A 144,179-nucleotide genomic window follows, 5' to 3' on the forward strand; every position below is an offset into this window, starting at 1 on the left:
CTTCACCTAGCCTTAAAGAATAATTTTCACCCCTCAATTGCTCCAATTGGAAATTTTGTACTTCAATTTTATTGTACATTTCATCGTTCACATAGAGGAGCAGACCCCAGGTTTTGAAAATTATTTTGTCACGTTTTCTTGGTTTCTGAGGTCGGACAAATTTTAACAGCCCTTGTAATATTTCACTTTCACCACACGATATATTATTTGCAATATTTTTGGCCTTAGTCTTAAAGGGACAGTCTAGTCAAAATTAAACTTTCATGATTCAGATAGGGCATGCAATTTTAAACAACTTTCCAATTTGCTTCTATTATCTAATTTGCTCAATTCTTTAGATATCCTTTGTTGAAGAAATAGCAATGCACATGTATGAGCCAATCACACAAGGCCTCTAGGTGCAGCAACCAATCAGCAGCTACTGAGCATATCTAGATATGCCTTTCAGCAAGTGATATAAAGAGAATGAAGCAAATTAGATAATAGAAGTAAAATAGAAAGTTGTTTAAAATGACATGCTCTTTCTAAATCACGAAAGAAAAAAATTGGCTCTCATGTCCCTTTAAGCATCTTAATGTAAGCGCCTAATTCTCCCTTAATACTTAATCTATTTTTAAGGTGAGTAATGGCTTCTGTTTTAAGCATTTCTGCCTGACTAATAGGTGATTCTGGGGAATATATTTCAATACTATGTATAGATTCAATTGATTCACTTCTAGTAAGAGACATTATTATTTTGGCTTAGTATTTAGTTAAATTTAAAATGCTAATACACTTTTGACAAACAAGATAAAAAAAAATATTTTAAAATATTAATATTAATTTTAAAATAATAATATATAAAAGAAATAATAATTTTAAATTAATTTTTTTTTTTTTTTAATAATCTCTATTTACTATGTCAGTATATACCAGGGTTATAATACAATTTATTTATAATATTCTTTAAAATAAATAAATGTATATACAAAACAATTGAAATTAATATTTAAACCTAAATTCTTGAGATTAGTTAAATTTATAAACACACTTTAACATCCAATTGATATGCCAATTTATCTGAGCTGAAATAACCTCTTATTTAGCTACAATAAGGCAAATTCTAAAATATATATGCCTAGATTTAGAGTTCTGCGTTAGCCGTTAAAAGCAGCGTTAAGGGGTCCTAACGCTGCTTTTTACCGCCCGCTGATATTTAGAGTCAGTCAGGAAAGGGTCTAACGCTCACTTTCCAGCCGCGACTTTTCCATACCGCAGATCCCCTTACGCCAATTGTGTATCCTATCTTTTCAATGGGATCTTCCTAATGCCGGTATTTAGAGTCTTGGCTGAACTGAGCGGTACACCATCTACCGACAAGACTCCAGCCGCAGAAAAAAGTCAGGAGTTAAGAGCTTTCTGGGCTAACGCCGGTTCATAAAACTCTTAACTACTGTGCTCTAAAGTACACTAACACCCATAAACTACCTATGTACCCCTAAACCGAGGCCCCCCCACATCGCCGCCACTCTAATAATTTTTTTTAACCCCTAATCTGCCGACCGCACACCGCAGCCACCTACATTATCCCTATGTACCCCTAATCTGCTGCCCCTAACATCGCGACACCTACATAATAATTATTAACCTCTAATGTGCCCCCCCAATGTCGCCGCTACCTTAACTACACTTATTAACCCCTAATCTGCCGACCGGATCTTGCCGCCACTATAATAAATGTATTAACCCCTAAACCGCCGCACTCCCGCCTCGCAAACCCTATAATAAATTGTATTAACCCCTAATCTGCCCTCCCTAACATCGGCGACACCTAACTTCAAGTATTAACCCCTAATCTGCCGACCGGACCTCGCCGCTACTCTAATAAATGTATTAACCCCTAAAGCTAAGTCTAACCCTAACGAAATAAATTAAATCTTATTAACTAAAGTATTCCTATTTAAAACTAAATACTTACCGGTAAAATAAACCCTAATATAGCTACAATATAACGAATAATTATATTGTAGCTATTTTAGGATTTATATGTATTTTACAGGCAACTTTGTATTTATTTTAACTAGGTACAATAGCTATTAAATAGTTATTTTCTATTTAATAGCTACCTAGTTAAAATAATTACAAAATTACCTGTAAAATAAATCCTAACCTAAGTTACAATTAAACCTAACACTACACTATCAATAAATAAATTAAATCAATTAACTACAATTACCTACAATTAAATAAACTAAACTAAATTACAAAAAAAACCCCACTAAATTACAAAAAATAAAAAAGATTACAAGAATTTTAAGCTAATTACACCTACTCTAAGCCCCCTAATAAAATAACAAAGCCCCCCAAAATAAAAAAATTCCCTACCCTAATCTAAATTAAAATAGTTAACAGCTCTATTACCTTACCAGCCCTTAAAAGGGCTTTTTGCGGGGCATGCCCAAAAGAAATCAGCTCTTTTGCCTGTAGGAAAACACAATACCACCCCCCAACATTACAACCCACCACCCACATAGCCCTACTCTAACCCAAACCCCCCTTAAATAAACCTAACACTACCCCCCTGAAGATCTCCCTACCTTGAGTCGTCTTCACTCAGCCGAGCAGCGATGGACCAAAAGAAGACATCCGGAGCGGCAGAAGTCTTCATCCTATCCGGGCATAAGAGGACATCCGGACTGGCAAACATCTTCATCCAAGCGCGGAACATCCTCTTCTCCCATCGACTAGACGATGAATGAAGGTTCCTTTAAGTGACGTCATCCAAGATGGCGTACCTCGAATTCCGATTGGCTGATAGGATTCTATCAGCCAATCGGAATTAAGGTAGGAAAAATCTGATTGGCTGATTGAATCAGCCAATCAGATTCAAGTTCAATCGGATTGGCTGATCCAATCAGCCAATCAGATTGAGCTTGCATTCTATTGGCTGTTCCGATCATTCTATTGTGTTTTTTTTACAGGCAAAAGAGCTGATTTCTTTGGGGCATGCTCCGCAAAAAGTCCTTTTAAGGGCTGGTAAGGTAATAGAGCTGTAAACTATTTTAATTTAGATTAGGGTAGGGAATTTTTTTATTTTGGGGGGCTTTGTTATTTTATTAGGGGGCTTAGAGTAGGTGTAATTAGCTTAAAATTCTTGTAATATTTTTTTTATTTTTTGTAATTTAGTGTTTTTTTTGTAATTTAGTTTAGTTTATTTAATTGTAGGTAATTGTAGTTAATTGACTTAATTTATTTATTGATAGTGTAGTGTTAGGTTTAATTGTAACTTAGGTTAGGATTTATTTTACAGGTAATTTTGTAATTATTTTAACTAGGTAGCTATTAAATAGTTCTTAACTATTTAATAGCTATTGTACCTAGTTAAAATAAATACAAAGTTGCCTGTAAAATAAATATAAATACTAAAATAGCTACAATATAATTATTAGTTATATTGTAGCTATATTAGGGTTTATTTTACAAGTAAGTATTTAGTTTTAAATAGGAATACTTTAATTAATAAGATTTAATTTATTTTGTTAGATAAAAATTATATTTAACTTAGGGAGGGTGTTAGGGTTAGGGTTAGACTTAGCTTTAGGGGTTAATACATTTATTAGAGTAGCGGTGAGGTCCGGTCGGCAGATTAGGGGTTAATACTTGAAGTTAGGTGTCGCCGATGTTAGGGAGGGCAGATTAGGGGTTAATTCAATTTATTATAGGGTTTGCGAGGCGGGAGTGACGCGGTTTAGGGGTTAATACATTTATTATAGTGGCGGCGAGGTCCGGTCGGCAGATTAGGGGTTAATAAGTGTAGGTAAAGTAGCGGCGATGTTGGGGAGGGGCAGATTAGGGGTTAATAAATATAATATAGGGGTTGGCAATGTTAGGGGCAGCAGATTAGAGGTACATAGGTATAATGTAGGTTGCGGCGGTGTCCAGAGCGGCAGATTAGGGGTTAATAATAAAATGCAGGGGTCAGCGATAGCGGGGTCTGCAGATTAGGGGTTAATAAGTATAAGGTTAGGGGTGTTTAGACTCGGGGTTCATGTTAGGGTGTTAGGTGCAGACTTAGAAAGTGTTTCCCCATAGGAAACAATGGGGCTGCGTTGGGAGCTTAACGCTGCTTTTTTGCAGGTGTTAGGTTTTTTTCAGCCCAAACTTCCCCATTGTTTCCTATGGGGGAATCGTGCACGAGCACGTTTTTCCAGCTAGCCGCTACCGTAGGCAACACTGGTATTGAGAGTTGAAGTGGCGGTAAATATGCATGTACGCTCCCTTTTTGGAGCCTAACGCAGCCCTTCAGAGAACTCTAAATACCAGCATTATTTAAAAGGTGCGGGGGGGAAAAAATACGGGTAGCTAACGCACCCCTTTGGCAGCAAAACTCTAAATCAAGGCGATATATAGCAATAACTGTAATTAATTTATGATATTAAAATACAAAATTCTTTCTAAACATTAATATTTATTACCAGTATACTTACTACAATTTAACTAAAGCTTTAGAATATCTTTGATTTAAATATAAAAGTATGAAATAACCTTTTATATGTTACCGGATAAAATTGAAGTTCACCTCATAAATTAAGAGAGGTATTTTTGCAATATGGACGAAAAGTTTGCCCAATTCTGCTTATAGTGACTGTGTCCCAAAAAGGCAGCAAGGTTATCAGTCAAAATTTTAGCAAGCAAAAGACCCTTTTTTCTCCTATGCATGAGGTTATATCACGTGATACGCCACACCCCTTTTTATTCTAATCATCTGTGAACCTTTTTTGGATATGCTCCATGGTGCTGTCTTTTTGATGGGCCCTTAATGGAGCTTGTCACTTATTGGTTATTTGGGAGACACCTGCCTGATTGGCTTATTTGGAATTGCATATGTTCTAATAGTCAATTTGTTTGGCTGCCATACCATTTCTGAACTATTGGTGGCAGCAGATAACCAGAAATGCAGTCTCACCATGAATATTGTTAACAGTCTAACCTTTAAAATATTTATTAAATATACTTTAACTTCCAGTATTAACAAACCACATGTTCCATGTGTATTGGAGTATGTCCTACTATTTACATTGAGTATTTCAAGATTAAAAATGAATATACTCCACTTATAATATCTTAAAAATGTGTTTAAAAATCATATCTTCTATGAAAAGATTTAAAAGGACTAAAATACCTTCATCATGGACTCAATTACTTTCTCAGTTATCATCTTAAAGGGACACTGTACCCAAAAATTTTCTTTCGGGATTCAGATTGAGCATGAAATTTTAAGCAACTTTCTAATTTACTCCTATTATCAAATTTTCTTCTTTCTCTTGGTATCTTTATTTGAAATGCAAGAATGTAAGTTTAGATGCCGGCCCATTTTTGGTGAACAACCTGGGTTGTCCTTGCTGCTTGGTGGATAAATTAATCCACCAATAAAAAAGTGCTGTCCAGAGTACTGAAACCAAAAAAAAGCTTAGATGCCTTCTTTTTCAAATAATGATAGCAAGAGAACGAAGAAAAATAGATAATAGGAGTAAATTAGAAAGTTGCTTAAAATTGCATGCTCTTTCTGAATTACAAAAGAAAATTTTTGGTTACAGTGTCCCTTTAATATCACATACATACCTTGAGATCAGCAATCAGATGTAATTTCACATAATTATATCTATACTGGACTATTATCCCATATTAATATAAATATTGCATATCTGTACATCTCTTGCTGAGTGTATAAAAACATATGATATTATTTACAGCACCAATTACATATACACTTATTAGAAAAATATAAGAATATGCTATCCATTTTGAAACAAGTTGATTAAACACTTTATAATTACGTTATACGTTTATACAATTATCTTGGACAGTCTGAGGTATACATTAATTTATCTAAGAACTATGTAGATAATTTGTTATCAAAAGTACATAGGTTAAGATATTTTGAAATCTTGATTCTTAGGCCTTCAACTTCCCATATGTTAGCTGTAACATGAGCCCAGACGCCTATGTGTATCTGAGGTTCAGGGCCAATTAACACCTCAGTGTAAACGGTCATTTCCCTCTGTAAAAATAGGTTTTTCTCTGCATACACTTAAGCCTCAAAGGCCCATCTCAGACATTATGTCTATATATCTCCACATGAGGTCATTACCTGATAATTTTTATTACATAGAAGAGGGATCTTCTGTTAAAGTGACATCTTGAGTTTTACATTTGTCTATTTATTTTGTTCTACACATCTGTGTTTCAGAACAAGAGGGGGCGGCCTCACAACAGTTTCACAAATAAAATTAATTCTTGTTTTTATCATGTATAAATTATATATATATATATATATATATATATATATATATATATATATATATATATATAATTTAATAACACTCACAGATATCCTGACAGCTATAAACTCTAAGCTCTATGTTCAATAAGATATGCTATAAGAAGCAGCAGTATGTCTAGTGCTGTCTTGTGTAAAATTGAATATAAATTATTCCACAGGAGGAAGAATAAGCAGTCAAGTATGTTGTTTGTACATTATATGATAGGTTTGCAAGGTGCGTGTAAAATTATGAATTGCCACACCATTTTATAGACAAATACACCATTAGAAGTATTTTTATTTTAGCTTTTCTGTTTTTGGCACATAAACAAAAACAATAACAATACCTAAAATTCCCTGAACCAGGATGTCTAGTTTCCAGAACCAGAACATGTAGCAAATATGAACTGTTTAATGATACTGTCTCAGTAGCCAGGGCATTATCATTTCTCATATAAATATTAGATACTGAAAACGACAATATTCACATATAAATCTGTACATACTATACACTAACTGCTCTGCTTTACATGAGAGATGCACTCATACATCACACACTGGCAAAACTTCAGCTGTAATCTGGGCATGATGATTCTTCATGGTCAAGCTTAGTTTACAAATGGCTACACATTTTAATCTGGTCTTTAGAATACTTATAAAATACAAATTTTATACCTGAAATAAATTTGCATTTAAAATTCTAGATTCAAGGCATCAAAGGTCAGGTGGGTTTCCCCAAACTGGTGTAAGAGAATACTGTCAGTTTCCATCAGAAACACTGAAGTAAAAAAGTGCAATATGAAGACTGGGTACCAGATTATATGTTATACATAACTGATGTCCTACTTATTCTTTTATTCAGAACTGAAGTTATTCATAAGAGTTATTGGATTGTTGCACTGCACAATAAATACAACTTAGTAAAGAACAATCCAACATCTATGATTGGCTATTGCAACACTGCTCAAGATTTGTCAGCAATGCTGGCAACAGGGTAGGAAACAAAATGTACTTTTTATGTTCTGTCTTCAGAGCTAAAGGCTATGATCCCTTTCTGTGAGGTTTACTGTCCAGGGTGTAATTTCTGAGTTCTGCTCTCAAGGTCTCAATCCGCTTCTCGGCATCTTTAAGTTGGGTCTTCAGGATGGCATTTTCCTCTTTTAGAAGAGATTTTTCCTTTTAAAGAAACAAGACACAGGAAGCAAAGTTTAAAAGGTGTAACAGCCCTAGGTTATGGAAAAAAAATGCTACATTTTTTACCGCCTCGAATAAAGACTGGAAGGATAACACTTTTGAAAACAGCAGAGATAGTTAATAGTCTCATATAAGTAACAAGTGGAGCATTACAGAATAAGGACCAGTGTTTAAAGGGACATTATATATTGTAATACACATGTATCCTAGGCTCCTACCTGTCATGATTTCTTTTTATATTTAAAGGGATATGAAAATAGATCGTGCCATTTTAAGCAAATTTCTAATTTACTTCCATTATCAATTTTTCTTCGTTCTCTTGGTATATTTATTTGAAAAGCAGGAATGTAGTAAGCTTAAGAGCCGGCCCATTTTTGGTTCAGGGACTGGGTAGCGCATACTGATTGGAAAAATTAGAAAGTTGCTTAAAATTGCATGCTCTATCTGAACCATGAAAGAAAAAAATGGGTTTCATATTCCCTTAAGTTGATACTAATAAACACATGTATTTGCTAGAGTTGTAGCAAGGATCTACCTTAGGTTTGTGCGCTGTTGGTTATTGTATCAATACACCATCTCATATGTTTAGACAGAGATAATATCCTTTATATTAAAGGTCAAACTTGCAGTTTGCATGAGTCTATTCAGTTCTCATTAGGAACTTTATAGTTTTATTAGCAAAAATGACTAATAAAAACTATTACTATTTCATCTGTGCATATGCTGACTGGACCCACATTCAAATACTTGGCTTTCCCATAGAGTGGTGGTAGCTTGTATAGGGTCAGAGATAACTAAAGTTGCACAACACAAACCACCGCTGAGTCTCGGAGTTTGAATGTGGGTGCATTTTTGCTAATATGGTACTGTCCAAAACAAGCAAAAATGGGTAAAATTTGAAAAGCCCAGAAATATTTTGAAAAATTACCAAAAATGTATTTGGAAAACGTGTCTAGTAGTTCCCATGCAAGATATAGGGGGTGTTTTTGTGGCACTGATGCATTTGAAAAGCATTAGATAAAGTGTTATTGTGCAGTTTTGTAAGGTTTTAGAATAGATTTTAATTAGAAAATCCTTTGCAATGCAGTTTGCAAGGAACTTCTGATTGGATTGGCCCTCAGTATCAAGAACACCAAATCTTAATCCATCTTGCTAAGGCTTTCAACGTAACCCAGATTTATCAAAGTTTAGCAGAAATGTATAATTCAACTGTGAAATCTCAAGTCTGTGAAGGTCACTTACATATTACATTTCAGGAAATTTAGAGCCATAAATCTTTAATGATTAGATATAATACATTTCCAAATGAGAAGGCAAGTAAAGAAGTGCAGCATACTACTCAACGAAATACACATTTTATTCACTTGAAACTTTGTATTTAGTAAGCTTGGCATTTAAGTCATCTCAATTGACTTGTAAGTGTGTCTTGAAATATAAGACAAACTGATTAAACTACTAGAAAATATATATAGATGCAATTACAAGTTCTGTTCTACAATGACATCAATGTTTAATTCCCATAAAATGGAGTTAATTTATCTGCCATGTTAAACCTTGTAGCCTTATTACATTCTGCAGAAAGCAGCTTACAGGGAGTTGTCTTTTTTGCATTCTTGCAATAAATCAACATACTAGGTGAGTGTGAAAAAAATTGTATTCATTAACACCATGTTTGCTGTAACTATTTTTGAATAGCCTACATCCCACCTACAACTTAATTGGAGGAGCCATTTAGTACTTGTTAGTTGAGTAGCCACAGGTAGCTACTGTCATTTTGTTAGCAAAGGTTCAATTATTTTGCAGTTTGTTATCATTTAGCCCCTGAACATGTGAACCTTAAAAAGTGCACTTTCAATCCTCAGAAATGGAAAACTCTGAATTTTCAGAGTGAAATTTCAAGAAGGGGGGCAAAATAAATGAAGTGTAATGCAAAGTTGTTTTTTATGTATGATTAAACATTTTATACGACAATTTCAAAGTGTCTAATGCCCCTTTAATGAATTCTGTAAATGCTGCCTTAGCATGGTTTATGAACAACTAGTTTGCAGACCCAGAAAAGGATAATGAATTCAGACTGCTGTCATTATCAAGAGATGTAGAAGCTGTGCCAGAAGATGTATAAAAATATTACTATAAGAAATGCTGTTTGTCACTATAAGGAGACACATGTCACTAACAGACGATACAGAATCAGTATTGTCATTTACTCGGCTTGCTATATACCTGCTCCAGTTGCTGATTGATGGGTTTCATCCGCGCTTGTTCTCTGGCTTTGCGTACAGAGTCCTTGTTTTCCCACTTAACGTAAGCTCTCTTCCGGATTGGCACAGGGCTGGGGCAGGAGGATGGGTTAACTTTGACTGGGAGGAGGTAGGTGTGGTCTGGTGTTCGACTTGGCTGTGGGGGAGGGGGGACGTTTTGGCACACATTTAACAGATCACTATCAGTCTGTGTGGCTCTGTGTTTCAATGCTGGTTGAAGACGCACAGAAATCTTTTGTGAAGAGCTCCCCATCAGCATTATTGTCCTGTCCCTCTGGACCTCTGAATGATCACTACTGTCTATATTTGGGTAAGAAAATGCCTCCTCATCAGCTCCAGAGCAATCTAAGGAAAGATAACCGCATTCATACAACTACCAAGAACTGGATCATATCAAAATAGCTGTGCATGATACAGTGTTACATTAAAACTCTTCCGAAGACTTTAAACTTATTTTTATCTGTTATTGTAATGCAGGTAAGATAAAGTAAATGGACATCACTTACCATTTGTTAGTTCTTTGTTCCCTGATGGACTGACATCTGGATTTGCTGTTTCAGAGGATATACAGTTCTCTGCTGATGGGTATTTAATTCTCTTCTTACATTCAAACACCACCAGCTCTTTGCACTGTTTGTGGCAGTTCATCCCACAGTCTGAAATAGGATTCAAGATATGTCACAACCAAGACACACAGTTTTCACTAGAGCTCAGCACATTTACTGATTAAAAACATAATTTATGCTTACCTGATAAATTTATTTCTCTTGTAGTGTAGTCAGTCCACGGGTCATCCATTACTTATGGGATTATATCTCTTCCCCAACAGGAAGTTGCAAGAGGATCACCCAAGCAGATCTGCTATATAGCTCCTCCCCTCACATGTCATATCCAGTCATTCGACCGAAACAAGACGAGAAAGGAGAAACCATAGGGTGCAGTGGTGACTGGAGTTAAATTAAAAAATGTTGAACTGCCTTAAAAGACAGGGCGGGCCGTGGACTGACTACACTACAAGAGAAATAAATTTATCAGGTAAGCATAAATTATGTTTTCTCTTGTTAAGTGTAATCAGTCCACGGGTCATCCATTACTTATGGGATACTAATACCAAAGCTAAAGTACACGGATGAAGGGAGGGATAAGGCAGGAACTTTAAACGGAGGGAACCACTGCCTGAAGTACCTTTCTCCCAAAAATAGCCTCCGAAGAAGCAAAAGTGTCAAATTTGTAAAACTTTGAAAAAGTGTGAAGTGAAGACCAAGTCGCAGCCTTGCAAATCTGTTCAACAGAAGCCTCATTTTTAAAGGCCCAGGTGGAAGCCACAGCTCTAGTAGAATGAGCTGTAATTCTTTCAGGAGGCTGCTGTCCAGCAGTCTCATAGGCTAAACGTATTATGCTACGAAGCCAAAAAGAGAGAGAGGTGGCCGAAGCCTTTTGACCTCTCCTCTGTCCAGAGTAAATGACAAACAGGGAAGAAGTTTGACGAAAATCTTTAGTTGCCTGCAAATAGAACTTCAGGGCACGGACTACGTCCAGATTATGCAAAAGTCATTCCTTCTTTGAAGAAGGGTTAGGACACAATGATGGAACAACAATCTCTTGATTGATATTCCTGTTAGAAACTACCTTAGGTAAGAACCCAGGTTTAGTACGCAGAACTACCTTGTCTGAATGAAAAATCAGATAAGGAGAATCACAATGTAAGGCAGATAACTCAGAGACTCTTCGAGACGAGGAAATAGCCATCAAAAACAGAACTTTCCAAGATAACAGCTTAATATCAATGGAATGAAGGGGTTCAAATGGAACACCTTGCAGGACATTAAGAACTAAGTTTAAGCTCCACGGTGGAGCAACAGTCTTAAACACAGGCTTAATCCTAGCCAAAGCCTGACAAAAAGCCTGAACGTCTGGAATTTCTGCCAGACGCTTGTGTAGAAGAATAGACAGAGCAGAAATCTGTCCTTTTAACGAACTAGCGGATAAGCCCTTTTCTAAACCCTCTTGTAGAAAAGACAATATCCTAGGAATCCTAACCTTACTCCATGAGTAACTCTTGGATTCGCACCAATACAAATATTTACGCCATATCTTATGGTAAATTCTTCTGGTAACAGGTTTCCTAGCCTGTATTAGGGTATCAATAACCGACTCCGAGAAGCCACGCTTTGATAGAATCAAGCGTTCAATCTCCATGCAGTCAGCCTCAGAGAAAGTAGATTTGGATGGTTGAAAGGAAGCTCAATTAGAAGGTTCTGCCGCAGAGGCAGAGACCATGGTGGACAGGACGACATGTCCACTAGGTCTGCATACCAGGTCCTGCGTGGCCACGCAGGCGCTATCAGAATCACTGATGCTCTCTCCTGTTTGATCTTGGCAATCAGTCGAGGCAGCAGCGGAAATGGTGGAAATACATAAGCCATCTGAAAAACCCAAGGGGCTGCTAGAGCATCTATCAGCGCCGCTCCCGGGTCCCTGGACCTGGATCCGTAATGAGGAAGCTTGGCGTTCTGGCGAGACGCCATGAGATCCAGATCTGGTTTGCCCCAACGATGAATCAGTTGAGCGAAGACCTCCGGATGAAGTTCCCACTCCCCCGGATGAAAAGTCTGGCGACTTAGAAAATCCGCCTCCCAGTTCTCCACGCCTGGGATGTAGATTGCTGACAGGTGGCAAGAGTGAGACTCTGCCCAGCGAATTATCTTTGAGACTTCCAACATCGCTAGGGAACTCCTGGTTCCCCCTTGATGATTGATGTAAGCCACAGTCGTGATGTTGTCCGACTGAAATCTGATGAACCTCAGAGTTGCTAACTGAGGCCAAGCTAGAAGAGCATTGAATATCGCTCTTAACTCCAGAATATTTATTGGGAGCAGTTTCTCCTCCTGAGTCCATGATCCCTGAGCCTTCAGGGAATTCCAGACTGCGCCCCAACCTAGAAGGCTGGCGTCTGTTGTTACAATCGTCCAATCTGGCCTGCGAAAGGTCATCCCCTTGGACAGGTGGGGCCGAGAAAGCCACCATAGAAGAGAATCTCTAGTCTCTTGATCCAGATTTAGTAGAGGGGACAAATCTGAATAATCCCCATTCCACTGACTTAGCATGCACAATTGCAGCGGTCTGAGATGCAGTCGCGCAAATGGTACTATGTCCATTGCCGCTACCATTAAGCCGATTACTTCCATGCACTGAGCTACTGACGGGTGTGGAATGGAATGAAGGGCACGGCAAGCATTTAGAAGTTTTGATAACCTGGCCTCCGTCAGGTAAATTTTCATCTCTACAGAATCTATAAGAGTCCCTAGGAAGGGAACCCTTGTGAGTGGTAATAGAGAACTCTTTTCCACGTTCACCTTCCACCCATGCGATCTCAGAAATGCCAGAACTATCTCTGTATGAGACTTGGCAGTTTGAAAACTTGACGCTTGTATCAGGATGTCGTCTAGGTACGGAGCCACCGCTATGCCTCGCGGTCTTAGTACCGCCAGAAGTGAGCCCAGAACCTTTGTAAAGATTCTTGGAGCCGTAGCTAACCCAAAGGGAAGAGCTACAAACTGGTAATGCCTGTCTAGGAAGGCAAATCTTAGGTACCGATAATGATCCTTGTGAATCGGTATGTGAAGGTAGGCATCCTTTAAGTCCACAGTGGTCATGTACTGACCCTCTTGGATCATGGGTAGGATGGTTCGAATAGTTTCCATTTTGAATGATGGAACTCTTAGGAATTTGTTTAGGATCTTTAAGTCCAAAATTGGTCTGAAGGTTCCCTCTTTCTTGGGAACCACAAACAGATTTGAATAGAATCCCTGCCCGTGTTCCGTTCGCGGAACCGGGTGGATTACCCCCATTAGTAAGAGGTCTTGTACACAGCGTAGAAACGCCTCTTTCTTTATTTGGTTTGCTGATAACCTTGAAAGATGAAATCTCCCTTGTGGAGGAGAAGCTTTGAAGTCCAGAAGATATCCCTGAGATATGATCTCCAACGCCCAGGGATCCTGGACATCTCTTGCCCAAGCCTGGGCGAAGAGAGATAGTCTGCCCCCCACTAGATCCGTTTCCGGATAGGGGGCCCTCGCTTCATGCTGTCTTAGGGGCAGCAGCAGGTTTTCTGGCCTGCTTGCCCTTGTTCCAGGACTGGTTAGTTTTCCAGCCCTGTCTGTAACGAGCAACAGCTCCTTCCTGTTTTGGAGCGGAGGAAGTTGATGCTGCTCCTGCCTTGAGGTTAAGAAAGGCACGAAAATTAGACTGTTTGGCCTTTGATTTGGCCCTGTCCTGAGGTAGAGCATGGCCCTTACCTCCCGTAATGTCAGCGATAATTTCTTTCAAGCCGGGCCCGAATAAGGTCTGCCCTTTGAAAGGAATATTAAGCAATTTAGATTTAGAAGTCACGTCAGCTGACCAAGATTTAAGCCATAGCTCTCTGCGCGCTTGGATGGCAAATCTGGAGTTCTTAGCCCTAAGTTTGGTTAAATGTACGACGGCATCAGAAACAAATGCGTTAGCTAGCTTAAGTGCTTTAAGCTTGTTCATAATTTCATCCAATGGAGCTGTGCGAATGGCCTCTTCCAGAGACTCAAACCAGAATGCCGCCGCAGCAGTGACAGGCGTAATGCATGCAAGGGGCTGTAAGATAAAACCTTGTTGAACAAACATTTTCTTAAGGTAACTTTCTAATTTTTTATCCATTGGATCTGAAAAAGCACAACTATCCTCCACCGGGATAGTGGTACGCTTAGCTAAAGTAGAAACCGCTCCCTCCACCTTAGGGACCGTCTGCCATAAGTCTTGTGTGGTGGGGTCTATAGGAAACATTTTCCTAAATATGGGAGGAGGGGAAAAAGGCACACCGGGTCTATCCCACTCCTTGCTAATAATCTTTGTAAGCCTTTTAGGTATAGGAAACACGTCAGTACACACCGGTACCGCGTAGTATCTATCCAACCTACATCATTTTTCTGGAATTGCAACCGTGTTACAATCATTCAGAGCCGCTAATACCTCCCCTAGCAATATGCGGAGGTTCTCAAGTTTAAATTTAAAATTAGAAATCTCTGAATCCAGTCTCCCTGGATCAGATCCGTCACCCACAGAATGAAGCTCTCCGTCTTCATGTTCTGCAAATTGTGACGCAGTATCGGACATGGCTCTCACATCATCAGCGCGCTCTGTCCTTAACTCAGAGCTATCACGCTTGCCTCTTAATTCTGGCAATTTAGATAATACTTCTGTCATAACAGTAGCCATGTCTTGCAAAGTGATTTGTAAGGGCCTCCCTGATGTACTTGGCGCCTCAAAATCACGCACCTCCTGAGCGGGAGGCGAAGGTACTGACACATGAGGAGAGTTAGTCGGCATAACTTCCCCCTCGTTGTCTGGTGATAATTTCTTTGCATGTAAAGACTGACTTTTATTCAAAGTTACATCAATGCATTTAGTATACAATTTTCTATGGGGCTCCACATTGGCCTTCATACATAGTGAACAAACAGATTCATCTGTGTCAGACATGTTTAAACAGACTAGCAATGAGACTAGCAAGCTTGGAAAATACTTTTCAAATAAATTTACAAGCAATATAAAAAACGCTACTGTGCCTTTAAGAAGCACAAAAAGCTGTCACAGTTGAAATAACAATGAACCAAATTAGTTATAGCAACCAAATTTTCAAAGTAAATGTATTAAGTTAGCAAAGGATTGCACCCACCAGCAAATGGATGATTAACCCCATAATACCCAAAAACGGATAACAATTTAATAATTAACGTTTTTATCACAGTCAAACACACTGTCACAGGTCTGCTGTGACTGATTACCTCCCTCAAAATGAATTTTGAAGACCCCTGAGCTCTCTAGAGACGTACTGGATCATGGAGGATGAAGTAGGAAGATTGTGACTGAATTTTTACTGCTCAAAAAAGCGCTAAAATAGGCCCCTCCCACTCATATTACACAGTGGGGAAACTCAGTTAACTGTTTCTATGCAGAAACAAAAGTTAGCCATGTGGTAAAAATCATGCCCCAATAAGTTTTATCACCAAGTACCTCACAAAAAATGATTAACATGCCAGTAAACGTTTTGAACATACATTTTAAAAGTTATGAAGTGTTATTAATAAGCCTGCTACCAGTCGCTTTTACTGCAGTTAAGGCTCACACATTACTTCAGTATTAACAGTATTTTCTGAGTCAAATTCCATTCCCTAGAAAAATACTTCAGTGTACACACACTCCTCAGCCTAATACCAGTCGCTACCACTGCATTTAAGGCTGTACTTACATAACATTGGTATCAGCAGTAATTTCTCAGTCAATTCCATTGCTTAGAAAAATAATTTACTGCACATACCTCGTTTGCAGGGGGGCCCTGCATGCTATTCCCCTCTTCTGAAGTTACCTCACTCCTCAGAATGTGCGAGAACAGCCAGTGGATCTTAGTTACGTCTGCTAAGATCATAGAAAACGCAGGCAGATTCTTCTTCTAATGCTGCCTGAGAACAAACAGCACACTCCGGTGCCATTTAAAATAACAAACTTTTGATTGAAGAAATAAACTAAGTTTAAAAACACCACAGCCCTCTCACAACAACCTATCTTTAGCTAGCTTGCAAGAGAATGACTGGATATGACATGTGAGGGGAGGAGCTATATAGCAGATCTGCTTGGGTGATCCTCTTGCAACTTCCTGTTGGGGAAGAGATATAATCCCATAAGTAATGGATGACCCGTGGACTGACTACACTTAACAAGAGAAATACAAACTTCCTTCAATGCACAAAAAAGATAGCAGGTGGTTGTTGGTAGATTTAAAGGGACAGTCAACCATAGAATTGTTATTGTTTTAAAAGATAGATAATCCCTTTATTACTCATTCCCCAGTTTTGCATAACCAACACAGTTATATTAATGTACTTTTTACCTTTGTGATTACCTTGTATCTAGGAACCTTCTTCCAGCCCCCTGATCACATGACTGTGACTGTTTATTATCTATTGTCTTAAATTTAGCATTGTATTGTGCTAGATCTTAAATAACTTTCTGTGCCTGAACACAGTGTTATCTATATGGCCCATGTGTACTTTCTGTATCTTTGTGTTGAAAAGAGATTTACAAAGCATGTGATAAGAGGCAGCCCTGAAAGGCTTAGAAATTAGCATATGAGCCTACCTATGTTAAGTTTAAACTAAGAATACCAAGAGAAAAAAGCAAATTTGATGATAAAAGTAAATTGGAAAGTCGATTAAAATTAAAAGTCCTATCTGAATAATGAAAGTTTAATTTATACTTGACTGTCCCTTTAACTCCAGTGCTAACTGGTATCAGTTACCACTACAACCCTGTGGCGGTGCCCTAGTAAAACCATCTATGTTACAAAATAAACTATGGTCTTTTGCAAACAATTGGAAAATGTTATAAAGTAAAATTGGATAAATTAAAGGGACACTGAACCCAAATTTTTTCTTTCGTGATTCAGATAGAGCATGCAATTTTAAACAACTTTCTAATTTACTCCTATTATCAATTTTTCTTCGTTCTCTTTCTTTATTTGAAAAAGAAGGAATCTAAGCTATTTTTTGTTTAGAACCATGGAAAGCACTTGTTTATTGGTAGGTGAATTTAACCACCAATCAGCAAGAACAACACAGTGTGTTCACCAAAAATGGGCCGGCATCTAAACTTACATTCTTGCATTTCAAATAAAGATACCAAGAGAATGAAAAGAATTTGATAATAGGAGTAAATTAGAAAGTTGCTTAAAATTGCATGCTCTATCTGAATCATGATAGAAAAAAATTGGGTTCAGTGTCCCTTTAAATTACATTAAAGGACATTAGAAGTTAAAAAGACAGTCAAAGTTGTGCTGCTAAAACACATTTTGATAATGGTGTGGCATTTGATTGGAGCATACATACATATGACTGCTCCTGGTTCACTTACTGTCTGTATACTTATTTGTATTATTATATTATTATATTGGATCAACACTCTGGGTATGATACCTCCTGAATTCAAGGCCGTACAATTACTTAATTAAAAGGCCATTGCTGCTCAGCGACTGACAGAAAATAGGGCACATCACTGTGTGTAGTTAGCATAAATCCAGTGGCCTCTTAAAATTGCATATTCTATCTGAACCACAAAAGTTAAATTTTTTATGTCCCTTTAAAAAATGCAAATCATAAAGTAATTTTTATTTTTAAATAATTTTAAATATTTTTATAAATATTAACTGGTGTCATTGTTTTAGAAAGGCTTTTATCATACCATACACATATTTTCTGGTGTAATAGGATTTGAGTTCAAATCATAGAGATATCAGCTGCTCAAAGGTTGGTAACAATTTATAGGGGCATATGTATCAAGCTCCGAATGGAGCTTGATGCCCTGTGTTTCTAGCGAGCCTGCAGGCTCGCCAAATACAGCAGTTATGAAGACCGCTGCTCCATAACCTGTCCGAAATCAACCCGATCGAGTACGATCGGGTTGATTTACACCCCCCTGCTGGCGGCCTATTGGCCGCGAGTCTGCAGGGGGCGGCGTTGCACTAGCAGCTTTTGTGAGCTGCTGGTGCAATGCTGAATACGGCAAGCGTATTGCTCAGCGTATTCAGCGAGGTCTGTCGGACCTGATCCGCCTTGTCGGATCAGGTCCGACAGACCTTCATAACTAGAGGCCATAGTCTCTGGTTTGTAATACACCTGGTAAATGTCTTTTGCAACTTCCATTGAAAACATTGTCGGACTCATTTAATTGCATGCAGGCAGTAATGGGCTTTATTTATTTATTTATTTATTTTTGCAACAAGGTTTGATTACTTGTGAGCTGGTAATTTTACAAGCAGTGTAGTCAATAGCAACTGGCTCAGCAACTATTTTGATCATTCCCATCATCAGCATAGGCCAGGGGTTTTCAAACCTGTCTCAGGCCTCCCTAACAGACCATATTTTCAGGATCTGAACTGGAGCACAGGTGAAATAATCAGCTAATTAGTAAACAATGTTATTAACCTGTTCTCACCCAAGGTAATCCTGAAAATCTGGCATGTTAGGGAGGCCTGAGAACAGGTTTGAAAAGTGGTAGACAAACGATTTACCTTTGCAGCGGTATCCTTGCTTGATAACTCCCCATAGCTGAAAAACAGGTAAAAAAGATGCAGCATTAAACATTAATCATGATAAGAAAATACAAATACATATAATTACATTTCCACTTGTTTCATATATTAAACTTTGTTTTGATAGGAATCACAAAAAATATGTAAAACTACCTGACATAAAAGTTTAAACTTTATCACAAATATGAAATAGAATTGCTCAAGAAGTTATTATTGTGAAAAAAAGCAACTAAAAGTTCACAGAAAGATGCAGGTAGAGCAATTTCTATTTATTGTGAAAAACTAGTGCTTAGAAAAAGTACATTTAAAGGGACAGTCAACACCAGAATTTTTGTTGTTTTAAAAGATAGATAATCCCTTAATTACCAATTCCCCAGTTTTGCATAACCAACACAGTTATAATTATACACATTTTACCTCTGTAATTACCTTGTATCTAAGCCTCAGCAGACTGCCCCCTTATTTCCGTTCTTTTGACAGACTTGCAGTTTAGCCAATCAGAGCTGTCTCCATGGTAAATTCACGTGCATGAGCTCAATGTTATCTATATGAAACACATGAACTAATGCCCTCTAGTGGTGAAAAACTATCAAAATGCATTTAGATTAGAGACGGCCTTCAAGGTCTTAGAAATTAGCATATGAACCTCCTAGGTTTAGCTTTCAACTAAGAATACCAAGAGAACAAAGCAAAATTGGTGATAAAAGTAAATTGGAAAGTTGTTTAAAATTATATGCCCTATTTGAAACATGAAAGTTTTTTTTGGACTTGACTGTCCCTTTAAGGACCAGTGGGGGGTTACCCCTTCCTTGAGTCACTGACATTTCCCAGACTGTGAGAATCGGCACAACTGAGTGCAGCTGGCTTTGTGAGTACTTATGCTTATGCACTGAAATGGTTTGAAGCTGCATATTACAGTACTGCACTTCTGTTTGTTTCTGTCTTTCAGAGTTGAATTGAAATCTTTTAACCTAAAGAAGAGTGACCTTGGTGGAACATATGAAATGTTCATTAGAATTATTTGGACATTAGTTTCTAATTTGTGACTCTTTCCTTTGTGAACTAGAATATTGTTATAGATTGAATTGCTATTCAGTGCGCCCCCTAACAACTAGGGTGTTTTTTTCCTTGACAGCATAGCCAAGTAAGCTCAGAAGCGTGTCTCTTTATGTGTGTTATTTTACACTAAAAATGGAAATTCAGCATTAGGTTTTTGATGTTCAAAATAAAATAAAATCAGATTCAACTGCCAAACTCTGTTTTGTTGTAATTCCTTCTATACATTAGTCTTAGATGTTTAGATTCAATCATCTCATGACCCCACAGATACTCAGGGAAACAACAGCATACTCACAAATCCTGCACAGTTGTCACAAAAGGTGGGGCGCATATAGGTGGTCTCCTGGAAGCTATGAAGGAATCCCAGGCCCAGCTTGGAGCAGATGGAACTGGCTCGCATGAAGTACGCCGTTATCTCTTCTCTGCTGATCAGCCCCTCCCTACAGTAAATAAATGTCTTTACACAAACGATTGCCCACAGATATTTGTTTGTATACTTTGCTTGTTTCTAAAGTTATGTTTGGGACAATCCTTTTTCTCCAAATGTATCCTAGCTTAGCTATATGTTATATGATAGCTGATTCTAAAAGGTATTGTCGGAACATAGAGGAAAAGAGGAGATACTGGAAAAGGTCTGGGATGTGGCTACTAAATTTAAGTAGCATAAGGCTATATACTGATTAGTGCTAGATATATCACATAGAATATGAATAAACTGATACTGTATACATAATGTATATTACACCTAGTTATACATAAAACATGCACACACACATATATATATATATATATATATATATATATATATAATACAGTATTTAACCCCTTAACGACGCATGTCGTACAGGGTACGTCGCACACAACCTGGTCTTTAAAGACCAGCAACGTACCCTGTACGACATTAGGGTTTAAAGCGGCTGGAATCGATCTTGATCGCTTCCAGACGCTTTCCGGTTATTGCAGTGATGCCTCGACATCGAGGCATCCTGCAATAACTCTCCTTGGCCATCCGATGCAGAGAGAGCCACTCTGTGGCCTTCTCTGCACTGGACATCGATGGCCGGTATCGTTGGTGGGTGGAAGCCAGTCTGGGAGGTGGGTGGGCGGCCATCGATGGGCTGTGTGATGTGGAGGGGGGCGGGATCGTGGGCGGGATCGCGGGGGCGCGCGCATTCACGGAGCGCGCACACGGGAGCCGCGCACGTGTAGGGAGCGGGTGGGAACCGCTACACTGCAGAAAATATTTGAACACAAAGTGGGGAAAAAATACAAAAAATAAAAGTGATCTAAGGGATATCCGAGGGAGGGAGGTGGGAGGCAAGCTACACTACAGAAAAATTATAAAAAAAAACAATAAAAAATATATTTTATTGTAAACTGGGTACTGGCAGACAGCTGCCAGTACCCAAGATGGCTACTAATACGTTAGAGGGGGAGGGTTAGAGAGCTGTTTGAGAGGGGATCAGGGAGGTTGGGGGCTAAGGGGGGATCCTAAACATGTTTTTTTTTTTTTTTTTTTGGAAATACCTTTTATTTTAGTACTGGCAGACTTTCTGCCAGTACTTAAGATGGCGGGGACAATTGTGGGGTGGGGGAGGGAAGAGAGCTATTTGGGAGGGATCAGGGGGTGTGCTATGTCAGGTGGGAGGCTGATCTCTACATTAAAGCTAAAATTAACCCTGCAAGCTCCCTACAAGCACCCTAATTAACCCCTTCACTGCTGGGCATAATACACGTGTGGTGCGCAGCTGCATTTAGCGGCCTTCTAATTACCAAGAAGCAACACCAAAGCCATATATGTCTGCTATTTATGAACAAAGGGGATCACAGAGAAGCTTTTACAACCATTTGTGCCATAATTGCACAAACTGTTTGTAAATAATTTCAGTGAGAAACCTAAAATTGTGAAAAATGTAACGTTTTTTTTTCCATTTGATCGCATTTGGCGGTGAAATGGTGGCATGAAATATACCAAGATGGGCCTAGATCAATACTTGGGGTTGTCTACTACACTACACTAAAGCTAAAATTAACCCTAGAAGCTCCCTACATGCTCCCTAATTAACCCCATCACTGCTGGGCATAATACACGTGTGGTGCGCAGCGGTATTTAGCAGCCTTCTAATTGCAAAAAAAACAAAGAACATGTGAACATTGGGTATTTCTAAACTCAGGACAAAATTTAGAAACTATTTTGCATGGGTGTTTTTTGGTGGTTATAGATTTGTAACAGATTTTGGGGGGTCAAAGTTAGAAAAAGTGTGTTGTTTTCCATTTTTTCCTCATATTTTATAAAAATTTTTATAGTAAATTATAAGATATGATGAAAATAATGGTATCTCTAGAAAGTCAATTTAATGGCGAGAAAAACGGTATATAATATGTGTGGGTACAGTAAATGAGTAAGAGGAAAATTACAGCTAAACACAAACACCGTAGAAATGTAAAAATAGCCCTGGTCCTTAAGGGAAAGAAAATGAAAAATGGTCTTGTCCTTAAGGGTTTAAATAGTTTCACTGCCTATATAGTTGTGTTGTTTATCTATCAGAACATGTGCATGTAGTGTTCAATAAGGATATTGCTCACCGATCCTTGTCCATCACACAAAAAGAGAAGGGGAAGCTGGTGGCAATCTTTTCAAACTCTTCCTGGCATATGTACCCATCTTGGTCTAGGTCATAATTCTTAAAAACTGACTAGAAAGAAAAGACAAAAAATTTGAGCATGTTTGCTGCAAATGTACTTATGGTGGTGTGCTTGATATGTTCATGTGTGCCACATCTTATATACTGCAGAGTGTGTTTGTGATAAAGAGCTTGTGTAGATACCGTTTGGTATCTCTGTGTTTGGTCACTTACATCCACCATCCTCTGCACATGCTTGCTGATAGTTTTGGGGTCTGGTTTTGGAGAGACGCCTGATGCCCAGTCTGCTACTACAGGAGGCTTGCATGGTGTTAATGGCTGAATAGAGACAACATAGAATGGAGAGACTTATCACCTAGTCAGAGACACAGCAGATTTAGAGTATAATACAGTCAGCAGAAACTGCAGAAGTTTATACTCCAGCCACAAGATAACAGAGAATAAAGAGAGCAAATTGGCAGGGCCAGAATCCAATCATTAAACAACTCAGCACAGGGAGGCTCAGATGCCTGAAAACAGAAGAATATAGACACCACTATCTCCAGTCATAGATATTGTAGATAATGGAGAAACCAATAAGCCAGATAGAGATAGTAGTGAAATGAAAGTTTATGAGTGTTGATGAAGAATCTAAGACTCGTCTTGATATAGAGTGGAGAGCTTCCTAGTTCTACAAAATGGACAGACGTTGAGCACTGCCACAAAGTCTAAATACAAAGGCATCTACTTATCAAGCCGTCAACCACAAATACGCTGGAATTCCACAGCGTATTTGTGGCGAGCCTGATTCCCCTTAGTTATCAAACCCTATAGACCGGCAAAAGTAGAATTTTGTGATGTAACATACGATCCGCCGGACTCAGTCCGTCACAGATCGATGCTTACATCATTACAGATGTTCCGAATGCAAATTCGCCACAATCTGACTACTTTTGCTAGTTAACAAATTTCTACCAGGTATGCTTGCCACTATTCCGGCCCAGCGTACCTGGTTTTCAATCCGCTGCCCTGGAGACGGCGGATGCCATAGGAATCAATGAGAGTCTGAAAGCAGCGAAAGCTTATATTCGCTGCTGCCCGATATCCCATTGATTCCTATGGTAGCGTTTATACCTAACACTCAAACATGTACCCCGAGTCTAAACACCCCTAATCTGCCCCCCCTACACCGCCGCCACCTACATTATACTTAATAACCCCTAATCTGCCCCCCCTACACCACCGCCACCTACATTATACTTATTAACCCCTAATCTGCCCCCCCTACACCTCCGCCACCTACATTATACATATTAACCCCTAATCTGCCCCCCCTACACCGCCGCTACCTACATTATACTTAATAACCCCTAATCTGCCGCCCCCTACACCGCCACCACCTACATTATACTTATTAACCCCTAATCTGCCGCCCCTAAATCGCCGCCACCTACCTACATTTATTAACCCCTAATCTGCTGTCCCCAACGTCGCCGCCACTATATTAAATTTATTAACCCCAAACCTAAGTCTAACCCTAACCCTAACACCCCCTAACTTAAATATAATTTAAATAAATCTAAATAAATATTCCTATCATTAACTAAATTATTCCTATTTAAAACTAAATACTTACCTATAAAATAAACCCTAACCTAGCTACAATATAACTAATAGTTACATTGTAGCTAGCTTAGGTTTTATTTTTATTTCACAGGCAAGTTTGTATTTATTTTAACTAGGTAGAATAGTTACTAAATAGTTATTAACTATTTACTAACTACCTAAATACAAATTTACCTGTAAAATAAAACCTAACCTAAGTTACAATTACACCTAACACTACACTATAATTAAATTAATTCACTAAATTAAATACAATTAAATAAAATTAAATAAAATTATCTAAAGTACAAAAAACAACAACACTAAATTACAGAAAATAATAAACAAATTACAAGATATTTAAACTAATTACACCTAATCTAATCCCCCTAACAAAATAAAAAAGCCCCCCCAAAATAAAAAAAAGCCCTACCCTACACTAAATTACAAATAGCCCTTAAAAGGGTCTTTTGCGGGGCATTGCCCCAAAGTAATCAGCTCTTTTACCTGTAAAAAAAAGTACAAATCCCCCCCCAACATTAAAACCCACCACCCACACAACCAACCCTACTCTAAAACCGACCCAATACCCCCTTAAAAAAACGTAACCCTAACCCCTTGATGATCACCTTACCGGGAGAAGTCTTCACCCAACCGGGCCGAAGTCCTCAATGAAGCCGGCAAAAGTGGTCCTCCAGACAGGCAAAAGTCTTCATCCAGACGGCATCTTCTATCTTCATCCATCCGGCGCGGAGCGGCTCCATCTTCTAGACATCCGACGCGGAGCACCCTCTTCATCCGACGTCTTCTTGAACAATGACGGTTCCTTTAAGTGACGTCATCCAAGATGGCATCCCTTCAATTCCGATTGGTTGATAGAATTCTATCAGCCAATCGGAATTAAGGTAGGAAAAATCCTATTGGCTGATGCAATCAGCCAATAGGATTGAAGTTCAATCCTATTTGCTGATCCAATCAGCCAATAGGATTGAGCTTGCATTCTATTGGCTGACTGGAACAGCCAATAGAATGCAAGCTCAATCCTATTGGCTGATTGCATCAGCCAATAGGATTTTTCCCACCTTAATTCCGATTGGTTGATAGAATTCTATCAGCCAATCTGAATTGAAGGGACGCCATCTTGGATGACGTCACTTAAAGGAACCGTCATTGTTCAAGAAGACGTCGGATGAAGAGGATGCTCTGCATCGGATGTCTAGAAGATGGAGCCGCTCCGCGCAGGATGGATGAAGATAGAAGATGCCGTCTGGATGAAGACTTCTGCCCGTCTGGAGGACCACTTCTGCCTGTCTGGAGGACCACTTCTGCCGGCTTCGTTGAGGACTTAGGCCTGGTTGGGTGAAGACTTCTCCCGGTAAGGTGATCTTCAAGGGGTTAGTGTTAGGTTTTTTTAAGGGGGTATTGGGGGGGTTTAGAGTAGGGTTGGTTGTGAGGTTGGTGGGTTTTAATGTTGGGGGGGGATTTGTACTTTTTTTTACAGGTAAAAGAGCTGATTATTTTGGGGCAATGCCCCGCAAAAGGCCCTTTTAAGGGCTATTTGTAATTTAGTGTAGGGTAGGACTTTTTTATTTTGGGGGGGCTTTTTTATTTTGTTAAGGGGATTAGATTAGGTGTAATTAGTTTAAAAATCTTGTAATTTGTTTATTATTTTCTGTAATTTGGTGGGTTTTTTTTGTACTTTAGATAATTTTATTTAATTTTATTTAATTGTATTTAATTTACTGAATTAATTTAATTATAGTGTAGTGTTAGGTGTAATTGTAACTTAGGTTAGGTTTTATTTTACAGGTCAATTTGTCTTTATTTTAACTAGGTAGTTATTAAATAGTTAATAACTATTTAGTAACTATTCTACCTAGTTAAAATAAATACAAACTTGCCTGTAAAATAAAAATAAACCCTAAGCTAGCTACAATGTAAGTATTAGTTATATATTAGTTATATTGTAGCTAGTTTAGGGTTTATTTTATAGGTAAGTATTTAGTTTTAAATAGGAATAATTTAGTTAATGATAGTAATATTTATTTAGATTTATTTAAATTATATTTAAGTTGGGGGTGTTAGGATTAGGTTTAGACTTAGGTTTAGGGGTTAATAAATTTAATATAGTGGCAGCGACATTGGGGGCGGCAGATTAGGGGTTAATAAATGTAGGTAGGTGGCGGCGATGTGGGGGGGCAGATTAGGGGTTAATAAGTATAATGTAGGTGGCGGTGATGTAGGAGGGGCAGATTAGGGATTAATAAGTATAATGTAGGTGGCGGCGGTGTAGTGGGGGCAGATTAGCGGTTAATAATTGTAATGTAGGTGGCGGCGGTGTAGGGGGGGGCAGATTAGGGGTTAATAAGTATAATGTAGGTGGCGGTGGGCTCCGGGAGCGGCGGTTTAGGGGTTAAACACTTTATTTAGTTGCGGTGGGGTCCGTGAGCGGCAGTTTAGGGGTTAATACATTTATTATATTTGCGGTGGGCTCCAGGAGTGGCGGTATAGGGGTAAAACAGTATAGTATAGTGTATGTGCTTAGTGACAGGGTACCAATAAAGCTGGGAAAAAGCCGAAGAGCAGCGAGATCGATGACTGTTAGTTAACAACAGTCCGCTGCTCATCGGCCCGTACTTGGTTCGCGGATTTTTGACAGCTTTTTTGGTAACTTTGGAGAATGTATTCAGGTCCGCGGCAGCGATGTTAGGCGAGCGTATTGGTGCCGTCGAATGCAAGTAAGTTGACGGGTTGATAAGTGGATGCCAAAGAGTGGAATCAAAAGTTCAATCACAAACTGAAGAGATAGAATGTTTGAGGGTCCAGTCAGAAAGGCAGAAATAATGAAGAAGTTTAAATTTCAGTCAAGTGTCAGTAGTAAAAATACAAGGTGAAAGAATAGAGAAACGTTAGACATTATATAGACACAAAGAACGTAAAATCAAGTTCAAAATTCAATCACAGAGTACAGTTACAGATAGTTCAATATGATTATACACAAAGACAGCAGGGAATTAAAAGACTACACCTGAAGAAAAAAATAAGGTGTAATCACCACATAAACAATGGATTATAAGAAGCAGACAGGCCAAGATTCCATCACACTTCAGCTTCATTCAGTGTACACATAGATGTAAAAAACAATCTGTGACCCTCCCATAAGCAGAAAACTTAATTGCAGTGCAGATACACAAAACGAATCAACAGTTATTGCTAACTATGTACTGATTAATGCAATTTTTTTAGTTTTTATCACTGAAAATGATTTTATTTCAATATTCAGAAAACTAGATCTATTACTTTTTACTTTTGTGCACAGACATAGCTGTACATTTTTAACTATGTGCCACTGTTCAAACAGGAAATTCTGAACCACACCTAACAACAGGTAGGACTTTATAGTAGAGCAACAAAATGTTACTATAGTAACACATAAGTTTTCATACCGGTGCCCTGTGGTTCCGTGGTTCACGTGCATATGACAGCTCGTACATTTCATCCTCTGTGTAGTATAAGTCAAGAGAGAGCTGTAATATGAAGCAGAGTGAATACAATGAGGCACCTGTACTAGAAAATGTGCAAAGAACATACATCTTTAGCAAATATTCAGCTTGCAGTCTAGCACCGTGAGCCCATTTAGATGCCCTCTTCCTTTAGCTCTTGCCCTGCATGCTGTTATTCTGTCCTGTGCCACGATGCATGTAGTTTCTGTTACTAGTTTTACTATGTGGGTTAAATGTATTATTGTTTATTTAGCAGGTGTCCTTACAGTGTAGCTTGGATTAGTGCCCCCCTGCCATTCAACAGCAGTGCATTTGGAAATTCACAATATGCTTATATCTGCATAAATTCTTCTGTAAATAATTATTGCTGTTTTACTGATAATGTTCCTTATATATTCAAATAACTGACATTACAAATTTGACACTTGTGACTGCTGGTCCTAAGTGGAAAAGTTTGGTGGCCCAATAAGCAGTGGCTGTCACACGAGCCAGCTTTTTGACTTCCACTGCTGATTGGATCACTGTTTGGAACCGTTACATCTACTGAACAATACTTTAACTATGTGTTTAACCCATTTGCAGGAGGGCCAGATTACGAGTGGGGGTGCGAGCGATATCGCGGATGTTTGCACACGTCAGAAAGGAGCGTGAGTATTACAAGTTGATAGTATATGCAAACGCGTGAGCGCAATCACAATTTACGCTCATCAGGTTAGCGCGTCTACAAAGGTCTGGTTAACTGTTACGCAAGACAAAAAAGGTGGAAAAAAATACATTTAAAAGTACAGTTACAATCATAATAACGCTGTCTGATAAATATTATTAATAAAAAATATTGCACAAAAAAAAGTTATAAGGGCTCAAAGATATGAGGTTTCAGGTGTTAGGAAAAAAAGGACTGCAAATGTAGAGATAAATACATGTCTAAAGATGTATATGTATGTGTGTATATATATATATGTGTGTGTATTTATGTATTTACAGACATTTACACACATATAAACACATAAATACCTATGTACACATATATAGGCACATATACTGTACAAGTGCATTGGAGCCCTTTGCAGTCAAGTAGATGAAAACATGTAAAATCATATTTACGCAATATTATTTTTTTTAATAATGTGTTTAACTATGTATTCACTGTAAATATTTCACATTCCAATGTTCTTCACATATGGGAATATGTTTTAAGTATTTTTAAATAGATATTTCTATATATTATCTGTATATATCTAAGCTTTATATAATATACACATAGATATATATTTTACCAAAAAAAAGTCAGATAAATCTAGAAATATGTATTTATGAATAAATAGAACATATTCTGCTATGTGAAGAATATTGGAATGTGAAAGATTCATATTTTCATCTCGGGTTAGAGCACTTTACAGAGTACGATAGGGTTGTGTGCGAGAAGGGTGTTAGGTTTTTCCACTTTTCTTGCTCCATTGATTTCTATGGGGGAATACATCAGCGTGGTCACAATATTCTAACTTTGGCTTTTTGCTACCTGACGTGCTTAAAAAAGCTTACTTCTAGCACAGTTAACGCACGAGTGGGAGCACAAAATACCACTCCATTTGTAATCCAGCCCATAGAGTTCCAGGGTCACTAGTGATAAAACAACATGCTTTAAAAAAATGACAGCATATCAATTTTCTATTGTAATAGCCCTTTTAAATGGTAAACCAGCTTGCTGTACTATAAAAAACATGTCAGATGATTAGCAGGACTGGAATCTATTTGATAAAACAATTAGAATCTAAAGCACTGGTCCTTTTACATCCTAGGGCCAACAGAGCTTAGTGTGTTCTTTAACCAAAGTATTTACTTAAATCCAATTTATATATCCTAAGAATATTATTTTCAGGATTTAAGGGGACACTTCGGTAATACCCCTTTATATTCCTAATGACTTGATATGATATACCAGCTGCATAGTATAACATGTAATGGAAATTGTATCTTTAGGTTTAGTTTTGTGTTTGAAATAGCTGGTTTTGTTGTTTGTAACCAACTAGTGCTCTTAAGAGCACGCCCATTCCTATTTCTTTTTCTAGACACAAAGGACAGTACTTTCAAACTGAAATTTTCATCGTGCGTGGTGGTTTCAATGAGCAAAACCAGCTATATCAATAGCAAGAATAACCCTAAAGGGTTTCCTAACAGTATCCAATATATTTAAATGGATATCAAACAGTGCTCCTTTGGTAAAAGCAAATATGTTAAATCAAAGTAAAAAGAAAAAGATGGTGCAAAGCCAGCAAATAACTTACTTGTTTTCTTGCAAAATTAGAACTTACAAATTCTCAGTGTAGCCGCAACCCTCAGTGTTTTAAGAGCAGAGAATTTTCAAACCTAAATTTTTACTCTGTCAGTTCTGAGCATGAGTATATCTGACTCACTGTAATCTAGTCTATTCACTAGCCTAGAAGTTTTATGCCATCAGGCTAAGATAAAACGTCCTGCTAAGGCCTCTACCTCCTTGTAGGGCTGTGACAGGAAGCACAAATGTAGGGTAAAAATATAAATAAAAGGTAAAATCCATTTAAATAGATGAATAATACATATTGCAATGATTTCTATTAAATATAAGCAACTGCTTAGTGCCTTTTTATTAAATCAATTAAACAGACTGTTTAACATTCCTTTAAAGGGATATAAAGCACAAAAATGTTATTTTGTGATTCAGACAGAGCATACAATTTAAAAAAAAGTTTCCAATTTACTTCTATTATCAAATTTGCTCCGTTCCCATGGTGACCCGTGTCACTAACTGTCTTTCTCACATCTCTAACTGGATGTCTTCTCACTACCTCAAGCTAAATCTCTCCAAAACTGAGCTCCTTATTTTCCCCCCTTCCTCAAAACTCTCCACCCCCAATCTCTCTATAACTGTCGACAACTCCGTCATTACCCCTACCCCGCACTCCCGATGTCTCGGGGTCACATTTGACTCAGATCTTTCTTTCACTCCTCACATTCAGTCCTTGGCTAAAGCCTGCCGCTTCCACCTTAAAAACATCTCTAAAATTAGACATTTCCTTACACATGACACAACTAAGATTTTAATCCACTCTCTCATGCTTTCCCGCCTTGATTACTGCAACTCTGTCCTCTCTGGTCTCCCCACCTGCCGCCTAGCTCCTTTACAATCCATAATGAATGCCTCTGCCAGACTCATCTTCCTTACACGTCGCTCTTCATCTGCTGCACCTCTCTGCCAATCCCTTCACTGGCTTCCTCTTGCCTCTAGGATCAAACACAAAATTCTCACTCTGACATACAAAGCCCTCAACTGCACTGCTCCCCCCTACATCTCAGACCTTGTCTCCAGATACTCTCCCTCCCGTCCCCTTCGCTCTGCTCACAACCTCCTACTCTCCTCCTCTCTTGTCACCTCATCACACTCCCGTATACAGGACTTCTCCAGACTGGCTCCCATCTTGTGGAATTCTCTGCCTCGCTCCACAAGACTCTCTTCTAGTTTTAAAAGCTTCAAGTGCTCCCTAAAGACTCTACTGTTCAGGGATGCATACAACCTACGCTAACCTTTCTTTATACCAGTTCCTCTCCTCCACTGCAATCCCCTGAACCCTCTTAGCATGTAAGCTTAAGAGTCCAGCTGTTTGTAGATCACCTTATTAAGAGCTGACTACAACAGTGCAACTCTTGGCAGGGCCCTCTACCCATTTGATCCCTATAATTGTTTTGTTGTACTCCCCCTTTGTTTATAGCGCTGCGGAATCTGTTGGCGCTCTACAAATAACCGATAATAATAATAATAATAATAATTCTTTGTTGAAGAGATACCTAGGTTGATGACTAGAGCACTACATTTTCAGAAAATAATGCTCAAGATGCACACACACTCCTGAGCTTACGCCCCTGCTTTTCAACGAAAGATACCAAGAGAACAAAGCAAATTTTTGGGTTACATGTCCCGTTAAAGGTCCACTAAACACAGTAGAACTGCATAATCAATAAATGCATACTAAAAACACAAAAGCAATTGGCTTGAATCCCAAATGAGTAGTAGATTTTTTTCTGACAAATGTCAAAGTTAGTTAAATTTTCCTTCCTTATGTATCATATTACAGTACAATGTCCCTTTAATGTAGTGATATAGATAACAAAATATAGTATTAATAATAATAATGGGACCTATTAGTATCCAAAGTATTAACAATAATACAGCAATAAGTATACATACAAATTAAAAACTATAAATAGTACAATCTTGAGTTTATGATTTGTATATATATATATATATATATATATATATAGAAGACTTAGAAAACAATAAAAAGATTTATGTGAATTATTTTGGGTAGCAGAATAAGGGGCCGATAAATTATAGTGCGAACGGACATCGATAAATGCCGACAACATACACTGTCGGCATTTATCATTGCACAAGCATTTCTCGTGAAATGCTTGTGCAATGCCGCCCCCTGCACATTTGCGGCCAATCGGCTGCTAGCAGGGGGTGTCAATCAACCCGATCGCATGCGATCAATCGGATTGCTGTCCGCCAAAGTTAAGGAGCAGCGTTCTTAAGACCGCTACTTCTTAACTCCTGTTTCCAGTGAGCCTGAAGACTCGTGTGGAAACAGCTGCATACAGCTTCATACTGAGCTTGATGAATCGGCCCCTAAGTCCCTCCCTGATACTACTGCCCAACCTACAAACTCTGATGACCATTTTTTATTGTTGTGACTTCCTCATACTCACCGTAAGTAGATGTACAAGATCCATATTGGCATCCAGTGGAGGAGCAATGTTCTGCAGCTGTATGAGCTCATTGATGTGGTTATAGAGAGAGTGTAGCTTTGGCACATTAATCTTCTTTTCCTCTAGGAAGTCAGGCATGGCCTCATAGAGAGAGATGAGATCCTTCAAGTGCACTCCCAGTATGGGAATCTTGAAGTTGCTGCACTCATTGTACACACGTCTGTAATTATCATAGTTCCGGGACGAGGAGAGCAGTTCTGTCATTTCATTAAGGACCTGCAAGAACCGGAACTTGGTAAAAATGCTCAGTGTATATCATTTCCTGTTGCGCAATCCAAAATACCGCTGTAAAATTTAGTGCTTTTTAAGACCTGAAGTAAACTATTATTATTAATAGTATGACACAGAACTACATGACAAATTCTACAGCTTGTGCACCATCACTTAGTGCACCCTCAGCTTAGAGCTTGAGCAATATTTAACATGAATGTTAATGCCCAATATAAGTCTATTATGTAAGGTATTTAGCGCACCCACACTGTCTGACATGCAGATGTTAGTGTGCCCCAGACTATTGTACGATCGCTAAAAAAATTTTTTTTTATTTATTGCGCTTGAGCAATGTTAAAGCACAATAGAGTTAATATTTTTGTGCTCCACTCATAATCGAGGCAGTTTTTTCAAAAAGTTGTGTGCTAATGAACTTATGTTTTTCTTAATTATAGAGATTCACAGCTATGCAGCGAATCACAAAATTATATGAGGACTTGCTTCTATAACGGTAAGTCATTTTTTATGTATAGAGTTTTTTGGAACCCTTGTCTCACCTTGCTAACTTCATGTGACACATGAGAGCTGGTCTCCTTAAGCCTGGAGATAGAGCTGTGACACAAGCCGCCAATAATGGCCATTAGCGTGTTGAAATTCTGCAGCTGGTGAAGTTTCTGTGTAAGGAAGAGTAAAAAATAATAATAATGAGACACAATTCTCAGTTGGAGGCTTTTATAAAACATTATGTAACAGTACAGCAAACTGTTTAAGTACTGAACCCAAGAAATTTGGAGCTTCTCACTAAGTTCAAAATGGTCCTCTAGCTAAGTAACAATATTAAATTAGCTTGTTACTTGACTAGAGGACCATTTTGCACTTGGAGATTTTCTACCTGCCTTCCCTTGTTAGTAGGAGATCAATCTAAGGAACGTCTGGAGCCTGGCTTAAAGCGTTTCACTACTGAAGGAGGGCTGTGTTCCAGCACTGGAGGCTTGGATCTGGCTTGCTTGTTATGCACTCTAAAGTGCTTCCTCACATGTGAGTAGAACTACTACCTGCTCATTGCTTTTACATCTGGTGCAGTTTGTCTGCTCTCTTCTGTTTTTTATGTTCTAGAGTTCTCAAGTGTCTGGCCGGATATTAAAGAAGAGCTGCCTTTTGGGGACCCTTCATCCTTTGTTACAGAAGATACCTAACTCTTTGTCATTATAGGATTTGTGAGCATTTAAGAGACTATATTCTTTATCATGGACTTGCTAATCATTATCACATATTTGTACTGTTGATATCATCTTATCTGGTGCCTATATATATATATATATTTATATATATATATATATATATATATATATATATATATATATATATATATATATATAGTATATATACTTTGCTATTTTAAAGCTATACATATTATTAATATTTGAAGTTTGTTCTTATTCTAGAATTTTTTTGCACCATTCATCTTGCTTGCAATCCAGCGCCTACTGGTAAAAACCATCCTCATAGCACTGATACTACTACTGTTTATCTCAAGAGTAGAGTTCTAATGAGTACGAGCAGTGTTTGCACTTATTCCAAAACGTATTAGTCCTAATCAAACCAGAGCATTTTTGCCACACTTTAGTGACATTATCCGGACAAAAACTAACTCCATTCATACATTTTATGACTTTCTGAATTTAAGGAAATATCTATTAATTTGTAATAAAAACAATTAAAAAACAACAACTATTTTTTTGTGTTGTTAAGTATTGTATGCTGTACTGTACATTTTCCTCAGGTTTTGGAGGTGAGATAGTTTTACATGTAAGGCCATGAAAATGCCACTGACTACACAGAAATAAGCAGAAATAAAACAGGTTTTGCTCTCAAAAAAGCTTACCTGGGCAACGTGGATGAATTTAGTGAGAACTTCAGCTCTAAGCTGGGGAGTCGGTCGGCTCAAAACCATTAGTTGAACCCACTGAGAGACCCCATTACACAAAGCAATTGAACGCTCCATGGTAGGATTGTCCTTCACGCAGCCATTCACAATGTAGTTCTGATAATCAGAAAACTGAGGGAACAAAGCACAAATAAAAATAAAAATCAATGATTTGTTAAAAAAAAATCTAAAGGTTATTCATCCTGAAATATAGATCAGTTTCTAATTATATAGCAAGATGCTGTATATTAATGGCTGTAATCTTTATTTTTTTCTGGTAAATGAATTCCATTAATGTTTCACAATGTCATGCTCTCCCAAAGGTTTCTCACATGCTATTGGTTTTGTAGTTCTCAAAACTGTGAATTTGTGTCTGCAGAAATAACATGCCCCTTCTTCACAACAAAAATGTTATTGAATAAACATACAGAGTTGAGAATATGGGGCCTATCTATCAAGCTCCGGATAAAGCTTGAGGCCCCGTGTTTCTGGCGAGCCTGCAGGCTCACCAGAAACAGCAGTTATGAAGCAGCGATCACAAAGACCGCTGCTCCATAACCTGTCCACCTGCTCTGAGCAGGCGGACAGACATCGCCGCAATTCAACCCGATCAAGTACGATCGGGTTGATTGACACCCCCCTGCTGGCAGCCAATTTGCCGCGAGTCAGCAGGGGGCGGCATTGCACCAGCAGCTCTTGTGAGCTGCTGGTGCAATGCTGAATACGGAGAGCGTATTGCTCTCTGTATTCAGCGAGCTCTGGCGGAACTGATCCGCACTGTCGGATCAGGTCCGCCAGACTTTGTTAAATAGAGGCCATGGACCTTAATTCATGAAAATAACTTTTTGATTTCAGATAGAGCATACAATTTTCAGATTTACTTCTATCATAAAATGTATTTCATTCTCTTGTTATCCTTTGTTGAAGGAGAGCAATGCTCTACTGGGGCCTAGATAAACATATTAGGTGAGACAGTGATAAGTGGCTAGCTCACAACAGAATTGCTTCTGACTCTAGATATGTATGCTTTTCAACAATGTATACAAAGTGAACAAAGCAAATTAGATAAGATAATAACAATTGCATATTCTTTCTGAATCATGACATTTTAATTTTGACTTTATTGTCCCATTAAGTCCATTGCTCCCCTGCAAATCTATGTACACAGAATCAACCCATACTAATTTTCAAGAAGCTCTCGGAATAGAAGATTGTTTAGAGTGGAATATATCTGCGCAAGGACCTAAGTGTGAGGAGGGAGGGGCAACCATTAAAATTGTAATGTTATTGTTTTAGTTAAATAAAAATATTTAAATTAAAGTACAGCTGAAAAGTTGATCAAATATGAATGATTCATTTATTAAACTGGAGATAGTTGACCTCCCAATAATTTCATTCATTTCAATGATCTATCTATGCATTTCTATGCAAACCAAATTAGTAATGGTCTGATATAAACGGAAAAATAATTAGAAAATTATTCTAACAATGAAAAGCATGATTTAAATCGGTCTTATGGCTAGTGAATTAAATCAATTTGATTTAAATCAAATATACCCTGTCACAAAGCATATGTTAAAGGGAAAAGCTCTTTTTTTCTGTGCACTTAAGACATAGGGGCCAATTTATCAATGTCTGTCCGACATGATACGCTGCAGCGTATCATGTCCGATAAACATCGCTGAATGCCGACAGCATACGCTTTCGGCATTTATCATTGCACAAACAGTTCACCAGAACTGCTTGTGTAATGCCGCCCCTTGCAGATAAGGGGGTGTCAATCAGCCTGATCGTACAGGAGGTAGCGTATCACTTATGGAGCAGCGGTCAGTAGACCGCTGCTTCATAACTGCTGTTTCCGGCGAGTCTGAAGGCTCGCGGAAAAGAGAGATTTACCTAAGTTTTCAATCCATAATCTGTACCTATCAGGAAGATACAAGCTACTTGTATTTCCACCTCTCTTGTTCAGCACAATGGATAAGCATCACTATAGGATATTATTTGTCTAGGTCTGCAAAATGCAATTGCCCTGCCCCATATATAAATGGTATTAATTGCTATAGTGCAGCTTTCTAACACTGACAATAACAGTAACTCACAGAGATCCGACGGAAAGATTTAAATTCAAGGTAGGTCAGATGTTCAGCAAGCTCTTCTGGTTCCAAATGGTCAAACAGCAAAGATACTTTCCTCTTCTTGCTACAATTAGCTTTTACTCTCTGTGTCAATTTACGAGACCAGTCACGATTATTTCTAAAAGGGACATAAAACAGTAACATTCATTAGTCCCATTACAAGATTCCTTACCAGTTGTTTGCAAAAATAGGTTTAGATTGAAGTCACTCACATCTGAGTAGTATCCAGAAGACACCAGTGTGTCTCTTCCCCTTGTGCTCTCACCATATCCTGAAGCTCCTCCATGGATTTAGTGAGGTTGGAATCCATCTTAAACATGACCCAGAACTCAGTCATCCAGTATCTAGAGGATTACAACATTAATGCCTATAAAATTATAGTAAGGGTCCCAGTTCAGGCGTGAGAAATGTCAGAATATTACCTTACAAAGTAGCAAATCTTCTTGCAGAATTGTAGAGATCGCTTCTTAAGGGAATCCTCATATGTTCATACTTCTAGTTAAGGGAAATATAAGGTGACCACCACCGCCAGCAATACACCTACATTATGTGTACAAACTTATAGCTATAGTAAACCTGATTTCTGACTTGTAGAAACACACTATAGCAAATACAGACTTACAGGGTAAGGTTCACACTTCTTACCCCCTACAGCACAGGTTAAAGGGAAATTAAAAACAACATTGTCTATAGTGATTCAGACCGTGCAAACAATTTCAAAACATTTTCAATTCACTCCTTTTATTAAACTTACTTTGTTCACAGTGTAGGCATAGTTGAAAACATATCTAGATAGGTAGGTAGAGGGCACATTTCTAGAGTGGTACATGACAGGAAACACTGCTGCCACCTACTGTTCTTGCAAATCTTTAAAATAGTTCTAAAACTGCTGCCATATATTGCTCCTGTCACATGCACACTTCTGTACCTTCATGTCTGCTTTTTAACAAAGGATACCAAGATAACTATGTAAATTTTATAAAAGAAGCAAACTGGAAAATATTTTTATTTTTTTTCACAAACTTTAGGTTTCACACTGAAATGATTTACACACAACTACTGCAGTCATAAAACAAATGGTTGTAAAAGGTTATCTGGTGTCTTCTTTGTTCAGAAATAGCAGACATGCATGGCTTCGCAATTAGTTTTTAGAAACTAGAAGGCTGCTAATTGCAGCTGAGCACCACACTTCTGAAATTCCCAGGAAGGGTAATATTATTTTAATACAGGGATTAACCTCCCACCTGACACTTTCCACCTCCCTGATCCCTCCCAAACAGCTGTCTCATCTCCCACACCCACAGTCCTGACCAGCATCTTAAGTACTGGCAAACAGTCTGCCAGTATGAAGTTGCTGGGTTTGTTGTTATTTTTTTTTAAATAAAATAAATTTTATTTATATATTTATTTTTTTGCAAGTGTAGGATCCCCCCTTACCTTCCCACCTCCCTGATTGATCCCAAACAGCTCTCTAACGCTCCCCCTCCTAATGGTGTCCGCCATCTTAGATACTGCCAGCTGTCTGCCAAAAACCAGTTTATAGGTTTTCTTTGGTTATTTTATAATCTTTTTTATTATTTTTTTGTTTTTCCGTAGTGTAGGGGTCTCCCTCCTCCCCTCGATTATTATGTAGGGGCACTCTCCCCCGTACCCTGATTCAACATTTTGTTCTGTAGCGTAGGGTGCCGCCCCTCTCTCTCACTCCCCCGCTACCTCCATGCCGCCCACCAGCCTCCCTCCATCCTCCCACCAGCACAAAATAATGTTTGTTACAGACAGTGGCACAGACCATGTCACTGTCTGTAATAATCAGGCATCAGTCTCCATATGGATCCAGAGCACCAATCGTGCAGCTCAGGGACAGCAGCTCTGCAGTAACATCCTGAAGCTAGGAGATACATATACGTTATACAGTATGATGGGAAAGTATAGCATGATATATATATGCATCCTTTTAAGTCAAGGGATTAATGGGACACTAAAGTAAAAAACAATATTTCATGATTCAGATACAAGAGGTATTCCGTGTCCAAAGTGGATCAGAGATGTGGAGAAAAACCTGTAACAGGTTTTTCTCCACATGTCTTTTTTACAGGTTTTTCTTTTTTACCGGTTTTTCTCCACATCTCTGATCCACTCTGGATACGGAATACCTCGTTTTTGGATACCACACATCCTTGGGATTCTACATTAACATTAACTTTTGTCTTTTGGGACACTTAATCCTGAACTTTTTTTGGGTACACTCCATTACTAATCCCATTAATTTGGGCACTACTATTCATTTTTTGGCCACCTACCTATTTTATGGCTACTTACTCATTTTTGGACACTATTAGATATCTACTAATTTTTGGACACTTTTTTGGCCACTTACTTATTTTTGGACACTATCATATACTTTATTGTGTACATAGTCATCTTATATTCACAAGATTGGCCAATCTATCATACACTTGTCCCCCCAAATATCTATTTTGGGGGATATGTATATCTATCACAACCGTAACACTCATCATATGTGTCTATTGGACTGAGCTATTGCTATAACTGTTTTATTTATTGTGTGTATATGTTGTGACAGGTTTTAATTAAATGTGGCTTCTAATATAACTGTATTTGCATTAACACTATCTGCTATACATTACTCGTATTTTTATTTGTGCTACGGTCACATTGTAGCACATAGCCAGTATTAGTTCATTGTTTCAGTTTTTTTCCCTCAGCCAGCTTCTTTTAGCCCTCTTCGTTCTCTTTGTAAGAATTATGTAACATTGTTACTAATTTATTAACTATCATACACTAGTACTTTCCAAACGTACTTAAGCCTCCTCTGGGAGGTGCTCCTTCTCATACATATTGTTTTCTATATCTAGATTGATCTAGTAAGGTAATCGTTCTTTTCTGAAGTGAGTTTGTACATTTAACATTGGCACTGTCCTCTATATAGATTTTCTAGTTGTTATGAAAGTAACTGTACTTTTAAAAGTAGTTTTGATGTGTTTGTGCCACTTTTTAGTCAAGTATAACATTTAACCAGAGCTCTGAAGTTGCAATATCCCGACGCACATTAATTTAAATTGTGTTCAAGCAAACGTGATAAACACCTTATCACTCACAAGCAACAGTTAATGCGCTACTCGTAATCTCAATTGGGATTTGTGTGAGTCCTAGTTAAGCATTCATTAATTACAACACTGAAAACTATAAATGCAATTACTAGTTACTGTGATTTCTTCCTTGAAAATGTTAATAAAAAAATCATATAGTGTTCACAAGTTCAAGTCTCCTGGTGAGCCTGTAAGTGTGGGAACCCCTGGATCATAGGATTTGTTGTGCTCTGAACTAGAGGATATAACCATCAGCAGACAGTTTGGTTTATGGGTTAAATCCATTCATTGTCTATTGATTAGTGTGACTAATGTAAATAACAATTACATAGTATACCTGCTTGTCTCTATGCATTCCTAGTCTACATGAAATATGCTACATACCTGTAAGTCTAATAGAGGGAAGATATGTCCCCATTGCACTTAACCTTCACAAGATGACACATACAGTATTTGTATGACTTTGAACTAAATACTTGATATCCAAGCGCTCCATACCATCCATGAAGTAGTCCTCCTGGGCACAGAAAAGGATATAGTTTCTGGAGCTTGTTTAGCAGATCAGCAGAGGGGATCAGGAAGCCGTGCATGGTCAGTAAGATTTGCAGCAAATGGTTGCTTTCACACACATTTCCCTCAGAATCTAGGAACCAAAAGAAAACAGGTATGATAAGAATTGTGCCAATGGCATTGGATGTATCTGTGACATGCTGTATTTGTGAAACATAGAGGTGATAGGAACACATTACTTAAAGGGACACTGAACCCAATTTTTTTTCTTTCATGATTCAGATAGAGCATACAATTTTAAGCAACTTTCTAATTTACCTAATTTTTCTTCATTCTCTTGCTATCTTTATTTGAAAAAGAAGGCATCTAAGCTAAGGAGCCAGCAAATTTTTGGTTCAGGACCATGGACAGCACTTGTTTATTGGTGCTGTCCAATCAGCAAGGACAACCCAGGTTGTTCACCAAAAATGGGCCGGCATCTAAACTTACATTCTTGCTTTTCAAATAAACATACCAAGAGAATGAAGAAAATTTGAAAACAGGAGTAAATTAGAAAGTTTTTTAAAATTGCATGCTCTATCTGAATCACGAAAGAAAAAATTTGGGTTCAGTGTTCCTTTAATATAGAGATACTGGCTGTATAGAGGTATGTGTAATAAATAGGTAAAATAAGTTTATACTGAAATTCAAGTAATACAGAGGTCACATGAAATAAAGAGGCATGCACACTACAGCAATCTGTGCAACATACAAGGAAATACAGTGTAGTAACCTGCTTAATACATGTGTTTAATCATATGAGATTATTTAAGTCAATAATTGCTTGTTGTGCTATATCTCCCATAGTATCCTGAAGAAAAGACGCCTGATCCTACTAAACAAGGCGGAAGACACATAAGATGCATGGTAAGTCAGCTCAATGGTTAAATAGATACCTTTTTTCAACACTAGTAAAGGCATAAAGCAGGTGACCTCTAGGTTGATAGGCACTAGGTAGCCTATTTTTGTTCTAATCAAATTTCAAGATTTTAATTTGAATTATTAATTTAATTTTTCTTTTAAACTAATTCCCCATAAAATATTTACATAAAAAGATGTTGAAAGAAAACATGTTAAATAACAACAAAGGGTGTAGTTTGGGAGCGCTAAAAAAGCTATAAGGATGATATGGAGACTGATATTAAAAATATAAAATACAATTTATTAGCTTAAAACAGAAAGAGGGACGTCTCCCTATAATGATCAATTTAAAATAAATACATACATATACATAGAGAAATGCTCTGATCTAATTTTACCTTGAACATACAGCAGTTTGAAAGAAAAAATGCATTTCACAATACAAACACACAGTTAGAAATTTTTAGGTAAAAATTCCACCTTATTAAAAATTCCACCTTATTAAAATTCCACCTTGTTAAAAAACTTTCTGCAGATTAAAAGAAAGAGAAAAAATGCTTCACAATATTTCCACCTTAGTTATATCGTTAGAATGTTCCACTTTTGTATTTCAATAAAATGTTTCAGTTTGTGTCAGAACTTAAAGTGCATGATATTTGTGCAGTCCAATACAATATTATTAGTTAGTAACTTTGATCTATTGTTTTCAGATAAACAGTACATAGTCTTATTGCACTTTAGTGTTTTTGCAAGTTGTAATTTGCAGTGGTGATATAAATTGTGATTTTTTTCAATATGTATTCCAATTTAGAAGAGAGCTTACCGGATCTTCTGACACTTTCTGTGTCTAGCGGTGTTTCAATCTACCTTACTGGAAAGTTGCTGGGCCTCTTGTCAGCCTTCCAGACTTGTACGATACAAGATTCACCTGGAACTGGAATTCTAGAACCCGCTCCTTCGTGTATGCGATTCCGGCGTCAGATACTTCTGTTTGTCTTTGAATATCTTTGGCTGCTAATTCCAGCAGCAGGCTTCTGTCAGGTAGATAATTGCGATGCACGCCCCGGCGTGTTTATAGGAAATCCAGACTTCAGTATACAAATGGCTGTTTGTTCTTTCTTCCCCTGTACTCGTATTATTTTGAGATCTTGCAGGGGATGTTGGAGCTGTTGTGGATAACGTCTACGCGTTTCGCCAATAGGCTTTATCAAGACGGAAAACATGAAGAAAGAAAACATTTTGCAATGCACCTTCATATTTATTTTGCCTGATTTACGTATAATTAAAATCTGAAAGAGACACTGAAGTGCATGGAGTTTAGAACCCTAACTATCTTACATGATGCACATTGATTGGTTAATATATATACAGAAGCTCATTTTATCTGCCCCTAATTTGCCACAGCAAAGGTGATAAGGTACAACACTTAGGGCCAGATTATGAGTGGTTAACAGTTACGCGTGAGCAAAAAAGGGTTTATCGCGGGGGTTGCGTGCGTTGGGTTTAGAGCTCGTATTACATGTTGAAAGTAAACACGATCGATTACACTAGAATGATCACCACGTCCTCAGAGCTGTGGTTAACTGTTTCGCTAAACAAAAAAGTGTATAAAGGGGGACTTCCGGGCAGCAGCCATCTTGCTGGTCGCACTGAGCTTCAGGTTCTTAAGCTCTCTCCAAAACTAATCATTTCTGTGAAGCTGAACTGGATATATCCTATTCAAAATAGCGGAGAAGCTTGGCTGTTGGTGACCTGATCTGAGCTATAGGGTTTTGGATCAAGACGCGGCCTAATTGCCCTCAGTACTGGACTATTACATTTGAGGCCTTCCCCTATACCAGAAGCCTCAACACCGTCCCCACAACTAGCTGTGCCCTGAGTGCGCAGTTCTTTCTCCTATGCAGTGCATTGACACAGTGCAACACTCATTAAGCATCGATCCAGCATGGCAGTGATCTTACATAAGCTTGAAGAGGCTATATGTGAATTATTGGAAGACCATTTTTCAAAGCCACATTGGCTCGTTAAAAACTGCTTTCATGTCCATCCAGATTATGTATCAGGGGATGCCCACACTACTACTACTAGCCCGCAACGAGAGGACCTGGGGCTGCGATGATCATTCTTACCACTACTGAGCGGAGGGAACAGGCATACACCACATCACATGTCACCGCACTAGGTGACAGCAGCTTGCTTAATTTTTTTCCGTCATAAAACAATTGAGCAAACTGAAAGCTGTGTCCTTAAAGGGTTAAGGGTAGGGGCTGGAATGCGAGAATGGTAGACCTGGTTACCAAGAACGACATCACTAGTGACACAGCTACTCAAAATTGGAAACCTTACCTCAAGGCTAACTTGGGAGCTGAGAAAAATATAGAACCCAACAACTGTGATAACGGACATAAATCTACCCCATACTCAACTAAAATGATGGGACAGCATGGCATCCAGACCACAGCTGGTGGGCCTGCTTGGTGTGCGCACAGAGATGGGGCTTTGCTGCAAAGATCCTCACATGGGCTGGATTCAGACGCTGACGGACCTGCACAACAAGCTCCAAGCCACAAATCTTCTGCTGCTAGTGAGGAGACGGTAAGTGGAAAGGAACTGCTCATTATCACAAGTGGCTACGAGAAAGATGCCGCTTCCATACATCAACAAGTAAAGGATTGTTGGTCTGCCGACTCTCCCACCTACCAGTTAACCCTTTCCTCAGCCAAGCTATACTGGAACGGACTGCAGGTTGCATTGAGAGGTCGGTCTGGAGTGGGCTAAATATTTTATTTCTGTAAAGGTGGGGAATCAACATATAACCCTCAAAATGGACAGTCTGCTCATTAATCTAAAAAGTGCTCCCCAAAAGGACTCACACTTTGACTTTATCATTGTTCTTCTTTAGCGTGGTGATTTTTGTGTGTTGAGGGATGTTCACAAAGTTCACTTTACATTTAAGTGCTCTCATAGTGACTCTGTTTATGTATATTTTCATGCTCTTAGTAAGATCAATACCCTCCTGCACCTAAGTTCATACCCTTCTTAACTATCCCAGTTTTTATTTCAATTTTAAGGCATCTGGTAGCTAAGTGGCAGACCTCTTTATTTTTTAATTTTCTTAATTACAGATATGTATGCTTCCATGTCATGCTTACACTACTGACCACAAATGTTCTAAGTTTGTTACTATTATCATGCTGTTCATTATAGAGAACTTAATGCTATCTTATCAATGTATATAATCACATGTGGCCACGTTGCATGATCTCCACCAATGCTAGCCTGTTTAAATGTTATATAAACAACAAACATGTTTCCTTAATAGACTCTAAGTTAAGACACCTCATGCCATGGCTGCCTAATATATTAGCCACTTATACTTTCACTATGGTCCATTATCAGTTTTAGTTTAATTTTGAGACCTTTTTGTAGCTAAGGGGCCGACCTCTTCATTTGAATTTTTTCTGAACTATGGTTATTTAAGCTTCCTAACCAGCTACTGCATACAGCCTCCTGTGATCATATTACATGTTCTTTACCAAGGCCAGCCTGTCCAAAAATTATAAAATCTACAATGAAGCCCATTAACAGGTTCTAAGAATGGTCTCTTCATACCACATTTCGCTGTTGCCCGCAAATGTCTGGAGATCACTATTACTCTAATGCTGGTCATTATAGAGAACTTAACGCTACCCATTAGCGATCTTATTTCAATATCATATACAATCACTTGTGGTCATATTGCACAATATTTACCATTGCCAGACTGTTTAAATATTTTATGAACAACAAATATGTTCCCTTAATAGGCCTTAAGTTAGATGCCTCATACCAATATTCTCTAATTCATTAGCCACTTATTCCTCTACTATGTACCATTAATGTTTTGTATATACATATATTCATAGTCATTGTGTTTCAACTGTGTTTTGAAGGCCCAAATACTCCTATTTTTAATGTTACATGATATAACAAATGTCCAAAAGTGGCCTTATATACTTAAAGGAGGTAAAAAAAATAATTTTTTAGAGGTTTTAATTTTATGGGTCATTAATATTTATGTTACTTGGCTTTATGTGTTTCAGACATTGTTTTATTTTAAATTGATTTATCAGAGTACAAGGGATCTGCTCCATTTCTGTTTGTTCAATGAATCAAAAATTATTATATTTGAAATTGTCAGTATCCCTGTACAATTAATATGATGTGGTCATCTATGTGTCGTGAACTTACATATTATCTCAATGTAATGTTTCATAAAACTTCAATAAAAAAAAAATGTATATAAAAAAACACATAAAAATCAACTATAAAGTACAGTTACACTAATAATAACACCATCTAATAAAAACCATTAAAAAATATTGCACAAACACATAAATAAATATGTACACACATATAGACATATATAGAAGTGCATTGGAGCCCTTTGCAGTTAAAGGGAAGGTCAATTTAGAGGAATTAGTGCCCGGTTTTTTATAATCCTATTAAAAACAAGGGCACTTTAATTCATCAACATTGAAATTTCACTTGTTTTCCTAAAAAACGTACCTTTTAATCCTGACAGCCGCTGCCGCGCATCCTCCGCCCGACGCAAGACCTCTTCGCAAGTCCAAAATGAATCACGGTGTTGCCTCAGGCCATGATTCTCCTGGGGGCAATTGGAGGAAGCCGGATTCGTAATTTCTGACGTAAGAAGAGGCTTCCGACGGCCGGAGGAAAGCTGGAGCGGATGTCAGGATTAAAAGGTAAGTTTTAGAAGAAAAATTTTGATGAATTTAAGTGCCCTTGTTTTTAATAGAATTATTAAAAAACGGGCACTAATTCATCAAAATTTACCTTCACTTTAAGTAGAGGAAAACATGTAAAAACATATCTATGCAATATCCATATTTATTAAAGTGTTAGACTGTGTATTTACTGTAAATATTTCACATTCTAGTGTTCTGGACATAGGGGAATATTAAAATGTGCACATTCATTTTATATGCAGACTTTCTGAGGCTCCAGCTCCTGCTGAGCATGTGCAAAGTGCACAGTATATATATATATATATATATATATATATATATATATATATATATATATATATATATATATATGTTTGTGATTGGCTGATAGCTGTCACATGACAAAGGGGGATGGATGGACAATTGAATTTACTAAAATTATACATTTAAAACTCAAAGTAAGTGCCATTGTATTGTATTTTTACTTTATATACGTCAATTATTTAATTCTACTTTATTTACTGGTCCTTTAAGGATATAATAACCAAGGATAATAGTGCCATGCATTTCAGGCATCTATCATAATCCAAGAACAGCATGCAGAATAACATCTGCACATGAAAACCATTACTAGGACAAAGAAAGAACATGCAGTATAATAACTATTAAAACATTTAACTGGTTAAATATATCTGAATGAGATTTCTATTCCAGTATAATTATACTAACTAAAATAACTCGCATATAAAACAGGATTTATAGGACTTCGACAAATTATAGGGATGTTTGTAAAAGTTATTTATTATTGTTCAAACTATAATCTTTATTAAAAAACACATAATACCAGATTGTGCTTTATTCTGTGTGCAAGACCATGCACAATATATATACAGTATATAACACTGTGCACAATCCTTTGTGCTCCACTTGGAGTCTAGCCCATAATGTCCCCCTAATATTCGGCCGCAGAAGCCTAGAAACTGATGGCTCAGACCTCTTCTGAGGTTTACTAAAAACTGAAGCTAGAACCTGAAAGGTCTCAAAGTAGATCCACTCTCCCTCCAGGTGAGGGAATACTAACAAGGTCACCTTCTCCAAGTCTGTCTATAGATGAGCCAGGTGGGGAAGTGAACCTCCTAGAGCCGCAGACATAATGACAGGCTCTTAGTGAAAGAGCTCCTCACAACAGCCTATTTTATATTCCTCCCAATGCTGCAGGCTCTGGCCCCCAGGGTAACCCAGTGATTCTATGTCAACCTGAAGCCACTCACACAATAGCACTCTGTATCGTCTTTTTTAGGCAGAGCATTCTATATAAAAGTTGACTCTATTCTAGCATATGTTATTGTAATGGTGGGTAATTGATCTTATTCCACTCAATATTGTGTAATAGTGTATCACAATATGGCCTAAATTAAGTAGAGCCCAAAAATATTAGCAAGTTAAATCAATAGCACTCGTATTTTTTGCGCAAATATGAAAAGTTGAAAGTTAAATGGTAGCCCTATAGCAAAAGCAACAGACGTGCTAACATCTTGAGGTTGAATAGCACAGGCAAGCAGATCCTAGATTTCACTCAAGCGCTAACCCAAAGGTATGCTAAGCTGAAGGTATGCTAACCCAAAGGTATGCTAAAATGAAGGTATGCTAACCCAAAGGTATGCTAAGCTGAAGGTATGCTAACCCAAAGGTATGCTAAGCTGAAGGTACACTAACCCAAAGGTATGCTAAGCTGAATGTGCAATAACCCAAAGGTGTGCTAACCCAAAGGTGTGCTAAGCTGAATATGCTCTAACCCAAAGGTATGCTAAGCTGAAGGTGCGCTAACCCATAGGTACGCTAAGCTGAAGGTATGCTAACCCAAAGGTGTGCTAACCTGAAGATGCGCTAACCCAAAGGTGTGCTAAGCTGAAGGTGCGCTAACCCAAAGGTATGCTAAGCTGAAGGTGCACTAACCCACAGGTATGCTTAAGTGATGGTGCGCTAACCCAAAGGTAGGCTAAGCTGAAGGTATGCTAACCCAAAGGTGTGCTAAGCTGAAGGTGCGCTAACTCAAAGGTATGCTAAACTGAAGATGCGTTAAGATGCTTTTAATACCATTATTTCAGAATGCCTCTTGCCCAAACTAACTAAGCTCTCTGTTTATCGCTTCCACTTGCCAGTGGATATTCAATTTTCAAAAAAACAGTCAGCAATTAGTTAAGTTAGATAAATTCACATCAGTACTGGCACTGGTCAAGAATGTATGCTCTCCCCACTACTCTTCTCCCTTTCCTTTACACAAATGATTGCACCTCATCTGATCCCTCTATTAAGCTTCTGAAGTTTGCAGATGACACCACTGTCACTTGCCTCATTCAAAATAGAGATGAGTATGCTAACAGACATGAGGTTCATCACTTGGCTGTCTTGTGCAGTAATAACAACTTAGAGCTAAACACGCTTAAAAAGGAAGTTGATGATAGCAGACTTCAGGAGGAACACAGCAACACTTCCTCCCCTCACTTGGGCTGTACCATCTCACAAGACCTAAAGTGGAAGCCTCACATTGAATCTGTACTGAAAAAGTTCCAACTGAGGCTGTATTTCTTTCATGTAATTGGCAAGAGTCCATGAGCTAGTGACGTATGGGATATACAATCCTACCAGGAAGGGCAAAGTTTCCCAAACCTCAAAATGCCTATAAATACACCCCTCACCACACCCACAATTCAGTTTTACAAACTTTGCCTCCCTATGGAGGTGGTGAAGTAAGTTTGTGCTTGATTTTCTTCTGTGATATGCGCTTCTCAGCATTTTGAAGCCTGATTCCTCTCAGAGTACAGTGAATGTCAGAGGGATGTGACGGGAGTATCACCTATTGAATTCCATGGTTTTCCTTGCGGGAAATCTTTTAATAGGTTCTCTGTTATCGGTCGTAGAGATTCATCTCCTACCTCCCTTTTTAGATCGACGATATACTCTCATATTCCATTACCTCTACTGATAACTGTTTCAGTACTGGTTTGGCTATCTGCTATATGTGGATGGGTGTCTTTCGGTAAGTATGTTTTCATTACTTAAGACACTCTCAGCTATGGTTTGGCACTTTATGTATTAATGTAAAGTTCTAAATATATGTATTGTACTTATATTTGCCATGAGTCAGGTTTATGTATATTTCCTTTTGCAGACTTTCATTTCAAAATTGAGAAAACATATTTAGGAAATTATTTTTTCTTACCTGGGGTATAGACTTTTCTTCAAAATTGACTGTTTTTAATAAATTTTCGCAGGCAAAATTAAGCTTGCAAGGATGCAAAATGCTGACATTTATTGCATCATTCTTGGCGCGAGAATTTTTTTGGTGCTAAGGTATGTTTGGTGACGCAAATTTGTCATTTCTTAGTTGACGCCAGGCCTCCTTGCACAAGGTTGCATCTGCCATGACGCGAGTTGCATCATTTCCAGATGTTAGCGCCAAAAAAATTAATTTTGTGTTGCGCGTCATACTTGGCGCCAAATAATTTAATTATTTAAACCCCACTTCCGATATGCCACTTGCCTTTTTCTATGCTCAGAGGGCTATGCTGTTTGCATTTTTTCCCATTTCTGAAACTGCCATATAAGGAAATTGATAATTTTGCTTTATATGTTGTTTTTTTCTCTTACATTTGCAAGATGTCTCAATCTGATCCTGTCTCAGAAACCACTGTTGGATCCCTGCTGCATGATAACAGTTCTACCAAAGATAAGTGTATCTGTTGTAAGTTAGCTGAGATTATATCTCCAGCTGTAGTATATAACAGTTGTCATAATAAGCTTTTACATGCAGAGAATGTATCCATCAGTACTAGTACAATGCCGTTGTTCCTTCAACATCTAATGTACATGATATCCCTATGAATATAAAAGATTTTATTGCTGATGCGATTCAGAAGGCTTTGTCTGCTATTCCGCCTTCTAATAAACATAAAACGTCTTTTAAAACTTCTCATAAAGTTGATGAAATTTCAAATGACCGACAATATGCTGAATTATCCTCCTCTGAGGATGTATCTGTTTCAGAAGATCCTACCTCAGATATTTACACTGACAAATCTACTTATCTCTTTAAGATAGATTATATTTGTTCTTTGTAAAAAGAGGTGTTGATTACTTTTGATATTGAGGAAACTATTAATCTTGATACTAAAACTAGTAAACGTTTAAATTCTGATTATAAACCTCCTGTGGTTACTCCAGAGGTTTTTCCAGTTCCTGATGCTATTTCTGATATGATTTCAAAGGAATGGAATAGGCCTGGTACTTCTTTTATTCCTTCTTCTAGGTTTAAAAAGTTGTATCTTTTGCCAGCAGTTAGGTTGGAGTTTTGGGGAAAAATCCTCAAAGTTGATGGGGCTATTTCTACTCTTGCCAAACGTACTACTATCCCTATGGAAGATAGTACTTCCTTTAAGGATTCTTTAGATAGGAAACTTGAATCTTATCTAAGGAAAGCTTATTAATATTCTGGCTATCTTCTCAGGCCTGCCATTTCTATGGCTGATGTTGCAGCTGCATCAACTTTCTGGTTGAAAGGTTTAGCGCAACAGGAAACAGATCTTGATTTGTCTAGCATTGTTCGCTTGCTTCAACATGCTAATCATTTTATCTGTGATGCTATTTCTGATATCATCAAAATTGATTTTAAATCTATGTCTTTAGCTATTTTAGCTAGAAGTATTGGAATTCTGACATGGTATCTAAGTCTAGATTACCATCTATTTCTTTCCAAGGTAACAATTTATTTGGTTCTCAGTTGGATTCAATTATTTCAACTGTCACTGGTGGGATGGGAGTTTTTTTACTTCAGGATAAAAGATCTAAGGGTAAATCTAAAGCTTCTAATCGTTTTCGTTCTTTTCGACAGAATAAGGAACAGAAACTAAATCCTTCCCCCAAAGAATCTGGTTCCAATTGGAAAACTTCTTCAAGTTGGAATAAATCCAAGCCTTAAGAAACCAAAGCCAGCCCCCAAGTCTGCATGATGGTGCGGCCCTCGTTCCAGCTCAGCTGGTGGGCGGCAGATTACATTTTTTCCAAAACATTGGATTCAGATTATTGTCTCTCAATGGTATCGAATAGGAATTAGAGTAAGACCTCCTGTGAGAAGATTTTTTTTCTCTCACGCATTCCAGCAAATCCAGTGAAGGCTCAGGCTTTTCTGAAGTGTGTTTCAGATCTAGAGCTTTCAGGGATAATCATACCAGTTCCGTTTCAGGAAAAGGGTCTTGGGTTTTATTCAAATATGTTCATTGTCCCAAAGAAAGACAATTTATTCAGGCCAGTTTCTGGATCTGAAAATTTTGAATCATTTTGTATGAGTGCCAACTTTCAAAATGGTGACTATAAGGACTATTCTGCCTTTTGTTCAGCAAGGTCATTATATGTCCACGATAGACTTACAGGATGCATATATTCATATTCCGATTCATCCAGATCACTATCGGTTTCTAAGATTCTCTTTTCTAGACAAGCATTACCAATTTGTGGTTCTTTCATTTAGCCTAGCGACAGCTCCAAGAATTTTTTCAAAGGTTCTCGGTGCCCTACTCTCTGTAATCAGAGAACAGGGTATTGCGGGGTTTCCTTATTTGGACAATACCTTGGTACTAGCTCAGTCTTTACATTCTGCCGAATCTCACATGAATCAACTAGTGTTGTTTCTTCAAAGACATGGTTGGAGAATCAATTTACCAAAAAGGCCTTGATTCCTCAGACAAGGGTCACCTTTATAAGTTTCCAGATAGATTCAGTGTCCATGACTCTGTCTCCAATAGACATTAGATGAATAAAATTGGTTTCAGCTTGTCGGAACCTTCAGTCTCAATCATTCCCTTCAGTGGTTATGTGCATGGAAGTTTTAGGTCTCATGACTGTAGCATCGGAAGCGATCCCCTTTGTTGTTTTTATATGAGACCTCTCCAGCTTTGGATGCTGAAACAATGGTGCAGGGATTATAAAAAGATATCCCAGTTAATATCCTTAAATCCCAGTGTTCGACTCTCTCTGACTTGCTGGTTAGATCACCATCGTAAAGTTCAAGGGGCCTCTTTTGTTTGTCCAACCTCGACTGTAATCACAACAGATGCAAGTCTTTCAGGTTGGGGAGCTGTCTGGGGATCTCTGACAGCACAAGGGGTTTGGAAACCTCAAGAGGCGAGGATACCAATCAATATTTTAGAACTCCGTGCTATTTTCAAGGCTCTTCAGGTTTGGCCTCTGTTGAAGAGAGAACCATTCATTTGTTTTCAGACAGACAATATCACAACTGTGGCATATGTCAATCATCAGGGTGGGACTCACAGTCCCCTAGCTATGAAAGAAGTATCTTGGATACTTTCTTGGGCAGAATCCAGCTCTAATTTCTGCGGTACATATCCCAGGTGTAGACAATTGGGAAGCGGATTATCTCAGCCGTCAGACTTTACATCCGGGGGAGTGGTCTCTCCATTCAGTTGTGTTTTTTCAGATTGTTCAGATGTGGGGTCTTCCAGAAATTGATCTGATGGCTTCCCATCTAAACAAGAAACTTCCCAGGTATTGTCCAGGTCCAGGGATCCTCAGGCGGAGTCGGTGGATGCGTTATATCTTCCCATCTCTAGTTCTTCTTCCAAGAGTGATCTCCAAGATCATCATGGAACAATCGTTTGTGTTTCTGGTAGCACCAGAATGGCCTCACAGGTTCTGGTATGCGGATCTTGTCCGGATGTCCAGTTGCCAACCTTGGCCACTTCCTTTAAGACCAGACCTTCTGTCTCAAGGACCATTTTTCTATCAGGATCTCAAATCATTAAATTCGAAGGTATGAAAATTAAATGCTTAGTGCTTAGTCATAGAGGTTTCTCTGGCTCAGTGATTAATATTATGTTAGAGGCTCAAAAATCTGTTTCTAGAAAGATTTATTATCGAGTTTGGAATACTTATATTTCATGGTGTTCTTCTCATAAATTCTCCTGGCATTCTTTTAGAATTCCTAGAATTTTACAGTTCCTTCAGGATGGTTTGGATAAAGGTTTGTCTGCAAGTTCCTTGAAGGGACAAAGCTCTGCTCTTTCTGTTTTATTTCACAGAAAGATTGCTAAGCTTCCTGTTATTCACTGTTTTGTGCAGGCTTTGGTCCATATCAAGCCTGTCATTAAATCAATCTCTCCTCCTTGGAGTCTTAATTTGGTTTTGAAGGCTTTACAGGCTTCTCCTTTTGAGTCTATGCAGTCTTTGGATATTAAACTTCTTTCTTGGAAAGTGTTGTTCCTTTTGGCTATCTCTTCTGCTAGAAGAGTTTCCGAATTATCTGCTCTTTCTTGTGAGTCTCCTTTTCTAATTTTCCATCAGGATAAGACAGTTTTGCGGACATCATTTAAATTTTTACCTAAAGTTGTGAATTCTAACAACATTAATAGGGAAATTGTTGTTCCCTTTTTGTGTCCTAATCATAAGAATTCTTTGGAGAGATCCTTACATTCTCTGGATGTTCTAAGAGCTTTGAAATATTATGTTGAAGCTACTAAAGATTTCAGGAAGACTTCTAGTCTATTTGTTGTCTTTTCTGGTCCTAGGAAAGGTCAGAAAGCTTCTGCCATTTCCTTGGCATACTGGTTAAAGTTTTTGATTCATCAGGCTTATTTGGAGTCGGGTCAGGCCCGCCTCAGAGAACCACAGCTCATTCTACTAGATCAGTTTCCACTTTGTGGGTTTTTAAGAATGAAGCTTCATTTGATCAGATTTGCAAAGCACCAACTTGGTCTTCTTTGCATACATTTACTAAATTCTACCGTTTTTATGTATTTGGCTCTTCGGAAGCAGTTTTTGGTAGAAAGGTTCTTCAGGCAGCTGTTTCAGTTTGATTTCTCTGCTTATGTTTTAAGTTTTTTCTTTTCAGTTATGAGAAAAACTTATTTTTTAGGATGTCGATTTAATTTTTCAGCGGAAAATGGCTGTTTTTCATTTTATCCTTCCCTCTCTAGTGACTCTTCTGTGGAGTTCCACATCTTGGGTATTAATATCCCATACGTCACTAGCTCATGGACTCTTGCCAATTATATGAAAGAAAACATAATTTATGTAAGAACTTACCTGATAAATTCATTTTTTTCATATTGGCAAGAGCCCATGAGACCCACCCTTTTTATGGTGGTTATGTTTTTTTGTATAAAGCACAATTATATTTCCAGTTCCTTTTTTGATGCTTTTTACTCCTTTTTCTATCACCCCACTACTTGGCTATTCGTTAAACTGAATTGTGGGTGTGGTGAGGGGTGTATTTATATGCATTTTAAGGTTTAGGAAACTTTGCCCCTCCTGGTAGGATTGCATATCCCATACGTAACTAGCTCATGGACTCTTGCCAATATGAAAGAAATTAATTTATCAGGTACGTTCTTACATAAATTATGTTTTTCTTCACCAATTGAAGAAGTTCAGCCTGTCACAGGAGAAGCTGTAATACTGTGCACGTCACTAATCATCTAGTTAGGATTGGAAACCAAATCTATTATTAGATGATTACAATGAACAGACCAGGCTCTGAGAGGATTATTGGTGTTCCCGTGCCCTGCCTTCAGGATCAGTACTCTTACAGAATGAGAAAGTGGACTAGCAAAATCATAAGTGACTCCTCTCACCCTGGCTACAATATCTTTCAACTTTTGCCTTCTGGAAGGGGTCTGAAAGCACTGAGTACTAGAACATCTAGGAACATGAGCAGTTTTTTTTTCCCACAGGCCATTCACTTTATGAACAATTAGTCTACCTCTATGGTTCTTCTCAGTGGAGCACTCCTGTTGCTAGTGCAAGCCTTACTGTTAGTGCAATTCTCTATGGTAACACAGTCTCTTGTATAATTGCATTTTTGCATATAAGTTTACAAACTCCCCCAAAAACATTATTCTGACTTAGTAATTGTGTTTTATATTGTAAAAACAGGAACCGACCTGAGTACCTATTCACCTACATAAGAACTGTCTATAACAGGACTATTATAATTTTTCTTGGACAGTCTCTATAAATCAAGGAACAGCCAAATTATTTTGGCCATTTGAATTCTGTTTTAATTGATAGGGTATACTTTTTCTGTGTATAATTGTGTTACTAACTTTTGTTATATCTTGATTTTGTGTGATAAGTCAGGGGTATCATATAGCTCAAATACTAGTTGTTTCTATCTAAATACCATCAGTCTCTAGGGTTGTCACCATGCTCTCTATAACTGAAAGAGAACCACTGGTCCTCTATCTATTAAACAACTGTTCTCCCAATTGGAGGAATATATCAAAATTGAACATAGACACTAGTGGGACCTTGATTCTTTAAAGAGATATCATGACAAAAAGCAAATTCCGAGAGGTTTGAGAATCCCCAAGAATTGTTCATTCAAAGAGGATGAGGAACTACTGGCCAAGTGGTATGCAGCCCTTGATAAGTGTTCTTTTAATCTGATTGACATACTCATTTCACATAGGGAAAATTGGTGAATGATACTGGTCAAAAGATTGAGAATACACAAACATTTTTAGAAAACTTTAATGATCACTCTGAATATAATACACTTTGAGGATGAACTCATTTTAAAGAAAAAAAAAAAAAAGATAGAGATGAAGATGATTATGCTAGGGGAATAGTCTATTCTTTTAATAAAGTTGACAAGGTTGACAGCAATGAACAACCTTGGATACAGGTTCAATACAAAAATAGACATCATAAAAGTAATTATAATAAAAACAGAAATAGTAACAACTATAATTCACATAAAAGGAAGGACAAAATGGGAGTTCCACAGAAACCTTTGAATGCACCAAGCAGAACAGTACACCATGGGGTACAATTAGAAAATAGATTTACACTCCTCTCTGGACAAACTAATGACCTTTTCAAATAGATCTAATAACTACCAAAATAGATCACATTAATACCTCTTGTCAGTGCCTACAAAAGTGTGAGTACCCTTTGACACATTGGGGTATCCTTTGGGTTATCACTGTCTGATTGATCTGCACTAGGAGGCGCCCTTTTCATGTGCTGTTTTTTTAGATGTATATATTGTATCTCTTTTTTCTTATGTATCTGTTGTGATATTGTATGTATAACATAGCTCATTCACCAAGAAAAAATCATTATGTGCGCATGATTCTGATACTGAAATAGTAGAACTAGTAGAAATAGTTTTGTTGTTCACTCAGTATAAAATTATATTTTTATTTAAATATATGTATGAAAAGGTGTTGGATTAGAAAGGGCTCAAAGGTGTGTGTATATATATATATATCTGTATATATATATATATATATATATATATATATATACACACACACACGGAAACATTTCTGGTCTTTACATCTGTCAGACAGAACACCTCCTGCTAGATGAGCAAACCTTTCAACTTAGTGATATAAATACTCAAGCCAAGTAATGATTCTTGTTCCTTGCTTGAATGACAAGTTGTATTTAAGCTACTTCTGTGTCAGCTTTGAAACATCTTCTTTGTTTCAGAACAGATTACATCATATGTACTGAATCTGCCTTTTGTACTTGGAGATGATTCTTTATTATTGTGTTCTGCTTTTATACTCCAATAAAAAAAGAATAAATTAAAAATGTTGTGGTTAACATTACTTAGGGAAAATATATACCTCTGGGGTACTTGCTATTATAGGGTCAAAAGAATGTATTTCCCATGAACCAGTACTGCACAGACATGCACTTTCTGTTTCAGAATTATTATTTGTTTGATAGAAATGTTTAGTTTAATAACCTGTGATTTTTTAGTAATGCGAATACACAAAGATTATTGAAAGGATAGCTAATGCAATATATTAGCATCAAAATATTAAAAGGATATTATATTATACCCCCAATAGCATATTTGAATACTTCTTTGAACACTTCTTTAAATTCAAATGGACAGTAAAGAAACATTTACTTTTTTTTTACTTCAAATCCACAATATATAACAATGAAAAAATTAAATAATTTATTAAGCACAACAGTTACTGAAACCAACCAATATGATAGAATCCCCTGACCTTTTTTTCTGCAAATTCTTATTCTTCCCGGGGCAACATACCTGACTATGACCTGAAGATCTGCAAATAAGTTCTACATAAACATTTTAGAGGGACATAAAAGTGCCAAAATGAAAATACTCTAATATGTTACATTTATTTTTTTGTAAATTGCTTTAAACATTTTTCAATCAAACAGAACAAAAGAACATACTAACATGCAAATGAATGAAGCCATTAAAGTGATGGTAAATGAGAACTAATCTATATTATATGTATGCATTCACTTTGATTTTTATATGATAATCGCATCATTTTTTCTTGAAAAGAATCTTTGTTTTATTCAATATAATGTAATTTATTACCTGCCCGTCTCCAGCTTTTCCTCCGTCCACTTAGAATCTCCATTGTTCCATTATGTGACGTTCATGGTGGGTTGAACTATTTACACGTCACATATTTGGGCGGTGGTAAGCTGAGTAACTGACAGCACAGTTACAAACACCACTCGATGCGCGCTCCCAAGTGCTTACAAAGCGCATGCTCTAATGTTTTACTCACATAACAGAAGCTCTTGTTTGCCCCTATTGCAAGTAAACACTGAATTGTAACAGTATCTACAATTGAATGTTTACAATAGCATCACCAAGGTATTCCTCCCTGCTATTACTACGCATGTGCGGAAAAAATATGAACGAGCGCCGGTGATGTCAGGGGGTTACAGAACTAGAATTTCATTTTAAATATGCGTGTTTTAGGATGGCAGCTGACATCGCTTAGGATTGGTGGATCATGCAAAACAAAAAAAAGGACTACAGAGTGGGGCCGGTTTTGGAGCGCAGATGACAGATGAAAAACAAGTTAAAATATAAGTGTTAGGAGTGACTAATTGAAAAAAAAATGCTACTTTAACTTTATTTTAGATAATCTTTATGATGACACATATTTTAGATACAGGTCCTGTATGTGCAAGTACAATTTATCTATACAATTAAAATCATGGCAAATTCCCTTATAAATAGTTTTCATATTGATTATGTAACAGGCCAATAGGGTGCTATAATAGGTCTATGTAATAGTAATGTTATTAGGCATCTTGTCATGGTCTTACTGGAAACCAGAGACAAGCCTGTAGGTCTAGTTTGTGTTGATGTATTCCTCCCTTGAGAACATCATTGAGTAATAATCTTCAAGCTGCTTACACATGAGGTAATGGTATTGCTCAAGAGACAATGTATTGGCTATCTGCCCTTTCCATAATGTGGGTGTAGGTATACAGCATTATTCCAATTTCTAGGTATCAACTGCTTGGCACTACTTACAAATATTTGGTAACGTTGAGACTGTAATTGACATTTACTATTAGTCGGTTTATTAAAAAGAAAGACTAAAGGGTCTAATAACAAATTACAACTTCCCAGAAAGGCTTTAATTTAGGGCAAGACCACCATATATGTTCAAGGGTTCTTACTAGCCACAGTTCCTCCCACAGAGGTTACTAGACTGAGGATACACTTTAGATAAACTGTGAGGAGAATTTATTGTTGGTCTCCAAAATAATGATTGAAGAGGAGGACTTAGCTGTTCTTTTAAAGATTGTACCCCATTCTACCCTTCATATATTTATGCCCAGCTCTATTGCCCATTGAGTAGTGTAGGATGTTAATGTACCACATTGATGAATTGTTAGAAGTTTGTAAGCAGTTGAGAGTGTGCCTTTAATCTGTGTCATAGAATGGAATAAATATTTAAATTGGTATATAGGTCTGTGCCAGTGTGTGCATAGAAATGAGCTAATTGTTGATACCTAAACCACTGTTTGAAAAACCCATTTCCTAGCTCGTCTATTTCTGACTGCAATTTTAATTTATTCCCTGACTGAATAAAGGAGTATAAACTAATTGATGAAATGTGGCTTTGAGGAATGACCAGTTTAATCTGTAGACAAAACAGGGTAAAATGGCACCTGCTTTACAGTAATTCACAGTTTAATCTGTTACATGTCTTTTCTGCCACAACTGACGGATGGAATTTTGTGTCTTTTTGTATCATCTATCAAATTCAACACTGGATTCTCTGTGTGGCATGAAACCTGCTTGGCTGGTGTGGATTACATAGGGTAGAACAGAATTCAATTATATAGCAAGGATTTTGGCAAATATTTTTATTTCTAAATTGAGTAGTGAAATAGGTAGAAAATTAGCTGGAGTGTTTAGTTGTTTACCCAGCTTCAGAATTAATTGTCACGTGTGCTAACATGCTAGGTTGAAAAGGAGTATTAGATATTATTTATATGTATAAACAAACCTTGCAATTTGGGTGATAGGATGGGGCCTTTGCACGGGACTTGATAATTCATGGAGGTATGTTTAAAAGCTTTTTACATTTAATGCCCTTGCCAAAAGCTGTATTACCATTGTGAAAAACTTTTATTTTCACTTCAATGCTACATTTTGACTTATTTAAGTTGTATGCAGAACAGAGGAGAAATAAGCACAGTTATTAAACTTATTATCGTTAATTATTTTCAGAAATAAGCGTCATGTATTCACAATTATATTTGATGACAACTAAAAAAAAGCTATCAACTTAAATTGCTACATTAAATAGTACTGAAATCTCAAAATTTTTAATTTTTAAGTAAAATCAAGAAGCATATGGTTTCCTTCTACCCCAGGGAAAGGCCACTTTTGGACCTCATTATTGACACTTGAGAGAAGGAATTGCATAAAACCTTCTATTACCTATCTGGGGCCACTTGTTGACACCTTAACATGTAAAACAATTTAACTAGGGTTAGAGGGTAGGTTGATGAGAGACTACTTGTGAGCCTCTCAGAATAACACAAAATATAAAGACAATAGCAAATATACAAGTATAATATAAACTAGATGCACTTGTAACTCCATTCAACTGTAACGCTTCACATAGCATTATATTGAAATGAAAATTTGTGGTGTTAAATCCCGCAGATGATATCAGCCCTTAATCATATTCCGTATCTCTGTGGCAATTATTTTACAATACTAAATTGCAGGGCAGTAACCAGAAGAATACTTTGAACATTTGCATATTTGTGAATTTGTAACATTCTCAGTAGGCAACTTAGATATAAACTATTTTTGTAAAAATAATTTGTGGCTACTGATCGGCTGATACTGGATCAGATTGAGGTGGGCAGTAAAAATACTGAGGTCGGACAACAGCAGGCAGTGAGGGCGGACTCTGGCTGTTAAAGTACAGCAAACCAGGAAAACTGCCACAATCCACGGCTAAAAAATACACTTTATTAAAGCATATTAAAAATATCCGTGTGCATGAAAGTGCACTTTCATTAACATTGCGTTTTGCGCTTCTCATGGGCGTTAACTCATAGATATGAGTAAGCGCCTGTGAGAGGTGTGAAATGCGGGAGAGATGTTAATGGAAGTGTTCTTTCATGTGAATGGATATTTTTAATTTGCATTAAAAAAAAGTGTATTTTTAGCCTTGGATTGCAGCAGATTTCCTGGTTTTGCCATACACTATTTTTGGTATAAATTAACTTTCTTAGGTAAATAAGCAAAATAGGGAACCCCTTCCTAAAAATACTAAGGACATCTTAAACTGAAGCCCTGATAACAGGCACAGTAAATAGTCTTGGTAAACACTATTTAAACACAATACATAAGTTATAAGATAACTATGTGATATATTCGCACCAGCATATTTAGCATGTTCAAATTGTGATTTGCCATGGGGATAACAATTAAATCCCAGGCAATGAGATAACTCTATATAAACAGAAACAAATTTGAGTTTGAGAAACTCTTAAAAAAACAAGATTGTAAAGAATTCTACAACACACAAATACATTGAATAGAATAACCATATTAAATTCAAATATCAGAAAGTTCTCCAGCTTAGAGAGAAATTGCAGTTCAGAATTCACAAAGGCTGAATTCACTGAATATTCAAAAGAAAAAGGGTGGATCTCTCTCATTTCTATATATGAAGGAGAGACAAGTCCAGGGCAATACAGCACTGCGTGATATGACAGTTTTGTTACACTTGCACTTTGTACTTTGTATTTTATATGACTTTAGATTTGGTCCTTTCAGTATTAAAGCATGTATGCACATTCTCATTTACATTTTAAAATATTTAGTTTATGGTTTTTACATTTTACATTTTAAAACATTTTGGTTATGTTTTGAAAGTTTCAGTGTTACTTTAACAAATTAGGATCATACTTTGTATATTTTGTGTATTTCTGTACAAATTACATTGCATATTGAATTTGCTGCATTGCAAACTAAAACTGACAGCTTCAGAAAGTTGGAGGGACAGAGCAGTTACTTAGGCTAAACAGGGGAGTTCCCAGGGTATAGCTGACGCTCTCTCACAAGTCTTGTGAAATGTTATAAGCGTTTTAAACAAGCTGGGCTCAAATGGAAAACCATTGAACTGGTGAAAGACAAACATTACCCTCTTGACCACAAGATTAACAGATGGCAGAAACTTAAGAATTTCTGAGGGTATCCCAACTCCCCCTGGAAGATTTGCTGTAACATTTGTGCCCCAAAGGAACATCAGGGTGCAGGGTCTTGAGGTGAAAAACCCTTTCAGATTCAACTTCTCTAGAACCATCAGGGAACTCAAGAAGCCCAATTGCAAGCCCTGGTTGTCTGTCATTGTGACAAAAGGAAGATCCATAGATTGATGTCAAACAGCTACTTAGTATATATTGAGTAATGGTGCTTCCTAGAATAGGCAGTATTACTCACTGCTTCCATTAGTACTGATGGAGTTGGAGACCATTACAAGTAGAAATAAACACCTCCGTCTACTCAGCAAGGTGTATGACAGTAACAGTTTCAGAGATGGATATCTCAGAAATCCAAAAATGTCTAGCCAGATAGGTTTAATATTTGCAGAGCTGTCAATATCAAAAAGCCTATCATGGCTGTCACTTGGAAGTTCTTCCATTAAATTTCACTTTTGAACTGAAGCATTTTTGCAGTACAGAATATTAGCTAAAATGCTTATAGTAAAATCTGTCATTGTTTCAGGTATTATTATGCATGGGGAACATGGAGTGTAGATGCTCTGTATGTTCAGAAAGCATGTGATAGCTTGTGTGGTTTTAGTGATGACTCAGTTTACTACAATATTTTAGTCTGCGTATTCTTGATAGCTCTATGTTTACCACATAATCGTGTTCACACAGCATTAGCTCTGCCTTGGATAAAAAAAATTCTAAGTTACAGTGACCATATTTTTTTTAACTGAAAAGCATTTACAGCTCACTGACAACACACAGAACACACAAACCAAGGAATGAATAATTAGACAAGGTTTTAGTTGTACCATTTCAAACCATTTATTCTAAATTACATAATGCCAATAACAGCTGTAACTATTATCAGTGTTCTTAAAAATGAACTTCTGAAATACTTAAAAACATATTCACAACATTATATACCAAAGTGATAATCATATATAATTCCTACCATTTACAGCTGGTGATGAAGGTTAATAAGTGACGTATAAAAAATAGTTATTAAATGCTGTCAACTTTTATTAAAGGGATACTAAACCCTATTTTTTTCTCATGATTCAGAAAGAGCATGCCATTTTAAGCAACTTTCTAATTTACTCCTATTATAAATTGTCTCCTTTCTCTTGCTATCTTTAAGCTAGATAGATTACGAGTTTTGCGTTATGAGTGAAAAAGCATTGTTATGCTTCATAACTCTGCTTTTTCGCTAACGCCGCTATTATGAGTCTTGTAGGTATAGGTGTACCGCACACCTTTTTGGCCGTCCCGCAACATCAGTACCGCACTTTTAAAAAAAGTAATTTTTAATGGGACTCTCATAGCGCTGGTATTACGAGTTTGCCTGGGAGGCTAAAAAGTGAGCGGTACACCCTATACTGACAAGATCCGTACCACCATCTAAAGTCAGTAGTTATGAGATTTACGTTACAAAGCTGTAGCATAAAACTCATAACTAAAGTGTTAAAAAGTACACTAACACCCATAAACTACCTATTAACCCCTAAACCAAGGCCCTCCCGCATCGCAAACACTATAATAAATTTATTAACGCCTAATCTGCTGCTCCGGACATCACCGCCACTATTAAAATGTATTAACCCCTATTCCGTCGCTCCCTGACATCGTCGCCACTATAATAAACCTATTAACCCCTAAACCGCCACCCTCCCGCATCGCAAACAATATTTAAATATTATTAACCCCTAATCTGCCGTCCGCCCACACCGCCGCTATAATAAACCTATTAACCACTAAACCACAAGCCCCCCACATCGAAATATACTGAAAAAAAATTATTAACCCCTAAACCTCTGACCTCCCACATCACTAACTTTACATAAATATATAAACTCCTAACCCTAACGTAACCCTAAGTCTAACCCTAACGTAACCCTAAGCCTAACACCCCTAACTTAAATATAATTAAAATAAATCTAAATAAACTTTACAATTATTAACTAAATAATTCCTATTTAAAACTAAATACAAACTTACCTGTAAAAAAAAAAACCTAAGCTATCTACAAAATAACTAATAGTTATATTGTAGCTAGCTTAGGCTTTATTTTTATTTCACAGGTAAGTTTGTATTTATTTTAACTAGGTAGACTAGTTAGTAAATAGTTATTAACTATTTACTAGCTACCTAGTTAAAATAAATAAAAAGTTACCTGTAAAATAAAACCTAACCTGCTTTACACTAAAAACTAACATTACAATAAAATTAAATAAATTAAATTAATAAAATACAATTTACTAAATTACAAATAAAATAAACACTTAATTACAAAAAATAAAAAACTAAATTATCAAAAATAAAAACGAGTTACTTCTAATCTAATAGACCTATCAAAATAAAAAGGCCCCCCAAAATAAAAAAAGCCTAGCCTACACTATACTGCCAATTACCCTTAAAAGGGCCTTTTGTGGGGCATTGCCCCAAAGAAATCAGCTCTTTTACCTGTAAAAAAAATACAAACACCCCCCAACAGTAAAACCCACCGCCCAACCACCCCCCCACCCGAAATAAACCTAAGCTAAACATTGCCCTGGGCAATTTAGCTATTGCCCAGGGCATTTAGCTATTTTACATTGTCCAAAACCCTAACCTAAAAAAAACACCCAAAAAAAACCCTTCAAACTTAGTTATTGAAGTCCGGACATCCATCCTCATCCAGCCGGCAAAGTCATCATCCAATCAGAAAGAAGTCTTCATCCAGGAGGTCTCTTCGATCTTCTTGCTTGGATGAGGACTTCGCTGGATCAATGAAGAAGTCTTCATCCAGATGGCATCTTCTATCTTCCTCCATCCGGCGCGGAGCGGGTCCATCTTCAAGACATCCAGAGCGGAGCATCCTCTTCTTACGGTCATCGCTGGAAAATGAAGGTTCCATTTAAGTGACGTCATCTAAGATGGCGTCCCGTACCTCTGGATGAAGATCGAAGAGGTCTCCTGGATGAAGACTTCTTTCTACTTGGATGAGGACTTCGCCAGCTGGATGAGGATGGATGTCTGGACTTTGATAAGTGTAAGTGGATCGTCGGGGGTTAGTGTTAGGTTTTTTTAAGGGTTTTTGGGGTGTTTTTTTTTTTAGCTTAGGGTTTGGGCAATGCCCATCCAAATGCCCTTTTCAGGGCAATGGTTAGCTTAGGTTTATTAAGATAGGTTTTTATTTGGGGGGGGGGTTGGTTGGTTGGGTGGTGGGTTTTACTTTTGGGGGATGTTTGTATTTTTATTTACAGGTAAAAGAGCTGTCTTCTTTGGGGCAATGCCCCACAAAAGGCCCTTTTAAGATCCATTGGCAGTTAAGTGTAGGCTAGGGTTTTTTTTTTATTTTGGGGGGCTTTTTATTTTGATAGGGCTATTAGATTAGGAGTAATTCCTTTTTTTTATAAAAAAATTTTTGTAAGTTAGAAAATTGTATTTTAATAATTTAATTTATTTTATTGTAATGTTAGTTTTTAGTGTAAGGCAGGTTAGGATTTATTTTACAGTTAACTTTGTATTTATTTTAACTAGGTAGTTATTAAATAGTAGTCTACCTAGTTAAAATAAATACAAACTTAGCTGTGAAATAAAAATAAAACCTAAGATAGCTACAATATAACTATAAGTAAGGTAAGTTTGTATTTAGTTTTAGGGGGTTTTAGGGTAAGGGTTAGACTTAGGGGCATATCTTTCAAGCTCCATACGGAGCTTGAAGCCCCGTGTTTCGGCTCGCCAGAAACACCAGTTATGAAGCAGCGGTCTAAAGACCGCTGCTCCATAACCTGTCTGCCTGCTCTGAGCAGGTGGACAGACATTGCTGCAATTCAACCCGATCGAATGCAATCGGGTTGATTGTCACCCCCCTGCTGGTGGCAGATTGGCTGCGAATCTGCAGGGGGCGGCGTTGCACCAGCAGCTCACAAGAGCTGCTGGTGCAACGCTGAATACGGAGAGCGTATTGCTCTCCACATTCAGCGAGGTCTGTTGGACCTGATCCGCACTGTCGGATCAGGTCCGACAGACCTTTGTTAAATAGGCCCCTTAGGCTTAGGGTTACATTAGGGTTATGCTTAGGGTTAGGTTTAGGGGTTGATATATTTATTTAGTGTTAGTGATGTTGGAGGCCAGAGGTTTAGGGGTTAATAACTTTAGTATAGTGGCTGCGACATTGGGGGATGGCAGATTAGGGGTTAATAACTGTAATGTAGGTGGCGGCGATGTTAAGGGCGGCAGATTAGGGGTTAATAAGTGTACAGGTAGCCCTCAGTTTAGGTTCCAGAAGGAATGGTTGTAAATCGAAACCGTCATAAATTGAATCCCAGTTTATAATGTAAGTCAATGGGAAGTGATGGAGTTAGGTTCCAGGCCCCTCTCAAAATTGTCATAAGTAACACCTAATACATTATTTTTAAAGCTTTGAAATGAAGACTTTAAATGCTAAACAGCATTATAAACCTAATAAAATAATCACACAACACAGAATATATAATTAAACTAAATTAAATGAACAAAAACATTTGCTAAACAGCATTATAAACCTAATAAAATAATCACACAACACAGACTTCACTTGCATTTTTCTGCAAACAGTTCTTTCTATGCATTCCAATCTGGACTGATTTATAGACAGGAAGATCTTGTTCCTTTGAAGTCTGCTCGATAGCTCAGGTCTGGTTAAACTGATTAATTTCAGCTTGATTGGCTTTGCTGCAACACAAGCGGACAGCTCCACCTACTGGCTATTTTAATAAATGCACTGCTTCTCAATGCTTTTCAATAGCAGTCACATGACTGGAAAAAAAAAGGTTGTTATTCTGAAACGGTGTAAATTGAACCATTGTAAAACGAGGGCCACCTGTATTTAGGTGGCGGCGATGTTAGGGGCAGCAGATTAGGGGTTAATAACTGTATGTAGGTGGGGGCGATATCGGGAGCGGCAGATTAGGGGTTAATAGTTTTATTTAGGTGGCGGCGATGTTAAGGGTGGCAGATTAGGGGTTAATAACATTATGTAGGTGACAGCGATGTCGGGGGCGGCAGGGGTGTTAGGGGTGTTTAGATGTGGTTTTTATGTTAGGGTGTTAGGTTTAAACATAACTTTTTCTTTCCCCATAGACATCAATGGGGCTGCTACTCCTATTATCAAATTTTCTTCATTCTCTTGATATCTTTATTTGAAAAGCAAGAATGTAAGTTTAGATGCCGGCCAATTTTTGATGAACAACCTGGGTTGTTCTTGCTGATTGGTGGATAAATTCACCCACCAATAAACAAGTGCTGTCCAGGGTCCTAAAAGAAAAAATTGCTTAGATGCCTTATTTTTCAATTAAAGATAGCAAGAGAACGAAGAAAAAATGATAATAGGAGTAAATTAGAAAGTTGCTTAAAATTGCATGCTCTATCTGAATCACTAAAGTAAAAAAAAATTGGGTTCAGTGTCACTTTAAAGGGACATGAAACACAATTTTTTTCTTCCATGATTCAGACAGACAATAGAATTTTAAATTGTCTTTCCTATTGCAGGGTCAAAATTAAACATTCATTATTCAGAAAGAGCATACAATTTTGAAGAGACTTTTCAATGAACTTATGTTACCATATTTGCTTGATTCTCTTGATATCCTTTGTTTAAAAGCATACCTAGGAAGGCTCAGGAGCAGCACTGCCCTTCTGGAAACTAGCTGCTGATTGCTGGCTTTGTACTTATGCCTTTTGTCATTGGCTGACCCAATGTTTTCATCTAGATCCCCCTAGTGCATTGCTGCTCTTAGTTTCAATTTAAATAACTATTATTCAAGTATAAGAATATTTTAACATGTTCAGCTGCTGCTATTTCCTATATATCATGTTTAGCCCTTTTAAGTCACATTTCATAATGGAATTATAATAATACACTGTAGATTTGAATACAAAATTCAAACAATTATCCAGTGGGGAAAAGAAAAGAACTAATTATTTTAGCCTATGGGACTAGTTCACTAAGCTTTGCAGAGCTTCCTAACTCTAAGGAATCAAAATCTGTAGCATGATAGATCAAGAGAGTTTTTCTATAGGAAAGTTTTTAAATCCTTAGTGAATCCTGGTCACTATTAAAACACTATTTCTAGACCAGGGTTAACACAGGATCCCAATTTAGCACACAATCTGCAATTTACTTGCATGATCACGTCATGGAAAATAAAACTACATAAAGATCTGTTTCTCTTTTTCACTTCTTGTATTCACACAGGTGACAGTCACTCTCTCCTGCAGTGTTTTTATGCAAGAAAAGTCGTTGTTTTAATGCAAATGCGACTGCAATTTCTTCCATATTACTCCAGAGTGACAGACAATGGAGAGTCCTCCCACGTATGCTGGCAGATTTGGTCTCCGGGGGCTTTCCACCCCTCTAACAGCTTCTTGGGAGCAGATCCAGTGCTCAGACTGGCAGTTCTAAGGCAGAACTCCAAAACAGAACCTTCTATATGTGCACAGTAATCCCTTAAGTAAGAAGCTGAGCTGTATAGTATGTGACAGGGACTTAGGCGATGTTATTTCACATTTTAATAACATAAAATAAACGGTAAACTAGGCTGAAATGGACACAATCAAATTATTAATAGAGTAAATGGATAAACAAGGGACATATTTACACCACTCCCGCTGGAACTCTATGGGCAAGTGGAGCGCAAGCAATAGCGCAGAGTGTGTTACCATTTGTGCAACCTCGTGCAAAGAATAAAGAACAATCTGGTTTCAGCGGAAGGTTAAATATTTAAACCAAAGCATCTTAGCACGTATGAAACCTTTTAAGTGCGCCCAATCATTTTTAGTGGATAGAAAAGAGAGAGTAATTAGCTCACTGTATTACAAGTGGTGAGTTAAAGGGACAGTCTACTCCAAAATTGTTATTCTCCAGCTTTGCATAACCAATATTGTTATATTAATATACTTTATAACATCTAAATCTCTAATTCCTGCCTGTTTTAAGCCCTGCCAGATGCCTTTATCTCACTCCATTTTATAAGCTTTTCACAGCAAGACAGAGTACCATATAGATAACACTGTGCTCATTCCTAAAAAGTATGCTATATAACAGTGCTGTTTATACAAAACTGGAGAATGGGTAATAAAGATTATTATCTGTCTTTTTAAACAATCACAGTTTTGGAGTAAACTGTCCCTTCAAAAAATGTCTCCCCTTAAATTTGTTCCCAATAATCCACTTTACATGCTGGATAGTATTACATTGTTTATAAGTATTTACTTTACCATTATATTGGCATTTGAAATAGGTGAATTAGCTTGTGGTATCCCCACCTATTCTGAAAGTTTTTGGTCTTAGATCCAAGCTATATATAAGCTGTGTTAATACAGCCAGTAGAAGAAATTACTCACCCAGTGGGTTATAGAAGATATAAGGTAATAAAATGTTAATTTTCCATTTTTCTCTCCAAGTATTGGTGATTGGTTTATGGACAGACATAAGATAAAGAAACAGGTATATGTACACAATGTGATAAAGTAATGAGATCTGATTATACCTACAAGCTCAACCCATTTTATTAGGTTGTGGCTTCAAAACACAAAAGCAGCTAATTCATATACAAAAATAAACCTTAAAAAACCAAATCTCATACATTTTATACCCTGCAGCTGGTAAAAAAAGTAATTGGCAACACATTAAGGGAAAAACAATTTTACAGTATACTGTCCCTTTAAGCGTTGTACTCAAGCACAATCCAAAATACTGCAGTAAAATGTAGTGATTTTAAAGATCTAGTAAACTATTATTATTATTAATAGTATAGTACAGAACTCCACTCCTTGTGCACCATCAGCTTATCACATTCAGCTTGACACTACATAAGTTTAGCACTCGAGCAATATCCAACATGACTTTGACTGCAAACCCCCATAGAAGTCTGGAGAGATTTAGCACTCCTGCACAATGCAACATACAGATCTTAGCGCATCCTAGGCTATTACTTGAGAGTAGACATGTGCGTTTCGATTTGTTCCAAATCGAAATTCGGCCAAATTTGTTAAATTCGGAGATTCGGATCGATTTGAATTTCCGAATTACGGTAGTACCGAATCTACCAAACAAATCCGAATTAGTTCGGATTTATTCGTTACATTCGGATGGCCATGGATTACACTAGTATTGTACAGTATATTAGGTTATATCACTCTGCTATGGGTTACACCTAATATACAGTACATAATACTAGACTAATACACAGCACATCCCACCAAACACATACCGAAATTCCGAATTTCTGAATCGAACCAAACCGAATCCAGCCGAATTTATACGAATCTGAATGAATCCGAAATGAATTCATTTGAATTTTTCCGAAATCGATCCGAACCGAAATTCGAAAACATCCGAATCGATCCGAACCGATCCAAATTTTTCAGCCATGCACAAGTCTACTTGAGAGATAAAGAATAACTGTGTAATATGCAAGCAAAAATAGGCATACTATTAATTGCACTCAAGCGATGCTCATATTCTTGTACTACACTTGTAATCTAGGCATATGTGTTTAACCTTCCAAAAAACATCTCCATAAAATTTTTTCTAAAACCATTATCTTATCTCCTTTGCTGTGACAAGGTAAAAACAGTTATACAGCTCAATAAATAATTGTGCAGAATATTTTATTCTTCAAACAGAACATGCACAAAGAGTTCTCATTCCAATCTAGTGACACTCTATTTTCTACAAAAGGAAGAAAATTTTGTGTTTAAAAAATATATATTTTTCAGTGTGTGTTATTATTGCTTTTGTGCTCATGATAAAGTAAACCAGGTATTTGTATTATCCCCACTTGTGGTGCTCAAACAAGACATATCCTTGGTGGAACACCTTGCCCTGCATGTTTTATTGAGATAGAAATTGTAGGTTTCTGAAATTTTGATCTATTAATAATTAGTGTGTTTGGTGAGCTCTCACTCAGCCAGGCTTTGTATATAGGGCTCCCTGAGCTGATGATTCGTGCCAATATCTAAACACAGAACATCTGTTTATCTCAGCTGAACTGTAATGTCAGGACACGGCACAAGATGTGACAAGAACCTAAATGACAGGGGTTTTTTTTTCATTGGTCTATTTCTATAGCTAGGCATCCTGGACCTTTATTTGTTTGAGCCCTTAGTGGCTGCCACATTCAGGTTCATCAGGTTTGTTTTTTCCACATGCTCTAAGATGAGCACAGCCTCTACAGTAACCCACTTGCCATTTCACTTGAAATCCTAATAAAAAAAATGCATTTCTTACCCTACAAATCTATGGCCTATGTTACAAACGAAGCACAAAAATATTAGCGCTATTGAGTGCTAACACCGCTCAAGTTAAATCTATATCACACCTGTTCTTGCACTCAGATTACAAGTTGAAAGTAAACAATGTTCACTCGTGCAAAAGCTTTAGACGCGCTAACTTCTGCTAAATCCCTCTCCTCATAGACTTCTACACTACAAAACAATGTTGTGGCTTTAGCTTGAGTACTAGTCTGAAGGTGCTAGACCAAGTGTTCTGAAGCCGAGGTGCATTAAAAAAGACTCAAAATAGAGTTGTTCTTCACTCATTGTTATTTTTAATGTTAAATAAATATATCTTTTTTTATGATGAGGGGGTGATAAGGAGCTCTCTAGAGTCATCAGACCCTCCCAAAATAGGTAAATAAGGGGGGTCACATTCCTCTATTTATTATTGGAAAAGAGAGAGGGGCTACACCCCCACAGCTTTGTTTAATAGCTTATGGAATTATCAGGTAACAGTACCATGGTGATCCCCTGATAGCTACCTGGACAAGTGACCCTTCATCGCTCTTTTTTTATTGCCCCACTTTCATTGCTTAGATGTGGTGGCAATTCAGAAAACCACAAAATATCCCAGTAGATAGGAAATTACAATATCTGCTGCAATCGTCTGCTACCTATACAGCCAGGCATATGACAGAAGATAACCTTTTATTTTACATGTTTTATATAATATGGGGAAAGTAAAAATTTAACTTGCATGATTCAGATAGTGGCCCCTATTTATCAAAGGTCTTGCGGACCTGATCCGACAGTGCGGATCAGGTCAGCAAGACCTCGCTAAATGCGGAGAGCAATACGCTCTCTGCATTTAACATTGCACCAGCAGCTCACAAGAGCTGCTGGTGCAACGCCGCCCCCTGCAGACTCGCGGCCAATGGGCCGCCAGCAGGGGGTGTCAATCAACCCGATCGCACTCGTTCGGGTTGATTTCCGGCGATGTCCGGCGGACAGGTTATGGAGCAGCGGTCTTTGTGAAGCGGCCTTTGTCTGAAGACTCGCCAGAAACACCATAGACTGCAGTTTTAAGACACTTTTATACTCACAGAATTTGGACATGTCATACACTACTAGGAGCTAGCTGGCAATTGGTAGCTACACATTTTTGTCTCTTGTCATGGCTTGTATTGCTACTCAGCAGCTGATTTTAACTATGGGCCAGATTACGAGTGAAACACGAAATAACGATTGCGCTCGAGCATTAATTGCGCTAGAAGTAAGCTTTTTGCACTTGTCTGGTTGCACTCATATTACAAGTTGAACTGTTTTCGCTCTCTCGTGCTAACCCGATAAGTCAGAATATCGCGTGTGTTAACGTGTTCCCCCATAGAAGAAAAAAAAGGGAAAAAAAGGGAAATAAACCCACTCTCGCACAAACACAATTACATATTCTCATTTGTGCTAACTTGACATGAAAATATGAATATTTCACATTCCAATGTTCTTCAATTAACAGAATATGTCTGCATTTACCTGATGTTTTTTGGTACAATATATATCTATACCTATATATATATATATATATATATATATATATATATATATATATATATATATATATATATATATATAATACATAGCCGGTAGCCCAGCACTCCTTCCATACTTGTGTAATCACTGCCTGGTTGCAGTCCTCATATAAATATGTAGAAATATCTTGGTGTAGGAGGGCACTCACAGGACTTGTATTGAAGTAAAGAACAGTGCAATTTTATTTCCAATTTTGTTTCACATTAATTATAAATGTCGACCCATTTATAGGCCTTCTTCAAGACAATTATGATTCGCAGTGGCGTACAAGCCGGACTCCCAACTAAACAGCGGGATCGGAGATGATGGGTCAAAACATTGACATTTATAATTAATGTGAAACAAAATTGCACTGTTCTTTACTTCAATACAAGTCATGTGAGTGCCCTCCTACACCAAGACATTTCTATATATATATATATATATATATATATATATATATATATATATATATATATATACATACAGTTGTGTATAAAAGCTTAATGAGTTTCTGGACTCCTGACAGATCCTTGCATCTTTCATCCAGTGCTGCACTGACGTTTCTGAATTCTGAGTCATGGGGAAAGAAAAAGTATTGTCAAAGGATCTGTGGGAAAACGGTAGTTGAACTGTATAAAACAGGAAAGGGATATAAAAACATATCCAAGGAATTGAGAATGCAAATAAGCAGTGTTTAAACTCTAATCAAGGAAAATGAGGCATTCTGTTTGATAACATACTGCATTCATCTTCCCATCAATTCTGACCAAATTTCCTGTGCCTTTGTAGCTCACACATCCCCAAAACATCAGCGATCCACCTCCGTGTTTCACAGTAGGAATGGTGTACCTTTCATCATAGGCCTTGTTGACTCCTCTCCAAATGTAGCGTTCATGGTTGTGGCCCAAAAGCTCAATTTTGGTCTCATCACTCCAAATGACTTTGTGCCAGAAGGTTTGAGGCTTGTCTCTGTGCTGTTTGGCAAATTGTAAGCGGGACACTTTGTGGCATTTGTGTAGTAATGGCTTTCTTCTGGTGACTCGACCATGCAGCCCACCTTTCTTCAAGTGCCTCCTTATTGGGCATCTTGAAACAGCCACACCACATGTCCTGTATTTCACCTGAAGTTATTTGTGGGCAGGGATAGGCAAGGTGTCCGTACACGAACACTGGTGTCTGTGACTGGCCCTTGAAGTGTCCGCCACCTGTTTTGCGGAGGGGAAGGAGGAGTAGGACAGATCAATGCTGGTCCTCACTCCTCCTTGACCAAAGCAGTGCCATGCTTAGTAGCGGGAAAGTGAGGGAAGAAGCAAGCTGCCTGCAGTCAACTAACCGTGAGTCTTGACCCGTCCCAATTCCTTGATCTGTGCGGCAGCGTGGTGCTGGTGTCTGTGTGTAGAAGACCGCTGCCTACTCTGACAAACCTTACGTAACCGAGTAAGTAACCAACCATGATGATCATGCAATTAACATCAAGGTGGGTGGGTTTGGTCAGGAGTTGCAGACTCTCAATATAACAAAAAAAAAGGTAATACCACAAGCAGTCTTTATATAAATGTTATTTTAAACTTGTTTGATTAGATGACTAATTTGTACTTGTGGAACTAGACCAGGGGGGTCCAACATGCAGCCCATTTGACAGCAAAGTGTGGCTCTCCGGACTTATAGAAACATAGAATATGTCGGCAGATAGGAACCATTTGGCCTGTCTAGTCTGCCCAATTTTCTGAATACTTTCATTAGTTCCTGGACTTATCTTATATCTAGCCTAACCTTATGCCTATCCCATGCATGTTTAAACTACTTCACTGTCTCTACTACTTCTGCTGGATGGCTATTCCACCATGTAAAGAGAGTGTTTTTTGATGTTTTTAATTTGAAATTTACCTTAGTGTCCTTCACTAATGTCTATACTTTAAAGAATGTCTGCCACAGCCTTGGTCCGTGCCTATCCCTGTTTGTGGGTTTGTTTTTGCATCCCGAACAATTTTCCTGGCAGTTGTGGCTGAAATTTTCATTGGTCTACCTGACCGTGGTTTGGTTTCAACAGAACCCCTCATTTTCCACTTCTTTATTAGAGTTTGAACACTGCTGATTTGCATTCTCGATTCCTTGGATATCTTTTTATATCCCTTTCCCATTTTATACAGTTGAACTACCTTTTCCCACATATCCTTTGACAAGTCTTTTGCTTTCCCCATGACTCAGAATCCAGAATCATCAGTGCAGCACTGGATGAAAGATGCAAGGGTCTGTCAGGAGTCCAGAAACTCATTGACCTTTTATACACACACACTAATTACAAGAAAATAGATCACAGGTGAGGATGGTTACCTTTAATAGCCATTCAAACCCCTTTGTGTCAACTTGTGTGCATGTTATCAGGCCAAAATCACCAGGGTATGTAAACTTTTGATCAGGGTCATTTGGGTGGTTTCTGTTGTCATTATGATTTAAAAAGAGTAAACACAGTTGATTGTTAATAAATGGCTTCAGCCAAACACTAACCATGAGTGAAAGAAAAGTTTTTGTGTTATCATTCATATTCTCTGGAAAATGGCCAATATATATATATAAATATATAAATAGAAATATATATATATATACTATATATACATATACATATTTAGAGATGTATATTTGTGAATCTCAATTTTAAAGCCCTTTGCCTGCCTTTTTTTCTAACACCTGGGATCTCATATCTTTGAGCCCTTATGACGTTTGTGTGCATTATTTTTTTAAATAATTTTTATTAGATGGTGTTATTAATTATGAGTGTAACTGTACTTTGTACATTATTTTTGATGTCTTTTTGTGCAACGTTTTAGTTTTGTGAAACAGTTAACTAGATATCTGAAGTCGTGGTCATTCAATCATTCTAATGTAAATCAGGATTCTGCACAAGCGATCGCGTTGACTTTCAACTCTTAATACTAGCGGTAAGCCCGACATGCGCAAACCCCGGCGACAAACCCTTTATAGCTCACTCGCAAATGTTTGCACTCCACCCGTAATCTGGCCCTATGTGTTTAATCCCTTTGCATATTCGAGCATTTTCTTTTTGCAATTTTATATCCCTGTATTTATAGGGTCATGAGACACAGCATTGGAAATTCACCAACTGAAGAACCTTAACTCTCTGTAAGTAAAAGCAAAGTAAAAGAAAATGTTCAGTAATAGCCTATCCCCTCCATAGAAAATGTTCTTGTAATCCAGTGGGGGAAGTGATTAATGTTTCACTGAACACCCACATCCTCGGTGTCCCTTCATGTGCATGTGACTTCCATTTGGAAAGGCGACACTCATCTTTCAAATGAGTAAAATCATATGTCCCTCTGTGTGGTGCAGAGTTAAAGTTAAGTTCCTTACACCATACTCAAGCGCCTCTGCCTCTGGACACTTCGTCATTGCGTCATTGTGACATCATCACACATTACGTGATTACATTAGAACCCACGTGCCACCACAAGGATATTATGGATTAGTATTCATTTACAAATATACACGGCTAGTAGAAGATACAGTGGAATTCTCTGCACACAGGTGGTAGAGTACAGCAATGTATTGCTCTACACACATAAGTAGCCTCCAAATCTCGCCAGCAGCTATGATACTTTTATTTATTATGCATCATAACTCATTTGAAGATTCTTCTTATATTATCCATTGCCATCTTAATTCTGTATTCCAAGTAGGCTTGCCAGCTGTGCTCCATAAAAATACCAGATGTCCTATTGGTGAATGGGCATGTGGGGTAGGTGGGGGTCACAGAATGTCCCCCTAAAAGCTCAACCTTAGGCCCCATACTTGATTCCACCATTTATATTTTCCCAACTGAGCGGTCATTTTATCCCCTTGGTTGCCAGTAAAACACATATACATATAGATGCATAGGAGGTCCTTTACAGTTAACTGACATTTAGGGGACTTTAAAAATACTGGATATTTAAGTGTCCAGTATTTTGGTATAGATTTTACTGGACATCCTGCTAAAATACTGAACTGTCTTGTTGAATACTGGGCACCTGGCAACCCTAATTGCAAACTATACTTATTAAGGTCATTTTAAGTTTTACTTACATTTCGCTGTCAAAATGTCTTTTTTAAAACCCCCTTCTTTTCCAATCATTTGAAATGTAATGATATTCTTCTGAAGAAATAAATGTATTGATTGTAATAACTGTTGTGTTTGACCATTCTTTTAGAGGTTCCTAACAAGCGCAATGCATGACACGTGCAACTTATCTTTTTGTATTATTTGCGTACATTTATAATGTATAGACACTTAAAATTACAAGCCGAGAAGCACTTTGCAATAAGTAAAGCATATTTGTTTAACCCTTTGGATGCTAAGCCATTTCCCACCTGGGTGCTAATATTTTCTTTTAATTTTTTTTTATTTTTTTTTTAACTTTTTTTTTTTTTTTACAGACCCCCAATACTTACACTGTTGGAAAGGTCAGGCTTCTAAGCAGCATGCCCCCTCCTCCTATACTTAACATTGTTAAGTATAAATAAAGTTGCGCGGTGACGTTATCACATAATTGCGCGTGATGTCACCGCGCATCACGTGAAGCCCCGGCGATGCCTGTCACTCTACGGGCACGATCGCCGGGGTAGGAGTAGTAAGGAGCCCCAAGATCTCCCTCAAGGTTGGAGAGTGCTCATGACGGCTCTGAGCCGTCATTAGCACCAGAGTGAGAAACTCTGTGACGGCTCAGAGCCGTCAGCACTCAAAGGGTTCATCAGAAGAGTATATTTTGTATACTTTTTTTAAATTTCTAATCTTGACTCTCTAACTACAGAATATATTTATACATACACAATCATATGCTTATGTTTATATTACACATTCATTCAAGATCACAGTATATAAGTGGTGAAAAGCAGCCTACTTACTACCTGTGGGTTATTGTGCAAACACATGTTGCTTATTTTGTCCCGCAATAACACCCACACCTTACCCACCTATTATACAAACGTCTATAGCAAACAATCATTTTGCCCTTCATCAACCTTAAGAGAATAGAAATCTGGGGCAGACCTTCCCTTTGGATAAGGCGAGAGGGGCACTCACCCTGGACCCAGGTCTTTAGGGAGCCCTGCTCTATCATCAGGGGTGGGGGTATCAGAAGGTGTTATGTACATCTTGTATTTAGTTTATGAAGAAGCGTTTACGGTACCAGGAAGTTAATACACAGAGCTATTATTAATATAGGACACACTGAGGGCTAGATTACCAGTGGAGCACAAATGTTTGCACCCAAGCGATAAGGTGTATATCGTGAGGGTTTGCACTCATCAGGCTTACCACTCGTATTAAGAGTTGAAAGTAAATGTTATTGCGTGAATGCAATTGTGATTTACGATAGAATGATAACCTTGACTTCAGAGCTCTGGTTAACTGTTTCCCGAAACATAAAAGTTGCACAAAACACAAAAATACATTACAAAGTATAGTTACACTCATAAAAACACCATCTAATAAAAATTATTCACAAAAGTTATAAGGGCTCAAAGATATGAGATCTCAGGTGTTAGGAAAAAAAAGGCAAAGGGCTTTCACATTGAGATACATACATATAAATGTCTAAAGATGTATATGTGTATATATATATATATATATATATATATATAAATCCAATAGTACCAGCACTCGCTATTAAATTGCAGCGTCGGGGTGCTCCCAAGTTTTAAGTATGCATAAGAGGTTCCAGTGAACAGAGGCACTCGCCGTTATGGTGAACAAAAGTGTTTTTATTCTATCACATCAGAATGTGATAGAATAAAAACACTTTTGTTCACCATAACGGCGAGTGCCTCTGTTCACTGGAACCTCTTATGCATATATATATATATATATATATATATATATATATGTGTGTGTTTGTGTCTATATATGTGTAGATATCTGTATTTATATGTGTACATATGTATTTACAGACATATACACATAAATACATTTCTACACATATATAAACATATATATATATATATATATATATAAGTGCATTGGAGCCCTCATGTTGAATTAGCGCAAATGAGAATATGCTGTTGTGTTTGCGTGAGAGTGTTTTTATTTCCCACTTTCTTTTCTCCATTGACTTCTATAGGGGAATATGTGAATAAACACGATATTCTAGCTTCGTATTTTTGTGCTCTTCGGGTTACCATGCGAGAGAAAACAGTTTACTTTCAACTCATAGTACGACTACAACCCAACAAAAATCTTACTTCTAGCGCAACTGACGCTCAAGCGTGAGCATTAATTTGCGCTCCATTTGTAATCTGGACCTACATGTGGGGACAGGGGTTAGCGCCCCCACATATGGCTCTCATCTGGGGAGACTGTGTGTGGGGAGGATTAAATGATAGTGCATAAGGGCATGTCCAGGGTATGGTCAAGTATGGGCGCTAAACTGGGAGCTCTGAAAGAGTTATTACATTCCGTTATGTAACTTAGCACTTATTAGCTATCCAACTCTGATTCCTGCTTATGATAATAGATACCAAGCTGACTTTGAACATAATTTTGCGGCCATGAACAGGAGCACCCCCCCCCCCCCAGGAAACTGGGTAATGAGTGAGCTTCACTACTACTTCATCAACTCTCATATAGTCATGAAGGACCTAAATCAGAATATCAAAGCTATGTTGGAGGACTTTGAGGAACAGTTTACTATGAGAATTGATAATCTCATTCTGCTATGTTCGCAAAACCCGAAAGAGTATGATGACTTGCTACTGACTGACAACCTACAGCCTAAATCTGATTGTAGAAATTGGTAGCTCAGAAAGTCTGCTTGCTGTGCCCCTACAGATACCGGTTGTAATTTTGAAGATGAGGGAGTGCTAGGTGGAAAGAGACACCTCCTCGCAAGTTAAAACTTGGCCTCTCATAAGGGTTCTTCCAGAATCGGCTCATAGTGTGACGGTACATAGTATATGTTATCCTTGGAGCGTCTGCTGCATGGAGTGTAGGGGATAGGATGCAGTGCACAGAATTTTTTTGCCCACAAGACAGGTATCTTACCATGAGACATAGATATGATTAACCCCTTCTATAGCTCTTCTATACTTGGGTGAACTGAAAACATTCAGGTAGCCTCCATCTTGCCACTGTAAGATTGAACTTGAATGACGATGCAATTAAATATGGTGTCCTAACAGTCCCTAAGATACCTAAGATAGGAGTGGGGTAAAGCTGAAGCCGGTGTTCAGACCCAGCCAGAAGACATAAGTGAGGTCTGCTGCACAATATATTATACATTTAATAACTTGCATGCCGTATTGATGGTTCATAGAGAATTATTGTTGTTTAATGCTCTCTAGAGGGAATGTCTCTATTATTATGCATGTAGGTACATAGCTCTGTTAGTATACATATCTATTTCATTTCTTGCAAATTGACAATATATTGCATATTAGATAATGTATGCTGGGAGGCAGAGTATATATAGCAGACCATACCAAATGTATTTCATTTAGGGTACATATCCAGCAGTTTAACCATAATTGACACAGTGCTTGTCTGATATTTGTTCCCTCATATCATTATAGACTAGTGTAATGACCCAGCTGATTAGACTATGGCGTCTGCGGCCAGTAAAATCATGGCTAGATTTTAATCCTCTTCGTTTACATTTATTTTCTTGCTGAGATGGTATGGGATCTTACCAGGTTCAGAGACACTGAAATCTTTTTTTTTTTTTCTTTTTTCATATACTATGAGTGAGATTTAGAGAAGCAAGCTTTCACTTTTCTTATTTTACCTTTTAAGGAAAAGTCTCTGTTCATTTTCATAGGACTTCCTATAAGAAATGTACACTATGTGCCATCATTACAGTTTCATATGCTTGTAAGTACCTACAGTATATTAAGCACAGTTTTCTTTGCTCCCTGAGATGTTAACGGTTGCTAATGATAATTAATTCTCTAAACTTTGAGGGTCCAAAAGTGACCCTATCATTTGAGATATCCTCTTGACACTGTGAAATGCTCTAAGAGATAAAATTCCAAAAGTGGCTTTAATTTATCAAAGGAGGTATATATGTGTAGTTTTTTGTTCATTCATTTCTTACATTGTCATTTTCCTCAGGCCTGTCTGTAGTTTTGCTAACTTTACACCATCATACATTTTGTTTCTATGAAGGTCAAAGAGTGGCTGTTCACTTTATGGGATAAATATTTCTGAAAAGGAGGTCTCAGTTATGATTTTAACTTTTTCAATTGTCTTACTGAAACTTTTATATTTGCTTTGCTTTTCTGTATCGAAAATGTAACAATATGTTTTGTTATTGTGACATGACTGGTTCTTTGTAATTTTCTGCTAAAACCTCAAAATAATAATAATAGTGCATTACCTAGCCAGCTACAAAAAGAAAAATATTTATTTGCAGCAAACATATTTTTTAAGGGATAAGAATACTTTGCATATTTATTCATATTTATTATGTTAAAGCACTATGGCCTAGATTACGAGTTTTGCATTAGAGGCTGTGCGGTGCTAACGAGCAGTTTTCTCTCACCGCTCACTTACATGCAGCGCTGGTATTAAGATTTTTCAGAAACCCGGCGTAAAAAGGCAAGAAGTGAGCGTTGAGCAAAATTTTGCTCATTACCGCACTCCAATACCAGCGCTGCTTAAAGTGAAAGTTAATTTACACAAATGAAAACATAGCATCGCATAATACACATGTATATTAACATAATCGCCAAGTTTTTTTTGCTAAAAATATCTTATTTTGTATTTTTATTCACTAACGTTTTATGCATCCGTTTGATTTTCGACTCCTCCCATCTTCTCCTTCCTGGATTTTCCCTCTCTACGTATAGAGCGTTCCCACCCGCTCTATACGTCACTTCTCTTGCGCGTTCACAATGATCCAGTCCATTTGCGCATGCGCGATATCCGCATGTTACCCGCAATGCGCATGCGATTGACCGGACTACTGGGCTACAATGCGCATTAAGTACTGAAGAAAGTGCGCATGCGCAAATCAGCCACGAGCATCAAGCTGTCGGGGATGCCGAAAACAAGTCACGCATGTGCAAATCGAATGTTAAGTAAATGACGTAGTGTCACGGCCGCCTATCAGCCAGAATCTCAATTGGAGGGTATTGCCACGTGATGAGGATGTAAAATAGGAGACGAAAAACGGGTTGATTTTGCCACAAGCAATAAGCGGATAAAAATATAGAAATACTTCAATTTGAAAAAAAAGTTAGCGAATTCATGAATGAACCTCACACTCAATTTAAATAATACATTGAATACAATTGAGCAAGTCTTGAAAGTTAACCTTCACTTTAAGTCAGGGATAAGCCGGTCGTACGTGCTCGTGCACGATTTTCCCATAGGAATCAACGGGGAGAGCCGGCTGAGAAAACGTCTAACACCTGCAAAAAAGCAGCGTAAAACTCAGTAACGCAGCCCCATTGATTCCCATGGGGAAATAAAAGTTATGTCTGCACCTAACATCCTAACATGAACCCAGAGTCTAAAAACCCCTAATCTTACACTTATTAACCCCTAATCTGCTGCCCTCGACATCGCTGACACCTACATTATGCTTATTAACCCCTAATCTGCCACTCCGGACACCGTCGCCACCTACATTATACTTATGAACCCCTAATCTGCTGCCCCCAACATTGCCGACACCTACATTATATTTATTAACCCCTAATCTGCCGCCCCCAATGTCGCTGCAACCTAACTACACTTATTAACCCCTAATCTGCCGCCACCAACGTCGCCGCCACTATAATAAACACATTAACCCCTAAACCGCCACATTCCCACCTCACAAACATTTGTTAAATATTATTAACCCCTAATTTGCCGTCCCTAACATCGCTGCCACCTACCAACATTTATTAACCCCTAATCTGCCTCCCCCAACGTCGCCGCCACTATATTAAAGTTATTAACCCCTAAATCTAAGTCTAACCCTAACACCCCCTAACTTAAATATAATTTAAATAAATCTAAATAAAATTACTATCATTAACTACATTATTCCTATTTAAAACAAAATACTTACCTATAAAATAAACCCTAAGCTAGCTACAATATAACTAATAGTTACATTGTAGCTATCTTAGGGTTTATTTTTAATTTACAGGCAAGTTTGTATTTATTTTAACCAGGTAGAATAGTTAGTAAATAGTTATTAACTATTTAATAACTACCTAGCTAAAATAAATACAAAAGTACCTGTAAAATAAAACCTAACCTAAGTTACACTAACACATAACACTACACTATAATTAAATAAATTAACTAAATTAAATACAATTACCTAAATTAAATTAAAGTACAAAAAAACCCCACTAAATTACAGAAAATAATAAACAAATTACAGATATTTAAACTAATTACACCTAATCTAATAGCCCTATCAAAATAAAAAAGCCCCCCCAAAATAAAAAAAAATCCCTAGCCTAAACTAAACTACCAATAGCCCTTAAAAGGGCCTTTTGCGGGGCATTGCCCCAAAGTAATCAGCTCTTTTACCTGTAAAAAAAATACAAACAACCCCCCCAACAGTAAACGAGTTACTTTATGGACCACAAAAGATATGTGGGCATATGAAATTGCTATAATAAATAATCTTATATCTAGCTGTTTCATTTAGAAGTCGCTTTTCTATATCAAACACAAACTACTTCTCACTAAAATATGGGTAATAAGAGTTCGTGATACCGTTATTATAACAATCACTTGTTAATAATTGGGTATAAACACATGGGGTATAAAAAGTGTCTTGTCAAAGCCCAGTCTCCCAAAATATGTATATATATTTATGAAATTTCTTCACGAATACTATCTGTAGAAATTAGCTATGATCGATATTCCTCTACTCTCTTGAATGGAATGTGATAAAACTCACTCATACTACTATGAAGTTATAGCGATATCGTACACCCCTAACATATGGGCTCAATAACACCTTCTCCCTTGCAGAACAAATGTGTTTACAACAATTAACATGTAAGATCAGGATAACTCTGTTATCACAGTATTAACCACCTTGGCCAATTGTATTTATTATACACAACATGTATATACACGTAGAAAGAACAGTTTGCCTATACATTTGGTAACATAATTATGTTTCAACTAATTTGCTTCCTAATAGTAGCGATATACGCTATATATGGATGATAGTCTGTCCAACTTATTGCAACGGATCGTAACACAATCTACTCAGGGTATAAAAACTTTTTATGGTGTCCCTTGTCATATACAAGTGATTTATGTAGATGACAATTTCGGCTAAATAGATCAGTTTACTGTAGCGTGAAGAATCACGCCTCCTTAAAAGACGTCATCACCGTCCTTAACAATAGCAATATCGTGCACCATTCTATAGATAAGATAAAATGTAGGAGGCTGATGCGAATGACTTTCCTCCATTTTCATAACAAATGTTTTGCGGGGATAGTTAAGAACATGGATGAACAGGATAATATTGATAATATGATGGCTTAACCACCTTTGGCCAATTTATGTTCGTAGCGCATAACATCATCATACATATAAACAGTACTAGCCTGCCGATACACCCGGCAATAAACTTATGATTCTAATCATTTGGATCTTAATATCTTTGACATACGCTATATACGCATACAATACTGTCATATTTATTTTAATGTACCGTAACACAACCTATACAGACTACAATAAACTCTCATAGTGTCCCTTGTCATATATGAGTGATTGATCTATATGACAGCCTTGACTAAAAATATGTATTTACAGCAGCGTGAAAGATCACGCCTCTCTTTAGACGTCACCACCTTTCCAAGTCATGTGACGGACTACTACCCAATCGGGTAGGTCATTAGCGATTGGCTACCATCATGGGGATGTGTATAGATGCTCACCCCGGATTGGCTCAAATAAGTACTTAAACACTAAGGACGGCGCGAGTCGGGTTAGCCTTTGAGAAAGCCACTGACATGGCGTAATGCGCATCAGGCGCTCTCTGTGAATGCCGGATACTTTGCCTTGTGTGTGCTAAACTTATATATGGAACCAAATACGTAATTGTGTAATACAGTACTCTACTGTTTATACTAGTTGTCTTTCACTGTGTGGGCTCACACTATATACTAGTATTTCAATACTTATGGGAACTTATTGAAAGATACACTTAGATAAATAGACTCATTGTTTGGGACTCTGACAGATGCAAGCACCGCTCCAGTATTGCACTAGTTAGAGATAATTTTGTGCGAGGTCAATCCTCTTTTTAGATTAGCCAATTGTGCAATCCGTGAGCATTTTATGGTGCTTTCCTGCCAGACTTACCCATTTAACTCACACTATACGGTCTATACCTAGGCATTGCAGCATTCACCACCTATTATTTTTAACTGATTTTAATATGTACTGTGAATGTGTGAATGTTTTTCACCAATTTTTATTTTAATTCTTAATATTAAAAGTTATGTTTTATTATTAATTCGGCCCGAACTTAGCCAGTTCACTGACACATTGAATTATCCTAATTCAGTAGTTTCTGTGTGCTCTGATTATATCCACTCTCTCTACATATATTTACTTATGTTTATTTAAGGATATTGAGCACCCCCCGGTTTACTATTAGCTAAGGGATTGATTCCCTCTACACAGGTCCAATATATATATTTTTTTCCTGTGTTGATATATATTATAATTCAGTTGGGGACTTAATGTGAATTACCGGGAGAAGTCTTCATCCAAGCCAGGCCGAAGTCCTCAACGAAGCCGGGAGAAGTCTTCATCCAAGCCGGGCGAAGTGGTCCTCCAGACGGGCAGAAGTCTTCATCCAGACGGCATCTTCTATCTTCATCCATCCGGCGCGGAGTGGGTCCATCTTCAAGACATCCGACACGGAGCATCCTCTTCATCCGACGACTAAAGACAAATGAAGGTATCTTTAAGTGATGTCATCCAAGATGGCGTCCCTTAGATTCCGATTGTCTGATAGAATTCTATCAACCAATCTGAATTAAGGTAGAAAAAATCCTATGGGCTAATGCAATCAGCCAATAGGATTGAAGTTCAATCCTATTGGCTGATCCAATCAGCCAATAGGATTGAGCTCACATTCTATTGGCTGATTAGTTATAGGAAGAAACTTTGCAGAGTTTCACACCCTAATACAGTCTTAAGTTACTGTTAAACAGGGAGTGTCAAAGGTTGAAGCAGGGGATAGGAGTCTACATGAAGTTTTCCCTTTCATTCACCCTGATTTGTATGCATCCAATCCCAAAACAAGTAAAGCTAGAAGAGAGCGCAGGAAGAGTAAATACAGATTTAATAAATCCCTTAATAAAGTTTTGTTAAATGAGCAGGGAAAACGTAGTAAGAAATGTGTGGCCACTCAGTGCACAGAATCTGAAGTAGATCAGGGAAGTGAAATTGCTGAAAATGTTCCTTGATTAGACATTATTAGCAGTAGCTTTGGGAGCGAACAAGCTAATGATCACTTGCTACACCATGCAAGGAGCAGGGTAGTAGAGGTTAATGGAGCACCTGTAGAAGGTCAAACAAAGTATATACCCCTATTTTATGGTTAAAAATTACCTTCTGTGGCGAGTAATATCAGAGGAAGGTCAAGAGATAGAACAGCTAGTTTTGCCTTCCTCTCATACTAGGAAGGTGTTAGATTTTGCCCATTCACACCTTTTGGGTGGACATCTGGGGGTAGAGAAAATACAGGTAAGGGTCCTGAGGAGGTTCTTTTGGCCATGGGTTTACAAAGAAATAAGGATAGTGCCAACTGTCATCCTCAAAACCCAAGTTAAGGGCTTCCCGTATACCCCTCCCAATTATTGATGTACCATTTGATAGGATTGGGATGGACTTGGTAGGCCAATTTAGAGAAATCAGCTTGTGGTCACCAATACATTCTTGTTGTTGTCGATAATGCAACTCGATACCCTGAGGCTATTCAGCTACGTAAGGCTAATGCTAAAAATATAGCAAAGAATTGGTACAAGTATTTTTCACGGGTTGGGATCCCAAAGGAAATTTTAACTGACCAAGGTTCTCCTTTTTGTTTCCCGTCTTATGAAAGAGTTATGCCAATTATTCAAAATAAAGGCTTTGAAATCCTCTGTATATCACCCACAGACAGATGGGCTAGTAGAGAGGTTTAACCGCACACTTAAGGGGATGTTAAGGAAAGTTGTTAGTAGAGATGGGAAGGATTGGGATCAACTGCTTCCTTACTTGTTTGCAGTCCGTGAAATTCCCCAGAGCTCAACTGGTTTTTCTCCTTTTTAACTTTTGTATGGTCGACATTCGAGAGGTATGTTGGACATACTAAAGGAAACTTGGAAGGAACAGGGAGTACCTGGTACTAATGTGGTGCAGCATATAGAGAAAATGCAGGATCAAATGGCTCATTTTTTTCCCCCTGGTTCGCCAATATATGGGAAAAGCTCAGGATGCTTAAAGGGACAGTCAACACCAGAATTTTTGTTGTTTAAAAAGATGTATAATCCCTTTATTACCCATTCCACAGTTTTGCATAACCAACACAGTTATATTAATACACTTTTTACTGCTGTGACTATCTTGTATCTAAGCATCTCCTGACCGCCCCTAATCACATGACTTTTAGCTATTATCTATTGACTTGCATTTTAGCCAATTAGTGCAGTGTCTGCCACAACCCACGGGCGTGATCACAATGCTATCTATATGGTTTACCTGAACTACTCTCCCCTGTTGTGAAAAGCAAATACAAAAGCATGTGATTAGAGGCGGCCTTCAAGGGCTTAGAAATTATCATATGTGCCTCCTTAGGTTTGCTTTCAACTAAGAATACCAAGAGAACAAAGCAAAATTGTTGATAAAAGTAAATTGGAAAGTTGTTTAAAATTACATGCCCTATTTGAAAAATAAAAGTTTTTTTTGGCCTTGACTGTCCCTTTAAACAATAAGAGTGCTACTGTAGGGCAATTTAAAAAGGGTGGCAGGGTAATGGTTTTTGTTCCTACAGCTGAAAGTAAGCTTTTGGCTCCTTGGCAGAGACCTTATGAAATTATAGAAAAGGTAAGCCCTGTGAATTATAAAGTTAGTCAGCCTGACCATCGTAGGAAAGAGCAAATATTCCACATAAATCTTCTTAAGCCATGAAGTGATAGAGAAGCATTACTGGCCCAGTTAGATAATACAGAGGCTGAGTCTCAAGTCTCAGAACAAGTAGTAACTATTTCCCCAGAGTTAACACCTGAACAAGTAAATGAAGTTAAGGAAATGGTGGAGAGGAATAAGGATGTTTTCTTGCCTATGACAGGTAGAACACAAGAAATTACCCATTATATTATTACTGAGCCTGGAGTAACCCTTAAATTAAAACCATACAGGATTCCTGAGGCAAAAAGGCAGGCTATATGAGCAGAGGTTAGGAAAATGCTTGAATTAGATGTGAAAGAAGAATCACATAGTAATTGGTCTAGCCCAATTTGTTTTGGTACCTAAACTGGATGATTCTATCCGATTTTGTAATGATTTTAGGAAATTAAATGAAGTGTCAAAGTTTGATGCCTACCCGTTGATGAACTGGTAGAGAGGCTAGCTAAGGCTAGATTTCTTTCCACATTGGATTTAACAAAAGGGTATTGGTAGATACCCCTCACTAAGAATGCCCGAGAGAAAACTGCCTTTGTAACCCCAGATGGTTTATTTCAATATAAGGTAATGCCCTTTGGTCTCCATGAAGCTCCAGCCACTTTTCAGAGGCTCATGGATAAATTATTAAGCCCACATGTGCACTATGCTGCTGCGTACTTGGATGATGTCATAATCCATAGCACAGACTGGGACTCTCATTTGCAGAGAGTAGAGGCAGTGGTAGACACCCTTAGGAAAGCTGGGTTGACTTCCAACCCCTCCAAATGTTTTATTGGATTGGCAGAGGCTAAGTATTTAGGTTACATAGTGGGAAGTGGGTTAGTGAAACCTCAATTGAACAAGGTAGGAGCTATACAGAATTGGCCCAGGCCTCTTAGGAAAAAGCAGGTTAGAGCCTTCCTGGGAATTGTTGGCTACTACCACAGGTTCATACCCCATTTTGAGACCAGAGATGCTCCTCTCACAGACCTTATTAAAGCCAGTAGGTCAAGACACAGTAAGGTGGGACAGAAAGGCAAGAGGAGGCCTTTATAGACCTTCGCTCAACATTGTGTGAGCAACCCATCCTCATGGAACCTGACTTTGATAAAGAGTTTTTCTTACAGACAGATGCATCTGAGGTCGGTTTGGGTGCTGTACTGTCACAGTACATAGGCAAGGAAGAACATCTATTGCTATATATAAGCAGGAAATTGTTGCCTTGAGAACAGCGCTATGCTGTTATAGAAAAAGAGTGCTTAGCAATTAAGTGGGCTATGGAGACTCGAAAGTATTATTTACTGGGAAGGCGCTTCGCCCTTTTCATTGACCATGCTTTGTTAAAATGGATGCACACCAACAAAGATAGAAACTCACAAGTCACTAGATGGTTTTTGCCCTTGCAACCATTTTACTTTTGTAGTGAAGCACCGAGCTGGTTTGCTCCATGGTAATGCTGATGCACTGTCTCATGTGCATGGCCTCCTTGCAGCAGTCGCTTCACACACTGGTGTTGCGTTGGGGAGGGGGATGTGTGACAGGGCGAGAGAAGGAGATTGGAAAGGTCACTCTTTCCCTTTTAACAAAGTGGTAATTTGTTAGTAGCTCACCACAGCTGATTCTGGTTAAATCATTTGGATCCTTTATAAGCAGTTCTGTAGAGGAAATCAGTGTCTCATTGTGCAGGCTACTCCAGAGAGGGAGGAACCAGTGGCGTCACTAGGGGGTGCGAGGGGTGCGGCCCGCACCCGGGTGACACCACTCTAGGGGGTGACACCACACACCAAGTTGTATTTTACTATATAGTAATATTATATACTTTTATATACTTTTAATTGTAATCGTCCCGGTAAACTATCTATACCCAGCCATTCTAATCTAACTATTATTAAAATATTTAATATTGTTCACTCTAGTCTGTGTGCTGTGCAGCGCAACACCGCCCCCCACTCACACATGGCAGAGAGATGATTGGCAGCTACTGGCTGTGGCTGGCTCACACATGGTCTCTCTCAGACATGGCTCCCACGCCCACCACTAGTCTGGCACCACCCACCATCAGAGTGAGATCTGATCTCAGCCATCGCATGACATGAGAGCCATCGATCTACCAGTGTACGCTGGCCTCCGCCTCCCAGACCAGTCTGTCCCTCCCCTCTAGTAGACCGGTCACGTTTCTCACAGTCTCTATTGTAGCCTGAGACTGCTGGCGCAGCACACCGCCCCCATGTGAGGAACTTGACCGAAGATGATCGAACAGGCTAAGGGAGAGGAGCAGGAACACTGCGGCTGTGCAACTTATCTAAGGGAAGAGAGCAGGACGACAGGTGGCTGGTAGTAGTGACTGTGGTCGAGTCGTGTGGATGATCCAGAGTGTGACTTTGATCGTCGACGTGGGGACCGGAATCCGGATCTACAACAGTAAGAACCAACTAATTACAGTTAAAAAAAAACTACTGTCTGTCTCACTGACTGTCACAGTCTCTGTGCACTCACCCACAGACACAGTCACAATTTACAATAGTTGTTTGAAATTGACGTGGCGAGGAAATTAGGAAAAGTGTGTTTTTGAATGGCAGGCATATTTTTCAAGGTAGGAGTCAGGACTGTAGGAAACTGAATTTATTTGATTGTTTTTAAATAGCTAGGCTTAATGCTTTCAATTCAAAATTACTTTTTTGAGGACAGTCAGAAACACATCTCATCTACACATAAAGCATCTGGTACAAGAGCCTATGTTCACCTATACAAGTCCCCTAATATAATGAGCCTCTTCTAATTTATATTTGCTCTCCTTATGTACACAACCTTGATAATGTATTACTGCCTCACTTACAAATGGCATCCTTCCTATGGAAATACTGGTGATATAAGCTACCTATTCTCATTTCTCACCTATGTAAACCTGTATTACACCTATAGAACAAAAGAATGAACACACACCTGCATACCCTACAGGGTACATACAGCCCCTACACCACACACACACTAATACATACAGCCCTGTGCATCTATATACCCCAGAGGGCACATGCAGCCACTGCACCCTATACACACTAATACATACACTCCTGTATATCTATATACACTGTAAGCTACATACAGCCTCTGTACAGTATACACACTAATATACACCCCTGCACATGTATTCCCCAGAGGGTACATGCAGCCCCTGCACCCTATACACACTAATACATACACTCCTGTATATCTATATACACTGTAAGCTACATTCAGCCTCTGCACAGTATACACACTAATATACACCCCTGCACATGTATTCCCCAGAGGGTACATGCAGCCCCTGCACCCTATACACACCAATACATACACTCCTGTATATCTATATACACTGTAAGCTACATTCAGCCTCTGCACAGTATACACACTAATATACACCCCTGCACATGTATTCCCCAGAGGGTACATGCAGCCCCTGCACCCTATCCACACTAATACATACACTCCTGTACATCTATATACCCCAAAATGTACATTCAGCCCCTGCACCTTATACACACACTAATACATAAAGCCCCTGCACATTCATATAACCCGTAAGTTACATACACCCCCATGCATCCTGTACACACTAAAACATACCCCCTGTGCACACACACACACACACATACACACACCCCAGAGGATACATACAGCACTGCACCATATACAGATAATTTGTACATGCTTCCCATGATTTCCTATGTAGAACTAGCCGAGCCAAGTGGAGAAAGGGAGACATTATGGGGGGGGTGACACCATGGGTTACAGCACCGGGTGACACAAAACCTAGTGATGCCACTGGGTGGAACTGAGACCTTGCTGTATGTCTGAATGTATAGCTGGCAGAAACAAGAGACTGGTGAGCAAACATTGTTCTATTCTGCTTATTTTGATTTGTTTTATTAACTAAGACCAGCTTAGCTGCCCAGTACTGGTTAGTAAGGTAATATTGCAGGTATAGTTAGTCTCCTAAAAAGGAGTAGGATTTTGTTTGTTTTATGTTTGATTTAAAGGGGAAGTGTACCACATGTTTAAAACTGCTGATAAAAATAAAACAGCCTAAAAAATTATTTCGTGCTGAAGTGACTATTCGTGGAAGGGCTTTGTTACAGTGTGTGTCTGTGTGTGTGTGTGTGTGTGTATGTGTGTCTGTGATGTGTAGATGCAAGGTTAACACAGTACATTGTCATTTGAAAACCATTATCATTATAAAGTGCTTTACTCTTAGAGCTGGGTCACAGCTCATGCATGTGTGGTTATTATACCCTGCAAGATGTAGTTGGATATTTATAGATATATTTTATCATTCTATACACTTTTTATTTTTGAGGTAACATTCCTGAAGCATGAAAAGAAGAGGGCTGGAAGATTTGTATGAATTAGGAAAAGAATATGTTTGTTTTGGTAGAAAACATGATCTGTTAACCAAGACATATCATTGTGTAGTCTTACATCTTAAAGGGACATAAAAATGTCTTTCATAATTCAGATAGAGCATACACTTTTAAACAACTTTCTAATTTACTTCTAATGATCAAATTTGCTTTGTACACTTGCTATCCTTCATTGAAAAGCATACTTAGGAAGGCTCAGGAGCAGCAATGCACTACTGGGAGCTAGCATCTGATTAGTAGCTGCACTTATATGCCTGTTGTCATTTACTCACCTGATGTGCTCAGCTAGCTCCCAGTAGTGCATTGCTGCCCCTTCAACACAAGATACCAAGAGAATTAATCAACTTTAACAATATAAGTAAATTGGAAAGTTGTTTAAAATTAAATTACAATTAAATTAGAAATCTGAATCATGAAAGAAAACAATTGTGGTTTCATGTCCCTCTAAATTAGGAAAATCTCTTCTGTATTCTACCAATTTTATAAACATAATTGACATCATACAATTTAAGTTAAAATAATAATTATTATTATTTTGTTCCATGTGATACAGTGTATGATATTCATGAATAGTTTAACATAATGAATGCATTACTATTGCTTAAAGGCCAATGCACTTCCAAATGAAGTCATTTTTATTCAGGACTCAACCCTCATATCATCTCGCTCCAAAAATAGATCTGGATTATGCATAAACCTATTCCCAAAGTTTCTCGATGAGAAGGGAGGATCCACGTCACGTATTTATGCTTTGTCAACAAAAATAATAGTATTAAGTACAGATATATAAGTAACTAGATTTTCAGAAATAAACTCTTTAGTTAAAAAAAAAAGTCTGAAACTCTTCTAGGCAATAGGTGAAGAATCACAGTGACAAATATAAAACCATTGCCATCATTTTGTAAAATACATAGTTATATTGATAACACTCCATGTTAGAGATAGAAATTACACTCACCAAAAGACTGAATGCACATCTCTATAAGGTCCTCCAAGCTGGCTCCTTTGGTGAGCTGTGCCAGAGGCATTATCACCCGTAATGGGGTGGCTGGGGGCAGTTTGGTGAGGGCGGTGCAATGAATGATCTGCTTCAACTCCAAGGCAAGTTTGGGGATAGTGGTACATCCATGAGTGGGTCTCCTGTGAAAGAGGGATGTTGGTTGAGTATGCAGAAAAAGTGGCAGCATTGGGTAAGTCTACATATACAAAAAGGAAGAGACACAGACGTTTCCCTTCCCCATCCAGATTTACATCCTCTTACTTTTTAAATAAGCTAAACAGGTCAGTATTTACTAATGTTGTGTGAAATGTTAGAATTATAGCAAAGATACAAATAACAACCATGCAAAGGCTCAATTTACTTATAGGTCAATAAAGTGAAACAAAATGACATGTTTTTGTTGAGTGGAATATGTTAAAATATATATATATTTATTATCTGTTAAGAGAATATTATTCCGTGACACTAACTACTATTATTGTAGCATTTGAAAATATGCAGTGTAAATACAGATACATAGCACAGGGACAGGTCTTGTGAGCGCACACAGAACGTAGCGCTAGATTAATCAGTTTGCAGACACACATGGTTTACATGTTTTGAACCTGTCCTGACTTCTACCTGTTGTCTGATATAGGTTGGATACAAATCAATGATTTAAATCAAATATTAAAAAAAAAAAAAAATAATTTTAAATAAGATTTTTTTTTTATTTTTTTTTATTTAAAAGGGACAGTAAAGGAATACTTAGGCATTCATGATTTAGACAGAGCATACCATTTTAAACAACTGTCCATTTTACTTCTATTATATAATTTGCTTCCTTCTCTTGTTATTCTTTGCAGAAAGGTTTTATCTAGGAAGGCTCAGGAGCAGCAAAGAACCTAGGTTTTAGCTGCCGATTGGTGGCTGCATATACAGTTTATACCAATTGCCATTGGCTCACCTATGTGTTCAGTTAGAAACCAGTAGTGCATTGCTGCTCCTTCGACAAATGATACCAGGAGAATAAAGCACATTTTATAATAGACAAAAACTGAAAAGGTGTTTAAAATTGTATGCTCTGCCTAAATCATGAAGAAAAAAAAATTAGGTTTCATGTCCCTTTAAATCAGATTTTTTTTATTATTTTTAATAAAAAATGCTTTTTTTTAGGAAAAAAAACTATGTAAAGATAGCTTTCTATTTAAGATACATGAAGGAGCAGAAATGCAATACTGGGAGCTAGCTGAACATATTGGGTAAGCCAGTGAGGAGGCATATAAATGCAGCCTTCAATCAGCAGCTAGCAGGTATGCTCTTCATTAAAAAATAAAAAAATTAAGCAAATGAGAAAATAGAAGTGCATTGGAAAGTTGTTTTAAACCTGAGTGTTTTATCTGAATCACGAAAGTTTAATTTTGATTTTACTGTCCAGTTAATCCCATTGTTCCCCTAAAATTCTATGTACACAGAATCAAACCCTTACTAAGTTTCAGAAGTTTAATGAATGGATTGTTTAGAGTGGAATAGATCTGCACAAGTATATAAGTGTGAGGAGGGAGGGGCAAGCAGTAAAAGTGAACCCTATAATGATTTAGTTTAAATAAGCAATGCAATTGTTTTCATTAAGGTAACATTTTCATTAGTTAAATTAAAACTATTTAAACTGGTATCATTACGGTAATGATTATTTGTCTCCTTCCAATAAAGTACAGCTGAAAAGTTGATCAAATATGAATGATTAACCTATTACAAGTTCACCAACCAATAATTTTATAATTATCTATGTATTTCTAATGGTATATGACTAAATCAGTCAGTTTCTGATATAACTGGAAATGTTATTCTAAAAATTAAACCTTTTTTTGGAGAAAACCATGATTTAAATCAAGGCTTACTAACTAGTGATTTAAATTGCTATTAAAATCAAATCAAATCCACCCTGATCTGACTTACTAACATCCCACCTGGACGATCCAGCAGCCCCCTAGCCCTGCCCAGATGCCCTGCCCCTGAACAGTGGACCCTTTATCACTGAGTCTGTGTTATAGGCAGGCAAGTAGGTGCCGCATGTTTTGATTGCAGTCTGATCAATCTGGCGCCAGTCAAGCCCTGCCCTACTGTGACCCTGCTGCACCTGGGTGCGATTTGCAAGTGGGTATGATACAAACCAGTCAAGCCCTGCCCTACTGTGACCCTGCTGCACCTGGGTGCGATTTGCAAGTGGGTATGATACAATCAGGGACTCATTTACTGAACTGTCACCCCCTGTCAAGAGCCACCTGGTCCCATCATTATGTCAGCACTGTGAGCAATGGGGTGCAAGAGGAGGTCTCACACTAACACTGAGATACATTTGATGGCTATTTTCTCTGTGACCAGATGTCTATCTCTCTGTCATCATTCTGGATGGTGACTTTGGGTTCCCCTTTTTTGTGTATGCCAACCAAAACTAAACAGGAGGTGGCGCAAAATGAATTGCTGATTCCCAAAGATATGCTAATAAAAACTTATACACAGAATATGTATTCCTGATATGTTATTTTTACTCATAAACATTCCAAAACATTTCAGTTAGTATGGATAATAATAAAATACACCAAACAGATACATCTCTTAAAATAAATGTTTATTCATACAAGGAATGGGTAACTACCCGTAAAAATAGTTATGGACACCGGTTTCAAATTCTAACTTATGTATATAGACTATGCAGCTGCTAAAATCGTAGATAATAAAATCTTAAATAGTAAAATTTGTGATGGTACACTAAAAATAGTGATATTTAAAACAAATATACATAATTTACGCAATTAAGACCCTCAAACAGGTCTATGTGAACACAGATAAGCTCTTATGGATGTTCAGTCTCTATAAGGATATGCTATATGCTGGTACTATTAACTTCACAAGTCTCAAGATAAGTTTAAGTACCGCTGTTTTTAAGGGACAGTCAACACCAGAATTTTTGTTGTTTTAAAAGATGGATAATCCCTTTATTACCAATTCTCCAGTTTTGCATAACCAACACAGTTATAATTATACACGTTTTACCTCTGTAATTACCTTGTATCTAAGCCTCGGCAGACTGCCCCCTTATTTCAGTTCTTTTGACAGACTTGCATTTTAGCCAATCAGAGCTGTCTCCATGGTAAATTCACATGCATGAGCTCAATGTTATCTATATGAAACATGTGAACTAATGCCCTCTAGTGGTGAAAAACTATCAAAATGCATTTAGATTAGAGGCGGCCTTCAAAGTCTAAAAAATTAGCATATGAACCTCCTAGGTTTAGCTTTCAACTAAGAATACCAAGAGAACAAAGCAAAATTGGTTATAAAAGTAATTTGGAAAGTTGTTTAAAATGACATGTCCTATTTGAAACATGAAAGTTTTTTTGGACTTGACTGTCCCTTGAAAACGGTCTAAAATGCCTTTGATATTTGCTGATGGCATCAAATATGAAGATGATGTAAATTACTGTTAGTAGCGCTTAATGTTAGTTGTGGAATTCCTTGTTGAAACAGATGAAAACACTTTAACTTACGTGAATATGTGGATCTTCAGCCTTCCGGCCCAAAGTTACCTTAGTTGTTGTTGCGGCAAGTTCAAATTCGTAGTTTAACTGTTGCCGGCTTTTCTTTCCGATATTCACAGTGCACTGTGGTTCCAACGGCTAGTAGCTTGATGATGTGCCGGAAGTGTCTCCGGTTTCTTTGCTGTCCTGGTGAAGTGTCCCTTTACGGCCTCTGTTTACCAGAAAATTTGGTCCTTAAAGAACTTTTTGTCTCTGTTTTAGAGACAAAAAAAACAACCTGCGCTACTAACAGTAATTTACATCATCTTCATATTTGATGTCATCACAAATATCAAAGGCATTTAAGACCGTATTCAGTATTCAAACCAGCAGTACTTAAACTTATCTTGAGACTTGTGAAGTTAATAGTACCAGCATATAGCATATCCTTACAGAGACTGAACATCCATAAGAACCTATCTGTGTTCGCATAGACCCGTTTGAGGGTCTAATTTGCGTAAATTACGAATATTGGTTTTAAATATCCCTATTTTTAGTGTACATCACACATTTTACTATTTAAGATTTTATTATCTATGATTTTAGCAGCTGCATAGTCTATATACATAAGTTAGAATTTGACACCGGTGTCCATAACTATTTTTACGGGTAGTTACCCATTCCTTATATGAATAAACATTTATTTTAAGAGATTTATCTGTTTAGTGTATTTTATTATTATCCATACTAACTGAAATTTTTTGGAATGTTTTAAAGGTGTGCCATATTCCCACTCTGGCCAGGACAGATATACACATTTTCTATAAAACTAAACAGGATTTTTTTTTTTTCAGTAAGATATTTCTCCACAAGCAATTTTGTAAACTGCTGCAGATAATAATTTGTGACCTCAGGCAAAACCATGCATAAGAAAATCTTACAATTATTCCCATGTTAGTAGAGAAGCAAATAAAACATATCTAGGCATGCAGGTTCCGAGAACTGAAAAATAATCACTTCCTTATAGGCTGAAAGGAAACAAAGGTCATACGATACAACACAGGAATTGTAAAACACTGCTTCCCTAAACTAAAGCCTGGCACATCTCAAAAAAATGTCACAAAAATCCCTTGGTACAGGAAGTGACCTTTTAGGTTGCTTATCCCTGAGAGGACGTTATAAGTACAGTATTCCAGACAAGCACATACTTTTTTTTTTTAAATATTTTATTGAATAATAGTACACGTACAGATAATAAACACTTCCAATACATATCCAGGCATCTAAATAAATTAGACCATTAATAAGACACATAATAGCATTGAGATCTAGGGAGAAAATCAATACTGTGAACTGAAGGGACAGCCTACACCTTAGTTATCTTAAAGTTTTACTTTAGATTAAGCTGCAAATATCCTGCATCCTTTCTATATCATGCAGCAGGAACAGTAAACAAAGTTATTTTAAAATGACTATTGTTTCTGGTCACTTTGAAATGAATGCCAAGCTCTGCCCACTGATGACATCACGATCTGGGCTGCATCTATGCACTCTACTGAATAGCATTGACAGTGTGTGGAATCCAATTAGTGAGTCCTTTGTAACTAGTGAAGCCTTTAATGCAGCCCAGATCGTGATGTCATCAGTGGGCAGAGCTTGGCAGCCACTTCAAAGTGACCAGAAACAATATTCATTTTAAAATAACTTTTTTACTGTTACTGCTGCGTGATATAGAAAGGGGCACAGGAGGCTATTTGCAGCTTAATCCAAGATAAGACTTTAAGATGACAAAGGTGTAGACTGTACCTTTAAGTAAGGGAAAATGTTTCTACACAAAAGGATTAATCCACCTTAGACTTCACACTTCTATGCACTTTAAAGGGACATTATACACTAGAATTTTCTTTGCATACATGTTTTGTAGATTATCCATTTATATAGCCTATACAGTTTTTTTTTTGTTTTTTTTTTAATGAGTCTTTTCATATGCATAGGAAGGGGGAGGGGAGTGTCTGTGTTTGATTTTGCTATAGAACCACTTAAAAGTTAGAACCACTTGCAGTGGGTGTTCCAGCTAACCTATTCAACAGTGCTAAACTGGGAGCTTCTAAGTAAGTTTTTAAATGGTTTTATGTTGGATTTTTAAATCCGTACCTGTGCATAGCATTCATTACAGTAGTGTCTATTACATGCAGTTATTATTATTATTATACTTTATTTATTAAGAGCCAACATATTCTGCAGTGCTGTCCATGGATACAATTCATTTAAATAAAACAATACAAGACTTGTAAGATACAGGACAAAATTTACAAACACATACAGGAGGGATTGAGGGCCCTATTCCCGTGTGAATTTACAATCTAGAAGGGTAGGAGGTTAAGAAACAGGAGGTGAGGACTGCAAGATTGAGAAAGATGTTAATACAGAGTTAGATGAGGAAAATGTTAGGTAAGTGAAATTAATTTATTATTGAGTTGGGTGGTAGGCTTCCCTGAACAGAAAAGTCTTCAGGGAGCATTTAAAGGAAGAAAGCCTGACAGCACGAGGGAGAGTGTTCCAGAGGGTAGGTGCTGCACGGCAGAAGTCCTGCAGTCTAGCATGAGAGGAGGTGGTAGTTGCGGATGCAAGGAGCAGGTCATTGTTGGATCTTAGTGGACGGGCTGGAGTATACTTGTGTATTAGAGAGGATAGGTAGAGGGGAGCGGCGTTGGTGAGAGTTTTGTATGTAAGGGTGAGAATTTTGAATTTGATTTTGCTGTGAATGGGGAGCCAATGAAAGGACTCACAGAGAGGTGCAGCAGATACAGATCGACGGGAAAGGTGGATCAGCCTGGTAGAGGCATTTAGGATGGATTGAAGGGGGGAGAGGCGGGAAAGAGGAAGGTCAGCGAGTAGGTTATTGCAGTAGTCAAGTCGGGAGATAACAAGAGAGTGGATTATTTGCTTTGTGGTGTCAGCGCTCAGAAAAGGGCGAATTTTGGAAATATTGCGTAGATGATTGCGATTGGATATGGGGGACGAAGGATAGGTTTGAGTCAAGTGTGACTCCGAGGCAGCAGACTTGGGGAAATGGTGATACCGTCAACAGGGATAGAGAAGTCAGAAGTCGGCGTAGAGCTTGAGGGGGGATAAGAAGGAGCTCAGTCTTGGACATGTTAATCTTTAGATGGTGAGAGGCCATCCAGGAAGAAATACCAGATAAGCAGTTGCTGACATGAGAGAGGACAGAGGGAGAGAGAGCAGGGGTGGAGAGGTAGATCTGGGTGTCGTCAGCAAAGAGGTGATATTTGAAGCCATAACTGTTGATAAGTTTACCCAGCGAAGAAGTATAGATGGAGAAGAGTAGAGGACCCAGAACAGATCCTTGAGGTACTCCAACAGACAGAGGCATAGGAGAGGAAGAGTCGCTGGCAAATGACACAGAAAAAGACCTGTGAGAAAGATAGGAGTGAATCCAGGAAAGAGCAGTGTCACAGAGGCCAAAAGAGCTAAGGGTCTGTAGGAGGAGGGGGTAGTCAACTGTGTCGAAGGCAGCTGAGAGGTCAAGTAAGATGAGTGTAGAGTAGTGGCCAATATTTTTAGCAGAGAGAAGATAGTTTGTTACCTTGGTAAGGGCAGTCTCAGTTGAGTGTTTTGGGCGGAATCCGGATTGCAATGGGTCAAGCAAGGAGTTGGCGGACAGGAAGTGGGTTAGGCGATTGTAAACTAGTTTTTCAAGGAATTTTGATGTTAGTGGAAGCAGTGATATGGGGCGGTAGCTTTCGGGAGAATTAGGGTCGAGGGAGGGTTTTTTGAGTATGGGAGTGACTTTTGCGTGTTTGAAAGAAGATGGGAATGAGCCGGTAGAGAGAGATAGGTTGAAGATGTGGGTAAGAGCAGGAGTGAGGGTGGAAGATAGGGAGGGTATTAGATGGGAAGGGATAGGGTCGAGTGGGCAGGTAGTGAGGCGTGAGGAAGATAGTAAGGAAGAAACTTCATTCTCAGTGGCTGGATGGAAGATACAGAGGGTGGCAGAGGGAGTAATTGGGCCTGTTGTTAGAATATTGCAGGTTGGTGTTGGGATGTTGCTTCGGATAGTACGTGTTTTGTTTAAAAAGTAGTCTGCCAGGTCTTGAGAACTAAAGACAGGTGGGGGTGGTGGAGCAGGTGGGTAGAGGAGAGAGTTAAAGGTGGAGAAGAGTCGTTTAGGGTTTGAGGAAAGAGTAGATATGAGAGAAGAGAAGTAAGTTTGCTTGGCTAAGTGAAGGGCGGAAGTGTATGAACGAAGAATAAACTTATAGTGTATGAAATCGGGTTCAGAGTGAGTTTTCCTCCAGACACGCTTCAGCAGTACGGGAGCATTTTTGCAAATAGCGTGTTTGCTGAGCATGCCAGGGCTGTAACTGACGGCGTGGTGTTTTGCGCAGCTGGGGAGGGGCAAGTGTGTCTAATGCAGAGGAGAGAGTTTTGTTATAGTGGGCTGTAGCAAGATCAGGGCAGGTTATAGTGGAGGTGTGAGGGAGGAGATTTTGAACGATTTTTGAAAATTGGAGCGGATCAACAGCATGTGTATTTCTACAGGTGCGGGTGCAGTTACATAAAAACTAGTGTATACTGTCCCTTTAAGATAACTGACCTTCAAGACATCTCTATAAAGTATCTGGGATAGAGATAGTTTCATGTTTAAATATTGAGCTACAGTGAGGACAAATATATTTCCCATAGGAGGAATAGTCTTCAAGTCAGTGGAGGAGCCTGTATGAGTAACATTTTAAGTTTAAGGGTCTTAGTCACATACTGTCCCCCCACACCTACATATTTATAAACACACCAGGTATACTCATAATAAGACTCTCTTTCCAAAAAACAGTGGTTGAAGCCTTTGTATCTTTGGGCCAGTAAAATCCATGTTATGGTTATTTCATTTAACCACACAAAGGAGTGTCCAAGGTGCCACACAAAGTATTTTTGCAGGCACTCCACATTTATGCTACATCTAGGAAACTACAACACTCAGCATGATTCAGCTTAATGGGACGTGTACTGTGCTTTTGCCCCTTTAATGTGTTCCCAGTGACCCATTTTACATGCAGAAGTGCATTAAATATTTTACAAATAACGGTTTACCTTTATTTTGCCTGTTGTATCTCTATCTATACTAAAAATTCCATACATAAAGTACTGTTTATAGAAAATCTATGCAAACAAGAATTTTTAGAAGAAGCCACGCTCACAGTGGATGGTATGACAGAGAGGTACTGAAATAGTCATTTTCCACTGTTCAATTGTAGTGCAGACTTCACAGTGGCTGAATTCACTGAATGCTAAAAGAAAAAGGGTAGAACCTTGAAGAACCATATAAATGAGAGATGCCTCCCTTAAAGCTATGGGCTTAAATGAGATGATCTAAAATGCTCGTCCGACACTGTGAGAACTCTCTCAATATTCTAGCCAGGCAATTTTTGCTATACTTCTCTAAGGGGTGTTCTCTGTATTTCTGTATGTGAAGGAGATACAAGCCCAGTGTAATGTAGTACAGCAGAACATGAGAGTTTTGTTACACTTACACTTTATGCTTTGTATTTTATATTACTTTATGCTTCCAATTGGGTCCATCCAGTATTTGTACATTTAATCTTTGCACATTCTCATTTGTATTTTAATGCATTTAGATACAGAAGTGATTTTAAAAAGTTTGATTATGTTTTGAACGTTTCTGTGTTACTTTCACAAATTAGGATCATACTTTGTATATTTCTTTGTATCTTTTACAAATTACATGGCACTTTGTATTTGCTCTATTGTAAAATAAAACACAGCTTCAGAAAGTGGGAGGATCAGGGGAGTTCTCTGGGCTGAACAGGGGAGTTCCCAGGTTATGTCTGAAGTTCTTTCCTTATTTTCATGAAATGCTGTAAGCATTTTACACAAGCTTGTCTCACTGAATTATCTCACAAGCTTTATAGAACTGAAGTTTGCTCAAAATTCACAATACACCTATATTGACATAAAATATATATATATATATATATATATATATATATATATATATATATATATATATATATATATATATATACATACACACACTAAACTAGTGGCAAAAACAAGTCAAACTGAAGTGAAAACATTTCAGTTTAATTAGTATTTGCTGCAAAGTGCGATTTTTATGAGTCCCAGGTGTTTTGCTGTTAACTTCTCTCTCCCTGTGAAATTCTGTATCCCAAAGAGCATCATTACTTTCTATGGAAGGCATCTCTCTGTTGCCCCGATGATCGTAAGTTGCACAAGACAACGAGATATTCAAAAGTGACTTGTCGCCATGTCAAGAAAGCTAAATATTAAAAAAGTGCTGACATTACTGTTTAAAGGCAGCATCACAGAGAGGCATTTTACTATACATCACAATGGGTGGCAATGCTGGTGAAATATTCCAAGCAGCATCGCCACCTACATTGGCAATATAAAGTAAAGGAACCCTTTTAAAAATATTGCACAAGAAAATAAATGCACCACAGCCTACACTATTAACTCCAAAACCACCATACGCCACACCACAATAACCCCTACACTACTTAACCCCCTATACCGCCACAACCCCCCATGGCAATAACCTCTACATTACTTAATCCCTAGACCGCCACAACCCCCATCGCAATAAGCCCTACACTACTTAAACCCTAGACCGCCACAACCCTCCACCACAAACTACTCCTAACCTATTAACCCCCTAAACTACCCCTAACCTTTTAGCCCCCTACACTACTTTACTCATTAAAAGCTTTACCCCCCAAGACCCCTAACCTAACAACCTTGATTTTTAAATTCTTAGTCCAATCAGCCAATAGAAAAAGCGTTAATTTTATTGGCTGATTGGACTAAGAATAAAAAACTCAGTCAATAGGAATGCAAGGGCACCCCTATATAAGGTAGAACCTCGCATTTTAAGCTTCAGTGTGCAACGGTGACGCATGAAGAGGACATTGGATGGAAGATTAGGAAAAGAAGACAATTGCTATAAGTTTAGGGGTTAATAGTTTAGTTCGGTGATTAGGTTAATAAGTTATGGCAGATTAAGGGTTAAAGGGACACTGAACCCAATTTTTTTTCTATCGTGATTCAGATAGAGCATGCAATTTTAAGCAACTTTCTAATTTACTCCTATTATCAAATTCTTTTCATTCTCTTTGTATCTTTATTTGAAATGCAAGAATGTAAGTTTAGATGTCGGCCCATTTTTGGTGAACACACTGTGTTGTTCTTGCTGATTGGTGGGTGAATTCACCCACCAATAAACAAGTGCTTTCCATGGTTCTGAACCCAAAAAATAGCTTAAATGCCTTCTTTTTTCAAATAAAGAAAGCAAGAGAACGAAGAAAAATTGATAATAGGAGTAAATTATAAAGTTGTTTAAAATGGCATGCTCTATCTGAATCACGAAAGAAAAAATTTGGGTTCAGTGTCCCTTTAACCCCTTAATGACCACAGCACTTTTCCATTTTTTGTCCGTTTGGGACCAAGGCTATTTTTACATTTTTGCGGTATTTGAGTTTAGCTGTAATTTTCCTCTTACTTATTTACTGTACCCACACATATTATATATCGTTTTTCTCGCCATTAAATGGACTTTCTAAAGATACCATTATTTTCATCATATCTTATAATTTACTATAAATTGTTTTATAAAATATGAGGAAAAAAATGGTAAAAACACACTTTTTCTAACATTGGTCCCCAAAATCTGTTACACATCTACAACCACCAAAAAACTCCCATGCTAAATAGTTTCTAAATTTTGTCCTGAGTTTAGAAATACCCAATTTTTACATGTTCTTTGCTTTTTTTGCAAGTTATAGGGCCATAAATACAAGTAGCACTTTGCTATTTCCAAACCACTTTTTTTCAAAATTAGCGCTAGTTACATTGGGACACTGATATCTTTCAGGAATCCCTGAATATCCCTTGACATGTATATATTTTTTTTTAGAAGACATCCCAAAGTATTGATCTAGGCCCATTTTGGTATATTTCATGCCACCATTTCACCGCCAAATGCCATCAAATAAAAAAAATCCTTCACTTTTTCACAAATTTTTTCACAAACTTTAGGTTTCTCACTGAAATTATTTACAAACAATTTGTGCAATTATGGCATAAATGGTTGCAAAATGCGATCAAATTGAAAAAAACGCTAAATTTTTCACAATTTTATGTTTCTCACTGAAATTATTTACAAACAGCTTGTGCAATTATGGCACACATGGTTGTAAATGCTTCTCTAGGATCCCCTTTGTTCAGAAATAGCAGACATATATGACTTTGGCGTTGCTTTTTGGTAATTAGAAGGCCGCTAAATGCTGCTGCGCATCACACGTGTATTATGGCTAGCAGTGAAGGGGTTAATTAGGTAGCTTATAGGGAGCTTGCAGGGTTAATTTTAGCTTTAGTGTAGAGATCAGCCTCCCACCTGAAACATCACCCCCCCTGATCCCTCCCAAACAGCTCTCTTCCCTCCCCCACCCCACAATTGTCCCCGCCATCTTAAGTACTGGCAGAAAGTCTGCCAGTACTAAAATAAAAGTTTTGTTTTGTTTAAAAAAAAAAAAAAAATCTGTGTAGGACCCCCCCCCCCTTAGCCCCAACCTCCCTGATCCCCCCCCAAACAGCTCTCTACCCCCCTCCTCTGCCTTATTGTGCACCATATTGGGTACTGGCAGCTGTCTGCCAGTACCCAGTTTGAAATCAAATGTTTATTTTATGTTTTTCTGTAGTGTAGCTTACCCCCCTTAACACCCAACCCCCCACCCTCTCCCAGATCATTAATATTTTTTATTCCCACCCTCTCTCCCACTGAGTCCCACCTTGTGCCTCTTCCACTTTAACTTTTGGCCAGGCAGTTTCACACGTGCACGCGCGCGCACGCTCCCGTGCACGTGCACGCGCACCCACACGCGATCCCGCACCCCTCCTCTACTGATGGCTGCCTTCACACCTCCCTGGATACGCTCCCACCCACCAACGATCATAGCCAGCAATAGCCGATGCAGAGAGGGCCACAGAGTGGCTCTCTCTGCATCGGACTGCTTAAAAAAGTTATTGCAGGATGCCTCTATATCGAGGCATCACTGCAATAACATGAAAGCAGCTGGAAGCGATCAGGATCGCTTCCACTGCTTTCAAAGACCAACGACGTACAGGGTACGTCCTTGGTCGTTAAGGACATTTTTTTGGAGGACGTACCCTGCACGTCGTTGGTCATTAAGGGGTTAATAGTGTACCGGTGTAAGGATGTGCTAGGGGTTAGGGCATGTAAGGGGTTAATAGTATTTAGTAACATTATATGTATATACAATGTTTAAAGGACCACTCAATGCAATAGAATTGCATAATTAACAAGTGGATAATAAATTACAAAGATTACCTACTCTGAATTTCAAATAAGCAGAAGATTTTTTTTCCGACACATTTGATTTTTTTTCTCCCATTTTCCGGCCCCTTGTATCATGTGACAGACATCAGCCAATCACAGGCTAGTATACATATACCCTGTTAGCTTGTGCACATGCTCAGTAGGATCTTGTTCCCCAGAAAGTGTGAATATAAAAAAACGGTGCAAAATGCGATAATGTAAGTAAATTGTTAAGTGTCTTAAAATGGCATGATCAATCTGAATCATAAATGTTTATTTTGACTTGAGTGCCCCTTTAAATTATATGCATTTTCTGGTATAATGCGTATTATATAGTTTTAAAAAGCTTTTTTTTCTGTGTTTTTTTATTTTAAACATTATTATTTATATTCTACATATAATTTATGTTTTCAAAGTCAGTAGCCCCAACTTTAAAAAAATTTCATAACAGCATTTGTTTAAAGGGATAGGATAGTCAAAATTAAACTTGCATTACTCTGATAGAGCATGTAATTTTAAGACATTTTTAAATTAATTTTTATTTTTAAATGTGCTTTGTTCTCTTGGTATCCCTTGTTGAAAAAGAATATGCACATATCCTACACTAGTGGGAGCTAGCTGCTGATTGGTGCCGCCTGCCCACATTTGTCACTTGTGATTGGCTGACTTGATATGTTCAGCAAGCTGCCAATGTTCCTTCAGCAAAGGATAACAAGAGAATGAAGCAAATTTGATAATAGATGTAAATTGGAAAGTTGAACATTTTGAGGTTTCCTGTGCCTTTAAAGGGACACTGAACCCAAATATTTTCTTTCGTGATTCAGATAGAGCATGCAATTTTAAACAACTTTTTAATTTACTCCTATTATCATTTTTTTTCTTCGTTCTCTTGCTTTCTTTATTTGAAAAAGAAGGCATCTAAGCTATTTTTTGGTTCAGACCATGGAAAGCACTTGTTTATTGGTAGGTAAATTTACCCACCAATCAGCAAGAACAACACAGTGTGTTTACCAAAAATGGGCCGGCATGTAAACTTACATTCTTGCATTTCAAATAAAGATACCAAGAGAATGAAAAGAATTTGATAAAAAAAAATTGGGTTCAATGTCCCTTTAACTTTGCAAATTTAAAAATGATGCAGTTAAAGGGACAGTCAAGTCCAAAAAAACTTTCATGATTTAAATAGGGCATGCAATTTTCCAATTTACTTTTATCACCAATTTTGCTTTGTTCTCTTGGTATTCTTAGTTGAATGCTAAACCTAGGAGGTTCATATGCTCATTTCTTAGACCTTGAAGACTGCCTCTAATCTGAATACATTTTGACTGTTTTTCACCACTAGAGGGTGTTAGTTCATGTGTTTCATATAGATAACATTGAGCTCATGCACGTAAAGTGACCTAGGAGTGACCACTGATTGGCTAAACTGCATGTCTGTCAAAAGAACTGAAATAAGGGGGCAGTCAGCAGAGGCTTAGATACAAGATAATTACAGAGGTAAAAAGTGTATTATTATAACTGTGTTGGATATGCAAAACTGGGGAATGGGTAATAAAGGGATTATCTTTCTTTTTAAACAACAAAAATACTGGTGTTGACTGTTCCTTTAAGTAATGTAATAATGGCATATACTGTAAGAACATGATTCACATAGAGAATACAACTTTCTAATTTACTTCTATTATCTAATCTGTTTCATTCTCTTGGTATCCTTTGTTGAAGGAGCAGCATCGCACTAATGGTTTCTAACTGAACACATTGCTGTTCATTGGCACTTCACGGATCAGCCCCAATTTTTTTAATATATCAATAGACCAACGGAGTGCGAGCCTCGCGAACCCAAGCAGGCAGTTTCTAATCAGGCTGCCTATGTTTTGAATATCAGGGCCAAGGACTTCCAGGTTCTTCCCTTTTTCTTATACAATCCAGTGAATTCAGCCCTGTGAAGTCTGCACTATAATTTCTCTCTAAACTAGAGAATCTTTCATTATTAGACCAATAAAAAATAATGAAGCTCTCTGGGAAACTGAAGCTGTCAGTTTTTCAGTTTTATTTCAAATAGAACAAGTACAAAGTGCAATGTAATTTGTAAGATATGCATATTCAAAGTATGAGCTTAATTTGTTTAAGTTACACAGAAACTTTCAGAGCATAATCGGAATTTGTAAAATCACTAAAATCCTAAATACACTGTTCTATATGCATTAAAATAGAAAAATGAAAGTGCAAAGTTTAAATGCAGCAGAACTGTCATGTCATGCAGTGCTATATTGCACAGGGCTAGCTTGTCACTAACATACAGAAATGCAGGGAACCCCCCCCCCCTTGCAGAAGTAAATCAAAATCTGCCTTATTTGAATCTCACTAGAGATTTTGCAGTGCTGGAGGGTCATTTTATATTATCTTGTCTGAATGAAAAGGTTTATATCATCAGATCCTAAGTATTTGTCTTATTGTGTATACAGTAAGAGATTAAATGAGGATTTTTTGCAAATATAGAGAGATAAGCTAATGAGTTCAGTCCATTTGATTGGATTGTGGTTTCAATTAGCAGGGACAGCTATTTCACATACAAAAACAAACCCAAATGCGAACAATTGAATGCACTCCAGCAGGTAAAATAGCTCTTTTGATGTCATTTGAACTAGCTGCTATTGACTGTTCTATCTGTTTTGATTGTTCTGAAAATTTCAATACTAAGTTGTTTAAAAAAAAAAAAAAGCAGGACCAGACAGAAGGGATATAAACAGTAAACCTGAGTACTTTTACTGTTTACTGTCCCTTTAAGAGAAATAATTTGATGATAAAGTCAATCAATTAAAAATTATGAGTAAAAAAGATACAAACAAAGGGAAACAGACAGATAGTGGAAAAGAGGGAAACTGTTACAAAAAATAAACAAAGATTTGGCAAATTCAGGAAACTTTTCAACCCCGTCTGAGCAATAGAATATATATTGCATAATGTGTTACAGCCCTGTCTGCCAGACAACTTACAGTACTGTCCCTAAAAATAAGGAACATGTGGTCAACTTAATTTACGTCAGTGGTTATCAAACTTTTGCAGCCTGTGGCCTGGCACACCTGTGTTCTTAATGCTGAACTCTTGTGTCATAAACACACGCACTCACACATATATTATTATGCATTCTCTTGTTGTAGATTATATACCATTCCTTTGAGTAGCAGGGGCACGAACCCTCTGTCAGTGACATAGTATTCCCCAGGTGCACAAGCTACTTAATTTTCAGCAATCGTTTTATATGTGGTTATGGTTGCGAGGAGTCCAGTATTAAACTGGACAGTCCAGTATTTTAACAGGCTGTCCAGTAAAATCTTCACAAAAATACTGGACACTTGAATCTCCATTTTTTATTTTTTTTTAGTCAGTGAGTGTTAGCTAAATGTAAAAGGTCTCCTATGCCTGAATGCATTAAAAATATTGAGCAGAAAGAAGCGTGGAGCAGTCACAAGTGTCAAATCGTTTCTGTCTATGTATGTTACTGACAGTTAAAGAGGGAAAATAATTGATTGTATGTTTCTGGCAGCCGAGGGGTAAAATTACTGCTTAGTTGTGAAAAATATACACTATGGGTTGATGTAGAGCTTTAGTGGGGTCAAATTATTACATATTATGAGCTTAATTACAAGTGGAGCTAACTGTCCTCAAGGCAAAACATTAGTTCTCCCAGATTAGCACGAGTATTACAAGTAAAAAGTTAGCGCGTGAGCAAAAGACTTCAGAACTTTGGATATTGTGACTGCGATAACTCCCATTCCCCATAGGCTTCTATGGGGTGTACAAAAGAAACCTTTCCATTTTATTGCTCGTGCGCTATCCAGAAGCTGCACTAGACCACTAAAGCTGAAGGTGTGTTAGGAATACTTCTCATTCCTATGTTTTACTGGAAAGAGGTGTGCTAATTTTAAGCACAATTGAATGATTTTGCTATTGTCGCCCGCACAAGCATTAGCACGACAAATTTTTAAAGATGGTTTATTTGTAAAATAATTACCGATTAGTTATGGCAAACATCTTGCCATTCCTCTGCCTGCATCTCATACTGTATTTAGTTGATTGATGATGAATCCTGCTTAATCCGATTGTTGCGTGCCCCCTTTGGCGTCCAGCTCGTGGCACACGCAACAATTGGATAAAACCGGATTAGTCATCGATCAACTAAAGACAGTATGAGATGCAGGCAGATGAAAGGCAAGATGTTTGCCATAACTAATCGGTAATTATTTTACAAATAAACCGTCTTTAAAAAATGTAATGAATGAAAGTGCCCGTTTTTAAGACTGTGTATTAAAGTGCTTAAGTTTACAATCACTTTAACATTTAAATAGATTAAACAGTCATAATATATATTAATTATAAAGTGAGCTACACAGATGGTGTAGTCACATCCATTACAAACAATAATTTTTTAATTAGTTCACTCATTCATCTACAGATCATCAACGCCATCTTTTATTTCATGCCGAACATGTAAGATTTAATCTATTGGTTTATGTGGACCTTGATGGAATTGAAGGCAGAGGTAGAGTTTGTATGAACAGACTGAAAAAGAAGCAGATTAGATAGGACAGAAAATCTAGTCTAGGACAGGCTGGGTTTAAATTGATTTTTTTAATTCTTTAGTGTGGAACAAGTAAGGTCAGCAACATATGATATCTGATATCAGGACTGGTCTTTGCAACATCACAGTCTGCAACAGGCCAGGTCAGCAACAAAAACAAACAACAGTTTCATATTGTAGGACAGCCAGGACCGGCAACATAACAGAAAAACTGGATTTTACCATTTCATATTCTGGAACAAGCCAGGTCAGCAATCTAAAAGCAGGAGTGGTCATTGCAATACTGTAGTTAGTGAAACAGGGTCACTACTTTGAAGACAGAATCAGGCAGGCTTATATAGTCTGATGGCCTGGGTCAGCAACTTGTAGACAGAGAAAGACAGACTCATGAACAAAGACAGATTGGCAACATGTAGACAGAACAGGACAGGCTCATGGACAAAGCCAGATCAGCAACATGTAGACAGAACAGGACAGGCTTTGTAGTCAGAAGGACTAGAACTGTACAGCAACTTGCAGACAGCAAAGGGCATACTCATAGCAACTGATTGGGTCAACAACTAGTAGACAGAAAAGGGGATACTCATAGCAACCAATTGGGTCAACAACTTGCAGACAGAAAAGGGCATACTCATAGCAACTGATTGGGTCAACAACTAGTAGACAGAAAAGGGCATACTCATAGCAACTGATTGGGTCAACAACTAGTAGACAGAAAAAGGCATACTCATAGCAACTGATTGGGTCAACAACTAGTAGACAGAAAAGGGCATACTCATAGCAACCGATTGGGTCAACAACTAGTAGACAGAAAAAGACATTCTGTAACACACTGCCAGGTGCAGGAGCCAGGCCAAACGCAACTTCACAAAGAAAGAACCTTGCATGACCTAGCATATGTCTGCATGGCTGTGCAGATAGAGAGCAGCATGGGACAAACAGCACAGCTGACAGTCCTCCAGGGAAACAGCGCACCATCTGTACATAGCAGGTAAGTACCTTCTTGTAACGCTGCTGTTCTAGGCAAGTAGCTTTACAAGACTCCATTATATATAAACTATTTGACCTCGCAACAAGCTATACAGTGACTGCTGAAATCAGTGCTGAAGCTCATTTTTAGAAAACCCTAAATTACTATAAGCTCATTGTTATCAAGTCCTAATGGACATCAAAGGAGATAAGATAAGCATTCTCATAAGGCTTTTTATAGCATTCATTACTGCTAGCAAAACAAATGCTTATAAACATATTTTTTATTATGATCTAATTGCATATAAAAACATTTTTTCTTATAAGTTACTACTTTTCTAAAACTGGGAAGTAAATAAAATTGGGTATTAATAAGTAATTATGCCATAACTATGTGCTTTTCCTTGACAACAATGCATTCCTAACAAGATAATACTCAGCCTCACCCATAAGACACTATTTAAAACCCGCACACTCATCTTATAGATACAAATTCCATGTGCAGATTCACGGTGGGAGATCCACAAACAAATGGTTATCTCTAGATAAATGCTGACTTGTGAGATCTGTGAGATCTGTCAGGATGTAGGGTCTCAATAAATAAACTGAATGAAAGTAGTAACAAATGTTATTTTTACATAATTATTACAAGTTATTACATATAGTAAATCTGTGACTGGTGCTTGCGTATAGTTTAAACTGTTAAAGGGAAACTAAACACTAAATACATCCCTCTAATCATGGTGCTGCCATTATGGAACTTAGGTTACACTGCAGGTATCTGAAGGAGAGTTGTTGCACATGCGCAAGCAGGTCAGTACTGGAATGTAGTGAGAACTAGATCCCTTTAAAGGACCAGTAAACACAGTAGATTTGCATAATCAACAAATGCAAGATAACAAGACAGTACAATAGCATTTACTCTGAATTTAAAATGAGTAGTAGATTTTTTTCTAACAAATTTCAAAGTTATGTATATTTCCACTCCCCCTGTACCATGTGATAGCAATCAGCCAATCACAAATGCATATACGTATAGTCTGTGAATTCTTGCACATGCTCAGTAGGATCTGGTGACTCAAAAAGTGTAAATATAAAAGACTGTGCACATTTTTTTTTAATGCACGTAAATTGGAAAGTTGTTTAAAATTACATGCTGTATCTGAATTATGAAAATTTAATTTGACCTGAGTGTCCCTTTAATGTAGACAAGGCAACATTTTTTTTATATCATTACAACTGACAAAAGCTTGAGACTGTGACTTGTTTTAAACCAGTTTCTAATCTAAAACAGGGTATTTATTTTTAATTAAAGTTCTGGTCTTGAGCAAAACCATGTTTTGCTTTTATGCTGGTGCAACCATCCCCCTTATCCACCAATTGCTGTGTGGGGGTTGTTCTTACCAGCCAGTGAGGAACAAGTAAGCCCCAATAAGGTATTTTTTATATCATCCATTTCAAGGGCTTTAGGGACATGGTATGGAAAAATGTTCTTTCACGATTCAGTTAAATCATGCAATTTTTAACAACTTTCTAATTTACTTCTATTATCACATTTGCTTAATTTTGTTTGTTAAAGGAACAGCAATGCGCTACTGGGAGCTAGCTGAACACATCTGATGAGCCAACGACAAGAGTCATACATGTGCAGCCACCAATCCGTAGCTAGCATGTGCTGCTCCTGAGCCTACCTAGGTATCCTTTTCAACAATGGATACCAAGAGAAAGAAGCAAAATAGCTCATTGTCTATCTGGATCATGATAATATAATTTAAATTTTACTGTTGTGCAAAATATATTAGTACATTTTCTTTCATATTTTGCATTACTGTTTTTTTTTTTTTTTAAGATGATAATGGATACAATTGTATTCAAATAACATTGCACATGGTAAGTTTTAGCTTTCATTTATGCATCTCCTGCATACTGTATGTATCCAACTTTATTGGCCCTAACTAACAATCTGTTATCTCACACAATCTACTAAAATGTTTCCAAAATACAAGCAACATGTGTCTGTTGTGTAATCTGGTGCAGTTCTTTTTCACAATACATTCAACCAATTTTAATATATTTTAGCAAAAAGCACAAGCTAATGTAATATGCAACATCTTGGGTAGAATAAACCCCATGTTCTCCTGACATGAAGCACATGACCCCAAAGATGCATAAGTTTGTTTAATAAATTGACTTTTATTAGATATGTTCTCCCCTAGTACTAGTACCTAGTCTACACAGTGCAGGACCCCCCTCCCCAGCCTACATAGTGCAGGACCCCCCCCCCCCATAGCCTACACAGTGTAGGACCCCCCTAGCCTACACAGTGCAGGCCCCCCCAGTCTACACAGTGCAGGACCACCCCATAGCCTACACAGTGCAGGACCCCCCCAGTCTACACAGTGCAGGACCCCCCCAGTCTACACAGTGCAGGACCCCCCCAGTCTACACAGTGCAGGACCCCCCCCCCCCAGTCTACACAGTGCAGGACCCCCGTCTAAACAGTGCAGGACCCCCCCCAGTCTACACAGTGCAGGACCCCCCCCAGTCTACACAGTGCAGAACCCCCCCCTTGCCTACACAGTGCAGCCCCCCCAGCCTACACAGTGCAAGACCCCACACACACACCAAGGGACATTTTTATATACATTAATTTTCATTTTTTTTTATAAGGATCTCATATTTACTGAGCACACACAAAGCAAAAGATGAGACACCTTATGACCGCACACAGTCGGTACAGTGAGATCAACATCCTTTTAGCTCACACACACCCACACCACGGGAAAACCCTGCTGGCTTTACATTTACAGGACATCGCCACCCTGGGTTTCGTCTCTGTCTCTCTTGCGGTCACAGAAGGACCCTTCCATACTCTTTACACACAACAAATCAAGGTCATCTCTCATCAGTAACTTCACACTTCAGACCAGGAGGCAACTCTTTTTACATAACACACACAGACCAGGGGACAAAATGTTTTACTGATCTCAGATCCTACATGTAAAGGCAAGTGGGCACCCCTCTTTACTGACATAGATATTACACATACAGATCAGGAACAGCACTGCATATTCAGACATTTATTAACACACATCCAAGACAAATATATACAGCTTTAATGACTACACAAACTCAGACAGTGACACACATTCATATGCTATGGTACACTTCATGCCATACAAAATCACACTGTATTTGTGGCACTAAGCACAAATTCACACACTTTGCCCAAGCATACATTTTACATGGTGTCTGCTGTTGTCACTTACTGAGCGTCTTTTTTCTTCCCAGTAGACCCCATTATCATGATGTAGATGTAGCTGAGGTCATGGAGATGAGCAGAGCCAGATCTGTATCCCATTCTGGGATTGAGGAGTTGCCAGGGGCTGTCACTCGTCCCCACCCATCCTCCTTCTGATTCCTGCCCTACACGTGCCTCTAACACTATTGTAACTTTGGTCTAGTACAAAATAACCTGCTTAGAGAAATAGTCCTGGCTACGCTTGTCACATATTAGCATCAGAACTCCCTCCCCTTCTGTGGCACACACACTCCTCCCACTCACACTTATACAATGTAGCTATATTAACCCTCAGGTTTCAGTCAACCTGCTTGTTAGTTAGTGCTCTAGACACATCCTGTCTGAGTTCTAATCTCACACACTGTGTAATGCACAACGTTACAGAAAATCAACTAGCCTGTGTCATGTAAATATTCAGTCTCAGAACTCTCACAGTCCTATCAATATAAGCAGACATACTTACACCTAAACCCAGTCTCACAAATACACAAACAGGTTACACCTACACACATAGTATACTCATTTACATACCCTGTGTTTTGTCTGGAATTAAAGTGAAATACATTTGATAAGAAGGAAGAATTACACTGCTCAAAAAAATAAAGGGAACACTAAAATAACACATCCTAGATCTTAATGAATAAAATATTCTAATTAAATACTTTGTTCTTTACATAGTTGAATGTGCTGACAACAAAATCACACAAAAATAAAAAAATGGAAATCAAAATTTTCAACCCATGGAGGTCTGGATTTGGAGTCACACTCAAAATTAAAGTGGAAAAACACACTACAGGCAGATCCAACTTTGATGTAATGTCCTTAAAACAAGTCAAAATGAGTCTCAGTAGTGTGTGTGGCCTCCACGTGCCTGTATGACCTCCCTACAACGCCTGTGCATGCTCCTGATGAGGTGGCGGATGGTCTCCTGAGGGATCTCCTCCCAGACCTGGACTAAAGCATCCACCAACTCCTGGACAGTCTGTGGTGCAAAGTGAAGTTGGTGGATGGAGCGAGACATGATGTCCCAGATGTGCTCAATTGGATTCAGGTCTGGGGAACGGGAGGGCCAGTCCATAGCATCAATGCCTTCATCTTGCAGGAACTGCTGACACACTCCAGCCACATGAGGTCTAGCATTGTCTTGTATTAGGAGGAACCCAGGGCCAACCGCACCAGCATATGGTCTCACAAGGGGTCTGAGGATCTCATCTTGATACCTAATGGCAGTCAGGCTACCTCTGGCGAGCACATGGAGGGCTGTTCGGCCCCTCAAAGAAATGCCACCCCACACCATTACTGACCCACTGCCAAACTGGCCATGCTGGAGGATGTTGCAGGCAGCAGAACGTTCTCCACGGCGTCTCCAGACTGTCACGTCTGTCAAATGTGCTCAGCGTGCCCCTGCTTTCATCTGTGAAGAGCACAGGGCGCCAGTGGCGAATTTGCCAATCTTGGTGTTCTCTGGCAAATGTCAAACGTCCTGCACGGTGTTGGACTGTAAGCACAACCCCTACCTGTTGACGTTGGGTCCTCATACCACCCTCATGGAGTCTGTTTCTGACCGTTTGAGCAGACACATGCACATTTGTGGCCTGCTGGAGGTCATTTTGCAGGGCTCTGGCAGTGCTCCTCCTGTTCCTCCTTGCACAAAGGCGGAGGTAGCGATCCTGCTGCTGGGTTGTTGCCCTCCTACGGCCTCCTCCACGTCTCCTGATGTACTGGCCTGTCTCCTGGTAGCGCATCCATGCTCTGGACACTACGCTGACAGACACAGCAATCCTTCTTGCCACAGCTCGCACTGATGTGCCATCCTGGATGAGCTGCACTACCTGAGCCACTTGTGTGGGTTGTAGACTCCGTCTCATGCTACCACTAGAGTGCAAGCACCACCAGCATTCAAAAGTGACCATAACATCAGCCAGAAAGCATAGGAACTGAGAAGTGGTCTGTGGTCACCACCTGCAGAACCACTCCTTTATTGGGGGTGTCTTGCTAATTGCCTATAATTTCCACCTGTTGTCTATCCCATTTGCACAACAGCATGTGAAATTGATTGTCACTCAGTGTTGCTTCCTAAGTGGACAGTTTGATTTCACAGAAGTGTGATTGACTTGGAGATACATTGTGTTGTTTAAGTGTTCCCTTTATTTTTTTGAGCAGTGTATTTTGTTGCCTATAATATTTTGCTAGGGAACTTCAAATATTGCAAATCAGTTCCACAAAATAGCCTAATTGTTGGAGAAAGGTTAAAAAAGAGAATACAGAGAATAAAGATGGCTGGCCGACCAGGGCTAAATTTGCTATTAAACACAGTAGGCAACTGCCTACTTTGTAATGCACTGTAATATAACTTTGCAATGCACTGTGAAATTATGGCTTTCGTTTGAATTATGGGAAAGGTATTCTGAGTCTGCTAATATTTCTAAAAATGTATTCCCCATAAGATATTTAATAATTTATTATGATTACTTTTGTAGTAACATTTGTGAATATTATGCTATTTTTAGAGAGACTGAGGCTAGTTTTGTTTACAAATGTTGCAATTTGCCTCACCTGGTAACATTATACACAGTGATTGCATAGAGCACTGCACACAGTTGTTTAAACCTAGCCCTATTTGGCTGCATTCAAATGTGATACGATAACAACACTCAGCAGGGTTTTCAAGTGGTTTATTCTGGACAGCTCTTGATTTGCAAAACTACATATTATAGACAAGTGTCAGTTTTATTCTTATAAAACATTTATTTTGTATGTAGATCTTTTGAAATACATACTTAAAGAGATATGAAACCCAAATGTTTTATTTTATTATTCAGAAAGAGAGTGCAATTGTTAACAACTTTCTAATGTATTTATATTATCATTTTTTGTTTGTATTCTTGGTATATTTTGTTGAAAAGTATGCTTCTTAGCCGGCCCATTTATATGGCAGCAGTTTTGCAAGAATTATATATATTTGCAAGAGCACTAGATGGCAGCACTATTCCCTGTCATGTGGTGCTCCAGATGACTACCTAGGTATCTCTTCAACACAGAATATCATGGGAACAAAGTAAATTTGAGAATAGTAGTAAATTGGAAACTTTTTAAAAATGGTCTGCTCTGTCTGAATCACAAAATAAATGTTTGGGTTTCATTTCCCTTTTATTTCTAACAGGGGCCCCAGGGCAAAGGTTGGGGTATGGCCCCCCAATTCAACAGTACATTTTCTGGCTGTTTGATACCAGCAGAAGCTAAAAAAAACAGCAGACTTATAGGGCTCTCCTCTGCCGGGCAGCAATCGGCTGCCCGTATTTAACATTGCAAATGAGCGCTATTTTGGGCTCGCATGCAGCCCCACCCCCTGCTCATGCATAGCCAATCACGCACTGGCAGGAGCTGTCAATCTCCCCAGTCAGACGAGACTGGGGAGATTCACCTTCTCCACCCAAGAGGTGGAGAACAGAGTAGGGAAGCAGCAGTCTGATGAGCACTGCTTGATAAATCCTGACTTTGGGTTCTCTTGTGAGAACCTGCAGTCGAAGTGAGGAGAAGGGCTTGATAAATCACGCCCATAGTAGCAAGAGGAGCTACTCCTCTGTGATTGGGAGTTGTCATTATCCCTTGATTACTCTGCACAGGAACATAAGCACTGTAGTTCCTGTACAAATATGGTGGCAGGTTTTTCTGTATGGCCACACTGTGTAGACCCTCTTGGAAACCCTGCCACCATTTGCAAAGGCAAAGCTATAAACTTAGCTTACTCTGTGAGTTGTGTTTTGTGGGGGGAGTGGAACACAGAGAGGGGTGCAAGGCATGATACAGGTAGTGCACAGGCCACCCTGTAGCCAAACACGTACTCAATGCGGTAGAGTTGGCTCAGTCTCACTTGAGACCTCTGAGGTCCCTGTAGTTACCCATGATTCCTGTTATATACTCTGCATACAATACTTCAAAATTTACTTTAACGTTCCTTTGATTTCTACTGAACATTTATTGTTCTGGGATTTTACATGGACAGAAAACACCTTCTAATTATAATTAATTTCTGCTGTGCTGCTATAGAATAAAATATAGAAATCTTAACATTTTTAAAACAAAAACATCCTTTTTACAGCAATTATTTTTCAGTAGCCAAACCCTACCCACCATTTGCCTTGTTTGGAAGAGCCAATCTGGGCTTTAGTCTGCAGACAACAAGCACAACTGCTGGTGCAATGATAAATGCCGACAGCTACATTGTATCATGTCCGCTCTCACTATAATAAATTAACCCCTAAGTCTCACACTTTTGTGATTATCCCTAACAGTACTGGCGTTATTAAAATTGTTTTTTTAGAGTGGATCACGTGATCGTGACTTTCATAGATAACTATTGTAATTCGTTTCCATACGAACCGCTGTTAACCCATCTAAATGCATCTTTTAGGTTGTCAGGATGGGCAGATTGTGTACTGTTTCTCTATCAGTATTGGGTCGCTTTGCAACTTTCACAAGTATTGTTTTAAACTATATTTACAACTATTGTTTATTAAAGCACAGTTTCCATTTAGGAATGAACTGAAAACAAATGGCGACTATGAGTTTCTATGCAAACGACTTATAATACTTTCTGGATTTTAACATTATTTAAACTGTAAATCATGAACTTGCTACATTGTATCTGGCTAGGAGACTGTTAAATGAGATCACACCTTTGTGCTCAGGTTTTTATAGGGGCTGCGCCTCGATGCACCCTAAGTACAAACACAGTCACAAAAGTGCCTTTCAAAGTACCTGCGCCTATATTACTGAACTGGTAAATTGGAATAAGCATTTGTGTCCCTGATTTCAATAATGTAATCCCCCAGGATTACCCTAAACTGTCTGGATAATAGAACAGGTCTTCATCCTATGCTGCCCTTGTAGATACCACACCCCTTTGATTTTTTTAAATGTATCTATGGTTCTATTAGGTAATCACCTGATTTGTAATGGTGAACACAGTCCTATTAGCCACCTGAACATGGGGCCATTTCTTTAAAAAGAGGGGTCACTTACCCAATTTTAGTGCTTGACAACAGATAATACCCTCTTCCATATGAGGATTATTTTATGTGTTATGTATTCAGTCTATAGTGGCAGCTTTAGCTTTACAGTAAATACTAATTACCAAGGCGATTACCTGAAAATCAGATGGGAGTGTCATCCGCTTATTCAAATGAGAGAAGTACTCAATTTCAAATGGAGTCTTATAGCCCTCTAATTAAAGCAAAGGGAAGCAATGGGTTAAAAAGTTGTCCCCTACTCGTCATAGAAAATCAACCTGTATCCCTGGACTTGGTGATTGCTACTTCTCGGATGATCACCTGTATCCCTCTTTCAAAGAGGAACTTATTCCATTTCAAATTAGGGGATCACTTTTCTCTCTTGGTCAAGAGGGATGGACTCTGTTAGACCACCCTCCTCCTCAACCCAAACTCCTTTTTGGTAAAGGTAATTGACTTTCTAACCATGATTACCTGCATCCTAGGGACACATGACCTTTCATTTGAAAGGTCAGACTCCCCTATTTAAAATGTATTTCACCACAAGCAATAATAAAGCAATAGGCAATAATGAAGTACCTCTGCTGCTGTGATGTCAATATTTCCTTGTACTATGACAATACAATGAGGAAAAGTGTGCATGCATTTAAAGGGATATGAAACCCAATTTTTTTTCATTCATGATTCAGATAGAGCATGTAATTTTTAACAACTTTCTAATTTACTCCTAATGTCCCTTTAAGAATAAACAATCAGTAAATACAGTAGATTTGAATGATCAACAAATGTATGATAAAAAAATACAATATCAATTAGTCTGAACTTCAAATGAGTAGCATATTTTTTTTTCTAACAAATTTCAATTATGTCTAATTCTAATCCTCCTGTATCATGTGTCAGCCATCAGCCATTTTATTCTGTGAATTCTTGCACCAGATTACAGAGATTGTGGCTCAAAAATTATAAATATAAAAGGACTGTGAACATTTTGTTAATGAAAGCAAATTGGAAATTGGTTTAAAATTACCCATGCACTTTCTGAATCATAAAAGTTTAATTTTGACTTGAGTGTCCCTTTAATTAAAGCAGAGGGTTATAGTAATATGAAAAGTCAGTGCCCAAATGATGCCTAGGGAATCATTTCTCAATGGCTGTTGGTAGACCTGCCTCCACCATCATGAAATCAAAACAACAATTTATTCAGGACAGAAATATAATTAAAGAAAAAAAGGGTACACATTCTAACATACCCTCTTTTAGATGCAACAAATGAAAAAAAAAAAAACATGACTTTAAAGTGATGGTAAATCTGAGCATTTAAAAAATGCTAGGGTTTACCATCACTAAAAATAAAATGGACTTTTAGTGATGTTTCTTTAAAAAAGGTACTAAACTCACCCTTTCTGTGCCGCAGCTCCTCGCTAAAGTCAGCGCCTCCGGCCACCCATGGCACAGCACTCTTTTCTCAATGAGGTGACATTTCCATCTGTAAACCAATAACCGTGCTAGCATACAGAAACTGTCAGATGACTAGCATGGCTATTGGTTTAGAGGTGGAAACGTCACCTAATTGAGGAAAGAGAGCTGTGCCGTTGGTGGCCCGAGTCACTGACTTTAGCACGGAGCAGCGGCACAGAAAGGGTGAGTTTAGTACCTTTTTTTAACAAACTCCTTACAGGAAGTCCAGTTTATTTTAGTGATGGTAAATCCTAGTGTTTTTTAAATGCTTGGATTTACCATCACTTTAATGTTCTTGATAATCTATAATATCAGCACTGGTGCCAAATTTAAAAATACTGCCCTATGTAAAATATATGACAAAAACGCATATAGAATCACCATGATTATTATGAAAGAGACTTACTGACAACCAGCTTCACTGAAAATAAATTGCCTGTTCTGAAGCTGCCACTTGTCACCCGTGAATTACACCTAGAATTCTATGCTGACATTAACAATCTGAGCCTCTTCACGATTTGAAGCTGTTGGTTTCACTTTAAGTGGAGCTAAAACACCTGTGGTTACAAGTGCACGACAGGAAATCATTTCATTACACCAATCTGTAGATATGAGAAAACAATACATTCTTTTGTAATGTATAATTGATTCTCACCTAGCTGAAAACAGTATCAGTGTTTTTCTTCAGAGACCTACACCAAGTTATAAGAGAATTTTCCAAATAAATTATATGATAAAAAAGATATGAAATATTGCTCCTTTAGTAGAAAAAAATGTTAAAGGGACAGTCTACTCCAGAATTTGTATTGTTTAAAAGATAGATAATCCCTATATTACCCATTCCCCCAGTTTTGCATAACCAACATGTTTATATTAATATACTTTTTTTTTTTACCTCTGTGATTACCTTGTACCTAAGCTTCTGCAGACTGCCCCTTATCTCAGTTCTTTTGACAGACTTACATTTTAGCCAATCAGTGCTGATTCATAAATAACTCACAACAGGGCCACCACTAGAAATTTTTACTTACTTAACCATTGATAAGCCCCCCCCCCCATTGACATGTGCAATTTTTGACCAAGTGACTAAAACCTATATGCACTTTATTCTTAAGTGTAGTCAAACTTGGAAGTCTTGTAAATGTAATAACACTGAAACACACTGACACACTCATACACTGAAACACACTCACACATAAGGATTCACATATAGACACTCTAGCAGACACGCAAAGAAACACACAAACACACTGAGACACAGACACCCACACAGGCACTCAGCACTTGTTTACATTGACTTGACAAGTAATGAGGTAGACTACAGTTTTGTCAAAAAAAGTTGATTTACAAGGTGAAATATGGAGTTCTGATTATCTTTTTGTCAAGGAAGATGCCAAATATATGATGACAACAGTATGCAGTGGCTGAAAGGAAGGGCCCTGAACTGCCTAAACAATAATTTAAAGGTTAAGTGGTGGATTGGTGACTTATGGAAAGGTCTCATTAGTCTCAAAGTCTGTAGAAAGATGTGAATAATCAGTAGTAAGGTCAAAATGTCCTAAAAAGGAACACACAATGGACACACACACAAACTCAAACACAAACTTGCACATCCAAGGAAACACCCACAGAGACAGCCTCAGAAAATACACACACACAGACACCCACCCACCCACAGAAAACCCACAAAGACATATATACACACACACAAGCTCACAGAGACATCTACAGAAAACACACAAAGACATACACACCCACCCTCACAGAGGCATCCACAGAAAATACACAAAGACATACACGCACACACACACCCTCACAGAGACATCCACAGAAAATGCACAAAGATATACACACATGCCCTCACAGAGAGACCCACAGAAAAAAAATACATACACACTCAAACACCAACAAAAGCACATAAACACACAGACACCCACAGAAACATTCACGGGAGGTAACATTTCTTTACATTGCCACCCCCTAAAAAGCAGAAATTAAGAGATCACTTTTTAAAGAATCTTATTTGTAAATGTGGAATATTATTTCTTAATGTGCAAACAAAAATATTTTAAATTTAAAATTCTACATTAATGATCTGTCAGAATGGGTAGATGAATAAAAGTACTTTTGAAAGGTTGACATATGTTTCCCCATGGGTTTCCCCCATTTCCCCAACCAAGAGCACCACTTCAAATCTTGTGTACAAATGTTCCCATCTGTCAGCTGTACTTATGGATTTTGAAAATGCTGTACTCTATATGGTCTATAGCCTGAGAAGATAACTTTTTATGCAGATGTAAAAATCTTAGATAAAATGCCTCCTGGCATCTGTAAAGTCCTTGCATAAAGGGGCAGTAAACCGGAATGTAATAAAAAATATATATATAAATCATATCTGCCAAAAGGGCACCTACCATTTTTGTATTGAAGAGGAAACATTTCTGCATGGTTTTAAATATAGAATTTCTACAAGTCTGTCTCCCACTGTGCATAGTGATTTAGTACATACTCAGAAATCCTCTCAAATACTAATGTTTTACTCCTTGTAATCACATTTCCTGCGCTCAATAGAACTCTGCTGTAGTGCCCTCTGGTGGCTGCCCAAATTTTTTTTTTAATAATAGTTGTGCTTACCTCATGGGGCCCCCTGGCCCAGTGGGCCCCTGACAGGAGTCACCCTTTCATCCCCTCATGGCAGCCCTGCCTCACAATGATATCTATATGGCACACATGAACTAGCATTGTCTAGCTGTCAAAATGCACCAAGATAAGAGGCGGCCTTCAAGGGCTTAAAAATTAACATTTGCGCCAACCTAGGTTTAACTTTCAAAAAAGAATACCAAGAGAACAAAACCAATTTGATGATAAAAGTAAATTAGAAAGTTGTTTAAAAATGTGTGTTCTATCCGAATCATGGAAGTTTAATTTTGACTAGACTGTCCCTTTAAATCAAAGTAAACATAAAAAAAACAAATTGTGTTAAAACAACTTACTTTTTTCTTGTTAAATGAGCACTTTCTCAGTGTAGCCACTGCCTACTGTTATATAGTAGAACAGACAGAGCAGAGCAACTTTAGTTTTATTGTCAAATGATTTTTGCAGCACATGGGCTTCTGAACATGGGCAATAAACTGATTGCAGCTAAATTGATGTCTCCTAGCAACACTTCAAAGGAAAAACTGCTACCTTGCCTTCCTGTAGAGACCCTAGTCTCATTGAAGGGGCTGTGACAAAAAGTAATGGATTCTGCACAAATGAAGTAAAAAAAAAATGAAAAAAAAAAATCCTTTTAAAATGATGAATAATACATATTGCAATGATTTCTATTAGTATAATCCACTGCTTAGTGATATTTATTACAACTATAAAACAGACTGTTTTGCTAAAACATGGAAGCCAGATACAGGTAAGAGAGGCAGGCATTGTAATCTTATTTCTTCATTATCCGCCTATTCCGGTTGCCTTCCCCCACCCACCAACCAACTGTAAGAGAAAGTCAAATGTAGAAAAGAAAGTGCAAACCTTTGCAATATACACAAACAGCAGAATTTAAGAGACTTTGGTTGACCTGTAACAATACCAGGGAGGGAGAGAAAATAGTTGTAAGGGTCATAATTTCAAGTTATTGATATAAATTAAACCTGCAGTTTTGGTAAAATGTATCATTTATTGCAGGCGGTCAGGTGGATAGTTTTGCAAGTAGAGAACCACTTACGATACTGCATTGCATGGCAAAATATAACCCTGCACAAGAGCTCTCTTGTGCAATGCTGCCACTTGCTCTTGCGCAATTGGTTGAGTGATAACAGGGCATGTCAATCACCCCAAACAAGTTTCGAGGGCAATTGATCTCACCACTTCTGAGGTGTTAGAGAGGCAAAAGACACAGTTTCATTCCGGCCTGCACTGGAAATAGGGTTGCCACCTTTTGCCCAGAAGATTCCTGGACACTTTTCTCGTTGCCTCAAATTCAATATGAAATATTTTTTTTTATATATGTATGTATATGTATGTGTGTAGCCCTAGGTGTGTCAGAGGTGCCTGTCACCTTATAACAGCTACAGTGTGTGTCACTGTGTGGGGCAGCAGCAGCATCCTGGGAGTCCAGCACTGAGGCAGCACATGCTCTGCTATCCGCATGCATTGCCGGCTTGCTGCAGCCCACAGAGAAGACCTGAGAAAAAGGCAGCAGTAGTAGTGTGTGGCATGCTGCATTTAGCCAGCAGACTGTAGGACTCAGGAGGGCGCGTCTTAAACCAAGCCCAATTCCTGCGGCTGCTGTGACAGTAATTTGTGCCTGCTGCCCTGGAGATGGCCCGCCCACTCCACCCCGACTCACACTCCATGACTGACATCACCTCTTCCTCCCCTGGGCTGTATTTTACTGGCTGAGAATGTAAAATACAGGCCAGGTTGCAGACCATGGCACCACATGTAGGAGGGGTCCGGGACATTCAGAGGATGACCCTTGACATTCCTCCTGATTCCGGGGCTGTCCCGGTGATACCGGGGCAGGTGGCAACCCTAACTGGAAAGCCTCAAAGGCTGCTAGTGCAGCTTAAAGGGACACTGTACACTAGATTTTTATTTCCATACATGTTTTGTAGATCATCCATTTATATAGCCCAGCTAATTTTCAGACTCCGAACCAAGCCCCAAGGTTTTAGATGTATACTGATGTTTACTGATTTCAGACTGCTTCTGTTTGTATAATGTGCAGGGGAGAATGTCCCAGGCTTATCTCATTAACAGTGCTAAATTGGAAGCTTCTAACTTGTTAATTGGTTTAATTGGCGATGCACTTGGGCGGTAGCGCTCTGGGGCCCCATCGCTATAGGCCTACCCTGGTCGAAATGGATGAATCATTCACTACCGCAGGGCTTGTGAATGGTGATGAGGCCATTGCAGATGTAAAAACCATACGGATTACCGTCGGCTGTACAGCCGATGCAGGGCACAGCAAAGGAGACACAGTAGTGACCCAATCAGCCTTTCTACTTACCGGGGAACACACAAATAAGAGAACCCCTACTGAGCATTTATTCCGAGATCACGGAGGTACATGGGCACAAACACAAAGCTCCTTAGTGACTTTACAACTTTTGAAAACCCCTTGTTGCACAGATGTGCGGTTATTCAGTTGGGAAACTATTCAGAAACAGGGACGCTATCCTTTCACCATCACCTACTTAAGGCTTAAACTTTGGGTGACCCGGCAACTAACTGGTAAAAATGACTATGACAGGGGGACTCGCACTGGAGTTCGTTACACTTGTTCCTTGCCGTGTATAAACAGACTCACGTTGAATATTTTATTTACATTTACAGTTTTGTTTGCAAGTTCCTCTGTTATAATCCTTAGTGTTATAATGTGTGACACAGTCTGAATTTCTCAGCGGTTCTTTGACCTTGTTGTTGTCTTACTTCTGAATGCATATAAGTTATATTTTCTTTCCATAATTTTACTTTAGCCCATATGGGTATAATTCTCCTCATAGCATGTATTTACTAATATCGAGACTCTCCCAGAAACCAAAATTGGCTGCACATTCCTACCTCAATCCACAATTGCACTTGTTCCTTACAGTTAAATATAGAAATAGCGGGACAAGTGAATCCCTTATTTAGCGAGCTGTATCTTTCCCTGGCAGTTAGCAAATGACAGCTTTACATGAAAGATTATAAAAGTAGGTACTGTGCTCTGCGTTAATTATCTTAGCCTAAGTGAACCTCAAGGTACGTGTTTTCTAAATACTTGTCCTACTGTTATTATAAACTTATTGCGCGGTGCTGCGCAGCCTGCGGCTGGGGCGGTGCACTATGTGCATAGTTACATAACCAGTTTTTATACCTTGCAGAGTATTTGGAATAATACCTGGTCTAAGCTGTGGCTGAGCATATAAGCCATTTCAATGATACTGCTTTAGTTTCAACAGATTCCTAAGTTATGTAATCAGGCACAGTTTATAAATCTTAGTTTTTTTCTCCTGCTCATGCTAGGTTGTTCCACAAAATGTCCTGAGATTATCCCTTTCTCTAAGTTGGTCAGCACAGAAAATTTATATTATAGCGTATAATAGCAACATTATTTTACCTAGCTTGTACTAAATATTCTAAATTTACCTTATCTGTTCAAAAATTCTACCTTATGCTATTCCCTGAAACAACTCCCTTGATGTTATACAATAGGTTACCTACTAGATAGGGTATTGTACAATAAAACTGAGGTTTAACAGGAGAGACCCAAGAGCGGTCTCCTTTATCCAAAGGAGCCTTCTACCATTTTTATGTTCTTTATGAGATCCAAAAGTGGCCTCCTGAGTTCACTGTAAGATTCAAAGATTGAATGGCATGTCATATATATATGGTATTTTATATTTTGACACTGTATTGTATCTATCTCTTATGCTGGTTTTAAGAAGTTTGTATGCCTCATCCCAAACCTCAATAAAAAAAACAAACCAAAAAAACCTCACCTGTATCAATTAACAGGAGCTGTCCATGGCCGTCTTTAACATGGGGCAAAAGGGGCCCGTGCTTCCCGCAAATAGTTTTCCAGGTTTTCTAAAATTTTCCTGAACCAATAGGAATGCAGAACTCACGTCACTTCTGGTGACGCAGCATCAGCTGTTGGATGTGTGCGGCACCCAATGCGCATGCGTGAGCGTCCTGACATCGCACAATCAGCTATTCCAGTTACATCTAAGGATTGAGGACTTCTATAGGCATTTCTCATCACAACCACCGCCTGTCATTTAGGACTCAGTAGATTACTTTGGAACCCTGGTGGTTAGAGTGCAACAGAGAGGGGCACAGCAGAGAGAGATTGGTTGTGTTAGAACTTGGGCACTGAGACAGAGTTGTTGTTGGGAATTATTCAGGCAGTCATCATTCTTGAGTGTGGTTTCAGGGAGATTGATGCTGACAAGCAAGTTGTTAGTCTATTTGTGGAAAAAAAGATTGGCCACATCCACTGGTTTAGTTATTTTTACTTTTAGTCTTCAACTGGCTGTGGCTGTAAGGGATTAGATTAAAAATATGTTCTTCTGTGGGGCTGAACTTGCCTGCAATGGCTTGACCAGCTCCACAAACATTATATATTAAACCAACGTTTTGCTGCCTATATAGCTGCATATTTGACCCCAGACTCCGCTTCCTACTTCATCACCTGGCTACCATTGGACATCCGAGGGAGCAAGCTACAGGAAGTGAAGTGATCAGAGGCTTTCCAAAAGAGCAGAGGCCATATCTTTGTGGAAAGAAAGCTGTTAATAGCTTTCCCCGCCCCGCACCTACTGTGATTTAACTTGGATGCTGGTGGAGGCTTCAGGGGCTGCTGTAGCAGAGATTTCTCTGAGCAGTCTGTGCCGTGAACTGCCATTATACTTCACTTGCAGCTGGGGTTTGCACTGAGCTTGTGGACAACACAGTGAGTAAATAAGGGGGATGATTTACTATTGTTTTTATCCAATGATGATCCCCAATTTTATCATTACTGAACTCATGGGGCCCCTCAGATATTAACTGCCCTGTCTGCCAGTTTTGAATAAGTTAATGAGATGGGGTGTACCTTTACTAATTATGGAGAACACAGTATACTAACCCATATTGTTTACAGCTACCTAAATAACTTTCAATGATCCACTGCTGGGCTAATCATTTAAAAAAATTATAGTATAAATTGATTTAGTAACGGGATTTTCCATAAAGCTGTCGAGGGCTGCTATATGGAAAATCCTGTTTTTTTCCTTTTTTTGTGGACCAAATACTCGAAATAGCATAGCAGCCCAGGGTGCTTTTATCACCTATTCAGTGCTGAAGCACATAGCTTAAAGCTTCCAGTTTCAGCAAGAAAATGTTTGCCCAGGGTCCAATCAATATTAAAGTTGTCCCTGGTGCTGATAATATAGAAATCACACTGGCAACCAGTTAAAATGGTGAAAAATTGACTCAACCTTTCTGTTGTGTGTCTCTGTGTGCCACTCTGAGCATGAAGAAGAGAAAGAGCAGCAAAGAATTGTCTGAGGATTTGAGAACGCAAATTGTGGAAAAGCATGGACAATCTCAAGGTTACAAGTCCATTTCCAGAGATCTTTATGCTCCTGTGTCCACTGTGCACAACATTGTCAAAAAACTTACAGCCCATGGCACTGTAGCTAATCTCCCTGGACATGGACGAAAGAGAAAAATTGATCAAAGGATTGTTTGAATGGTGGATAAAGAACCTTGATCAACTTCCAGACAAATTCAAGCTGAACTTCAGGCACAGTGTACAAATTTGTCAGCTTGCACTATACGTCGACATCTGAATGAAAAGGGACACTATGGTAGAAGACCCAGGAGGACCTCACTGATGACACAGAAACAAAAAAAAGCCCAGATTGGAGTTTGCCAAAACGTACCTAAGGAAGCCAAAATCCTTTTGGGAAAATGTGCTGTGGACAGACGAAACAAAATTACAGCTTTTTGGTAAAGCCCATCATTCTTCTGTTTTCAGAAAAAGAAATGAGGCTTTTACAGAAAAGAATATAGTCCCTACAGTCAAACATGGTGGAGGTTCACTGATGTTTTGGGGTTGCTTTGCTGCTTCAGGCACTGGATGTCTTGACTGTGTGCATGGCATTATGAAATCTGAAGACTACCAAATAATTATGTGGCATAAGCTCCCATATAGCACATGTGGAGAGATCTCAAAGCAGCAGTTAGGAAAAGGAACCCTTCCAATCTAAGAGATCTGGAGCAGTTGGCGAAAGAACAGTGGTCCAAAATTCTAGTAGAGAGGTGTAAGAAACTCATTGATAGTTACAGGAAGCAATTGATTTCAGTTATTTTTTCCAAGGGGTATGCTACCAAATATTAAATTAAGGGTGCCAATAACTTTGTCTAGTCAGATTTGGCTTTTTTCTCTCCACTTTTTTGTGTCATACTAATAATACAGACAAAAATGCAGGGGTGATTTTTGGCCATGCCAGTGTGTGTGTGTGTGTGTGTGTGTGTGTGTATGTATATATATATATATATATATATATATATATATATATAAAAACAAAATAAAGATACAGACCAGCACTCCAAAACGTTCTAAGCAACTTCCAGGGTGCTCTTTAAAACAGTCTTAAATAGATCCACAGCAATTAAGGCACCCTCTGGTTTTAAGATAATCAATTCCTTTTAATGTGACGTTTTCGGAAGTATGAAAAAGAACACTAAATTACAGAAAATAATAAAATAATTACTAGATTTTTAAACTAATTACACCTTCTCTAATCCCCCTAACAAAATAAAAAAGCCCCCCAAAATAAAAAAGCCCTACCCTACACTAAATTACAAATAGCCATTAAAAGGGCCTTTTGCGGTGCATTGCCCCAAAGTAATCAGCTCTTTTACCTTTAAAAAATAAAAAGTACAAATACCCCTCAACATTAAAACCCACCCACCACCCACACAACCAACCCTACTTTAAAACCCACCCAATCCCCCCTTAAAAAAACCTAACACTAACCCCTTGAAGATCACCCTACCATGAGACGTCTTCACCCAACCGGGCAGAAGAGGTCCTCCAGACGGGCAGAAGTCTACATCCAGATGGCATCTTCTATCTTCATCCATCCGGCCCGGAGCGGCTCCATCTTCAAGACATCCGACGCAGAGCATCCTCTTCATCCGGAGTCTTCTTCAACAATGACGTTTTCTTTAAGTGACGTCATCCAAGATGGCGTCCCTTCAATTCCGATTGGCTGATAGAATTCTATCAGCCAATCGGAATTAAGGTAGGAAAAATCCTATTGGCTGATGCAATCAGCCAATAGGATTGAGCTTGCATTCTATTGGCTGATTGGAACAGTCTTGAAGATGGAGCTGCTCCGCGCCAGATGGATGAAGATATGCTGTCTGGATGAAGACTTTTGCCCGTTTGGGGGACCTCTTCTGCCCGGCTTGGATGAAGACTTCTGCCCGTCTGCAGGACCACTTCTACCCGGTTGGGTGAAGACGTCTCACGGTAGGGTGATCTTCAAGGGGTTAGTGTTAGGTTTTCTTAAGGGGGTATTGGGTGGGTTTTAGAGTAGGGCTGGTTGTGTGGGTGGTGGGTTTTAACTTTGGGGGGTATTTGTACTTTTTTTTTTTATTTACAGGTAAAAGAGCTGATTACTTTGGGGCAATGCCCCGCAAAAGGCCCTTTTAAGGGCTATTTCTAATTTAGTGTAGGATAGGGCTTTTTTATTTTGGGGGGCTTTTTTATTTTGTTAGGGGGATTAGAGTAGGTGTAATTAGTTTAAAAATCTTGTAATTATTTTATTATTTTCTGTAATTTAGTGGGGGGGGTTTCGTACTTTAGATAATTTTATTTAATTGTAATTAATTCTATTTAATTTAGGGAATTAATTTAATTATAGTGTAGTGTTAGGTGTTAATGTAACTTAGGTTAGGTTTTATTTTACAGGTAAATTTGTCTTTATTTTAACTAGGTAGTTATTAAATAGTCAATAACTATTTAATAACTATTCTACCTAGTTAAAATAAATACAAAGTTGCCTGTAAAATAAAAATAAACCCTAAGCTAGCTACAAGGTAACTATTTGTTATTTTGTAGCTAGCTTATTGTTTATTTTACAGGGAGTGCAGAATTATTAGGCAAATGAGTATTTTGACCACATCATCCTCTTTATGCATGTTGTCTTACTCCAAGCTGTATAGGCTCGAAAGCCTACTACCAATTAAGCATATTAGGTGATGTGCATCTCTGTAATGAGAAGGGGTGTGGTCTAATGACATCAACACCCTATATCAGGTGTGCATAATTATTAGGCAACTTCCTTTCCTTTGGCAAAATGGGTCAAAAGAAGGACTTGACAGGCTCAGAAAAGTCAAAAATAGTGAGATATCTTGCAGAGGGATGCAGCACTCTTAAAATTGCAAAGCTTCTGAAGCGTGATCATCGAACAATCAAGCGTTTCATTCAAAATAGTCAACAGGGTCGCAAGAAGCATGTGGAAAAACCAAGGCGCAAAATAACTGCCCATGAACTGAGAAAAGTCAAGCGTGCAGCTGCCAAGATGCCACTTGCCACCAGTTTGGCCATATTTCAGAGCTGCAACATCACTGGAGTGCCCAAAAGCACAAGGTGTGCAATACTCAGAGACATGGCCAAGGTAAGAAAGGCTGAAAGACGACCACCACTGAACAAGACACACAAGCTGAAACGTCAAGACTGGGCCAAGAAATATCTCAAGACTGATTTTTCTAAGGTTTTATGGACTGATGAAATGAGAGTGAGTCTTGATGGGCCAGATGGATGGGCCCGTGGCTGGATTGGTAAAGGGCAGAGAGCTCCAGTCCGACTCAGACGCCAGCAAGGTGGAGGTGGAGTACTCTTTTGGGCTGGTATCATCAAAGATGAGCTTGTGGGGCCTTTTCGGGTTGAGGATGGAGTCAAGCTCAACTCCCAGTCCTACTGCCAGTTTCTGGAAGACACCTTCTTCAAGCAGTGGTACAGAAAGAAGTCTGCATCCTTCAAGAAAAACATGATTTTCATGCAGGACAATGCTCCATCACACGCGTCCAAGTACTCCACAGCGTGGCTGGCAAGAAAGGGTATAAAAGAAGAAAATCTAATGACATGGCCTCCTTGTTCACCTGATCTGAACCCCATTGAGAACCTGTGGTCCATCATCAAATGTGAGATTTACAAGGAGGGAAAACAGTACACCTCTCTGAACAGTGTCTGGGAGGCTGTGGTTGCTGCTGCACGCAATGTTGATGGTGAACAGATCAAAACACTGACAGAATCCATGGATGGCAGGCTTTTGAGTGTCCTTGCAAAGAAAAGTGGCTATATTGGTCACTGATTTGTTTTTGTTTTGTTTTTGAATGTCCTAAAATCGCTATAACTAAAAACAAACTAAAAACTACTTCCAAAACTATTCAGCTTTGATATTATTGAGTTTTTTGGGTTCATTGAGAACATGGTTGTTGTTCAATAATAAAATTAATCCTCAAAAATACAACTTGCCTAATAATTCTGCACTCCCTGTATAGGTATTTCATTTTAAATAGGAATTATTTAGTTAATTGTAGTAATTTTATTTAGATTTATTGTAATTAAGGGTTAGGGTTAGACTTAGGTTTAGGGGTTAATAACTTTATTATAGTGGTGGCGACGTTGTGGGCGGCAGATTAGGGGTTAATAAATGTAGTTAGGTTGCGGCGACATTGGGGGCGGCAGATTAGGGGTTTATAAATATAATGTAGGGTTCGGCGATGTTGGGGGCAGCAGATTAGGGATTCAGAAGTATAATGTAGGTGGCGGCGGTGTCCAAAGCGGCAGATTAGGGGTTAATAATATAATGCAGGTGTCAGCGATGTCGGGGGCGGCAGATTAGGGGTATAAAGTGTAATATTAGGAGTGTTTAGACTCGGGTTCATGTTAGGGTGTTAGGTGTAGACATAAAAAGTATTTCCCCATAGGAATCAATGGGGCTGCGTTAGGAGCTTTACGCTGCTTTTTTGCAGGTGTTTTTTCAGCCGGCTCTCCCCCATTGGTTCCTATGGGGAAATCGTGCACGAGCACGTTTTACCTGCTCACAGCTAACGTAAGCAGCACTGGTATTGAGGTGAGATGTGGAGCTAAATTTTGCTCTTCGCTCACTTTTTTGCGGTTAACGCCGGGTTTCTAAAAACCCGTAATACCAGCACTGTCTAAGTGAGTGGTGAGCATAAACTGATTGTTAGCACCGCACCCCTGTTAACGCAGAACTCGTAATCTAGGTGAAAGTCTGTTAATATGATCATATTTTGCATACATCTGATGGCCAGATGGTGTCATATTGTTATATATACCAATAATGTTAAGTTTAAGATGACAGTGGATTTTCAATCCATTCATTTCTTGGACTTAACAGTCTTCAAGGATTCCAATAATCTAGGAACCACATTATACCATAAACCCACTGACCGCAACTCTATACTAAGGGCAGATAGTTGCCATCCCCCAGCCCTACTAAAAGGCATAGTAAAATCACAATGCATAAGAACAATGCATAATAATTCTAATGCCGAAACTGGGGTCTCCCAATTGAAAGGAGTGGGTGAGAGGTTCCAGAATAGGGGATATAAGATTCCGGTAATACAAGACGCCATGGAAACCGCTTCAACATTAACACAGACGGATTTGATTCTACCTAAACCCAAAAGGGACACAAGTGATAAGCTCATTATGTCCACTACTTTCACTCCAGCGACAAAAAATGTTGGCCAGATCCTTCGTCAGCACTGGCCAATTATGTCTTCAGACCCTAAGCTCACATTTACTCACAATTTACAACCTATGGTTGGGTTCAAGAGGGGGACTAATCTTAAGGATCTATTGGTGAAAACGGACCCCAAGCAGAGTTATCTGACCGGGAACAAAATGAACATCAAGGGATCCTATTGCTGTTTGGGCTGCACAACATGTAATGGCCTAGTGGGTACCAAAGTATTCCATCATCCACACACAAATCGAACATTTTCTATCAGGCACTCTATTACGTGTACTACCACTCACGTAATATATTTATTATTTTGTCCATGTTCCTGTTTCTATATAGGGAAAACATCTGGCACACTCCGTGAGCGTATGGCAAATCATCGCCACGCCATAAGGACTGCACTCAAACAAGGTGATTCTGAGCAGCCAGTGGCGCGACATTGCGCCAAAAAGGGACATTCAGTGTCTTCCATCCGTTACATTCTAATTGATCACATACCCCCATTGGATCGGGGGGGCGACCGGAACAAGCAACTTCTGAAACGCGAGGCCCAGTGGATGTTCAGACTGGGCACGATACAACCAGGCGGCTTGAATACCATGCAGGACTTTAAGAGCCTTATGTGATCAACAATTGGGGTGCTACATACTTGGGGTATGTCAGGTGGACATTGTGGCTCCGTTTTGGTACACATTCAATTTGCCCCTATTTGTAGGGGGAAGTGTTGTGCACCTAACGGCACGGAGCAGGGGGGACATCTGTCTCCATCTTCTCCGTGGAAGCCTGGTCTGCCCTGTGCAATTACTCACTGTTCAAACACACACCACCAGTCTTAAAGCGGATATGAACACTACTATACCCACTTGGAGAAATTTCTGATGTGGGGACTGTTTATATGAGCTACATGTCCTTATTATCATTATCTCTTCTATCTTGTGATATAGGTTGCTTTGCTGTCATGTTTGAGGCTATAATTCCAAAATAAGGTTACCACCCTTATACTTTTTCCCAGCCACTACATATAATCATCTGCATCTATATTTGGGCTGATGTATGCTATAACCGCCTGATGGCGAAATTTTCTTTATATGAACATGATGTGATGCCCCAGCGGTATAGTTTATAATTTGTACAGCCCCACAATATCCCACATATTCCTTTCATTACATATTGCTCTCACTTTATGCATCTATCTGTTCGCATATCGATTGAAGCAATACTCATGCCAACTGTCAGTGGGTCCAAGTTTCCCATATGTTATATTGGGGTCACACTTTAATTTTTTCCATCCATATTTGCAGCATTTCATTTGTTTCTTATTTAGAAAATATCATTCCAACCACACGTACTGATATATAGTCCAATTATTATTTTAATCATTATTATTATTTTTACTGTAATGAGCATATTCAGCATGAATTTATGCTGTTTTGCACATTAAGAAAATCGTTGTTCTGCCCAGTTGGTATTCTGTTCTAAACTTAACACAGATAATGGCACTTATGGGTAATTTGCATTGTATACAATCACCATGGTTACTGTCACCATGCCCACTCGATGCACTAACACTTTCTAATATTTATTTATCACAATTTTAGGCATTAGTGGCAATGTTCCACATGTTTGTCTATATGAAGTTTTCTACATTAGTATGTCACACAAGAATGTTCAGACATGTAGATTGTACAACTTTATGAATAAGTTCACGATTGTATATGGGAACCGTAAACCGGAAGTGAGGTAATGAAACTTCCGGTTTCGGACAGCACTGTGGAACGCAAGATGCGTTCCAAGCTCGAAATATTGGCGCACTTTTTTGGAGAGGCACTAAGATTGGTATGATTTAATTTGTATGTAACACTATAAATGAGTTGTATTTTGTTTGTTCTGTATGCTGATGAAGGGGTTGTGAACCCCGAAAACGTTCCATTAAATTGTTTTTTTTTTAAAAGTCCTGAGAGTGCATTCTCTTGTTTTCTATTTGATGCTATATCATTGCACCCAGGCGAGTTGGCTATCGGTGGGCTGAACTGGAAATTGTCTAATATATATATATATATATATATATATATATATATAAAAGAAAGATAGAGAGTAAGGGTAAAAGAACCCCTAACTCACCCTATAGCGCTACTAAAAAGCAAATAAAATGCCCCAAATTAGGCACCTCTATATACTAGTCTTACTATTGGAATACCAGCTGCCTATTCCAAGAGTATAGAGGAGTCCCTTCACACCTCTAAAAAATAAATAGGAAAAGAAGAGGGTAACAGAATGGCGCTAGGTACCACAAATAGTAATAAAATACACTGGTTTCAATCAGTCTCCACTGAATCATAGAATAAATATAAATAAACACTCAGAAATTAAAAGCATAACATGTAAATGAAGCAGTACACAGTCCCAAATAGCTCAAACACATTTCGTGGTAATATACGTTATAATCTTCATCAATCTCCCCCCTTTGGATGTGCACTAACTTAGGACAACCTCAATCCTATGAGGTAAGAATGAAGTAGTATCACTGAAAGGCTTGGTACCCCCTGAAGTATGGATCGGCCAGACTATATGTTTCTTTATGTACTAGGTCCAGGAAAACAAGCTCCTTGTCTGTGTTTGGAATCCAATGTGCCACCTTTACTCCTGTCCTCTCTGGTATGTGGAAACTTTCAATCTCAGTCGCCGTATTATGCAGAAAAAAACAGAAGAGGATACATAGTGTAAAACTGTTTTTAATATGCATTCAATAAATAAACAAGTAAAAGGTTCAACTCACATTTAAAATCCTCAACATATGAGGTATGAACACAGCACATAAGACAAATGAAGCATGGACTTTGCTCAGTACATGTACGAGATATGTCCTTAATATTAGAACAAATCTAGTCCTTTAAAAAGCACCCTATAAAATGCTAAGCCTTCTTGGCCTCTGAGGAAGAAGGAAAATAAAACGGATTTAACCCCTTTGAAACGCATAAGGTTGCTTACTATTTATGGGGAGGATACCCCTATTTGATTTATCGGATCTCTTGGCCAAGAAGGCTTAGTATTTTAAAGGGTGCTTTTTAAAGGACTAGTTTTGTTCTAATATTAAGGACATCTCTCGTTCATGTACTGAGCAAAGTCCATGCTTCATTTGTCTTACGTGCTGTGTTCATACCTCATATGTTGAGGATTTTATGTTGAAAAGTTTTTATTCAATATTTTACATAGACAATAAACAATAATCATACATTCCAACATCTGTAGGTCACTTAGTTCATAATAAATACACTCCATTATCTTGTAATGTAACATAAAAATTTAACATTTTCTCTGAACCGTTGCAGAAGGTGGTATAGTTATATCATGTATTCTTCACCTGGCCTGGTCCGCTCCCTCCCCCCCCCCCTCCCCCTTGAGGCTTCATGGTAATGGATATAGGGCTCCCATTGTAGCAGGAAGGTCTCTCTGCCATCTAGATATTCGGCTGTGGCACTTGCTTTATCAAAGTGATATGATATCTTTTGTTTAATTATTTCAAAACTAGGAGGAGTTCCCTTCCAGAATTGGGCTATACCCAGTCTCACTATCGTGCAAATCCATCTAACTAGCTTGTTATTGTGCTTAGAGAGTCCTGGGATCGGAAAGTGGAGCAGAGCCTGTTCCATCGTTAGTCCAATTATCTTTTGGAAAATCTCACTCACTAGGGCCGAGGTATGATCCCATATCTCCTTAACATATCTACATTCCCACCACATATGTGGGTACGTTCCTAGTGCTCCGCACCCTCTATAACAAAGTTTGGACAGTGGGTCTCCCCTGCCTCCTGATCTAGTTGGGAATAAGTACCATCTGAAAGCAACCTTAATTAAGTTTTCCTTGAGTGCCGCGTTCTGTGAGAAAGATAACCCACCTGCAAGATTTTCTGTCCAATTTATAATGGACCAAGTTTTTCCTGTATCCTGTTCCCATTTTAGCATGATGGGGGGTTTACTATCTTGAGGAGGACTATTGAATATAGTGTATACGGTGGATATTCCCCCTCTAATGTGGTGGTCAGCTAAGCAGAGCCTTTCTAGTGTGGTGCTTACAGGAGCCCTTTCGCCCCCCATGATCTGTTGTGCTCTGGATTTTAATTGTAGGTAATGGTACCATATGTTTCTATCCTCGCTATCTAAAGCTTTATATTGTTCAAACGTCATCAGTCTGTCCTCTTTATATATATCTGCTATTCTATAGAGTCCTTTATATGTTGAGGATTTTAAATGTGAGTTGAACCTTTTACTTGTTTATTGAGTGCATATTAAAAACAGTTTTACACTATGTATCCTCTTCTGTTTTTTTCTGCATAATACGGCGACTGAGATTGAACGTTTCCACATACCAGAGAGGACAGGAGTAAAGATGGCACATTAGAGTAAAGGTGGCACACTGGATTCCAAACACAGACAAGGAGCTTGTTTTCCTGGACCTAGTACATAAAGAAACATATAGTCTGGCCGATCCATACTTCAGGGGGTACCAAGCCTTTCAGTGATACTACTTCATTCTTACCTCATAGAATTGAGGTTGTCCTAAGTAAGTGCACATCCAAAGGGGGGAGATTGATGAAGATTATAACATATATTACCACAAACTGTGTTTGAGCTATTTGGGACTGTGTACTGCTTCATTTACATGTTATGCTTTTAATTTCTGAGTGTTTATTTATATTTATTCTATGATTCAGTGGAGACTGATTGAAACCAGTGTATTTTATTACTATTTGTGGTACCTAGCGCCATTCTGCTACCCTCTTCTTCCATTGCCTATGGAAATCCGCGAAAGGAATGAACACATCATGCTAACCCCGCTCTCTCTTTGGCTTTCAATTATGTGAATTGAGTCCTGTAAAATCCCCTGCAATATCCACTGGTTTCTAATGCTATTCTGCACTATGTAACTCTCTTTTTTTGGTTAAATAATATCTATATCTATTGAACTAATAATCAGTTTTTACAATCTTGTCATTTAGTATGTGATGTTCAAGTCTTATAAAAACCCGCAAAGCCACAAATTCAGCTCCTTTGCCCCTGTTACTGAGGAAGAAGTTTCTGCCCTTATATCTTCCTCTTATCTCCCGACCTGTCCCCACAATCTCAACCCCTCACTACTACTCTCTCTTACACTTACTCCTATCCTCACACATTTTTTTTAATCTCTCCCTCAGCACGGGTATATTTCCCTCATCCCTTAAACATGCACTAGTCACACCTATCCTCAAAAAAACTTTTTTTGATCCAACATCCCCATCCAACTACCACCCTATTTCCCTAACCCCCCTTGCCTCAAAACTTCTTGAAAGGCTTGTATATACACATTTATCACATTTCCTCACATTAAACTCCCTCTTTGATCCATTGTAATCTGGAATTAACCTCCAACACTCCACAGAGACAGCAGCCATTAAGGTTACTAAAGACCTAATTACAGCAAAATCAAATGGCCAGTTCTCTCTGTTAATCCTTCTTCATTTATCTGCAGCCTTTGATACTGTTGACCACACTCCAATCCTTTGGCAACTCCAATACAGTCCTCTCGTAGTTCTCCTTCTATCTATCTAACCATACTTTTAGCATAGCCTTCTATGGCGCATCCTCTGCCCCTTAACCATTTTCTGTTGGGGTACCACAAGGCCCTGTTCTTGGACCTCATTTCTTCTTAACGTATATGTCATCCTTAGGTGCCTTGATAAAGTCCCACGGGTTTTATTATCATTTGTATGCTGAGGATACCTAGATCTACCTCTCTGCACCAGACCTTCCTTGCTAACTTGTGACACTAACTGTCTTTCTAATATTTCATCCTGAATGTCCTTTCACTACCTTAAGCTAAATCTCTCCAAAACTGAGCTTGTTATTTTCCCCCCTTCTTCCAAAATATCTATCCCCCAACTTTTTATTTCTGTTGATAACATCATTACTCAAACGCCACATGCCCACTGTCTTGTCATCTCCAAAATTCTCCACTTCCTCACACAAGACACAACTATGCTTTTAATCCACTCTCTCATCATTTCCCATCTTGACTTTTGCAACTTCATCCCCTCTGGTTTTTCTAACTGTTGTCTATCTCCTTTACAATTCATAATAAATGCCTCTGCCAGGCTAATCTTCCATACATGGGGCTTCTTATGTGCTGCACCTCTCCACCAAATCTCTTCACTGGCTTACTCTAACCTCCAGAATAAAAGACAAAATCCTGACTCTGACATTCAAGGCCCCAAATAACACTGCCCCCCCCCCCATCTGAGACCTCGTTTCCAGATACTCTCCCTCTCATCCCCTTCGCTCTGTTTATGACCTCCTTCTCTCCTCTCTTGTTACCTCTTCAAATTTCTGTCTACAGGACTTCTCCATATTTGCCCCAATCTTTTTAAACTTCCCTCTATAAATTCCCAGCACACCTATTCTCAGGTGCTTGGTAATTTTTTGAGTACTGCGTGTCTCTCCACAGTATCGCAGTTCCTCTCCTTACTTACAAGCTGCAAGAACTTCTCTGACACATCCACGGCTACAGTTTCAATTCCTGTGCTATTCTGAAGTGTGTGTAAACTATGCAAACTGATTTACCTTGATACAGATTTATCACCTATGTAAACCAAGGTGCCATTGTCTAGCACTTCCATCATCTTTGCCGGCAACTCAACACTTTTCTAATATCCTCGTTCAACTCACCTATAATACTACAACGGCTTTGCCATTTCCATCTCTTGATCTACAGTCTACCTCTGTGTATTCACTGTAACAGAGATTTGACCTAGCAACCTGTGACGTTATCGGCGTTGCTGATTCATCAACAGATCGTTTCCTTTGTGTTATCAGCTGCTGCTTGTAAATTCTACTGTGCCGTATAACAGATCCAGCTACAACTAACAAGCAGCTCCCTCTTGTATAAATCTTCAGACTGAATACACTGAACTTGCAAACCGCTCACAAGTGGCATCCACTTATTTAAACAAATAAAATTGCATACACTTTGTATGTCTATCGTCCAGATAATTACAATCTACAACTCTCATCTCAATTCCTGGTATTTTGTATAAACAAATTGAATTAACTTATGTTACACATTTCTGCAACTTCAGTGTTATAGTTGCAAGGCTAAAATACAAAGTATCTGTTTCAAGGACGAGAATTCAATAAGGATCCTTTTGATAAATTTTCTCTGTACATAAGAACTTCTTGTGGATCTTTTTATTGCTTCATGTTCATCAAGAATCTGATACCTTTCAAATACTTATCCACTTCTTAAAGGGATATTTACTTTGAATTATTATTTGCAGTTGAGATCCACAAATATCTACAATATTTGACCACGTCAGTCGTAACACTTCCCTAGTTTCAAAAGTTTCAAGTGCTCCTTAAAGACTCTTACTGTTCAGGGATGCATATAATTAGGGTGACCATATTGCCACTTTAAAAAGGGACACATATGAAAAATACATATGTCAGGGCTGTTTTCAGGGCTGTTTAAAGAAATGTTTTGTATAAGAACCCTGACATATGTATTTTTCATATGTGTCCCTTTTTAAAGCGGAAATATAATATAATATATGCTAACATTTTCTTACCTCAGTTCCCATGTTAGCCTGTAAGCTGTTCTGTAGTTCACCTTCATGAGAGATGATTTAAAACAGTGCAACTCTTGGCAGTGCCCTCTACCCATTTGTCTGCAATAAACGCTACCTTGCATGTCATACCTATGTTCATAGCGCTGCAGAACTTGTTGACTACAAATATCTGATAATAATAATAATAATACTATAATTCCTTAATTTACTAGTTGATTAATGGCATAACTTTAAAGGGTCAGTAAACCTTAAAATTAATGTTATATAATTCTGCATATAGTGCAGAATTATATAACATTATATTAGCCAAACTTTCTAACACATAATATTCCCTTTTCATTTTTAACAAAAAACGCCGTTTTACAGACCCGCTCTCTGCGCTCTGCTGAGCGGGTCTGCTTTTTTTCACAGCGCATCGGGCCAGCTGTATAGTCACAGCCCGGCCCGACTGCGCCATAAGACTAAGTGCAGCTCGCTCCTGTCACAGCTGACCCGATGCGCTGTGTTAAAAAAGCAGACCCGCTCAGCAGAGCGCAGAGAGCGGGTCTGTAAAACTGCGTTTTTTGTTAAAAATGAAAAGGGAATATTATGTGTTAGAAAGTTTGGCTAATATAATGTTATATAATTCTGCACTATGTGCAGAATTATATAACATTAATTTTAAAGTTTACTGTCTCTTTAATCTTCAATTGTTTGTTTTAAACATATTTCACTTTGACCTGGCCTTAATCAAACTTTCCCAAATTAGACTTTTTCAGTGTCTATGATCCTGTCATTAAACCTTTCTATGTGTATGTGAGTGCTTGCAAAAATGTTAACATCCATTAGATTTATGTGAACATCTTGATAGTAAAAGATTGTTGTTTAATGCTCTTATCACTTCCCTGTGTTGTATTTTCTATACAATAAACTCCCTCCTTGACCCACTGCAATCTGGATTTCGTCCCCATCACTCCACAGAGACAGCAATTGTTAAGGTTACCAACGACCTACTTACAGCAAAATCAAAAGGCCACTTCTCTCTGCTTATCCTCCTTGATCTGTCCACAGCCTTTGACACTGTTGACCACCCTCTTTTGCTCCAAACCCTCCAATCCTTCGGCATCTGTGACACAGCCCTCTCGTGGCTCTCTTCCTACCTGTCAAACCATACCTTTAGTGTAGCCTTCTCTGGGGCCTCCTCTGCCCCCTCACCACTTTCTGTCGGAGTACCGCAAGGCTCTGTCCTCGGTCCCCTTCTCTTCTCAATCTAAACATCATCAGTAGGTTCCCTAATAAAGTCCCACGGTTTACAATACCATTTGTATGCCGACGACACCCAAATCTACTTCTCTGCACCAGACCTATCTCCTTCCTTGCGAACCCGTGTCACTAACTGTCTTTCTCACATCTCTAACTGGATGTCCTCTCACTACCTCAAGCTAAATCTCTCCAAAACTGAGCTCCTTATTTTCCCCCCTTCCTCAAAACTCTCCACCACCAATCTCTCTATAACTGTCGACAACTCCATCATTACCCCTACCCTGCATGCCCGATGTCTCGAGGTAACATTTGACTCAGATCTTTCTTTCACTCCTCACATTCAGTCCTTGGCTAAAGCCTGCCGCTTCCACCTTAAAAACATCTCTAAAATGAGATACTTCCTTACACAAGACACAACTAAGATTTTAATCCACTCTCTCATTCTTTCCCGCCTTGATTACTGCAACTCTGTCCTCTCTGGTCTCCCCACCTGCCGCCTAGCTCCTTTACAATCCATAATGAATGCCTCTGCCAGACTCATCTTCCTTACACGTCGCTCTTCATCTGCTGCACCTCTCTGCCAATCCCTTCACTGGCTTCCTCTTGCCTCTAGGATCAAACACAAAACTCTCACTCTTACATACAAAGCCCTCAACTGCACTGCTCCCCCCTACATCTCAGACCTTGTCTCCAGATACTCTCCCTCCCGTCTCCTTCGCTCTGCTCATGACCTCCTACTCTCCTCCTCTCTTGTCACCTCATCACACTCCCGTTTACAGGACTTCTCCAGACTGGCTCCATCTTGTGGAACTCTCTGCCTCGCTCCACAAGACTCTCTTGTAGTTTTAAAAGCTTCAAGTGCTCCCTAAAGACTCTACTGTTCAGGGATGCATACAACCTACACTAACCTTTCCTAATACCAGTTCCTCTCCTCCATTGCTATCCCCTGAACCCCCTTAGCATGTAAGCCTAAGAGTCCAGCTGTTTGTAGATCACCTTCTTAAGAGCTGACTA

The 144,179-nt window shown here is 38.4% G+C and overlaps 1 protein-coding gene across 1 annotated transcript; it reads right to left on the reverse strand.

Annotated features, from left to right (window-relative positions):
- Nucleotides 1-6,566: 6,566 nt before the first annotated feature.
- On the reverse strand, nt 6,567-114,724 carry RASGRP1 (RAS guanyl releasing protein 1). Its single transcript, XM_053697965.1, has 17 exons — nt 114,581-114,724; nt 92,828-93,009; nt 40,385-40,490; nt 37,160-37,222; nt 36,950-37,081; nt 36,702-36,855; nt 34,561-34,734; nt 33,233-33,349; nt 32,406-32,681; nt 27,606-27,686; nt 22,789-22,893; nt 22,517-22,626; nt 20,226-20,370; nt 18,851-18,887; nt 10,263-10,412; nt 9,719-10,101; nt 6,567-7,477 (listed from the first exon to the last, which is right to left on the reverse strand). Exons 1-17 carry the CDS (start codon nt 114,670-114,672, stop codon nt 7,343-7,345), a joined length of 2,442 nt encoding a protein of 813 aa, XP_053553940.1. The 5' UTR covers nt 114,673-114,724; the 3' UTR covers nt 6,567-7,342.
- Between the last annotated feature and the right edge of the window lie 29,455 nt (nt 114,725-144,179).

The sequence above is a fragment of the Bombina bombina genome, chromosome 1 (assembly GCF_027579735.1).
Source record: "Bombina bombina isolate aBomBom1 chromosome 1, aBomBom1.pri, whole genome shotgun sequence".
Classification (NCBI taxonomy): domain Eukaryota; kingdom Metazoa; phylum Chordata; class Amphibia; order Anura; family Bombinatoridae; genus Bombina; species Bombina bombina.

What these genes read in the sequence shown, in the direction of transcription:
- RASGRP1 (XM_053697965.1), bottom strand. Translation starts at nt 114,672, where the DNA reads ATGGGATACAGATCTGGCTCTGCTCATCTCCATGACCTCAGCTACATC. An exon ending in ATCTTGTACATCTACTTACG is followed by an intron (nt 27,687 to 32,405) that starts GTGAGTATGAGG and finishes TTCATATTACAG; the next exon opens with CTCTCTCTTGACTTATACTA. An exon ending in GTGACAACTGTGCAGGATTT is followed by an intron (nt 18,888 to 20,225) that starts GTGAGTATGCTG and finishes CCTGTTTTTCAG; the next exon opens with CTATGGGGAGTTATCAAGCA.